The sequence below is a fragment of the Cryptomeria japonica genome, chromosome 6, assembly GCF_030272615.1.
Source record: "Cryptomeria japonica chromosome 6, Sugi_1.0, whole genome shotgun sequence".
NCBI lineage: Eukaryota > Viridiplantae > Streptophyta > Pinopsida > Cupressales > Cupressaceae > Cryptomeria > Cryptomeria japonica.
Genome location: NC_081410.1, coordinates 499774114 through 499918292, shown reverse-complemented (window position 1 = coordinate 499918292; position 144179 = coordinate 499774114). Strand labels below are relative to the sequence as shown.

Genomic DNA, 144179 nt, shown 5'->3' with positions numbered 1-144179 from the left:
TTAAAGGTGAATAAATGGGAGAAGGTCTACTGGGTCATAAAAGAGGAGATGCCAAGCATTTTCCTTTGTAAGATGTAGGAGGTGGGACTACAGTATATATAGGAGGAATAGAAAGTGTAGGAAGGATACTAGGTCCATCATGAGGAGGAGTGTTGGCGTAAATAATTATTCATCATGGATATTATTACACCTTACTTAAGTTTACTTAGGAAATGCATTTCATAGTAGTTTGGGTACGAGACACTTGGGTGTTTGTGCCACATTGAGATAGTGTGTGTAGGATAATTTCCACCTTTTATGGTGTTGATCTTATCTTATTGTTACATTCCACCTCATGTGGAATATTATATTGTTTCTCCTACCTACCCTTACATATTTCCTACATACCCTTGTTTCTTATTGAGCCACATGTCATGTTTGTGTTCTCACATATCCATATTGCCTTGCCTATATATGCGAACTCATATTCATTGTATGTAACGATTGATGATCCAGTTGATCAGTATTTTGCATCATTGATAGGAATACAGTTTATTCTTGTCATATTTTGTTCTCTCTTATTTGTGCTTTCCATTGCCTCTATATCTTGGCAAAATCTCACATGGTATCAGAGCCATTAGAGTGTCATTGGTTTGCTAATTGAGAGAAATTTGATGCTATTTAGGGTTTGCATTTTGGAGCTTTCTATTGCAGGTTATTATTGAAGCTTGATGGGTCATAAATGAGGTCACCATTGGATTGAGGAGGTCCAAGGAAATCAGTTTTGTCCTTTGTTTCATCAATATTGGACTTCGGAGGCCAAATCTAGAGGCATTTGAAATTTGAAGCTGCGGCGGAAATTTTCCCGAAATTATAATTTTGCATGCAATTTTCAAATAGCGATATCTCACTCATTCGGACTCCTTTTTTCGAGCAATTTTTTTTGTTTTGGGGTAGAATTTTGTGATCTATATAGTGGTGTGGTAATTTTTGGATTTTTGGATACAGGGTTTTTGGAAATCATGAAATCCCAATTTTTACAATTTTGGAGGCTTTGTTCGAGCTCATATGGACTCCTTTTCAAGTGCCATTTTTTTTAAAGTGCATAATTTTTTGTCTACTTTCATAATCTGCCATTTGTTTGCAGTGATTTTGAGTAGAAATTTTACTTTCAGTATTTGGTCTTTTTTGGCCTATTTGGTACTTGTATTTTGCTTGGATCTCAGTTTAGATCACTAGCAGTATTTGTTGAAGTCTCTTATATCTCATTTTGAGAAGTTGTAAAATTGAAATCAGAAGTCCACCTTGCCTTGTTTTGGAAGTGGCCTATTGTACATGCACTAAGTATAAAGTGTGAAATCATGTTTTTTTTTTTTTGGGGGGGGGGGTTCTTGATTGAGTAATTTTTTTTTTGGGGGGGGGGTGTCTTGTGTGATTGTGCCTCTCTCTCTATCTTGTGTTTTTTTCCTTTTTGATGCTATGGGTTATCCTAAGTTTCCTCTCTTAACTCCTCATAATTATGCTACTTGGAAAATTGATGCATGGAGTAAACTTATGGAAAAAGGACTAACTCATTATATTGATGGAACTATTGTTGCTCCCATTGATCCTAAGACTGATCCTATTGGTCACTTGGATTGGCTCACTAAAAATATCATGGCAATTGGTATCTTAAGAAAGTATGTATCAAAGGATCTCATTTTTCATATTGAGAAATGTACGCTAATCAAGGATGCTTGGCAAACATTTCAAGACTTGTATGGTCAAGTTGATGAGATTAGGGGATATCAAATTGATAGTGATCTCACCGTGTTAGATCCCAAGAAATTTGATACTATACAAGAGTATGTCACTAAGGAAAAAGAGTTGAGGGAACAACTCAAGGATTGTGGCATTGATAAGAAGGATACTCAATTGATCTTCAATTTGATGGGAAAACTTCCACAAGAATATGCATCATTTGTTTCTAGTTTCCAAACCCATAGGATGACAATGGGTTCAAGTTACACAATGCCTACATTTGATGCTTTCGTTGAAATGTTGATGATGGAACAAACTAAGTTGATAAGCATGGGCATTCTTAAGACTTCTAAGTCTCAAGCATTAGTGGAAAATCAGGGGAACAAAGAAAATCAAGGAAAGGTCAACTCTAACAAGAAGAAATGGCAATCAAAGCCTAAGGACAAAGCACCGTCTTCTCCACAACAAGGAGATTCATCCTCTTCCAAGAAGGACAATTCACCAAAGAGGGAGAGACCTACTTGTGCCTATTGTAAGAAGATTGATGAGCTCACACATATCCTCAAAAAGCATAACATTGATTTGCCTAATATCTACAAGATTGATGATTCATCAACTTTTACTTCCTCACAATCAAAAGGAAAATGGAAAGCATTCATAGCTTCTACAAGTGAGAAGACTCACTCTTTTGGGACAAGAAAAGGAAAAGCTCTTTGTGCTAATACAAGTCATGATTCAGGGAGATGGCTTCTAGATTCAGGGGCTTCTCATCATATGGCATCTTCGCAGCTTATGTTCTCTTCATTTGAGCCTTGCACCATGCCACAAATTTTGATGGGCAATAATACATACATGGATGTGATTTGGAAAGGATCTATTGTCATTGGGGATAACTCCTTCAATGATGTGTTGTGTGTACCCCATTTGACAAACAATCTCCTTTCCATCTATCAAATCACACATGGCGCAACTAAGAGAATTGTGGAGTTCACACTTGAGTCAGTTTTCATTAGAGACTTGGAGACTAGAGCTATCATTGTGACTAGGGTGGTTGATCATGCATCTTCGTTATATTCCTTTTCAGAATTTGTTGATGATAATGATTTCACATATGATTATTCTACACATGATGGTCACACTTCTTGTGATGATTCAGATTTTGAGGAGAACTTTGGGTACTTGAACTTGGGGATTCTCACATGTGACCCTGTTCTTGAGCCTTGTGTTTCATCTCCTCCTATTGATATCACATCACCTATTGCACCTGATGAAGCAGATAGTGTGACAGTTTTGCCCTCATGTGATTCAGTGCAGCAGGATATTCATTGTCTTCCAGCTTCATATTCATGGGATGAATACTTGACAGACATTGCAGGTTTGTTTGTGGAATCCTACATTGAAAATTTGGGAGACATCATTGATGATATTCATCTTCTCTTTGATGATGATGATCCTTCTTCGATTGTTGCGAGGGAACACTCTGACCCTCTTGTTCATTCTCTACATGATCATTCTTTCGAGGTTGATATGATTGTGGATACTTATGTACAACAGTTGGAGGAGGTCTCTTTGTGCTTTGAGGAGACATGTGAGTCTTTGGATATTGTTCTACAGCCATCTCCACTAGATCTTGGAGTACCTTTTTCAGCAGTGTAGAGCAGTTTACTACCTTTAGAGGGGGTAACTTTCAGCATCGACATGGGGACACTTGATCAATTTTCAGAGACTTCATTCATCATGAGTTTTTTTCATTCATCTTCCCTTCATGATTTTGGAGACTTCATGGATACACCTTTGGTTTTGTTTCTTCCTAAGGGGAGGAATTTTGTTCAATGTTCGTGGAGCAGTTTCTTAATACATCATCAAGCTTCTATCATTGGTGCAGATTCCACATTGAGGGGGGGATTCCTATCTTCTCTTCTTCTCTCATATGGGGGGGACTTTTTCCTCACATGGGGTTTTGTTCCTCACATACTTGTATGAGAGTTCTCTTGTATAGTTTTCATCTCTCTTTTGGGGGAGGGTTTTTTCTCGTCGGGTTTTTCTCTCTTTCCCCATTTTTTGAGAGATTTCATTGCATTGGTTTGCATGCATTTGCATTTGTACATGGGTACCTAACATGGCCTTGTAGCTGGGACCCATCTTACATTGCTTAGTTGCATTGTAAACTTAAGTGCATTCCCCTAAGTTGCACTTAAGGGGGGGTGTTGGTGTAAATAATTATTCATCATGGATATTATTACACCTTAATTAAGTTTACTTAGGAAATGCATTTCATAGTAGTTTGGGTATGAGACACTTGGGTAGTGTGTGTAGGATAATTTCCACCTTTTATGGTGTTGATTTTATCTTCTTGTTACATTCCACCTCATGTGTTATATTTTGTGTCTCCTACCTACCCACATTTATTTCCTACCTACCCTTGTTTCTTATTGAGCCACATGTCATGTTTGTGTGCTCACATATCCATATTGCCTTGCCTATATATGCGGGCTCATATTCATTGTATGTAACGATTGATGATCCAGTTGATCAGTTTGTCATATTTTGTTCTCTCTTATTTGTGCTTTCCATTGCCTCTAGATCTTGGCAAAATCTCACAAGGAGGAATAGGTCTAGGTTTTTTATGCTTACTCAAATATATTATCATCTCATTTTTCTACTTTTGATAAGAAAGAAAGAGAGCATCACTTTGAGGCTTAAGAGGCTGAAATTGTTTAGGCCAAAATTAATCAAGGGTGAAATTTCCATGCCTCGTCATGGGTTGATACATGCTATTATATTACCATTATGAGGGAATTTTTGACATTTATGAATAGTATAAGGGATCAATTTCATGGAAGAGAGCCAAGGATGTACCAACTTCACATGAAATTGATCCAATATAGGAATGATAGCAAAATTCACATCTAAGCACTTAGTACCAACCTCAATGGGAAGAGTAATATAACCAATAGTATGGAAAGAGAAACCATCATACACCTTGACCATTATATTGGATTTATCATTTGTTACTTGATGCAATTGTAAAGTATAGAGATATTCTTCAGTGATCACATTCATCATACACATTGGATCAATGAGCACCCCTCATGAGAGTTTGTCTTTGATCTTCACAATGATATATAGTGGGCTATCAGGTACATCAATAGTCTTACTAGGATCAAAGATAATGCATAGATCTTTAGGAGGTGTAGGTTTTTCAACAATATTCACATTGTTGGACTCAACACCAAGGTCATCGGGAGAATATGCAAGAGGTTCATTCATACTCAACCACATTAGTAGAATGGAAAGGCAATGGATTAGTAAAAATTTGGAGGTTTTGATTAGGATGAGCTATGAATTAGTTTCCTTTGTCATTCACACTAGCTACATATATGGTATTGTTATCAAGGAAGTCTTGAATCTTACTCCTTGAGTTATAACACTTCTCAGTATCATGATCGGGTTGACGGTGATATTAGCAAAAGGCTTTGGGATCATGATAAGATGGAAAAGGTTTGGAGGTATCAAATGGCTTGATGGGAGGAAGTTTCAACATATTATTATTTATCAATTTTGACATTATGTTATGCGAAGACTCAAAAAGAGGAGTACATTCTTTTCTAAAGTTTTTTTTTAAGGGGCCGCACTTGATTTGGCGTGGCTGCTACTTGAGTATTAATGTTGTTTATCTTGATATATCCCTTGTTCGGTTTTTACTTCACAAAATATTGTTGATCACTCTCATTCTTATCAACCAAAGCCATTGAAGGAGATGATTTAAATTGACTCACTTGAAGTTGATAATTATGAAGCATTGCACACAATTGCATAAAGGAAGTAAACTTAAAAAAGAGAATCTTATCCCTAATGTCATTTTGTAAATTAGAAATAAAAATTCTTTGAACATCATGGTCAGGCATATGATAAGAAATTAGAGAATACAATTGTTTATATCTACCAATAAAATCAATCACTTTCTCTTTAACTCCTTGTTTACAATGAATCAAATCAGTCAAAGTAATCTTAGGACCAATATTATTGTGAAATTGTTGAATGAAAGAATTAGCTAATTGTTGAAATGATGTAATAGAAAAATGAGGTAAAGAACAATACCATTGCAAATATTTATCCCTAAATGTTGAAGTAAACAATTTAGCCATGTCTTTGTTCATGAGCAAAGTCACTACACAAAGTTTGAAATGTTTTCACAAGAGTCAAGGGATCGCTTTTTCCATTGTAAAGCTCCAATTTAGGGACTTCCATATGTTTAGGAGGGACAACAAGGACAATGTAATCGAGCTCACTACACTAAATGTGGGTAAATTAAACTTGGATTGGGTAATGGAAACCAATTGTTGTTGTAGGGATGAAATAGTTTGGGCTAAGTTATTGATGGTTGCTTCAGTGGATGGATTGAAATTTGACATATTGGATTGTGATGGAGGAGTATTATTATTATATGTAGGCAGAGGTCGAGAGTAAGTAAGTGAAACACTATGATATGTGGGTACGAGAGATGATTTGGATACAAATGGAAGACTCACAGAAGGAGGTATATAAGAATTTTGATTAACGAGATTGCCTCCATGACTAACATGCGTAGGATTAACATTTTATGTAGAAGTAACCATGATAGAAGATGTAAATGTAGGAACACTAGGCAAGGATGTAGGCATAGGAATAGAATGATTGACTTGACTAGTGAGTTGATAGTAACCAAGGACTTTAACACAACTTTTGATAGGAATGATATTAGTGTCAAAAATATGAGCAAGACCATGCAACAAATCACCACCAATTTTATCACTTTGCACCATTCTTTTTAATCATTCAATTAATGGGATTGCCTCACTTTTTGAATATTGTTGACTCATCGAATGTTGAAGATGTTCAAATTCATTGTCAATCTTATCCAATTGGTCAATGGTAACCCTAATTAATGATTTGTCCTCATTATGAGTATTTTGATTTAAGAATGGGGATAAATGACATCATTTGTTGGGTTGGAGGAAGCAACAACATTCTCACGAAACAAGCTATCCAAATTAGGCTCAATGTCCTTAGTAATTAAACCTTGGGAAGCTTTAATTCTAAAAATTATTCTCACAAGAATATTGTAGGTAGGGATAATGGTAACAAAACTCATGCACAAATGAGTGAAATTTGAATGCACAAATTGAAGATTGTGATTAAACAATGCAAAATTTTATAAAAGTGATTGATTAAAACCAATTAATTAAGCAATTTAATTTGTGAATTTGAAATATAAATGCCTCTAAATCATAGCACAAGATATCATAAAGATCAAATCTGAAAATAGATTAAAAAAATTATGCAACCCACAAGTGAATTTTAGAATTGTAAATTAGGGTTTGTGTGAATTTAACCTCTAAATTTATGTACTTCAATTGAAAATGAGATCTATGAGTGTAAATTTAAATTTTAAAATGCATAAAAAATTGGATCTGAGACAATGGATTTAAATTAGGCAACCCACAAGTTCAAATTTAAAATTATAAATTAGGGTTGTGAATTTAACCTCTAAATTTATATAATTCAATTGAAAATGAAACTTGTAAGTGTAAATTTGAATTTTAAAATGCATAAACAATCAGATATCATATCAAAAATAAGAGATTAAGGTGTAAGAACTCGGGTTCATCAAAATGTAATGGTGAAAAGTTAGGGTTAGGGTTAAATTAAGATAATAAAACCACTAACAAGCCTAATTTACCGAAACATTGAGGAAAGATGGAATTTAATAATTATGACTTTGATAAGTCGACATTCTAATCAGATTCTAGAACCCTTAGATGTAGTTCTTTCTTCCCTAAAGTGAATTGAATTTGAATTATTAAAGATTAGGAAAAAATAGTGAATTATTAAAGCAATCAGATAGAAACAGTGAGCTATAGGTGTCGTACGAAGCAACCAACCTGGATCTAAGCAGGATAAGATGCTTCAGATATATTCCCAAAACTTTGGTCAGATTTTTTGGGAATGTGTTGCTCCAATTTGACCTAGTCCTCTGAATTTCTTATTGTCAAAAGGTGAACTTGTTCGTCTCTGCAAATCCTGTCGATCCTCTCAAACAAAGCTTTGTACATATTTCCTGCACACAGAAAGAAGGGGAAAATTATTGGGGATAAAGGGATTTTCCTTAGGTCAAACCTTGATTTTGGAATTAACCATGAAATTCAATTGAAATGTAAATGAAGTACTATGATAAAATAATTTCCTTTTGAGGGAAATGCTGAAAATGATTGAAAACCTAATGACATACATTTAATGAAGTTTTGTTTGTCTTCACAAGGAATTAGAGTTTCATGTAGATAGTCTTCATAAAACATAGAACATGAATGTCATCTTCAATGATTGAATCTTGACTTCACTTCTACTCCAATGCTTGATATAAGATTGATTGCTTGCTCACTTGAATTTTCTAGAGTGTAATTAAGATCTTGAATTTTTCAAATTAGGTTTGAAATGAGAGGGGTATACCTCCCTTTATACTTGTTGGTAAAAAAAAATTGATTTTTTTACGTGAGCCAACACGGGATCTAGGTCCCTACCCAAATTAGGTGACCATTATGAGGCCCCAGAATGGGCCCTTTTTTAGAGGACCATGAAATTGGGTGCCATGGTCCTAGAAATCAAGGCTCCAAGATCAAGGGGAGACAGTGTAGACAATGAAATGTTGTGTTTGATAGTTGGTGTGAGCAAAATCAGTGCTTCAGTCAGGCCTTAGAGGATGAAATACCAAAGTGAAGCCTAAGTGAGTGCAAAATTGTAGGTGGGTACAATTTAAGATGCTACATAAAGTGTAGGAAAAAACCTAAGAATAGGAAAATAATAACCAACTAGGAAATAAAAACTTACACTAATAGTAGGGAGTTTAGTGTTTAGTTAGGTGAATAACAAACAAAAAATAGAATAAAAATAATACACTTGGAGACAAATATTGAAACATAAGAAGATGCACATGTGAAAGAACAATTAAATGGATAAGAGGATGAAGAAGAGTGTTTAAATGAGAGTTCAAATGATGATAATAGGTTAAGCCCACTATTCCTACTTAGAGAGTATCCACAAGATAGCATAATCTATTTGATAAATATAGCCTATCATCTTTCTATTGTGTATTTTCTTTTTTGAGAATTGATAATAATCCTAGAGCTTTAAGGGATACTCCCTCTTTAAAATATAATGAGTCTTGGATGCAAGCCATGTAGAAGGAGATGACGTATTTGGACAATTGTGACACTTAGGATCTTGATATTTTGCTTGAGAGAAAAATTATATTAATAAGGGTGTACGAAAAAAATGTAGATGGTTGGTTAGAACAATACAAGGAAAAATTGATGGTCAAGGACTGCTCCCAATTAATGGATATATAGGCCACCATATTTCTATTATGTATTTAAACTATAAATTAAACTATATCTTTTAGGGAGGCTCACTTTGAAGTACAATTAGACTTGGTAAAAGCTATGTAGGAGGAGATGTTGGCTTTGGATACTTGTGACAATTGAGATTTTATTAGCCTTCTTAAGAGAAGAAAGGTCATTGGTTGTAAGTGGGCATATAAAAAGAAATATAGTGCAAATGGTTGGTTAAAGTGGTATAAGGCTATATTGATGGCCTTAAGGACCACTCCCAAAGAGAGGGAGTTAATTTTGATAAAATTTTATCTCTTGTTATTAAGTTATATTCCATTAGAATTTTTTTACCTATTGTTAGATATAATGTTTTTAAGATTGAACAAATAAATGTTAAAAATACTTTATTGTATGGAGATCTTAGGGAGAAGATTTATATATGTGATAACTTCATTTTTTATTGTGAAAGCGAAGCAACATTTTGTTTGCAAGTTGAAATAATTATATGGTCAAAAATTATTATTGAAGATATGGTTTCAAATTTTTTAATCTTGTAGCGTCCTAAAATTGTGACACTTGCAATTTCGACTACATTTCGGTCTTCACAATGGCGACGCAACACGCAACCTGAATGGAGACCCCGAAACTTGCTCACGACACCAAAACTACATTTTTCAAGTACCCTGGCCTGAACCTCCTTGCACCCTGATGTCCTGGGAGGTGGGACCAGAGCGCCCAGCGCCCTGGTCCCTGGGTCCTATTTTGGGCCCGGTCTCCTAAGGGGTCTCGGGTCTTTTTGCTTGCAATTTGGAAATTAACTTTCCTGGTCGGCCTAAGGTCAGGAAAATTAGTCTATCAGCCCTAATTGACAAGTATATAAACTACATTTTTCTCTCTCATTTGGGGAGATGAGATAACACATACATGACGGAAAAAAGGCGTGGAAACTATACTCAAGCATTCAAGCATTCAAGCATTCCTTCTAAATCTCCATTCAAGGCTAAGTGTTGCATTCAAGACAAGGATTCAACCATTGAAGAGGAGATCACATACTACTACAACATACAACATACAACATCTAAACCTTCGCACATAAGGATACAAACATCCTTAGAACAAGGTATTAGTACTTGTTTTACAGTCATTTACATTTACAGCTCTTGCTCATTTCTTGGTTAATTCCAAAACTGGGGTTTGACCTAAAGGCAAACCCCTAATCCCTAACCCCCCAATCATCTTCGCTTTTCTGTGTGTAGGTTACAGGTACGCGGCTGAAATTGAAGATCTGGAATCCTTGTGCAGAGACGAACAGATCCCCCTTCGTTTCGTGGATTTTTCGGAGGACCGTGGCGCCGGGCGCCATTGTCCTGACAACTTTTGCTCAAATTTGCAGGACAGCGCCGTATCGACATTTTACTGCTAATTCCAGGTCCGCAGCTTCATACTGTATTCCTATCTCAGTTTATAAGCGAATCTTTGTCACTTTCTATGCATTCCTAGCTTAATTCTCCTATGCACATTCTTTACAAAAGAGGGTAGCCTTGCTGTCTTAACCCTTGAAACTCATTTAGCATCCAATCTTGCGTTGCATGGGATTGGATCTTGTGGGTTTCAACCCCTCTTTTGAATGTAAAGTCTCCCCCCTAAGTGAAAACCCTCGAATCCTAGCAAACCTCCCTTCTCTCTCCTTGGAGTTGGAAGAGGGGAGAGCAACTAGGGTTCGATCGCGATTTTCCGCTTTACATTTTGGTGAACCCGACGTGAACATCCTTTCTGATTTTTCATGCTTAGATCTGAAAAAATTGATTACATTTCCATGTTTGATCTTTTGCAAAATTTTAGAGGTGATTGCATAAAAACCCTAAAATTTCTTTTTAGTAATTAAACTTGTGAAATTTTTAATTGTTAATGCTTGTTTCAGATCTGTCCTTCTATTACAAATTATCAATTCATATCTATTTTGAAAATTAAGTGGTTAAGTGTCAAAAGCCTAATTTTTGAAACCCTCTTGATTCAACCTTTGTCCGACAATTTCACTGATCAAAACATCTCCAAATCAGCTGTAACTTTGGATTCCGCAATAAAATCACAATATCTTTCATCCCTAAAAATTTGGAAAAAAGTTGCGAGGACCGTGGCGCCAAGCGCCATCGTCCCTGACATTTTTTCTGAAATTTCGGGAGCGAGATCTTACTGTATTTTTCTGCTAAAATCCAGAATTTTGGCTGATTTTATCAATTTTAACACCTTCAAAATTACAGTCAAAGTTGGTCTTGTGATTGCTTGGATTAAGGCTTTTAAACATTCAAAAATCATTGAAACTGAAATTTTGTGTCAAAATTGTGTTCTTACTGTCCTAAATCTGAAAAGTGCATTAACATTCATTAAAAATTTCAGTGCTTTATTCGAATTCTTGCATTTTGTGACTTTTGAAATTAAGTGCTTAATTACAACAACTTTGATTTCCGCTTTCAAAATTGAATTTTGCGTGAAATTGAGTCAATTTTTAAATTTCAAAATTTGCATTGCTCTTGACATTCCCTCTAAAATCATAAAATTCAAAATTTCAGTTTCCCTCTCTTTTTTTCAAAATTCAAATTTTGCATTTTTCGACAATCTGGGTAGGGTTCAATTTTGAGATTGCAACTTTAATTTGGCCTATCTACAGATCATAAAATCACTCAATTTTTTCAGATTGGCTTTAAAATCATCATACCTTTCATCCCTGCAAATTTCAAAAAAAGTTGCAAGGACCGTGTTGCACTCCGAGCGCCACGGTCCCGGACATTTTTTCCGAAATTTCGGGAGACTATCGTGATTGCATTTAACAGCTTAAATCCAGAAGATTGGCTGATTTTACTGAAAATTGCTACCTCTAAAATCAAAATTTTCTCTCCTTCTCTAGTGCATGAGTTTTACAACAATAAGCCCTACTTACACTATTCCCGTTAGACGAAGCCGTAGAATTAAGTCTTTCCGAGGTTTAATTACCGAGGAGATGGAACCTAATTTGAATAGCCTTTTTAACGAGGACATGGGTAATTCCTCTAATCCTCCTAATGATGAAGAAGCTCTCCATGAGGTTTCTGAAGAACAACTTTCGAAATTGGATAACCAATTTGACGATTTTCGACAATGGATGTCTCAAGAATACCCTGATAGTCAAGCTCTTCCTTTAATTGAGGGTCTAAAACATATGCTTCAAAGTGATAAGAATGGAATTGATATTTTGCGTGGTATTTCACACATTGTGGATTCGAACGTGATGCCTATGAAGAGTTGTGCCGAAACTTTAGGTTATACACAACCTCCTACACAAGTCAATCATTCTATTCCTTTGATGACTTCTATTGCTAGCATACCTACCTTTACATCAAACATAATGGCTACTTCTACACAAGACATTCCTCCTGTGATCACTAGTCATGGGGGCAATCCTTCCTTTTCAATTAACCCTCTTCCTTCATTCAATCTGACTTCTTCGTTCACTCCTTCAATGAGTGTTCCTATTACATCTTCACAAATGAACATGACACAAGGGGGCAATTCGTTTAACCATTCCATTCCTCCTTGTAGTGTTCCTCCTGTCCAATCATCTCCTATGACTAATTATCATAGGGTCCCACCACCTTACTCTTTACCTTCTTTCAATAACATAACACCTCCATCTCAATCTAACACATCTAATATGAACTCTTCGACTGAAGCGACCATTAACAATCTTGCACAAACTGTCTCTTCTTTACAGCAACAAATTGCCTCTATGAATCAATCTAAATTTAGTGTGCCCACATTTGATGTTGCGAGCCCACTTTCTCTTGACATTGTTCGAGCTATCCCTCCTAAACATGTTGAAATCCCGCATTTGGAGCTTTATAATGGTAAAGGAGATCCTCTAACACATGTTAAGACTTTTCAAACAATTTGTACTGATTTTGCTTATGACCCAAGGTTGCTTGCAAAACTGTTTACGAGAACATTAAGAGACAAAGCCCTACAATGGTATTGCTCGTTGCCTTCCTATTCTATTACTTCTTTCGAACAACTTGCAAATGCTTTCATTCAACAGTTTCAAAACAATATAAGTCCTAAAGTTACTTTGATTGATTTAATGCATTGTAAACAAGGTGTTAAAGAAAAAGTGACTGATTTCATTGGTAGATATAAGCATTTGTATGCTCAAATTTCTTTTCCAGTGCCTGACAATGATATTCAAAGAATCTTTATTTCTAATTTACAAAAAGATATTCGAGACAAACTTCTGTTTTCTGAGTTTACTTCTTTCCAACAGTTGTGTGCCACTCTTCACAATTATCAACTGACTATGAGTCAAATGGAACAATCACATCCTATGGCTCCGAGTGATAAGGGTGATAGCAGTCAACAACCATTTGGGAAGTTTAAACCGAATAGAGACTCCATCAAATTCAATGAAAACATCATCAACAACAATGTGAATGCAGCATCAGGTGTGCCTCTTATTTCTAAATTTTTCAAGAAAGAAAGAAAGTATACTCCTTTGAATGAATCATTGCATAGTATTATGAATAAATTATTGGAACAAAATGTGCTTACTCTTCCTCCTATAAGACAAATTGATCCTGCAAAGATTACTTCACCTTATTTTGATAACAAAGCCTTTTGTCAATTTCATCGTCAGCCTAGGCATGATACTGAAAAATGTTTTTCTTTAAAGGGTAAAATTCAAGATTTGATTGATAATAATACTATCTCTGTTTCTAGAGTGAATGATAAAGGCAATACATCTGTAGCTCCTCCTAATCAAAATCTTCAGATTTTCACTGATCCATTACCTTCTCATACCTCTAATGCGGTTGAGACTAATGATTCCTCTCTTTCCTCTGATGGTCTTGTGTCTATGACTCCAAATGTGATTAACTTTGTAGAGCAACAAGAAAACCCTAAAGAACCTTCCATCACATTTGATTCCAGTGAAACCATTAGGGCACCTGATGGTCCTTTATACATAGTTGCAAAAGTCAAGAATACACCTTGTCGTGGAGTGCTTATTGATCCTTCGTGTATGGTTAATGTTATTACTGAAGAATTTCTTTTTACTTTGCAATTGAATCAAGTGATTTATGATAAAACAGATGTGATTGTGAAACTATTTGATGCATTTTCTTCTCCTGCAATTGGTTCTATTACATTGCCTATTGAGGTCTATAACAAATCTCTTGATGTGAACTTTGCTATTATCCCTTCATCCGAACAATTTCGTGTGAAGCTTGGCTATCCTTGGCTATCTTCCATGAAAGCTATTGCTTCTCCTATTCATAAGTGTTTGAAATTTCCCCATAATGGTGAAGTTGTTACTATCAATCATAGCCTCTTTAAACCAGCTGAAAGAACCTCTAGTGTTCCTCTTGATTACTTTTGGCCTAAACAATTCCAATCCCTTCCTCCGCGAAGTGATCATCTTTTCAAATCTTATCAACAGTGGAAAACAGATATGATCCTATCTTTAAGGGAACCTAGAACACCTAAACTTGACATTCCTATCATTCTTGAGAAGGAAGTTCTTCCTTTGAAAGATAAAACTAATGTCTTTACTCAAGAAGATTCCCAACCCATCCCTATGGATGTGACTATGTCTATATCTAATAAACTTCCTAAAAGTAGACCTATTCCTCCTTGTCATGATGGACTTGGTCTCCTTCCTAAACCAAAAATTTCTCCTTTATATGGAGCAGTTCCTCCTCCTTCCTTTTATAGAGAGAAGAGACCTTCTTCTTCTCCTATTATCCAGCCTAAGAGACCACAACCTAAACACCCAAGTGATAGGGATGAGAACATTCCTCCTCCTCAATCTTCTTCACTTCCTACTAAGACTAGACGAAATCGTTCTGCACGTGAACGCCGATGAAAGCGTCGTCTTAGAGCTCAAGCAACTGCTTCTCAAACTTTGCCATCTCCAAAAACATCTTCAACGAGCATTATTCCATTTTCTCCTCAGCCGGACATTGAGCCTAAATCTCCTAAACATAAGATGCATGATGGTCTTGATCCTGTGCGAGTTAAAGATCCTATTTTTATAAATCTTGATGATGATATAGATGAAAATGTTATTCATGATGAAAATATTACTTCTCTTGCTTCTGATAGTGAATATGAACTTGTTGATGTTGATAACCATTTATCTAATGAATTTTCTAAAGCACTTATCCTAGCTCCTAGACAAGAACAATGTGGCTCGGAACATGAACATAGCCCTTGTTTGGATCTTGTGATAGCTCCATCTGCTGTGTTGAATGTTCCTCCTCTAGCGTGTTCCCTGCCTTCCCGAAACATTGATCAGCAAGATCGGGGGGTAGATGACGTGCTAGACTAGTTACATTAGCATAGCAGATTCTCTCCTCCTCTCTTGTGTTACTTCTTCTATATGTTATTCTCATTCTTCTATTTGTTGTCCTTAGTGTTGTCTACTTGAGGATGATGCAAAGCATTGAGATCTCTCGATCTCTCTCATGTTGACTCAAAAGACACATGTGTTCCCTTCTTTTAGGTGACCTTCCTTGATTGGGGAATGAAGAACAATTATGCATACATACATATGATATATATACATGACTTATCATACAGCATACTGACCCTGAGGAAAGCGAAGTCACCTCGTGCTTTGTGTTTTGTGTCTATTATCCTTGGGCTTATCTCAAACTTGGGGGCTAAATCCTTGCGATAACGTGCTCCTTTCCTTTCTCGTTCTTATGTGTATCACTATGTTAAAACAATCACCCCCGGTGAGGCGTGTGCGATCACTTTAACGTAGGGGGGCATACATCCCATTCATATCATTTCAAGATACTTGAAAATTTCTTGACAAATTTAGCTTTGCCTTGAAAATTTTTGATATCTTTCTTGCATGACTCATAGTGAGGGAACCTTACTTCTGACAGTCATGGTTCTCCTTCGTGATCTTCCCTTTTACTTTGTCAATCGAAGTCGTAAGATCCTTAGTCCACTGGGGGCTTGGTGTATCTTGCCTCCTTGACGTGGTGAAAGTCTTTCAATGTTGTTTCCTTGTACTTTACCGGAAGTATGAGCATACATACTCCCGCTAAAGTGGGGGCTAAATGTAGCGTCCTAAAATTGCGACACTTGCAATTTCGACTGCATTTCAGTCTTCACGATGGCAACGCAACACGCAACCTGAATGGAGACCCCGAAACTTGCTCACGACACCAAAACTGCATTTTTCAAGCACCCTGGCCTGAACCTCCTTGCACCCTGATGTCCCGGGAGGTGGGACCAGAGCGCCCAGCGCCCTAGTCCCTCAGGACCAGGGCGCCCAGCACCCTGGTCCCTGGGTCCTATTTTGGGCCAGGTCTCCTAAGGGGTCTCGGGTCTTTTTGCTTGCAATTTGGAAATTAACTTTCCTGGTCGGCCTAAGGTCGGGAAAATCAGTCTATCAGCCCTAATTGACAAGTATATAAACTACATTTTTCTCTCTCATTTGGGGAGATGAGATAACACATACATGACGGAAAAAAGGCATGGAAACTATACTCAAGCATTCAAGCATTCAAGCATTCCTTCTAAATCTCCATTCAAGGCTAAGTGTTGCATTCAAGACAAGGATTCAACCATTGAAGAGGAGATCACATACTACTACAACATACAACATACAACATCTAAACCTTCGCACATAAGGATACAAACATCCTTAGAACAAGGTATTAATACTTGTTTTACAGTCATTTACATTTACAGCTCTTGCTCATTTCTTGGTTAATTCCAAAACCGGGGTTTGACCTAAAGGCAAACCCCTAATCCCTAACCCCCCAATCGTCTTCGCTTTTCTGTGTGTAGGTTGCAGGTACGCGACTGAAATTGAAGATCTGGAATCCTTGTGCAGAGACGAACAGATCCCCCTTCGTTTCGCGGATTTTTCGGAGGACCGTGGCGTCGGGCGCCATCGTCCCGACAACTTTTGCTCAAATTTGCAGGACAGCACCGTATCGACATTTTACTGCTAATTCCAGGTCCGCAGCTTCATACTGTATTCCTATCTCAGTTTATAAGCGAATCTTTGTCACTTTCTATGCATTCCTAGCTTAATTCTCCTATGCACATTCTTTACAAAAGAGGGTAGCCTTGTTGTCTTAACCCTTGAAACTCATTTAGCATCCAATCTTGCATTGCGTGGGATTGGATCTTGTGGGTTTCAACCCCTCTTTTGAATGTAAAGTCTCCCCCCTAAGTGAAAACCCTCGAATCCTAGCAAACCTCCCTTCTCTCTCCTTGGAGTTGGAAGAGGGGAGAGCAACTAGGGTTCGATCGCGATTTTCCGCTTTACAAATCTGTTTTCATTAATTTTGGGTAAAGTTAGGAGTGAGGAAGATCATTGTGTTTATGTTGATATGATTGACGATTACATTATAATCATTGCATCATATGTGAATGATATGTTATTTATCAGTAATAATAAGGTGTTTATCAAGGAGCTTGAAACCTAGCTTTTGGACATGTTTGTCATTAAGGACTTGGGGTGTTGCAAAACATTTTCATGGGATGGACATAAAAAATTACTGGGTACACAAAATACTTTGGTTGAGTCAAAGTAAGTACGTGGATACTATTTGATGATAATTTAGTATGCATTCCTATGAACTAGTGAGTGTTTCATTTTTTTTTTGCGTACTAAGATTAGTTTAGATAGGTGTCATAAACTAGATGTTGACTTTTATGAGATATATAATGTTACTTGTGTTATTCTCATTGGTAGTTTGATGTATGTAATGGTTTACATTGGACTATATATTTGCCAAACAATAGTAATTTTAAGTGGGTATATATCTAACATGGTAGAGAGCATTAGAATTTTATTAAGAGGGTATTTAGATATTTATATGGAAATTATTATTATTTGTGTTATCATGTTACTAATTTTATAAACAGTTCATTGGGAATATAATGGTTTAGTCGTGTAGATTAGGTAGGTGACTTGGATAGTCAACAATCCACTAGTGGTTTTTTTTGTGTTTGAAGGTGCAGTGAGTTGGATCAGTAAAATTAGCTCGCAATTTCTTTATCCACCATCAAAGAGGAATATATGGTTGCTACAGATGCCTTTAAGGACTTATTTTGGTTACAAAGAATTTCCATAAATATTTATTTTGATTACAAGATTGTTGGAATTTGAGAGTACTATTTGCTTAGCTAGGAGTCCCATATATCCTATAAGGTACTAAACATTTTGATGTTTAATATCATTGTTTGTGAGAAATGGTTGAGAATGGTAAGTTATTCTTAGAGGAGCATGACACTTTGGATAATGTCACAGATTCGCTTGCATAGCTAGCGACCATAGATTAGTTCTCTTGGTGAAAGAAGGTCATGACCTTGATTCTTGTGCTTAACCATATTTGTATTTTATATGGATGTATTTTTAATGTATAATGTCAAGTGAGAGAGTTTTAGAATTAAGGTGTCATTTACCTTGCAATCCTATGCATATTTATGTGTCTCCAACACTCTTGAAAAGCGTCTTTGGACACCTGAGGTATAATTAAAAATAATTTATAATTAATATTCCTCATAAACCTTGGGACTAGTTCTTATTGTTAACTTATTTTAATCCTTTAGACTTAAAAAAGCTTTGTAGAAGTCTTTTAGAATGACTACCTTGAAACATCTTAAGTCATGTGTTTTGATTCTTGAACCTTTGAAGGAATAAAAAAATGTATTTTTATGTTGAGAGGGGTCACTTTATGAGTTTAAGATTTCAAATTTATCTTAGTCTAGAGCCTCTATAAGGGAAGTGTCATGGAACAAAGAAAAGGGGTGTAATTTCAAGCCTGCCTAAGATGAAGAGCTATCTTATCATCTCTATTGTGCTGATGATAATTGGCATCGCTATGTAAGTTCATTTGCTTCATTAGCCTTCATGATCTTCAACTTTGGGCTGGCCAAAAAGATATCAAGATCCAAATTTATCACAAACATATTCTTTACAAGGAAATAAAATCTTCGAGGAACTACTTGAAAGGCTAATATCAATGTACATCTTGGAATATCAAAAAGAAGGGAATGCCTCTATTGTACCCATAGATGCCAACTATTTTTCTTATTTGAATTTGAAGGATTGGGAAATTGTTATCTTGTCTATACTTGAGGAGTTCACAACAATATTTAGCAAACATTTCAAGGAAGTCATCAAAAGATATTTTGCATTGGTAAAAGAAGAGATTTTCTAAGCACTCTATATATTTAGAAGGGAGATAACATCAACAAGAAGGTAACATTCTTTTGTTCATGCTAAATCTACTTCAAGCATGAGTTAGACCAAAGATCAAGTGAAGGATTCTAAAAAGAGAAAGATCTTCCTTAGAATAAAGGAGAGGTACATAATATGATTGTACAATAATAAATTTGAATCGCAATCTAATCACCAAGGTAATTGTGTGGCTTCTAACATTGCTACACATGAGATTGAGCATCAAGAAATGTCTTTAAATGACAAACTTCTTTTGGAACTTCACAACATCAAGGTTTTTTCTACAATTTGTGCTCAATCTAGAATTTGAAGATGGTGATAGTATAGGAGAAGAACTTAATAAAATTAAGAAGAACTTCAAGAAAAAAATCATCAAAAAGGAAAGTCTCAAGAAAATATAATAAAAACTTCAACTAGTGATGAAGGTTGATTCTCTTCTCAAACAAATTTCAAAATATGCAGCCAAGGAATAAGACAATGTCGTGGGAATATTATTTTGGATTCCAATAATGGTTGTGATCATGAACATGTCATGGTGAGGTTCGATGATAAGAATGATGAAGATATAAGGAATTTAGGGACAATATAATCTAGTCTAACAATTTAGCCAAGAACGAGATTATATCATATATGGAGTATTTCAATATCAGAGTTAAGTGTTCATGGGATGATGAAGACGTTATGGTGAAATGTTGAGGGCAATTATAAAAAGGAAATAATTAAATCATGTTTTCTTTTTGGTATTGATATTTTAAAGACCTCTACATAGGAGGACTATTTAGATGAATGAGGTCAACATTAACTATTCTCTTATGATGTTAAGTTTAATAATTATATAATGAAAATTAAGCCAATAGCTACAAATTTAGTCCAAATCAAGACAAGATCATTTGAAAGATCTTAATTGATATCACTTGAGAAATTTTTTGTAGAGTGGCATCTGCTAGAGCGAAGTTCATCCACATAGAGAAACAATGTGGGAATAGGGGGAATTGTGTAATGATTGAGAACACAGATGTAAGAAGAAGCTTGGAAAAATCTGGTTGGATTGTAAAGTTGACAAAAGTTCTTATCCTGTGCCTTTAAAGGGTAAAGTAGTTATAGAAATATATGACAATGTCCTATATTTATGTAGTGCATAGTTTGAAAAGTAAAGACCAACAAGGGGCAAACGTAACAAGACAAAATTATCATCCACATATCTAAGAGCTAGAAGATAGTTGTTAAAGAGAAACCTTCATATTTTTCAATATAATAAGTCAATAACCATCACTCCTACACCTTTTTGGAGGAATTTGTTGCTTGAGTTGAAGGAGAAATATTAGGAACAATTTCTAGCACTAAGATGGACTCAAATCAGTCAACATAAAAGAAGGAAAAGTTATTAGTGTATACGGTGAAAAGTGATGATGATAAACTATTGTAAAACCATAAAGATCCAACCACAAGCAATCTAAGTCTTACAATGAAACATTCACCAATACCAATAGAGATACCTAAGATCATGCAAATCAACAAAATAAAATAAATATTACCATTCACATGTCAAGTAGGGTTTCAATCTACATTGTCTCCTATCTGCATTGATCTTGTTTGATATATTTGCTCTCAGATATTATGTGTGCATAATAGCTCAACAAAGAACGAAAATGTGGTTGATAGCTTGATCGCAAGAAGGCTTGATTCTATCATTAGGGTTGATAATGAAGGAGAGTATCCTCTTATATACAAAATACTATAAGAAATGAAGGGATGAGATTAGGGGGTGTAAAGATAAATGGTCAGCTAGGATTAAAGGATCTAGGTAAAGGAAATAATTAAATGATAAAGGGGGTAGGTAAGAGAAGAATTGGGAGATAAGTGACATGCATCATGTAAGGAAAAAGCTAATGAATTAATTAATTAAATAAATATTTATTTAATTAATAGAGGAAAGGGGATAACTAAAAAAATAAAATATTTATTTAATTTAGGAAAAGGACAATTTAAATAAATAAAAGTATTTATTTAAATGAAGAAAGGCTTAGAAGAGGATTAATGAATTCATTAAATAAATAAAAATTTATTTAATTAATAGAAGACATGATAAAATAATTAAATAAATAAAATGTTTATTTAATTAGACAAGACAATTTTAGGTGTCTACAATTAGCTATCTTGAATTCAAGTCCTAGTTTCTCTCCCATGTGAGGAATGAAAAAATAGCATGCCCTGGGAAATCATTCATTCAATTTTTGCTTTCTAGATCAAACATTGTAACTGAAAATATATTTTTTCTCGTTTTGGAGAGGCACTGCAACTCAAAAATTGAGTTCCTTTCTATTTTCTACCATCCATTGTAATTGAAAAGTTAGTTCTATCTAGTAAACTAATAGCATTGCAACTTAGTTTGAGAATAACAAAGAATTATAAGGTCTATTCTCGTTGTTTACACCTCTTTCACAAAAAAAGCATAAGGCTTTGTGTACATAATGAATTATTAGTATAATTGATGTGATGATATATAGAACTCCTTATATTATGTCTCATTTCTCAGTACCTTCAATAAGAAAGTACACATATTATGCAAGTTGCAAGTTATGTTGTTGGTTCAAAAAGGTGTTAGTTGTAAAAATATGTCATCTCCTTCTAAAATCATGGATGTACCCAACCTCCCCATGAAACACTAATGCATGTGAAAGGAAAATAGGTGATAGAATACAATTTCCTACGCTGATTTATATAGGAGAGGGGTACAAAAAAATCAAAATCCTTTAACTTGTACACATTGAGATGCACATCTAATTAGCCATAAATAAATATTTAACACAAAAATCACACAAACACAATGTATACATGGGAAACCCTTTAAAGAAAAAACCCACATTCTAAACACCCAACTCAATTGTATTGTTCAACAACACCAATAGTTACAAAAAATCTTAGAGCTATGCTCTTTAGGAGTCTTCACACCATTATAGGATTCTGGAATAATTTTGTTAGCATAATGGCATATCTAAAAGATCTTCGACCTGTCGTACAAAATGAGCTAAGACACCATATGTTTATAACCACTCCAACATGAAGAATCGATGCGAAACTTGCCCAAAAATAACTCCCATGCCTAAGTGTGAAAAAGAGTTCAATTTGGCATGTTGTCATAGTTAGGGCTCAGTGAAAATTGTAATTTTCCAATTCAACACTTGTCAACTCATCCAATATCTCAACTTGATATTTCAACTCAACATGCTACACACCTAACATGCGTGAGAAATTTCATCTACTAAAATACAACTCGAATCCATATTAGAACTACAAACAAGACTCTTTAGTCAACATAGGAAGTTGCCAACAAATTTTCAGTCTAATATGAAAATATATGGTAACATCATCCTAAAATATAGCATCTACTAAGTGGGTGCCAACTTCCTAAATAATAGGAAGTTTGTCATAGTCATCACCTACCATGTAGGATGCCACCTCACCAAGAGATCACACAAAGTGATATGACAAAATGAGAATTTTGTAACTTATGATAAAATGAATTTAGAACAAATAAACAATTAAATCAATGCTATGACTATGAGGTTGAGACACCTTAATCCTAATGTTCTCACAATTGTTGAAGACTTGTCAAGAGACTATGGTTCATCAACTGCTCAAGGCCCCAAGGCCCATGGAACTAGCATACCAATATATCTTCTCAATGCTCATTAGATTTGACAATGCATTTTACAACATTCAATAAAGTGTCAACCTTCTCCAACTTCACCTTTCCATCTTCTAACATGTCACAAACAAAATGAAACTGGACATCAATGTGCTTTGTTTTGGCATGGAAAGTAGGACTCTTTAGTCAACATAGGAAGTTGCCAAACCAATTTTTAGTCTAATATATAAATATATGATAACACTATCCTAAAATATAGCATCTACTAAGGGCATGTTCCCATGCAACTACTTAGCTTATTTTGGCTAGCAGTCATTGCTCAATATTTTTAGGAATTATTTGTGGAGCAGCTGGCCCCATGAATATTTATCTTTGCTGCTTATTTTTAAACAAAATATCTTAACATTATATTAATAGTATTAATGCTAATTTGTGCACTTAAAATTTAAAAACAAAAATAGAAATAAAATCTTAAAAAAAGAGGGAGAGCAAATTGTGGAGCCACGTGGCATTTTTGTTAATAAGAAGTCACTACTTATTTCCAACCCCCCCTTTACTTCCATGGCTTATTTTTAATTCCTAAACAATAGCCGCTCCGCCAAAATAGGGAAATATTCTAAATTATCCTCTTTTTCACAATTTTAAAGTTGCATGGGAACACTTAACTGCTTAAATTTAAGCAAAAAATAGAGTTAAGAAGCAGCATGGGAACGTAAGGTAAGTGGGTGCCAACTTCCTAAATAATAGAAACCTTGCCATATTCATCACCTTCCATGTAGGATGCCACCTCACCAAGAGATACCATAAAGTGATATGACCAAATAAGAATTTCACAATCTGAGATAAAATGAATATAGAACAAATAAACAATTAAATCAATGCTATGAGCCTTGATCCCAACATTCTCCCACTTGTCAAAGACCTGTCAAGAGTCTATAAAATCAACTTATCAGGGCCCCAAGTCCCATGGAACTAGCATACCAATCTAAACTTCTCAATGCTCACTATATTTGTCAATGCATTTTGCAATATTCAATAAAGTATCAACCTTTTCCAACTTCACCTTCCACCTTCTATCAAGTCACAAACAAAATGAATTTGAACATCAATGTGCTTTATTTGGGGAACTATGATTGTCACAATAGATAGTAAGTTATCTTGTATCAGAACCAATTTCAAAACACAAACTCTTAAGCCAAATGGCTTCCCTACAAGCACGAGTGGCTTCCATCTACTCTACATGTGTCATGGACAAAGAAACTATAGCTTTCTACTTACTCAACCAACTAATAGCATCACCAAACATCATAAATACACATCCACTAGTGGATATCTTGTTGTCAATGTCACTATCCAATCTGAATCGACAAACCCATTAATATAAATTAAATGTCGAGGTCTAGTAGGATAACCATGAAAACATATAGACTACTTGGAAGTACCCTATAAATATCTAAATACTTTCTTCATCACAACCCAAAGAACCCATCCAGGATTAGCTATAAACCAACTCATGACTCCCACTGCTAGGACAATTTTTGGTCTAGTACATACCATGACACACATAGAACCGCCTACAACACTCACATACGATACTCTAATCATGTCCTCCATCTCAATATGAGATTTTGGATGATCCTCAATTGATAACTTCATTCCTTCCAAAATGGGAAAATTTAAGGCTCTACAAGCTAACATATTGAATCTCTCCAACATCGAGTTCATGTGGTTGATCTAGCTCAACCAAATATTTCTGCTAGCTCTATCTCTTTTGATCAATTCCAAAGATATACCTAGCTGCACCTAGATAATTCATATCAAACTATGTTGACAACTAAAAAATCAAATTTGAAATAATATCACTATTCCCCCAAAATAACATATCATAACATACAATGCGATAACAAGAATGCGACCATTTTTAGTTTTGAAATACACACAATGGTCATATTTAGATCTCTAAAATCTCAAACTCAATAGGTGTTAAATTTCTAGTACACCACATCGTAGGGTATTATTTCAAACTATACAAATATTTTTTCAACTTACATTACATATGTTATTTACCTTCAACCACAAAATGCTCTAGCTATGACATGTAAATTTCCTCCTCCAAATCACCATGAAGGAATGTTGTCTTCACATCCATTTGTTCAATCTCTAAGTCATATGTTGTTTCAAGTTATAATAAAAAATGATTGGATGTCAACTTTACTACATAATATAAAATATCACCAAATTCAATTCCCTCCTTCTGATAATACCCCTTTAGGACTTGTTATACCTTATGCTTTTCAATAGTGATATCAAGACCCAATTTCCTTTCGAATACCAATCTACAACCAATGAGTTTATGTGCTTTAAGAAAAGGAACCAAATCCCAAGTATCATTTTTCTTAACGAAGCCATCTCTTCATCCATGGATTCCATCCAAGAATCTGCATCATAGACACCCAAAACCTCTTTAATAGTCCTAGGCTCATCAATATTAGCAAGAAAATGAAAAACATAATTTAAATCCAACAATGAATAACCAAACCTTCCTAGTTGTCGCTTCTCATGCATAAACCTGCTAAATACCTAGGTTGAGGTTCTTCTTCAAAAAATTTAGAGCTTCTTGAGCTCTCCTCTTCATTAGGTTTAATTAGAGTATGTAGTTCTTATCTCATCGAAGTAAGTGGAAGTTGGACCACCTCCTCCTTTTTCTCCTCTTTCTTTGGCTATAATAAAAGAGTGGAAGATTTAATCTCTTTAAAAATTACACTTTTGTTATAGAGAACCTTCTAATTAATCGCATCCCAAAGCTTGTATCCTTTCATAACAACACCATAACCGATGAAGATAAATTTACCTACCTTTTTTTCCAACTTAGACCTCTTCTCACTTGGCACATGAGAATATACCTCTGTTGGCATTTGCATCAAGATTGCATTAATGATTTGTTATGTTGTCATTGATGTCAATTAACCAATAATGATATTGTTATAATGTTGTTTTGTAACCGGTAGGAGGAGCTAGTGAAGGGAACTATAATCGGTAAGCGAGTTTGTGGAGTGAACCGGTATTGCTAAGTATTGGAGAGTTAAACCGATAAACCCTACCTGTTGATTTGTTAAACCCTAACCGATTAAGTTTAGTGAATTGGTTATATTGGTTTATGATCTGATGATGAGCGGTAATGATTATGACACGTATGCATATTGTATGAAGAGAGTTTCAAAGTGTTTTTTGGCGTGTTGAGATAAACATTTTTGTCTAGGGAATGAGCAAGTATATTGCATGTAATGCAAAGTGCGTGATGAGTTACTGAGTTCGATGAAGCGGTGATCAAGGAGCGATCGAGGCTTTCTTGAATAGTGTGCAGAGATTGTTATGCAATCCAATGGTCATACTTGAACCGACTTGTTTGTAATCTCTATGAGAGAATTAGGTATTTGTTGTTTTACCGACCTAATTGATTTGTTTATAAGGTCGATAAGTTGTTTTGTTTTAGAGTTGGCAAAATTTTAGTTGAGTGTGTGGTTGTTGAACCAGATGATGTATCTGCAGTTTGTGTAAAGGTAGATAGGAGCATGAAAAGGATCTGAACAAGCAAGTGTAGTGCTATTCAAACAGATCAACAAACTCCTATTGTTTTCTAACAATTACAGCAGTAAAATCCCCTAACCGAGTAAGCTAAAACAAGCTTAGTGTTATTCAAATCCTCTAACCAGGTGGTCCATTAGCTTGGATTTCAAATCCTCTACTGAGGTTACTCCTCATAGGTTATTGCTTCTAACTAGGCATTATAGTCAATCCCTTAACCGGGTGGTCCCTAAGAGGATATGTTCTTAACAGGACTTTTTGTAAAAGCTTTAACAAGCTTAGCTCCTAACAGGGCGAACTTCAGAAGAGTTCAAATAGTTAACTTGTGAGTCTCATCTCACCGTGGTTTTTCCCATTTGGTTTTCCATGTCAAAATATTGTGTCAAGTGGTGAATGTTTTTGTGGTTATGTTTTCTATGGTTGATTTGCTTAACTACTTAATCCACTTTGATAAGTCATGATAACTGGCAGCAATATGAAATGAATTTTTATTTATGACAGTAAAGTATTTGGATGTTTGTGAGTTTCAAGTTGTTTACTATTAATCTATTGTAACATACAACCGATTTATTTTGACAGTGATATTGCATTTATAGCTCAGTGGTTTAACTTGTCAATTCTAAGTTTACTTTGAGAGGTTGATTCTGAGATTGGTGAAGTTATTATCAGTTTTTCTATCTACTGATTCACCCCCCCTCTCAGTAGTTGACCGAATCCTTATTCTTTCATCATACCATCAATTGGTATCAGAGCTTCGCAAGTCCTCTAAGGTCTAAGCCTAACAACTTGAGGTAAAGATCTTGTAGAACATGATGAAGAAGGAAGGTCTGAAGTTTAATAGAGAGAACTATAGAATATGGATTGATAGAATGAAAATTTATATTAAGAGTCTGGGAAATCAATATTGGGAACATGTTAATACTCAATATGTTGCACCTAGTGGGATTATGATTGATGATCAGAAGAAAGAGCAACAAGAAAACAATCAAGCACTGGATGCTATTATTTGTTCTTTGTCTGATGCAGAGTATGAAGATGTCCATGGTCTGGAGACTACATATGAGGTATGGAAGAAACTTGAAGAGATTTATAGTGGTGATGAACATGTGAAGATTGCCAAGGAAGAGAGTCTAAGAGGAAAGTTTGATGACATGCAGATGGCTGAATGTGAGAATATACAACAGTATGGTCAAAGGATAAAAGAGATAGTTGGTGAGATCAAGAGTGTTGGTGCTAAAGTGGAAGATTCCATAGTGATTAGTAAGATGTTGAGAACCATGCTACCGGTCTACGCTATTCAAGTTGCAGCCATTCAAGAGCTAAAATCTATTGACAAAACTAAGGTAACCCTTGAATCCATCATTAGTAAGCCTTTCCTTTTGAATTAAATGGTTATGATGGTAGTGTTCAGAAATATGAGCATGCATTTAGAGCTTCAGTTTCTAACCCATCTATGAGCAAAAGTAGAGATGTCAGTCACAGTTATGACTCTAGATCCAGCAGAGAAGTTGATGATGAAGACAGTTTGGTTGAGCTTGAAGCATTGTTGGCCAAGCGGTTGCCTAGAGGTACCGGTAAGTACAGAGATAAATTACCTTTGAAATGTTTTGCATGCAACAAGATTGGACACATTGCAGCTAACTGTCCTAATGGTGATAATGAGCACAAGCGAGAGAAATTCAAGAAGTGCAAGGGAAAAGGCAAAAGAGATTGTCTTATTGTAGTTGATGGTGGTATCACTGACGAGGAATCTGATGATGATGCTAATGAAGACATTGTGTTTGTAGCCATTAAAGAGGAAACGTCTGATCAGAAGGCTTTAGTTTCTCGCATGGATAATTCTAATGATTGGATTATTGATAGTGGTTGTTCACATCACATGACCGGTGATTAGAGAAAATTTCTTTCTTTGAAGGAATTTGATGGCGAAGTTGTAAGATTTGGTAATGACTCACCCTGCATGGTTAAAGGTAAGGGAACTATTTATCTTAATGGAAAGAGCAGTGTAGATGATGTCTATTGGGTTGAAGGTCCAAAGCACAATCTTTTGAATGTTGCTCAACTCAATGATAGGGGATATCCATTGGAGTTTAAGAATGGTATGTGCAAAATCTATGGGAGCAAAGGTGAACTAATTGCAACCGACAAGCAAACTAAAGGTAACCTGCTTTACTTGAATACTAAAGTCAGCAACTGTTTAATTGCTAAAGTAGATGATAATTGGCTTTGGCATTGGATATTTTGTCATATAAATTTTGATAACATTATTAAAGTGAGTAAGTACAAGATAGTGAGAGGTTTGCCTTAGTTGGACAAACCGGTTAATGCTCTATGTAAGGAATGTTAGTTGGGAAAGACGACATCCTCAACTTTTAAGAGCAAATCTTTTTCAGCAGAAAATTTTGTTAGATTTGGTTCATACAGACCTCTGTGGACCAATCAGGACTAAAAGTATTCAAGGTGATAGATATTTTATGATCTTCACTGATGATTGCTCAAAAATGATGTGGGTCACATTCTTGAAGGATAAAACATAAGCATTTAGTAAGTTCAAGGCATTTAGGGCCTTAGCTAAAAAGGAGAGTGGTAAGAAAATAAAGTGTTCGAGGACTGATCAAGACGGTGAATTTGCTTCTGAGGAATTCACTAGATATTGTGAAGAAAAAGGTATCAAATGACAACTTTCTGCACCAAGGATACCACAACATAATGGTATTGCAGAGAGGAACAACCAGTCAGTTGTTGAAGCTGCTAGGACGATGTTGATACAAGGAAGTGTAGCAAAAACTTTATGGAGAGAAGTTGTGAGCACAATTGTCCACACTATGAACCGGATTTTGGTAAAAAGAGGTAAGGACAAGACTCCTTATGAATACTGGTATGGTAGATCACCTAATGTTAGTTATTTTAAGATATTTGGCAGCAAATATTTTATTAAGAGAGGTGACTATGTTAGCAAGTTTGAGGCTAAAAGTGATGAAGGTATATTTCTTGGTTACTCCACCAAGAGTAAGCCCTACAAATGTTATAACAACCGGACACAGAGAATCATTGAGAGTGTTGATGTTCGAGTGGATGAGTATCTTGAAGTCTCAAGGGAAACTAGTGTGGAGAAAAAGGATGAAGAGCCTTGCATTTTGTTTTTGGAACCTAAACCTGGGAAACCTGAAACTGGGAAAGAGAATGTTGTTGTACCAGTTCAACCGGAACAGGTAGATTTAGAAGAAAATGATGACAATGAAGAAGAAGAACCTGAAGATAATGATCATGTTATTTCGAGGTATGTGAAACTCAATCACAATCTTGACCAGATTATTGGAGATAAGGATGTTGGAGTGTTCACCAGAAGAAGAATTAGAGAGAATTCTTGCATGATCTCCACTGTTGAGCCTAGAATTGCTAAGGAAGCATTTGGAGATGATCATTGGGTCAAAGTTATGGAGGAGGAGCTTGATCAAATTGAGAAGAACATTACATGGACCCTAGTACCCAGACTGGTGAATAGAAATGTGATAGGTACTAAGTGGGTATTCAGGAACAAGTTGAATGAAGATGGTGTTGTAGTCCGCAACAAAGCTAGATTGGTTTGCAAAGGTTATGCACAAGAAGAAGGAGAAGATTATGGTGAAAATTTTGCACCAGTGGCTAGACTAGAAGGTGTCAGAACTTTACTTTCATTTGCAACACATAAGGGATTCAAAGTATATCAGATGGATGTGAAGTCAACATTTTTGAATGGAATATTGGAAGAAGTATACATTGAGCAGCCAGATGGTTATACTCTGACTGATGAGAAATACATGGTATGTAAGTTGCACAAGGCATTATATGGATTAAAGCAAGTACCAAGAGCATGTTATGAAAGGCTTCATCCACACCTGATGAAGATAGGGTTTCAGAGAACCAGTGAAGATATCGACATATATCTCAAATCTGAAGGAGATAAGATACTGATTAGTTAAGTGTTTGTAGATGATATCATATTTGGAGGCAATGATGACATGAGCAATGACTTTGCAAATGAAATGAAAAGTGAGTTTGAAATGTCTCTAGTTGGAGAGATAAAAGAAATCATAGGCTTGCTAATACAACAAATGAAGAGTGGTATTTTCATCACACAGTTTAAATATGTGAAAGAGGTATTAAAGACATTTGGTATGAGTGACTGTAAACCAGTTGGGACACCAATGGTAATAGGTTGTAAATTGTCTAAGGAAGATGAAGCCACATCTATTGATGAGAAGGAGTACAGTCAATGATTGGGAAATTGCACTATGTTGTTCACAACAGAGACCAGATATAGCTCATGCATTTGGTCTAGTTGTTAGATTTCAGAAGAATCCTAAGGAAACACATTTGATAGCAACCAAGAGGATTTTCAGATATTTGAAAGGTACTATTGACTATGGATTATGGCATCCATATGAAGGAAAATTTGACTTGAAGGTGTACATAGATGAAGACTAGGCATGTAATGCCCATACCCTAGTCGGACTTTTAAAACCCGTTTAACCTTGATTGACTTCCTATGTGGCATTCTCGAATGGCAGATTAACCGATATGCAATGTGTAGTTTAGATAATATAAATAAACTGAGCATACTTATTATTGTGCTTTTGCATCGATTCTCGTGTAAATGTAATTGTTCCTAACCCTTGTGATAAATCTTGAGCTAACGTCTTCATTGAATATGTATTTGTATATGCATGCTTGTATGGATTCATGGGTGCAGGACATTGCAGGTACAACACCGCTTAGGGCAAGGTTCATCTCCTTTGGAATTTGCAAGGTTGAGTATGCTCCTTCATCTTTTGAATTCGGATTTAGTGGTCATATAACTCTCGTCTTGCCTTAGCCATGGTTAGGTGAGCATCGTGTGTGGATTCGTGGGGCTTGCTTTTCATTGGGATGCGTGTCGAGAGATTGGAGGACTCCCTCGATTTGCGTGCCATGCGCGAGGTAAGTGAGATTTGTGATCCTAAGTATTAAATTCAAATTTATGAGTAGACGAGCACATTATAAATTTAGAAATTTAACTGGGTAGCTTCTTTTATATGATTAATCATTAATTTAAGAAATTGCCTTAAATTATTAATGTAGCAGGCTTAAGGTATTTAACTGGGGTTAGTGTGCTCATTTACGCATTTGTAACTTTTACGTATTTGTAGTTGAGAAATTAGAATAAATAAGACTCTTGTACTAGATTAGTCATGTATTTTAAAAATGTCGCTTTATTATGTTATAGCGAGTTAATTTAATAGCTAATTTTAAAATAACGAATTTATTGAGTTATGCATTTTAGAAAGGAAAATTTTTAAAGTCATCGGAGAGATAGAATTAAATTACTCATTTTCGCATTTTGGAAGAAAAGGGATAAATTATTATTATTTAAACGAAATTATTTCTTTTTTTTATTTGTATAGTTGATATAGTATAAAAAGATTGATTTTTAGAAAATTAAAATTTAATCAAAACGCCTTACCCGGTAAGTAGTCCCAAAATATAAATGTAGGCCTAAATCGATATTAAGAAATTAAAATTTAAAACTCAATAAGAAAAAGAAGCATTTTAATTTTAATAGGGGAAAGCATATAAGATTAATAAATAATGGTAATGAATGACTTCCATTTGGGACTTTCAATCATTTTATTTTTAAAAATAAATACCTAATTTCAAAATTTAAATTAGGGCAAAAATTAGGGTTTTCTTTTGAATCTTGTTTGGTAAGCATTTTGGGGGCTTCTTGGCCTTTGGTTTTTTTTGGGGGGGGGGAAACATGGTTCTTGCAAGGGAGATTGGGGGATTTTGGAGAGGGATGAGGGATGGAAGCAGCTGATTCGGGAGCTCATCTTCATCAAAATCCCTTCCTGGAAAGCGTTTGGAGGTAAGAAATTTTAATCTACCCTTTTGTTTATTGTTATGCCCTCCATGAAATGCTGGAGAAATAGAGAGGATTGCTACCCAGGAGTGTTTATTAAGATTTAGTTTTTCAGTTGGTTGAAGGCTTGGTTATTCTTCAAAGACTCTTCTATTTTGCCCTCCTTTGAAATCCATAATATTCTGAGAATGAAAAAGAGAGAAAAAAAAAAAAAAAAGGGGAGGAATGGCTGTGAGTGTGTTTGTTTTTTTTTCAAAATTGGGGTTGCTGGAAAATACTTTAAATTTGTGTTTTCAGACTGTGTTTTTGGTGAGATAATCATACATTTTGTTGTATAACTTACTTATATTGTTCTTTTGTTTTTAAAAAAAAATATATATCTATATATATTCATTTGGCAAATTCTGACTGCATGCTGGCAGACTAACAACTGGGTCTGGGTTTTGTTGATTTTACTAGGGGGTTTCTGATAAAAAATGAATTAAAATAAAATTTAAAAAAAATATATATATAAAAAAAGAGCCTTTTATGCCCCCCCCCATCGCTGGGAGGAGGCATCGCTACCATGGTAGCTACTGCTACCAGCTGGTAGCAGCGCTACCAAGGGTAGCGGCCTGCTACCAGTTGGTAGCAGCGCTACCAATGGTAGCGTGGCTACCAAGGGGGCCCACGTGGTATTCCACGTGGGTAACCCCAGTTCAATATGCATTTCTTTTTAAAACAAAAACTTTGTTTATTAAGTAGTTTTTATTTATTTATTTTCAATTGTTTTAAAAGAAGGAAACATTAAAATAATAAATTCCGGATATGTTTAATAAATTAATAAAACAAAAAAAAAGGGGAGAAATTATATTGGTTTTATATGGAGTTCCTTTTATTATCTAAATTTAGACTTTTCTCCTTATTTAGTTAATATTATTTAAGCCGAGTAATGATTAATATATGGAATTTAGAATTTCGGAAGCTCGAAAACTCATATAGAGATACATGCTTTCTTTTTGCCACATTCTGATTTATATATCTGGCATTGATAATTACTAATCATAAACTATGGTTAAATGTGGATATTTAACAAATGATATCTTAGGAATTTCTTATATCAACATATAATAATAACCATATGTGGCTTTTGGCCTCTTCGTAACGAATATATATCCCGTGAATTACCCCTTAGTGTTCAGACGATAATTTTAATCGGATAGATATAAATTGAGATTTACATATACTTGTTTTATATATATGCAAGGGAATTTAAAAATTGTTGGGGGGGTGCTAGTGTATAGTTCCAGACCAACATGTCAGTGATGTGTATCTAAGGATTAAGTAAAATACCCGAATGAGAAATGCTTACATTTATGTGAACTTAGTTGGAAAACTTGTAGAGTTGTTTTTACTGACTGAAATTGTCATCGTAGTTGGTTGTGATCGCCTAAAAGGCAAGATTGTAAAGACATGTAAATATGTATCCTTAACTATATATAATACCAAAGGGGTCTTGCAGTTGAGCAGACCCGGAGATGTAGCCCATCCGGGGTGAACTCCGAGATCATATCTGTGTTATGCGATGTTTATAGCGTGCTTTGTTTTATGTTTTGAATTATCATGAAAGGATGTAATCTTGCATGAGTGTATGGTGGAAGTTTAATGAATTCGAATTTAAATGCATAACATTATTCATATGGATAACTGTAGTTATTTAAGTTCATAAAACGTTGTGAATTATGAATATGGCATGGTATTTAAATATTGCAAAAATTAAAGTGTGGAAATGGTAATTGGGTAATGTTAATTTGAATTGTAATAGTGGAAGAAATCTAGATAGAAATACTTCATTGGATTAATTGTTAAAAAGAATGTTAATGGAATGAATGTAAAAAGGGAATAACAAAGTTAAAAAAAAATTTGTCACAATTCTTAGATCGAAATTTAAAAGAAGAACATCATAGAAATATCTATCCTTTTACCTTAGTAAATGAATCACGCCATGTCAGTTATGTTTCATTACATAGGATAAATTTGCTAAGTTATTTCACGTTTTAATCTTAACAATAATCCTCACCGGATTAATTTGATAATCGTGTGGACTCAATCAAATATTCATGTTGTGTATTGAATGAATATACTTAGTAATTTATGTTGTAATTTTAATCATTAACCCTCACCATATTACTTCTAAAACCGGGTGAACCCAACTAGAAAACCCATATGTTAATATTTATAAAAGGAATCCCTCATGTTCGCTAAGTTTGAACTAGAATGGGAAACGTCATGTTAATTATGTTTCATTATATTGGATATAGTTGTTTGGTCAATTACGTTTAATCTTCACAAATCTACCTTACCGAAATTTAACTTGATAATTGGTGAAACTCAACTAGTCCACCATAATTATAACCCCAACAAGTGAATTTCCTTATGATTGTTAAAGATGAACTGGAAAAGAAGGGATTCAATTAGTTGTTGATACATTAAATCTAATAAAAGAATCTCTCTCACCTTATATTCATTTAACAATAAGAAAAAGGAGTGATGTGCAATAGGATAATTTGTATTCCAATCCTAATGGAAGAACATCTCTTGGAACTTATACTCTAATCTTGAAATGGTAAATATTATCTTGCTAACTATATCTTAAAGTGAAAGGATGAACTCATGTGGCTCTAATACATTTTCAACGTAATGATTTTAGCCATCTAGTAGTATTATTAAAACTTCAAATGAATTTCCATGGCTACTCATATTTTACCTTTCATAAAAGGACTTCAATTCATTAGTTGGCTACGCATGGAATCAAATAAAGGGACCTCACTCTATTAATAGTAGATAATCCTTAAGGAACGAATTCTTCCTACTAACCATACCTTTTAATATTTAAAAAATAATAATAATAAATATATCAAATGTGAGTGAATACTTTAAAATCAAATGATGGAATCCTCGTTTTACTAATAGTAGTTTAATCCTAAACGAATGAATCTCATTAAGCACGTTTATAGCATTAAAGGATGATGTCAAGTGTGGATGGTTATTTTTTTAAAACTCTAATGAATGAACTTTGTTATATTTAAAACGCTTGAACCTATTTGGAGACGTCCCAATGAAATTTCGAATCAAAGTGCTTGAGTAATTAACCTCTCGATGGCCCCCTCACTAACCAAAGCAATTGAACGCTTCCTAAAATTATAAGATGTCAAACCATTGAACACATATATAATTAAGATCTATGCTTGATCTCGTAATTAGGATATCCAGATTAATGGGTCTAAAGACGCAAGTTGAGTTAGGTAAGATTATGTAATCACGTTAGGAAACTCCTTAGGATTGTTTGAGCCTTCCGCTGTGATAACTAAGTTGACAGATAACTACAATGTATCTTAATGTTGTGTCTAATTATGTACGGAGACAACTTCAAACTATCTTAACGTTGTAACGTTTCATTAACGCACTTAATTATATTTTAAAAAAAAAAAATTTACACTCTATTTGAGTGTTTTAAACTTAAACTCTTCGGGGTTTCCTGGCGGGGCATTACACTTGGTATCAAAGCCCATGTTGCAACACTGGGATCTCTGGTTTCACTTGTGCTCTTAGTTGGTGTGTGTGTATCTATCTTATGTTGTATGCTTGTCCACCTTGATGTGAGAGTGTGATTTAACAAACCCTACTTGTGTGTAACGTGTGTATTCACACTTTGTTCTCACCTCAATGATGTGGGTGTTTTGGGAATAATAATGGGTGTTTTGTCTGCTTGTTGAGGTCTTGATCTATGACTTCTCTTACTTTTAAAAGGATTCGTATGTACCTTCGTTCTTGCTTTGTTTTACTCTTTTGACTAATCCAACTAAGTTGGTTGTTAATATCTTGAACCTAGAAGTACGAAATGTGTTTGTTTGTGGCTTTGGCTCTATCTTCATGATTGTCCACTTGAAAGACTAGTATGGCAAATGTTAATGCTTATCATGTAGTACATCGAGTGATTATGACTCATCTTCTTTTCTCTTTCTCTAAGTAAATTAAAATGAATTGATATGTGTAGTTACCTCTTAGTTAAGTTTTCTAATTGCAAGAGAAAGGATGATATTTCTTGAGCCTTGTGTGAGCTTCATAACGTTTTTGTGCTTTAGATTGTGAAAAGGATTGATTTAGGAGTTAATTTTTGGTTAATGATAGAAAATTGTATGGTTGCATTAAAGGGTGCTCCATGTGCTTGGTAGGAGTAATATAATTAAATTTCATCTTAAGTAAGGTGCTTCAAAATGCGTAAAGTTGATTTTGTGAAAATTGTTTGATGTGAAAGGAAAACCAAAAGAGGACATACTGTAGTAGCTTCAAGAGTAAATTGATGTGCTTCTCAAAAGATTGTTTTATGTGCTTATTCAATTAGTGTGATTAGGACCTATTAAATGACGCACCATTTAACTTGTTTTGGAATTAGATAACTGCCTTATTATGTTTCGAAAGGAGTAAATAAAAGACTTGTGGAATTGTATGCACTAAATGTGTAAAATCTAGTAGATAGCTCTTTATTTACCTCCTTATCATATTATGAAGTTTCAATGTTAAATTTGAGGTATTATTGTATTGTAACGTATTACGAATAGTGATTGTGCGTTAGAAGACTTGTATTACAAAAGTAAAATTGATTGTTTTGAATTCTTGTTCGGAAAACTAGAACATTATAGTGCAGCAATAATGATTAGAAATGTCATGTTAGGATGTTTTGGAACCTTCCTAAGGGATAGAAAAATGAAAACCGTGCAACTCAAATGATAAACTTATATCCGAGCATATGGTGTGATTTTGAAATCCTTGTGTATTCGTAGGAAATGGTTGATTTTCCAACTCTTTTCCTCCTCTTGTCTAAAATATAGGAATTGTTGTTTTTGAAACATTATTTAGAATGCAGTGATTTAAAGAAATTCTTATAATGCATATGAAATTTTATGTTGCTTTGGGCTTCTAATTAAAAGGGGAACATTTTTGCATCTTGAAAAAAGGGAAATTGCATAGTTAGTAATGTGAGTGAAAATGCTCAGGGAAGATTGAGAAAGATATCAGAATGATGCTATTACCTTGTGTAAATTTGAATTGTTGAAAATATCAGTACGTGGATCTAGAGTAAACTTTGTTTGGTGATTCATGTGTAAAGCATAATTAAAATTTCCCTTAAGTATATGTTAGCATAATGTAAAGCACTCCCCGTAAATGTGACTAAACCAGTAATAGTGCTATTCTGTGTGTGTTGTGAGAAAACCCGTACTTGCGTTGTGTGCCCATGGGATGGTGAAGTAATCAACCATGGGGAATGTGTTTGTTTATGAGTATGGGAACCCATACCTATCTATGTGATGTTGCTTGTTTGTTTCCCTTACTGAGTGCCAACCCACGGGTTGTTGATAAGTCAGTATGTGAAGGGGTAGTAGTAGAAGTCACCGTTTCTTGAGATAGAATGAACAGCGTACGAGTAATGTCGACGTGAAGCGACTTTAGCTTCCCTATTTCAAGGAAAAGCATGGTTTTGTAACGAAACTATAACATAGGTGTACTCAATACTTCCCCTTGTGATGAACCGATTTATGAGGTTCATGTGTGCCAGCCTTATTCCTATCCTTTATCTTGAGCATATAGATGACAGTTTTTGAGCATATTGTTGGATTCCATTGGAGCATTTGTTGCCTTGTCTTCATGAGAGGCGTGGTACTTTCTTACATATTGGAGCATTTGTTGCCTTGTCTTCATGAGAGGCGTGGTACTTTCTTACATATTGGAGCATCTGTTGCCTTGTCTTCATGAGAGGCGTGTTATTGTTCTACATAAGTTACCAACTGGCTAGTGTTGGTAGACTTATGGGTAGACCTTAGCCATGTATACCTCTAGCTTACGGCGAGTATCCTGAGAGGAACATCGCTATGCGGAGTGTGACCAGTGCGTGCCTTATCCGCGGGGTACACTGCCATGCGGGATACGTCCATTGCGTGCTTTGTCCGCCTGGAGTATTGCCATGCCGTGCTGAGACACGATGCGGGATGTAGTAGACATTTCCATGCGGTCTACCGCTATGTATTGGGTAGAGCCATACCACGTGACGACGTGATGCGGGGTGATGCCGAGGTGCACACTGCCATGCCATGTGGATGTGTGACTTGGTCACACCACATGATGAGCTACTAGGATAGCTAGACGATTGTTCCTTCCTTCCTCGTTGGTGGCTAGCTACTAGTCACATAGTGATGTAATGTGCACTTATGAATTTATTTTATTTATTTATTTATTTATTTTCTTGTGGGCCAGCAATTTATTTTACTTTGACCTTGACAGTTTAGCCACGATCTTGCGATCTTGATTTTACTTTATTTGATGTTGCAAATCCGGAAATTATTTTCTTGTTTTATTGTTGGAATTGACAAATATTATCTTTAATCTTTTGTACTTTGGTGGCTAAACCGGTTTATCCTTGTTGTTTTCGTATGCTGGTCTTGTGTTGTAATGTGAATTCCTCTCCAAGAACGTAGGAGACGGGCTTGGATGAGTGTATACGAGGAAGTAGACGCAAGGAACCTTGAGGATGGAGGTATGTGAGGCTGTGAAAACAGCTAAGATCCACTACCTACCTATGAGTGGTGACTATCTCTTGGAGGCTAAACACCTTACACAACAAGGGATATTCACGAGGGACTTGTATGGAAGGTAGCACCGCTATGGTGTACCCTAGCACCATCAAGCCCTTGAGTGAGATGTTGGACATTTGTTGATCATGTATTTATTCTGAGAGCAGACATAGAGATGTGGATCATATATGTTACCTTTGACCGAGCATCAGACATGCTCACATGTGGCCTATTGTGTTGTGCAAACCAGTCTTGTGGATGGATATTATGTGTGATCATGGATAGATGGTATTAACTTGTCACTATGTTATGGGGCATAGTCATTGGAAGGGATCTTGTATGTCTGAAAAATGTAAACAATTGAGTTCTTACGTTCTTCTTATTTGTTGAGAAGATTACTTGGTCGTAGAAATTGTTCTATTGAGGCTAGTTTTATGTGATAAAATATTGTGAAAGAGATGAATTGGTGAAAGAAATTGACCTTGAGAGCACATTTCCTTGCCATGTTTGATAGATGAGTATGAAAACTGTGTCTATATATTTTAAATTGTATTAAATTTGGTGAAATAAAAAGGGAAAAAGTCTCATATCCTTGCTATGAATGAGTGTAAATTATAGAATGTTTCAAGGTGTGAATGGTGTTAGATGCATTTTTATTGGTGAATAATGTTTTAAATTGTTGACAAAATAGTTGTTTGTGTAAATTGATAATTGTTAATTGAGTTTAAGGACTAATAAGTGTTGCAGGACTTCCGTTTAACTTTGCGACTTCCAGGAGTAAGTCGGAACCTAGGGGGGGAGAATGTAATGCCCATACCCTAGTCGGACTTTTAAAACCCGTTTAACCTTGATTGACTTCCTATGTGGCATTCTCGAATGACAGATTAACCGATATGCAATGTGTAGTTTAGATAATATAAATAAACTGAGCATACTTATTATTGTGCTTTTGCATCGATTCTCGTGTAAATGTAATTGTTCCTAACCCTTGTGATAAATCTTGAGCTAACGTCTTCATTGAATATGTATTTGTATATGCATGCTTGTATGGATTCATGGGTGCAGGAGATTGCAGGTACAACACCGCTTAGGGCAAGGTTCATCTCCTTTGAAATTTGCAAGGTTGAGTATGCTCCTTCATCTTTTGAATTCGGATTTAGTGGTCATATAACTCTCGTCTTGCCTTAGCCATGGTTAGGTGAGCATCGTGTGTGGATTCGTGGGGCTTGCTTTTCATTGGGATGCATGTCGAGAGATTGGAGGACTCCCTCGATTTGCGTGCCATGCGCGAGGTAAGTGAGGTTTGTGATCCTAAGTATTAAATTCAAATTTATGAGTAGACGAGCACATTAGAAATTTAGAAATTTAAATGGGTAGCTTCTTTTATATGATTAATCATTAATTTAAGAAATTGCCTTAAATTATTAATGTAGCAGGCTTAAGGTATTTAACTGGGGTTAGCGTGCTCATTTACGCATTTGTAACTTTTACGTATTTGTAGTTGAGAAATTAGAATAAATAAGACTCTTGTACTAGATTAGTCATGTATTATAAAAATGTCGCTTTATTATGTTATAGCGAGTTAATTTAATAGCTAATTTTAAAATAACGAATTTATTGAGTTATGCATTTTAGAAAGGAAAATTTTTAAAGTCATCGGAGAGATAGAATTAAATTACTCATTTTCGCATTTTGGAAGAAAAGGGATAAATTATTATTATTTAAACGAAATTATTTCTTTTTTTTATTTGTATAGTTGATATAGTATAAAAAGATTGATTTTTAGAAAATTAAAATTTAATCAAAACGCCTTACCCGGTAAGTAGTCCCAAAATATAAATGTAGGCCTAAATCGATATTAAGAAATTAAAATTTAAAACTCAATAAGAAAAAGAAGCATTTTAATTTTAATAGGGGAAAGCATATAAGATTAATAAATAATGGTAATGAATGACTTCCATTTGGGACTTTCAATCATTTTATTTTTAAAAATAAATACCTAATTTCAAAATTTAAATTAGGGCAAAAATTAGGGTTTTCTTTTGAATCTTGTTTGATAAGCATTTTGGGGGCTTCTTGGCCTTTGGTTTTTTTTTTGGGGGGGAAAACATGGTTCTTGCAAGGGAGATTGGGGGATTTTGGAGAGGGATGAGGGATGGGAGCAGCTGATTTGGGAGCTCATCTTCATCAAAATCCCTTCCTGGAAAGCGTTTGGAGGTAAGAAATTTTAATCTACCCTTTTGTTTATTGTTATGCCCTCCATGAAATGTTGGAGAAATAGAGAGGATTGCTACCCATGAGTGTTTATTAAGATTTAGTTTTTCAGTTGGTTGAAGGCTTGGTTATTCTTCAAAGACTCTTCTATTTTGCCCTCCTTTGAAATCCATAATATTCTGAGAATGAAAAAGAGAGAGAAAAAAAAAAAGGGGGGGAGGAATGGCTGTGAGTGTGTTTGTTTTTTTTTCAAAATTGGGGTTGCTGGAAAATACTTTAAATTTGTGTTTTCAGACTGTGTTTTTGGTGAGATAATCATACATTTTGTTGTATTACTTACTTATATTGTTCTTTTGTTTTTAAAAAAAAATATATATCTATATATATTCATTTGGCAAATTCTGACTGCATGCTGGCAGACTAACAACTGGGTCTGGGTTTTGTTGATTTTACTAGGGGGTTTCTGATAAAAAATGAATTAAAATAAAATTAAAAAAATATATATATATAAAAAAAGAGCCTTTTATGCCCCCCCCCCCATCGCTGGGAGGAGGCATCGCTACCATGGTAGCTACTGCTACCAGCTGGTAGCAGCGCTACCAAGGGTAGCGGCCTGCTACCAGTTGGTAGCAACGCTACCAATGGTAGCGTGGCTACCAAGGGGGCCCACGTGGTATTCCACGTGGGTAACCCCAGTTCAATATGCATTTCTTTTTAAAACAAAAACTTTGTTTATTAAGTAGTTTTTATTTATTTATTTTCAATTGTTTTAAAAGAAGGAAACATTAAAATAATAAATTCCGGATATGTTTAATAAATTAATAAAACAAAAAAAAAGGGGAGAAATTATATTGGTTTTATATGGAGTTCCTTTTATTATCTAAATTTAGACTTTTCTCCTTATTTAGTTAATATTATTTAAGCCGAGTAATGATTAATATATGGAATTTAGAATTTCGGAAGCTCGAAAACTCATATAGAGATACATGCTTTCTTTTTGCCACATTCTGATTTATATATCTGGCATTGATAATTACTAATCATAAACTATGGTTAAATGTGGATATTTAACAAATGATATCTTAGGAATTTCTTATATCAACATATAATAATAACCATATGTGGCTTTTGGCCCCTTCGTAACGAATATATATCCCGTGAATTACCCCTTAGTGTTCAGACGATAATTTTAATCGGATAGATATAAATTGAGATTTACATATACTTGTTTTATATATATGCAAGGGAATTTAAAAATTGTTGGGGGGGTGCTAGTGTATAGTTCCAGACCAACATGTCAGTGATGTGTATCTAAGGATTAAGTAAAATACCCGAATGAGAAATGCTTACATTTATGTGAACTTAGTTGGAAAACTTGTAGAGTTGTTTTTACTGACTGAAATTGTCATCGTAGTTGGTTGTGATCGCCTAAAAGGCAAGATTGTAAAGACATGTAAATATGTATCCTTAACTATATATAATACCAAAGGGGTCTTGCAGTTGAGCAGACCCGGAGATGTAGCCCATCCGGGGTGAACTCCGAGATCATATCTGTGTTATGCGATGTTTATAGCGTGCTTTGTTTTATGTTTTGAATTATCATGAAAGGATGTAATCTTGCATGAGTGTATGGTGGAAGTTTAATGAATTCGAATTTAAATGCATAACATTATTCATATGGATAACTGTAGTTATTTAAGTTCATAAAACGTTGTGAATTATGAATATGGCATGGTATTTAAATATTGCAAAAATTAAAGTGTGGAAATGGTAATTGGGTAATGTTAATTTGAATTGTAATAGTGGAAGAAATCTAGATAGAAATACTTCATTGGATTAATTGTTAAAAAGAATGTTAATGAAATGAATGTAAAAAGGGAATAACAAAGTTAAAAAAAAATTTGTCACAATTCTTAGATCGAAATTTAAAAGAAGAACATCATAGAAATATCTATCCTTTTACCTTAGTAAATGAATCACGCCATGTCAGTTATGTTTCATTACATACGATAAATTTGCTAAGTTATTTCACGTTTTAATCTTAACAATAATCCTCACCGGATTAATTTGATAATCGTGTGGACTCAATCAAATATTCATGTTGTGTATTGAATGAATATACTTAGTAATTTATGTTGTAATTTTAATCATTAACCCTCACCATATTACTTCTAAAACCGGGTGAACCCAACTAGAAAACCCATATGTTAATATTTATAAAAGGAATCCCTCATGTTCGCTAAGTTTGAACTAGAATGGGAAACGTCATGTTAATTATGTTTCATTATATTGGATATAGTTGTTTGGTCAATTACGTTTAATCTTCACAAATCTACCTTACCGAAATTTAACTTGATAATTGGTGAAACTCAACTAGTCCACCATAATTATAACCCCAACAAGTGAATTTCCTTATGATTGTTAAAGATGAACTGGAAAAGAAGGGATTCAATTAGTTGTTGATACATTAAATCTAATAAAAGAATCTCTCTCACCTTATATTCATTTAACAATAAGAAAAAGGAGTGATGTGCAATAGGATAATTTGTATTCCAATCCTAATGGAAGAACATCTCTTGGAACTTATACTCTAATCTTGAAATGGTAAATATTATCTTGCTAACTATATCTTAAAGTGAAAGGATGAACTCATGTGGCTCTAATACATTTTCAACGTAATGATTTTAGCCATCTAGTAGTATTATTAAAACTTCAAATGAATTTCCATGGCTACTCATATTTTACCTTTCATAAAAGGACTTCAATTCATTAGTTGGCTACGCATGGAATCAAATAAAGGGACCTCACTCTATTAATAGTAGATAATCCTTAAGGAACGAATTCTTCCTACTAACCATACCTTTTAATATTTAAAAAAAAATAATAATAAATATATCAAATGTGAGTGAATACTTTAAAATCAAATGATGGAATCCTCGTTTTACTAATAGTAGTTTAATCCTAAACGAATGAATCTCATTAAGCACGTTTATAGCATTAAAGGATGATGTCAAGTGTGGATGGTTATTTTTTTAAAACTCTAATGAATGAACTTTGTTATATTTAAAACGCTTGAACCTATTTGGAGACCTCCCAATGAAATTTCGAATCAAAGTGCTTGAGTAATAAACCTCTCGATGGCCCCCTCACTAACCAAAGCAATTGAACGCTTCCTAAAATTATAAGATGTCAAACCATTGAACACATATATAATTAAGATCTATGCTTGATCTCGTAATTAAGATATCCAGATTAATGGGTCTAAAGACGCAAGTTGAGTTAGGTAAGATTATGTAATCACGTTAGGAAACTCCTTAGGATTGTTTGAGCCTTCCGCTGTGATAACTAAGTTGACAGATAACTACAATGTATCTTAATGTTGTGTCTAATTATGTACGGAGACAACTTCAAACTATCTTAACGTTGTAACGTTTCATTAACGCACTTAATTATATTTAAAAAAAAAAAATTTACACTCTATTTGAGTGTTTTAAACTTAAACCCTTCGGGGTTTCCTGGCGGGGCATTACAAGGCAGGTAATGTTGATGATAGGAAAAGCACAACCAATGGATCATTCTTTCTTGGATGAAGACTTGTTTCATGGAGTAGCAAGAAGCAAAGTTGTATATCACAGTCTACTACTGAAGTTAAGTATGTTGTAGCTTATATGAATTGTACCCAGGCTATCTGGATGAGGCACATTTTGGAAGGTTTCAATATGAAGTTTTCAGAACCTGTAAAGATCTTATGTGACAATACCAATGCCATAAATATTTCCAAGAACCCTATTTTGCATGCACGAACCAACAATATTGAATTGAAGTATCATTTCTTGAGGGAAAAAGTGCAGAGTAAAGATGTGATCTTGGAGCATGTTTCTACCAAGGAGTAGCTTGCATACATCTTTACTAAACCTCTGCCTAAGACTACTTTTGAGTATCTTAGAAGTCAGCTAGGGGTTATACCCCTTCATGAGGTAAATTGAGCATGATGTAGAGTACATCAGTCCCAGAGCTACTTGCAAAATTTAATAGAAGGATTGGTGTAGAAGTGGAGTTATTCCACAGGGGGAGCATCAAGTTGCAGGTTGTTGATGTTGAACAATGAAGTTTAATATTGCATGTTTTACTTTCAATTTGGCATTGTTGTCAGAGGGGGAGAAGAACTATGTGATTATGGGGACAAGAACAAATGACAAGCTGAAGACAAGGAGAGTACATGGTAAAATGTAAACCAAGATTCCTATTCACAATCACAACAATCAATGGTATTGATATTTGTATTGTCATCAATGCCAAAGGGGGAGATTGTTGGCATTTGCATGAAAATTGCATTAATGATTTGTTATGTTGTCATTGATGTCAATTAACCGGTAATGATATTGTTATAATGTTGTTTTGTAACCAGTAGGAAGATATGGTGAAGGGAACTATAACTGGTAGGTGAGTTTGTGGAGTGAACCAGTATTGCTAAGTATTGGAGAGTTGAACCGGTAAACCTTACCTGTTGATTTGTTAAACCCTAACTGATTAAGTTTGGTGAATTGGTTATATTGGTTTATGATATGATGATGAGCGGTAATGATTATGACATGTATGCATATTGTATTAAGAGATTTTCAAAGTGTTTTTTGGCACGTTGAGATAAGATTTTTGTCTAAGGAATGAGCAAGTATATTGCATGTAATGCAAAGTGCGTGATGAGTTACTGAGTTTGATGAAGTGGTGATCAAGGAGTGGTCGAGGCTTTCTTGAATGATGTGCAAAGATTGTTATGTAATCCAACGGTCATACTTGAACCGACATGTTTGTAATCTCTATGAGAGAATTAGGTTTTTGTTATGTTACTGACCTAATTGATTTGTTTATAAGGTCGATGAGTTGTTTTATTTTAGAGTTGGAAAATTTTTAGTTGAGTGTGTGGTTGCCGAACCGGATGATGTATTTGCAGTTTGTGTAAAGGTAGATGGGTGAACTCACAATACTGGTTCCCACTTTTTGACCAACTTTGACACTTATATGAATATTTTGAAAAAAACCTTCACTTTCCGACACCTATAACTTTTAAACCGTTAAGAATTTGAAGATGATATAAACTAGTGATTTTTAACATCTTGTTTGTAGATTCTAAATATATTTTTTTCAAATTTTTTTAATAAAATTTTATTGATTTTTCCATCTCCTTCAAAAGGTAATTTTTTACAGCAAACAACATTTTTTAAGAGTGATGTGTATCCCGAAACGCATAATTTTTTTTCTATAAATGATAAATACTTAAATCTTTTGAATTTTGGTTTGTAACATCAATACCCAGGACATGCAGTTGGTTTTATAGTGATATGTTGAATATTTTTCATTTTATTAAGTTTTGAAGTTCGACTAATTATAATTTAGATATAGGTGTACGTTTGAACACATAACTTGTTCTATATATATCAAAATTGAATTTTCTTTTTTTTGTTAGAAAGAAAACATCAATACCTAGGGCATAGATATTTTTCAGATTTTTTTTGAATTAGTTTACTATTTTTCCTAATGCATTGAACAAAGAAGTTCATGTTTGGTGAAAAACCTACATTCATAAGAAATAAAATAAAATTATATTAATGAAATTAAATATATTAAAAGTTATACTATTTGGAAAGCTTATAATAAGGACTAAATACTTTAAAAAAATAAAAATTAAATGAATTAATTTGACCCCCCAAAAGCTAATGTAAAATTGGTTTTTTATCCGCATTTGATAGATGCAAAGGAGACTCCATTGCAAGTATGATTTAGAAGTAGAGAGGTTCTATCCAAGAAATTTTGATCTAAGAGCCTTTGATTTAACTCTCTTCAATTAATTACTTAAAATGGGACCTCTTAAAGCTTAAATCATTATATTTTCTAAAAAATGTATGATTTCAGCAAAAATCAGGACGTACCAAAAAGTGGGAACCAGCTTTGTGAGTTCACCCAGATGGGAGCATGAAAAGGATCTGAACAAGAAAGTGTAGTGCTATTCAAATAGATCAACAAAATCTTGTTGTTTTCTAACAATTACAACAGTAAAATCCCCTAACCGGGTAAGCTCTAACAAGCTTAGTGTTATTCAAATCCTCTAACCAGGTGGTCCATTAGCTTGGATTTCAAATCCTCTATCGAGGTTACTCCTCGTAGGGTATTGCTTCTAACAAGGCATTATAGTCAATCCCTTAACCGGGTGGTCCCTAACAGGATATGTTCTTAACAAGACTTTTTGTAAAAGCTTTAATAGGCTTCACTCCTAACGGGGTGAACTTCAGAAGAGTTCAGATAGTTAACTTGTGAGTCTCATCTCACCGTGGTTTTTCCCATATGGGTTTCAACGTCAAAATATTGTGTCAAGTGGTGAATGTTTTTGTGGTTATGTTTTCTATGGTTGATTTGCTTAACTACTTAATCCACTTTGATAAGTCATGATAACCAACAACAATACGAAGTGAAATTTTACTTATGACGGTAAAGTATTTGGATGTTTGTGAGTTTCAAGTTTTTTAATATTAATCTATTGTAACAGACAATCAGTTTATTCTAACAATGATATTGCATTTATAGTTAAGTGGTTTAACTTGTCAGTTTTAAGTTTACTTTGAGAGGTTGATTATGAGATTGGTGAAGTTATTATCAATTTTTCTATCTACTGATTTACCCCCCCCCCTCTCAGTAGTTGATCGGATCCTTATTCTTTCATCACACCATCAAGTATTCACAATCAAATAATCTAATATGCCTCGTTGAAGGATTTTTACCAAACCACACCTCCATGGGTGTCGTATGCACAAGTGCCAATGTAGGATACATGAATGAAATAACATGTAGTGGCTATAGATTCAACCCAAAATTTTTGTTCAAGGTCAACACCACTCAACATACTCCTAGCCTTCCCCATCGCATCTTGTTCATCCTCTATGCAACTCCATTATGTTGAGGGGTGTATGGAGTTATCTTATGTCTTTTAATATCGTGCTCTTTACAAAACTTTTCAAACTTTGTTGAACAAAACTCGCTGTCATTTTCAATCCTTAAACATTTAATCTTTCTATTAGTCTCATTTTCAACCAAGGATTTAAACTCCTTAATTCACTGAACGACTTTAGGCTTACCCTTGAGGAAATAACTTTTTTTTTTCTTTCTATTGTAATCATTTATGAAATAAACAAAGTATATAGATCTTGATAATGAATGAACACTTATAGGACCAAACACATATGCACATATCTAGTACAAAAACCCAAAAGACAAGAGCTTTTCTAAAATTGCACACAATTTTTTTTACCAAAATTACAATACATTTAGAGAAGTCAAACTCAAGATTGCAATCTTCAAATCCTTCTACAAGGCTTTTAAATTTAAAGGTTTTGAGATCCCTCTCACCAATATGGCTAAGTCTCTAGTGTTATATAATTGTCTTATTTGTTAGAAGCTTCATCTCTAAAGAATGAGCACCCTTAGGTACCCAAAAAGCATGACCATCAAAAGTAGATGCAATAGATTTACAATGTTTTATCTGATGGTGAGGTTGAATAATCTAAAGATTTTTACCTTTGGCTTGTTAGAAGAAGTATTGCACTCGACAATGTATACATCCAACTTGTATATGGTTCCTATCCAAAAACCTCTAGCCAAAACCATAACTCCTCTTGCCATCTTACATCCTCCACTTGAGAAAACAACTTGCACACTTGCATAATTCAATTTACTCACTAAAAGGAGGTTTTGTGCTAAGCTCGAGATATGCAACACACCATTAAGGAATTTAACTCTGACTCTTCCATGACCAATTATCTTTGGATGAGAATAAGCATTGAGATACACCTTTCCATCATCATATTCTTCGTACTTCAGGAATAAATCTCTATGTGAGTATGTGAAAAGATATCCCAAATTCCATTTACCATGCATATTCTAATGCATGCATTTCCAAGACAACAACCAATGATTCACCAAAATAATCATCTACCATTTCAATCCTACTAGATGTGCTATCTATATTTTTCTACAATATGATATCAAGAAAAATAACTTCTACCAAACTCCTACTTAGATCAACACAAACAACCTAACAACCCAACAAACGTCACAAGTAAGATAAAAGTTGATTAGACTCTAATACCAATTTTAAGGAAACTAGGTGACATAATACAACTTCCTACACTAATCTATACAAGTGAGTTGTAAAAAATTCTTAAATTCTTTAATTTTTATAGATAGAGATGCACACAAAATTAACCATAAATAGATATTTAACACATAACCACACAAAACACAACATATACGTGGGAAAATCCTTTAAGGAGAAAACCCACACTATAAAAACCTAGCTAAATTGAATTATTCAACAATAGTAATAGTTACAATACAATATCAGATCTATGCTCTTCAGGAGTCTACACACTATTATAATATTTTAAAATAGTTTTAGCAGCATAACAATGTCTCGAAAAATATTCAACCTACCATGTGAAATGAACTAAGGTACCACATATTTATCACCACTCCAACATGAAGAATGGATACCAAATTTTCCCAAAAACAACTCTCACATCTAGGTTTGAATAAGAGTCCAATATGTCATGTTTTCATAGTCAGTTCTCAGTGAAAATGATAATTTACAAATTTAACATTTGTCAACTCATCCAATATCTTAAACCTGATATGTCAACTCAACATGCCACATGGCTGACATGTGTGAGAAATGTCAGCTGCTAAAGTACAACTCCAATCGACAATGGAAACCCCAAACAATACTCTTTAGTCAACATAGGAAGTTGCCAAAACAAATGTCAGTCCAATATGGAAAAATATGACAACATCACCCTAAATATAGAATTCCAATAGGGCGCCAACTTTCTAAAAAATAGGAACCTTGTTATATTCATCATCTTTCATGTAGCATGCCACCTCACCAAGAGGTACCATGAAAGTGATATGAAAAAATAGGAAATTTGCAACTTAGGATAAAATGAGTATAGAATAAATAAAAAAATGAATCAATGCTAGGACTCCAAGGTTGAGACGCCTTGATCCCAACAACATGAACGTGTCAAAATATTAAGTTGTGATGGAAATCAACTTAATTGTAGAGTATGTCAATGGCAGAAAAAATTATATTGTGGATTGACCAAGAGGGCTGAGAGGTCCCATTGAGACAATTAATGATATTATTGGAATCCCCTTCGATCCAAAGATGGGTATAGTTCCATTTTTTGGCTAGAATAATGCCTTGAAGGGCTGCCATAGCTTCCGCCTTATGATTGGTTTGAATGCCAATAGGGACAACAACCATACCTTTGCAAATGCCTTTGTCGTCTCTGAGAATAGCTCCACAGCCTGAAGGACCTGGATTTCCTTTGGCTGCTCCATCAAAATTGATTTTGAGCCAACCATGGGGAGGGGTTTGCCATTTAACTTCAAGCCTTTTATTGTGGCTGGTATTATGACCATCAGTGATCTTCATATTCCATGCTCTTAAGATATTTGACTCCAAAGAGTTGTTTGAGTAACAAGAGACCTCCATAGTTCCCACATTTTCCTGAATAGCCCTTTGAATTTTCTGAAAAACAATGTCTTGATTTAAGGACACATCCCTGAAAATTCGGTTGTTTCTTTCCTTCCAGAGACCCCACTGAATGTGAGGCAGAGAGAGCTGCCACATCCTCAGAAAAGAGTTGGTCCAATGAATTTGCCAGGAAGAGAACAAATCTCTGATGTTACTAGGAAACACCCAAGCAAGACTAAAGCTTTTGAGGAAGCTTTCCCAAACAGAGGTTGAGAAAGAATAGTGGAAGGCGAGATGGTCCACTGACTCTTCCTCTTGAAAGCATAGCACACACCTATTTGGAAGGGCAAAACCTCTGCATTTAAGGTTGTCAACAGTAAGGATCTTATTTTGGAGGATAGTCCAGAAGAACATATTGATTTTAGGAGTTAGCCCTTTTAACCAAGCTTTGGACCAGAAAGGATTCATAGGAGGGGAGGGGGAGAGGATACAATACATCAAAGATACAGTAAAGGTACCTTTGGAGTTATATCTCCAAATCAGGGAATCCTCTTCCTTATTCAGCCAGATAGCAAACAGTTGGGTTTTGAGCTTGGAGAGACTGGGATGAATACTATCAATGTTCTGCCAGTTGTTCCCATCCCAGTAATCTGCCACTAAGGTACCAAAAGAGCCAATATAGGAGGGGGCATGGGAAGCCTACTCATAGAAATCCATTAGGGGTTTGTCAAAAAGATAGGGATCCTCCCAGAATCTCACTTTTCTACCATTTCCAAGTTTCCATGTCACACCTTTAGCAATCACCTCTTTACATTTAGAAACATGGTTCCAGATATTAGATCCATTTATACTAAGGTCCGATTTAAGAAAAGAAGATAGAGAAGAGGACAGAAGAGAATACTTACTTCTCCAAATTTTGCACCATTCAGAATTAGAATTAAACCATCTCCAAACTTGTTTTGACAAGAGGGCTTCATTTAAAGTGTGAATCCTCCTAAGACCCAGACCACCTTTGCTTTTTGGCTTGCAGACCTGATCCCATGCCACCAAGGACATTCTTTGTTTTTCCTCCACCCTAGACCATAGGAATCTTCTTTGAATTTTCTCAATAGCTTCAACATACTTGACTGGAATTCTGAATAAGCTAAGAGCATGAATGGGGATACTTTGAAGAGTTGCCTTAAGAAGAAGGAGCTTACCAGCTTGACTTAAGAGAGCCCCTTTCCAGCCTGCAAGTTTTTTGTGAAATTTATCAACCAACGAACTCCAATAGGAGTCAGGAGGGGCAATCCCCATGGGGAGACCAAGGTAGGTAGCATGAAGGTCAACAATCTTACACTCTAGAATTCTGTTGATCCTTTGTTGTCTTCTCTCTGGAGTGTTAATGAAAAAGACATCACTTTTGGCCCAGTTAATAAGCTGCCCCGTTGCAGAAGCATATTTACACAAGGTATTCTTCAGAACTTTAGCTTCTGAGATGCTTGAATCCCCCATAATTATTGTATCATCAACAAACTGCTGGTGTGAATAGATAAGGTCAGCAGAAGAAGGTTGGAGACCCTTAAAGGATCCTATCTGCACCAAATTTTCCATGGTCCGTCCAAAACATTCTGCCATAATAATGAATAGGATGGGGGAGATAGGATCTCCTTGCCTAAGGCCTCTAGAAGCTTGGAAGAAGGTTGAAGGAGAACCATTGACAAGAACAACAAAGGACGCAGTAGTGGTAAGTTGGGATAAAAGATCCACAACTCTTGGGGCAAACCCAAAAGCAATGAGGACTTTTTGAAGAAGAGACCAGTCCACCCTATCATAGGCTTTGGAGAGATCAAGCTTAAGGATGAGACCCTGCTTCTTCGCTTTAACAAGAGAGTGAATATTCTCATGAACAGTAATAATGGAGTCGAGAATTTGTCTTCCAGGAACAAACCCATTATGTTGGTGTTTAATAAAAGTCGGGAGAATAGACAAGAGTCTAGAGGTCAGGACCTTAGATATGATCTTGTAAAAGGAATTGCAAAGGCTAATAGATCTGAACTTGTCCAGAGAATCAACACCTTGAATCTTGGGGATAAGAGCAATAAAAGTACCATTTATTTCCTTCAAGAGTTTTCTAGCCCCAAAGAATTCCTTAACCCCATTAGCAACATCGGTCTCGATAATGTCCCAGAACTCTTGAAAAAAGAGCATTGGGAAGCCGTCAGGACCAGGAGCTTTGTTTCCATCAAAGGAGAAAACAACATTTTTAATTTCCAAGGTGGAAGGAATGGAAGAGAGAAAAACATTATTTTGGGCATCAATGAGACAAGGAATGTTCTGAAGAAAAGAGGACTGAGCTTCAGCATCTAGACTTTGATCCCTCGAAAGGAGGTCCGAGAAATACCTCTTAGCTTCATTCCTTATTTCATCTTCCTTGACCAACTCCCCACTGTCCACAACTAACTTTTTCATCTTGTTGGTAGCTTTATGTTTGATAGTTGACCCATGGAAGAATCTTGTATTCCTGTCTCCTTCCTTGAGCCATTTGCATCTCGATCTCTGCTTCCAGAACATTTCTCTTTAGTAATAATATCATGGTATTTCTTACGAATCTCATTCTCCTCAGCAATAGAAACAGTTCTAAAACCATCCTTCTGGATCTGGTCTTGTATCTCTTTTAGGTTTTCCTGAATTTTACTCTTAGCCTCAAATATATTCCCAAAGCTATTCTTATTCCAGATTCGAATGTTGTCCTTCACACTTTTGAGCTTCTTAACCACTTTGAACATTGTCGTTCCCTCAACTTGGATACTCCACCATTTTTTAATATACTTTTTAATATTAGGGTGAAGAGTCCACATTTTTTCAAATCTAAAGGGATAGTTTTTTCTTCTGTTGATCAAATCAACATTAAAAGTAATTGGAAAGTGATCGAAACCAACCCGAGTATGTGCAGATAAAGAACAGAAATACTGACTGTACCAATCATCAGAAATAAGAGTTCGGTCAAGGCGCACTTGAATGAGGTCATTACCATTTCTTCTATTTGTCCATGTGAAATTACAACCCTGTATCTCCAAATCATTAAGAGCTAGAGAATTAATAAAATCCATGAGAGCCATTCTACTTTCCAACTGAGGCGGGCTGCCTCCAAATTTTTTCTCCTCTTTTAAAGGCATATTGAAATCCCCCATAACCATCCAACTTAGATTTTTGAAACTTTCCCTAGGCTGTTTTATCCTTTTCCAAAAAGAGTTTCTAGCCTTTAAGGTATTAGGAGCATAAATGTTTGTGAGAACCCATGAAAAACCATCTTTAAGATGCTCAAATTTAATACAAGAAAAATTACCTTCCTGAATAATGACCTGGCCTTTAACAGTGTTAAGATTCCAGATGGTAGCAATACCTCCAGAAGCACCCTCAAAACTTCCCCCACTAATTTTACCATTTTTGAAAAACTTCAAAGATTCAACTTTTTCTCTACTCATTTTGGTTTCTTGAATGAGAAAAATGTCAGGATTGCTATCTCTTATCATATTCCTAATAATATCATGTTTATGGGGATTGTTTAGACCCCTTAAATTCCAAGAGATTATCTTCATAGTTACTTACCGATTCCCAGCTCCTTGAGAGTTTTCTGAGTTCCATCTGCTATGTTCTTGCTGGCCTCCATGTCTCTAACTTTGTGATTAGATGGTTGCCCTGGGGAAGAGGAGATGTATCCCACATCAACTTGAGCTATTCTGCTGGATTTCCTAATCAAGGATATCGAGGGTGTTGCTACTTTCTTACTCCTGTGTTTAGGCTGCTTCCATTCCATTTCTGACACAGGAGCCACTTCCGGATTGGTTAGAATTTTGGAAATTTCATCTTCATTACCCCATTTAGGAGTTCTGGACTCAGTTGAAATAATGTTTGCTGTTCTTGAATGTTGATCTGAATCCGAAAGACTCAATCCCAAAATTGCACACTTTTGGGCTTCTTGTATTTCAAAACTAGGTATGGCTACAGAAGAGTCTGTCCTTTCAATTTGTGGATCTCGGATCTCACCTTCCTCCGGTTGATAGTCTTTAGCTTCTACTGTCTGATTTTCATATGTGTCATCCACCACTTCATCTTTTGCTTTTGGAGGATCATTCTGATCGTTCATATCCATTTTCTGCATAATTTTTATGGGACTAGCTTTGGTTGTTTCATTCCTATCTGCCTCCTGAACAGTGGGACCAAGGATAGAGTTTGAGGCTTCCTTTTGTTCCCCCAAAGGAGAAAAGCGATTTGGATTTTTTTCCTTATTTTCTATGTTTTTAACTTGCCACACCCTTTTCTCTGGCATATTCTGGCTTTCAATCTGAGGTTTTAACTGATTAGGCTCCGCCTTTTGCTTTTTCGGACAAGATTTTGTCCAATGACCTACCTTCTTAAAATGGAAACAAGCAAAAGGAATAGTTTCATATTCTATATGTTGCTTCCAGGTTCCCAGTTTTGAAACTAGATCAATCTGTTCCGGCATATCTGCCTCAGGGGCTACTCCAACACAAAACCTTGCATGGGTTAATCTTCTTTTTGAAGCAGTGACTGGGTCAATAGAGAGCAGCTCACCAAAAGAACTTGCAATTCCAGAGAAGATGCTTTCTGCCCAATACTCGAGAGGAAATCCTGGGAGTTTTATCCACACTAGAACCTGCACCAGAATAGAATCATTCATATTTAATTTTGGATGCCATTTCCTTAGAACCAGGGCTGTCTTTCCCACCATCCAGGGACTCCCACACAAGATCTTAACCTTATCTTCTTCACACGAAAAAGAGAAAGACAAAAGACCTTTGGGAAGAGCTGAGACCTCTACATTTCCTTTAAGTGCCCATTTTCGATTAACAAAGGCCCTAACAACTTCAATGTTTGGGCGTGGACCCATAAACTTCCCTACCAAGGAGTTTGACATACTGTTGATATTATGGTCCAGAACCTAGTCAGGGATGGAGATAGCAAACTTACCACCAGAAGGGTTGGAAATGTTCTTAACAGGAGGAAGGGAGGATTTACCAGTTGGTCTAGATCCAAAAAGGGAAGACCATTTTTTTTCCTCCCTCTCATTATCCACAGAGTCTACAAGTGGCATAGGCCCCCCATTGGACCCTACCCCCAGATGCCCTGAAGAATCCGTTGTCACGGCAAATAGAGTACCACCGGACTATGAGTCAGCAACCGGAACTAGGAGGTCCGGGGGCTTGTCCTTATCGTCCATAGGACCAACACCATTGATCTGGTCGCTCTCACCATTGGAACCATTAACATTGGAGAGGGGAACACTATGGCCAATTATATAGAAGACTTGAAGAACACAATTGCCAAAGCGGAAGACATCAGAGATGCCTTTAACCCCCGATTTGAGAAAATTGAAAAGGAGATACAGGATAGAAAAACCTTGGAGGAAACTAGTGAAAAAAAGCTCTCGGATACAGTTGCCAAAGTGGACAAGATAGAGGAGTGCCTCAAGAACATTGTGGAGCAGAGTCTCAACATTCTAAAAATCTTAGCCAACAACACCCATACCCTCATCAACAAGCTCGCTAATGAAAAGGAAACCCAGGAAATGGACCTGGATGCAGAAGGAACCGGGGAAGTCCAAGGTCCCAGAACTCACACCCGTGGAAAGAGGAAGGAAAAGAAAGTGAATAAGGACTTGGACGAACTAAAAGCAGTTGGGGCGACCTATGATGAGCTGGTGACTAAGGCAGAGGATCTGCTGAAGAAAATTACTATGTAGTGTCTCCTTGGGTTCTTTGTTGTTTTTTGTCGTTCTGCTGTTTTTTCTGTTTGCTGGTTTTTTGGACCAGTCGCTTTGTATGAGGACTCTATTTTCTCAGCTTCTTATTTTAAATATGTTGTAATGGTTTCGGGTCCTTAAAACCTGTTTTTCAATCAATCAGAACTTAATTGTAGAGTAAGCTCTGTGAGAAACAACAATATAGATTTTAGTAATAAATTTTTTACGCATCACCTTAATGGCACATAGATTTTATTTTAAGCACCATTTTCTTTTTTTTTTAAGTATGCCATTGGTTTTGTTTAGGATAGGTGAGCTCCAAGGGAACCAATCCTATCTAGAGATTCACTCCAACTTACAAGCAACTCACAGGCCCTATAATGATTCCTTGTTTCACTTTATAGCTAAATAAACATCTAGCTAGGGTGAAAAATGTGTGATAACAATTATATGTATTCATGAATAAAGTGGATTTGATAGTGATGGTTATGGAACTATTTTAAAAAAAATTCTCAACTTGGGTGTGAGAATAAAGTAGTAAAGCATCTTGCATGTTGTTAATGGTCCTATATGAGCTGGGCAATAATTGTTAGTTTTTAGTGATCAGATTAGCAGTAATTAACAGAAAATAAGAATGCAAAGTACAGTAAACACATAACACGATGATACCCTGGGAAAACCTCCCTCTTGGAGGTGAAAAACTGATCAACTAATATCTCAGATTATATTGAACCAATCTCAATGACAGATATACAACTTGGACAACAAGAACAACTTATCTTGTTGTAGGTACCACAGTATACTGAAGGTTTTATCAATTCACTGTCTTAGCAAGGGTTCACCAACCCTTGAAGATGATTTGTCAACCTGGTATAATATCCTCCATTTCTCAACAAGAATTCTCTATACTTGGATGATTATCCAGGTTAATCTGCTGTCTTAGATCGCTGATAATGTGTAGAACAAACTCGCTGATTGCAGCTAGGAAGATAACTCATTGAATGTGATCTCTAGATGGGATTTGCTGGCACCTATGATCAAATCATTGGCTTTGTGACTGAGTTCGTTGACTTTAGAATGTAGTTCGCTGATCTTTGGAGCATAACAGATCACATTAAGGCGGATGATATTCGCTTGAGTTATATGTCTTGTGACCTCAAGTCACTTCATTTATATGCATGCCATTAACCCTTATGCCTAGGTCGACTTTGGCACCAAATTACAAATTCACAAGTTACATTATAGGGTCACACCCATTTATAACCATAAGTTACATTCGCCATTATAGGGTCAGACCAATATCACAAGTTACATCGGTTAGGACCTGACCAATAACACTTTACAAGTTACATATTAATAGGTCTTGACCTATTGAATTTACAAGTTACACATGAGGTGTGCCCAAATAGGGCCTGCCCTATTCTAATACATTACATAATCACCCAAATAGGCCCAGTTAAATATATGCCAAATTGCTAAGGCTAAAGGCCACTTAGCACTTAGGTGAACTAGGTTGGCCCTAGAAGGGATCCAACCTAGCTACACAACAACAATAATTTTAGATGCCCACCTTGGGATATGAGTCATTATAATGGAGATACAAGTCAAAGATGATGTTTAAATAATGCATCTATGTGTTGAATGCATCTATTTGTTAAAAAATAATACATACCCATCCTTTTTCTTGTGTGAATTTTTTTTTCTGCAAAGGGTTTATCTATGTAAATCTTGTATTCATATTGTTTGTTGCTTTTTTTTTCTTATTATCGATTTTATGCAATCACATAATCATCATATGGTAATCCTTTGATAAGAAAAACTAAATTTAAAATTTGCATACACTTGTAAGAGATTTAATCATAGTAGTTTCACCTTGTTTCTCAATAGAAGTGTTATCACGAGGGATACCTCTACATCTATCTCCTTTTATATATAAAAAAATCCATGAGATTTGATTGAGGTGGAAGGAGAAACTTAGTACACTTTCATGCCCTAACACAACATGTTCATTAAAGGTGATTATTAATACCACATTGATAAAAAAATCAAGATGTAGGATTTGAATTTGAGGTGAAAGATTGACATAAACAAATTGTAGAAATAGGACACGATCATAATTTTTAAAGACAAAACCATAATCCCAATTTTGTTAAGTTGATTTATAGAGTTCAATAAAACATCAATTGATAAGATTTGAAGACTACAAGGAGATTCTAGCTAGAAAGTACAACTATTGACAAATCACAACCATTTCATACATTCGCCCCTTATACGAACTAAGCATCATAATCTTCTTATTTCAATAATGATTTACTTGTCATATATATTGTTTATATTAGGTTTACTCAATTATTTATTTATCTAGATTAGTAAAAATTTAAAAGTGGAACACTTACTTTCTAGGATTTACATTTGATTCTTATTCAGAATATTAAATTTTTAGTAATGTCTTTGTAAAAATATGATCCTTAATTAAGTTAAATGACCCACAAAGAATCTATCAAAAATCAAAACTTATTAAATACAATTGTTTCACATCTTAATTTGACAAAAAAGAAAAAAGATAATTTTAATGTCCACAAAACTAATATAGGGGAAGAGCACCAATAGATAACATAGTTCCAATAAGCGTCACCTTATTGTCATGTTGACCCCCTAATAGTCGTTATAGTGAAAACACCATTAATAAATTTGTTTTGTATCAATAGTCGATCATTTTTTGTAATTAATTGGCCCATTTGTGCACAACTATTGGAACATCTGTCCCATTTGTGTACCACTATTGGTACATTTGTGCACCACTATTGGGACATTTGTCAACAAGTACTAGCGATTTTGAGTTGACGGTTACTGGAACATCTTTAGTTAGGTATCGGGTGACACTTTGAAATGTGTACTTTTTGACCTTTGAGCGCATAACTGATTCCACACGTGCATTGTTACTACCTAGAAGCCATATCAATAGCTATAAACAGTTAAGTCGCATACGAAAACAACTAAAAAAAAAATCAAAATCCGATATACTGTTTAGGATCTGTGGGTGCGCGAAGTTAGCTATGACGGCTACTAATGCTCTTCCCCTAATATTTGAAACATTCCAACTCATAAATCTTTAGCACAAATCAAACCTTCACTTGAAAAAAGGCCCTTAAATTGATATTAGATAGCCGCTCTAATAAAACAGTCCTATAACAATATCCCTGGGATAATGAAAATAAAAATTTGCCATTTCCGATAAATGAGACGAAATTCAACGGGCAGCTAATTCGAAAATTTCTGAGGTTCCCGCCTGAAAAATTTATTGAGCACATCCGCAAAATTATCCTTCCACACAGCAGCGAAGTTTATTTTTCCTTCTACTCGTGCTCCTTTGGATCAATTTGCTGTAACATGTTTCGGGCAGCAGAGGAGTAACACAGAAACATAATTTCCAGATGCCAGAAAGTTTACAGCGGAGCAGCGGCATTGCCCTAACAGAAACAGAAGCACCGATTTCTTCTCTACAAGATCTGTTTGAGCAAGCAACTCTTTTTACTTTGATGCCCAACTCATTCAAGGGTTTGCTCGCCCAAAAATCCACCGATCCGCTTAATGCTGAACAAGATCTTCATCATATACTCAGTCAAGAGGTACGTATTTAAATTCTCTCCTTGCTTATTTTTGAAGTCTTGAAAATAAGGCAATACCTTTGAGTTTTATTTTTAAAATGTAAAACGATTTGAACGCAAATTCCATCGTTACGATCTATGACAATCGACCTCAAAGCCTATAACAAACTCATTTAAAGGTCGACAATTCAAAACCGTCGGGAAGTATTTTTTTATGGAATGTGGCATGTTTTTTTTAGTAATTTTGATAATTATAGGTCGTAAACTAAGCAAGCAGGCACGCATTTCGAATCTCTCTGAGCTCATTTTTTGATTGTTGAGGAAGGAAAAGTTTTTCAAGGGTTTTGATTCTTACAACTTGCAGAACCCTCATATAGGGATTATAGGAAGTTTACCTACTGGTGCCGCACGGTTTTAAATAATCTTGATGGTTAATGTAATTTTAAGTAGTGTTCTGGTCATTAGATTGAAAGCACTCGATATTGAAGGACACCCTCTTTGTTTAATGGGCTAGGAGGCACACATCTGGAATCTCTGCGTTACATTTTTAAAAGTGTTTTAAAAATGGGAGCATTGTAATGATATTACATGGAAATGTAATACGGGTTGAGTTCAAATACCATAGTGACATTTTCTACACCAAGATAGCTTAATCTCTCCCTTGAGATAGAATACAATAAGTTTAAAAAAATGTAAATGACCCACCAAAGTCTCGTTCAGAACCTGGACATCAGAATTTTCTTAATACTAATCAATTGAAGGAGTTTTTAAGGTAATGCATTGGCACAATTTCAACTTTAAACAACGAGATGCGTAGTCTACTTTCAATTCGAAGACAATTACTGAATCTAGGGCTTCTTTTTGAACATAATCTTCATCATATACCCAGTCAACAGGTACACATTGCCATTCTCTCCGGGTTTGTGTTATAAATTTCAAATCCGAATATTTTATAATAGGTAAATGAAAAAGAAGACATCAGTGCTGCTGCTATAGAAAGTAAGAATAATAGCTGCCCATGGATTGAATTTACTATAACCAAACCAGGAGTGAGAAGCAAAGATATTGAAAGATCAGTAGAATTTAGGGCAATATTTCATGTATTCTACAGTTAAGTAAAATGGATCTAGTTTAAATCCCAAGAGGTGTACGATCTATGACAGGCGAGCTCAAAACCTTCACCTGAGAGTGGCTGCAACATAAAAACTGTAAAATGCATTTCAAAGGGCTTATTCATAAACTATCAAATTAAAATCCATACATTAAATGACTGTGGTAGTGGTTTCAATTTCTAATATCTATGTATGGATTGTTACAATTTCAAGTAAGCGTGGTGGTTGATGCAATTTTAATTCAAGGACAAAGGTCGAATCTTGGGGATTTTTGCAAGAGGTTACAAGAACAGAATGTTTAAATGTCTGTTAATGTTGTTTGCATTGACAAATAAACTGATTATTTGGATTACACATCAAATCCCTCAGTATATTTTAAGTTCTGAATGGAAATTTTGTTGAGGCTTTTAATTCTTGACATCTGGAACCCTCAGATTAATGATTAGAGGGGCTGCTTTTAATATAACTGGTGAATAACTTTTAGCAATTTTGGTAGTTAGTGTAATTTCATGTTGAATACAAAGACTGGATCTTGGGGTTCTTTGGAAGAAGACCTTCATCATATACTCCGTGAAGAGGTACAAATTTCAATTAACTGAGCTTCTGACTTTTAAATGAAAAGCTAGCAATACTTTAGTGATCTTATATTTACAAGTAAATTGAATGACTCTATTTCAAACTCCATAGTGGTTTGTTGTAGGCCAATTGGGCTTAAAACTCCACCAGTGAGAAGATACAATGAAGTAAAATATTGTCAATGCTTCACCAAATATCCCAGCTCAGTCTTTTGCCGTGAATTGATTTGGATTCCACATTCCAAAACCCTCGTAGCACTGATTAGGGAAGTTATTTTTATGTATTGCTGTGGCACAATTACAGCAATTCTGATGATTAGGCTATTAGCGTATTTTAAGCCCAACATAAAGACTGGTTCCAAAGGTTCTTTGCAACTTTTGGCAACTGACTGTTTCTGGTGTCAGATTTCTCCCATGCAATCCTTATTCCTTAACATGTCCCATTGTAGTTGGTGGTTGGGTAAACTTTGGTCAGCTTTGGTTTAAACTTTAAACCGTAGAGTGAAAAAATGTTAAAAACACTATATTCCAAATTTTTTGATTTCTTTATTCACTTTTTGATGGTAACCAACTTAGAAATATCCAAGTAGAGATCAGTATATGGCTAGCACTGAATGATTCCTGTGAGAGTGCCTGCATCTTATTAGAACTCTGCAGTTATTCATGTTTTAACTTGGGTAGTACTTGGATGGCTAATCTCCTGGAAGTCCTCCCATTGTATGATAGTAGACCTCCTGGAAGTCTGTCTGTTGCATAATAGGTGACCCACTGGAAGTATCTCTGTTGCACCCTTTCTGTTTGAGACTTGAGTTGACGCCCAGTTGAGGTTAGAAATCTCTCTAGGGTTGAGACTGCTAGGCATTTACTGTTTTCAGTGCTGGTATGTTTCTTCCTACAATTTGGTGTAATCCCGAAGGCACCGCAAACTACCTTGTCTGCAGTCACTTGTGCGTAGCTCCTATTTTAGAATTCATCTGTATTTGAGCCTTGAATTGACGTGCCCTAATTAGTGTGGCCTATCATTTGAGCTTCGAGCGTCTCTAACTTAAATTCAATTCAATATATACAGAGGCAAACTGTGGAGTGTCAGTTTGCAAAATATGATGAAAGATACTTGAGGAACTGGCATCGCCAATAATACTGATAGAGCACAAGTTATAAGAAACATCACATAAGTTGAGGCTAATTCATAGCTGTGTCATATTCACTTTGGAACTATCGGAGAAGAGGCCAGTCACTTTGGAAATCAACTGAATAGACAAAGCCACAATTATGAAGAAACTACAATCACTAACTTCTAAATGACTAAATGAAAGCTTCATCTAGAATACCACAGAAAAAAGCATTAAACTAAGAGGGTCAATAAGATCCAAGTCCATTAGAAGAGATAGCATGTGAAGCAGCATTTAGTTATAGATGGAATATTACAGTCCAGTTTTTCTTGGAACTGAATGCACTTTTGTAGGAGGTTGTCTTGTTGAGATGATAATAGGCCTGAGGAAAAACTTTATCACAACCAAGCTTAGTAGGATCAGTGAACATTGAAAACATTACAGAACTCTGATGCATATGCATTCATAGTTATTAACATCTCCATTTCCTTGTGCAAAGCTAGGTTTGGAGAGTAAAAGAGAGATCTATAAATTTCCTTTGCTGCATCACCATTGGTTCACCCAAAATTACATATTATTGTTTTCTGAAAAGAGAAGCTCCTTTTCCTTCAAGAAGTTTTTAATGCTGATAATATATTGCTTGATTGAAGTCAAACTTGAGAATATCCAAATTTTTCTTATCATATGTACCTTTGCTTTAGGCACCATTTACTATCATGATTGCCAGTACATACTAGAAAAATAAAGAAGATTTTAGCAACCAATTACCATAGAACTAGCCTAACATGTATACAAGACAAACAAAAAATGTCAATTTAGTGAACTCTTCATGTGTAAAGCTCGCAGAGGCTGCATCAATAATACACACTAATGTTATCATCTTTTTATATTTTATATCTGTTGTTTACTATATTTATCCTCCTTAGGCCATCAATGTCTGGAAACCTGCATGTTTGGTGGATTGATTGCCTTTGATAGCATCCAACACCAACTCTCCCTTGATTAATGACTTTTGTCAGTCTCTTTATTTTAAAGTTTAACTCTCTAATCAGCAGGGGACTTCTAAAGTATCATTGTTGCATGTATCAGGATCTATTACAAACTTATGCTATGGAGGTGCACACGGTTTTTTTTACTCATGGCAATGGAGTTGCTACGTAAATGACTTCCTAGATGTCAAAAGGATTTGATCTGAATTAAGGCCAAAGGAACTGGAATAATTTTATTGTCTGGACCAATCATCAACTGCATCTTAACATTTGCTTTTGCTTAACTCCTTCAACACATCGATATTGAAAATTAATAGTGGGACTATGTAGGTTTCCTGCACAAATGCACAATGTTAATTCTTATATAAAGTATGATAAAACATGATATTCAGAATCCTACAAGGCATGCATCATCCATCAGATCAAAGGTTTTCCACCCAGAAGGTTTTAAGTTATATTTTCTAAAAAAATCATATATTGCCCAAATTTTTAAACATGTGAATCTGTTTATAGTAGTCAAGTAGCATGCAGTAGGATGCTTTTGATTCATCTGGGATCAGTTGCATAGCAATCATTTCTTCTATCAGAAATTTGGCTTCATACCATTCTCTTTGCTTAACTCTCCTTGGAGGTCATTTTTTGTTTCCATTCTTCGAATTTAACATACATCGATGGACTGTTAAATCTAAAACCAAATATCCATGTTGATCGACTTCATTGTCAATGCCCAAATTGCTTTAGCTTTCCAAATTAAATCCATTCCATGGTTGCAGGATTCACATATTGGGTTCTAAATTTCCACCTATGTTTTTTAGTTAAATGAAAATTAAAAGTATCCACTAGCTGTTTGGTGTGGTTACACCATGTTGACTTCTTGTTCATAGGCAAGCAACTGATTTTTGTTTTCTTGCCTCAGCTTAGGGACATGGATTGGAGGGCACATTGGCAACTACATCATTTGATAGGATTAGTAGTTTGTATGCACACAAGAAGGGTGTGACACCAGTCATCATTCACTAATTAGACAAATGCCTTATGGTTTCTTGTTTTCTAGCATATCATATATGCATTTTGGTTATTAGGAATTCACACAAACTTTGTATAACACAGACGCTTTCATTTTCCCTCGATTTGTAAAAAAGGAAACTAGATAGCAACATGTTTTAGACTTTTAGCCTTAGGGAATCCCCAACACTGCAGGCATCGGCTTACCCAAAATATGCCTTACAAGCAAATTATGTAACACACTGCCTTAATAATTCTGCATTTAAGAAACACACAATGGAAAAAAGCACTGTTGAAAAAAACTCTAGGCAATCATCTATTTGCAACTCACATCTTAACAATCCTTTTTCAGACAACATGCCATGGACCAACTACATATCTAAGTGAGAAAATTGAATAGAGGCTGAGAACATGTATGAAAAGACGATATTTGTTTCATTGTATTTAGCAATTTGCTGTATATGAATGGCTCCTAGCAACCTTGTGCAGGAATTTGACAACTACATAAGATTGCATGTGTATTACCTACATGTGGGTTAAATACAAATTTAAAATCGCTCTTGTCAAGAACTAGATGCAGATAGACAATCCTAGCCATTTAGCTACGCATTCAATGCAAAAAAAATCACTGCACGAGAAACAAACACATGAAGGAGACGAGAATGAGAAAACCTTAACCGTCCTTCCAGGTATTTTTCTATCTCATCAACATGGTACAGGTCAATAGAAGATCAAAGGTTAGTTAATGATGTTGGGATCATATTGCACAAAGATCCTCTTCATTCAGGTGGTTGCCAAAGTGTTATAAATCTCTATCACGTATATCAAGAATCATGTAATGTCTGTAAAATAGAAAGCTAAAGATGTGAAAAGGCAATCACCAACATTATAAAAGGAGCTGGTAACTTGTGACAAATGATTGTTTGAGAGAACAATTACTATATATTTAACCCTAACTGTACAGTGGTACTTGTGACCTAATCACACATCACCCCATTGCAAATTTGGGACCCCCTACTTTTTAGGCCCTCTTGGTCTTTTGGCTTTTTTTTGTGGGGTCTTTTCGCGACAGTCTCATCAATCCTTTGAGTTTGCAAGTATTTGGGGGTTAATTTGATCAAGTCTGTAGCTCATTTGAGCAAATTTGGCTAAGTTTGGACCCTGATTTGTCTATTTTAGGGTTTTGACCTTCAGACTTGAATTTGAGGCCTTTCCTCTAAGGTTTTTGAAAAACTGTGTGTTGCATTGGAATCAGGATTCTTTAAGGAACGTTCCTGTGAAATTTGGGTGAATTCTGAGCAACTTTCTATTTTTAGAAAGTTCCTATTTTTTAGGGATTTCACTGCCTCCCGAATTGGTCTAATTTTGCCAAAAATCAAACTTACTATTTTTTGTAAGTTTCTATTTTTAATAATTGTCCTTGCATCTCGTTTTGCCCTAATCCTAACATTTTGAAACACTTTCTATTTTTGGAAAGTCTATTTTGGTAGGCTCTTCACAGGCAAACACTGAAGACTGAGCATTCCTGATCATTTCTAAATCTGGAAGTTTGAAAAAGGGCTAGGTGATAAAAAAAATTGGCTAAGTATGGATGCCCATTCTAGAAGTGAAAAGCATTAAAAATCTTCTACATCTGGCACAAAACCACTCCAATTCCAAATGTGGCATCTTGAATCTAGCTATTGAGGAAAGAAAAAATTGACTAAGGATGGATGAGGAATCAAGTAAGAATACTTGCCAAGGAAGGAGAATGCGAGTATGATCTAGAAAATCCAAAATTCCCTAGCATGGTGGATTTGGGCACAAGTAAAAGGTAGGGCACTTAAGTGGGGTGATGGAAGAATTTCCTCCACCCCACCAAAATTCCTTGCTCAAGTGTTTTTAGCGCCCAAAGAAGAAGAAGAGCGCTCAAGAGGGGGTGTGGAGGAATTTTCCTCAACACCAATTTTTTCTACCATCATGCCTAAACAACGCCTAAGGTGGTTATAGGGCGCTAAATGAAGAGAGAGATGGAAAAAGTTAATAAGTTGAAATTTCTCCACTAGGGTGTATGAGTGCCCAAGTTTGTGCAAGGGCGCCAAAATGGAGGTGCCAAGGAAAATTCTTCAAAGTCAAGTTTCTTCCATGATGTGCAAATAGTGCCCAAGTGTGTAGAGTGGCGCCAAATTGGAGATGTCAAGGAAAGTCAAACGATGGAAGAATTCCTCCATGATAGCAAACTAGCACTCAAGTTTGTGCTAGGGCACCAACTGGAGGTGACCATGGAAAATGCTAAAACTTCAAATTCCTTCACTTTATGAAATTAGTGCCGAAGATGAATGGAGGGTGCTGTTCTGACGTATTCACAAATCGCCCCATTGCAAATGGGGACCCCTACTTTTTGCTTTCTGGGGTTTGTTTTTCTAGGGTTTTTAGGGTCTTGTCTGTTAACCTTTGCTTTTCGAGTGTCGCTAGGGGGATCACTAGGATGGCAGGCTCTGCTTGAGTTAGGTTGAGTCTTTGGGGCCCCAGAATTAGGGTTTCTTTGATAGTCTTCCTTAGGGCTTGGTTTTGCTCTCGTTGCTAATGGTGTCTTGTTTGAGTTCGAGGAGGTCAATGAAGCTTGGTGAGTGAATATCCTCTTTGAAGGTCCGAGTTAGGTCAAGTTGGTGAGTGATGAAGTCTAGAATGTCATCCTGGTCTTCAAATGCTCTGAAATTTGGCTGTCTGGAATGTCCTGATCCTGAAATTTGACTGTCTGGAAAACTGAAGAATCCTCCAAAAACTAGATTTTGCAATATAACTCCTGGAGGTCTGAAACCACTCTCAAACATCCTGACAGTATATATGGAATATAACTTAAAGTATAAGAAATAAGAAAGATATAAGGAAATGTCACTTATACTTTAATGTTATATTCCATAAAATGATCCTGACGGAGAGACCAAAATGTCAAATTTCGCTCCTGACCCTTCCGAAGGGTCCAGAGCGAAATTCTCCATAAGACATTCTACTTTGACCAAAACCTAGAACTAACGCATTCCTAGGCTTGAATGAAGGTAAAAACGCTTGTTTGAATGAGGAAATGTGAAAATGCAGTCAGGATTTGAGCCCAAGGATGATTTTCGCTCCTGACCCTTCGAAAGGGTCCAGAGTGAAATTCACTATAAACCTCTTTTGCTACCTTGTTTGGTTTCCAATCCTTGTTCCTTAGGTGGAAAATGATCTAAGTTTGCTTCTTGAGGTAGTTTGGAGTTGGAAAAGTGAGTGATCAAGCATAAACTAAGGTTTTCGCTCCTAACCCTTCCAAAGGGTCCAGAGCGAAAATCTTCCTAGACCTCATTCCCTTCCTTGTTTGACCAAATTTTGACATTCAAGACATGATGAAAGGGAGATTGGACATGTTTTTTGCCTTTGAGAACGTTTGAAGCGTTGAAGAGAGAGGATTTTGTCCAGGAGGGTGAATTTCGCTCCTGACCCTTCCAAAGGGTCCAGAGCGAAATTCCTTACACACCTATTTTTTGACCTTGCTTAGACCACAAACCTTGTCCCTTGGGTGAAGAATGATGTTAGCTACCTTTTAGAGAGTATTGGAGGTGAAAAAATGAAGGATTCTAGCGTAAAAAGTGAATTGTGCTCCTGACCCTTCCAAAGGGTCTAGAGCGAAATTCTTGAAAACACTCATTTTTCCCTTGGCTAAAGTTAGGATCTCGGTGGAAATGCAAGAGGAAGGATCTATGTTTGCCTCCCAAAGAGGATTGGAGTTGAAAAGGTCAAGAATCAAGCTCAAAACATGATTTTCGCTCTTGACCCTTCCAAAGGGTCCAAAGTGAAAATCCTTATATCTCTTGTTTTCTTGTTTTGGCTAGGCATTGGCATGATGAAGGAGGAATTAGTATGTTCTTGCCTTGAGAGGGAGTGGGATGATTTGGAAGATCAAGATTTTAGCCCAAAAGAGAATTTCGCTCTTGACCCTTCCAAAGGGTCTAGAGCGAAATTCCTTACAAACCTCATTTGCTACCTTGTTTGGGCTTGAAACCTTGTTCCTTAGGTGGAAAATGATCAATGTTTGCCTCTAGAGAAGATTGAAGTTTGAAGAATGAGCAATCAAAGCCTAACTCAAGATTTTCGCTCTTGACCCTTCCAAAGGGTCCAAAGCGAAAATCTACCTAAGACTCATTTCCTCCCTTGTTCGACCAAATTTTGATGTCCAAGGCATGTTGAAAGGGAGAATGAACATGTTGTGGCCTTTGGGAATGTTTGAAAGAGTTGAGGAATGAGTGTTTTAGCCAAGGAAGGAAATTTCGCTCCTGACCCTTCTAAAGGGTCCAGAGCGAAATTCCTTACAAGCCTATATTTTTAACCTTGCTTGAGCTTAAAACCTTGTTCCTAGGGCGAAGAGAGATGAGATTTTACCTTGCAATGAAGATTGGGATTGAAAGAATGATGATTTTGGTCTAGAAAGGGAAATTCGCTCCTGACCCTTCCAAAGGGTCCAGAGCGAAAATCCTAAAACCCATCCTTTTCTCCAAGATTTGTGCCAAGCCATGCCTAGACTAAGGTGAGGGATGTCCTTGAGATTGCCCTTGAATTGATTGTTGTTTGAAAAAATCATGATTTTAGGCTAGAAAGGGAAATTCGCTCCTGACCCTTCCAAAGGGTCCAGGGCGAAATTGTGCAAAACCTATCTTTTCCCTTAGTTTCATGCCAAATCTAGTGTGGATTAGGATCAAAGAAGGCCTTAGGAATGACTCCAAATTGCCAATGATTATCAAGATTGAAGGAATTGAGCCAAATGATGAAAATCGCTCCTAACCCTTCCAAAGGGTCCAGGGCGAAAATTCTTCAATCACCTATTTTCCCTTCCAAAATCAAGTCAAACTTGGGTTGGATGTGAGAGAAGTGTTTTTTTAGCCTTTTGAGGTGAATTCAACTTGAAATGATGAAGGAATAAGCCTAAATCAAGAAATCCGCTCCTGACCCTTCCAAAGGGTCTAGAGCGAATTTTCTCAAAACCACCTTTTTTCCCAATTTTGTGCCAAGCCTAGTGCTGACTAAGGTGAGTTTTGATGGGAGAGGTCCTTAGAAATAACTTTGACCTATCAATGATTATCAAATGTGAAGGAATTGAGCCTAAAGAGTGATTTTCGCTCCTGACCCTTCCAAAGGGCCCAGAGCGAAAATCTTAAAAACCATCATTTCTTCCAAAATTTGAGCAAAGTCAAACCTGGACAAGGGTGAGAGAAGTCATTTGGATTGCCTTAGAGTGGATTTTAGTCACCAAGAATGCAAATTTTGAAGCCAAAATGAGAATTTCGCTCCTGACCCTTCCAAAGGGTCCAGAGCGAAATTCCTAGGATCACCCTTTTTTCCTTGCAAATCAAGTCAAGTTTTTTGGTTTTTATGGCCTAGATAGGAGTGAGGCGATGTGTCCTTGATCTTGGAGGTGGATTGGAGTTGAAAAGATGAGGAAATAAGCCTAAAATAAGATTTTCGCTCCTGATCCTTCCAAAGGGTCTAGAGTGAAAATCCTAAAAACCATCTTATCCTCCAAATTTTGTGCTAAGTCAAGCCTAGACTAGGGTGAGAAAAGCTATTTGGAATGCCTTGGAAAGATGTTTGACCTTCAAAAGTGTGAGTTTTGAGCCAAAAGGTGAATTTCGCTCCTGACCCTTCCAAAGGGTCCAAAGCGAAATTCTTCATCTACCTATTTCCTCCTTGTGTCAAGTCAAGACTAGGAGTCCTAAGGTGTAGTTGAGGTTGAAATGATGTTACTTTGCCCTGCAAGATGAATTGAAGTGAAGAAAATGAAGAGTTGTGACCTAAAAGGTGAATTTCGCTCCTGACCCTTCCAGAGGGTCCAGAGCGAAATTCCCAATTTCACTCAAATTGCTCATGATAGAGGTCAAGGCGTGGATCCCTGGGCTCTGAAGGAAGGAAAACTAGTGTGTGCTCGCCTTGGAAGGTATTTTGGAGAGGAAACATGATAGATTTTGTCCTAAAAAGTGAATTTCGCTCCTGACCCTTCCAAAGGGTCCAGAGCGAAATTCTTAAAAACCTCTCTTTTGCCCCAAATTTGCATCAAGATTGGTGTTGGTTGTGAATGAGGGCGTCCTTGGGCATGTATCTAAGCAAGTACGGTTGCAAAGTGAGAACAATTTGAGCCAGGAATGCAAATTTCGCTCCTGACCCTTCCAGAGGGTCCAGGGCGAAATCCTTATAGGTCCTGTCCCTAGAAAGAATATTGAGAAAGCTTCATTTTAACATCTTCTTGTTGATGATTTAAGGTAGAAAGTGCTATGTTGAAATGAATTTATTATGTGTCCTTAATCATCTTTCAGTTTGTCTTGCAGTTAAAAGAAGACCGAGCTAAGACAAGGACGACCTTCTCCAGTCCAGCATCAACAAGGACGACCTTCTCTAGTCTAGCATCAGCAAGGACGACATCTTCCAGTCCAACATTTGAAGGAAAGGTACACCATCCATCTTGCACATCAAAGACAAAAGAGGTTAAAGCAAGGGCCTGCTGAAGAAGCAGATAGTTTCAGAAGAGTTAATTAAAATTATCTTCTCAGCATCATCAAATTGAGCATCTACCAGGTTACAAGTGTCTGACAAGGTGGCATCCCAGTCATCACTCCTCCAGTCAGATTGGTCCATCTCAGCGTGTCCAGATTCAATGTACCTGACTCCTCAAAGATGACACAAACTTTGATGTACCTACCCCGGTTCTCCATTGGTCGAATATTCCAGAGAAGACATGTGTCCAAATAATGCAATTATTTCATTGGCCAGAATTGAGTTTGTTGTAACAAACCCTAATTAGGGTTTTCATTGTAAAATCTCGGCCATTGATCTCAAGTTGATCTAAGCCATTGAATTGTATCGAGGGCGCTATATAAGTCCTGGCTCCTCATTTGTAAAGGCTAATAGTTAGTCAATAGTTAGAAGATTAATAGTTAGTTCATAGAGGTTAGAATAGCTAATGATTAATAGCAAATAGAATAGCAGTTAGAGTAGAATAGAAAGAGAAGGCAAAGATTGTTGCCAAGATGTTGTTGTAAAAGACTTGTAAACTTCATTGAAGAAATGGTGAAATCTATAGGTCGATTCAATAATTTGCATGGTCTCTATACTTCTCAGATTTGATTTCATGTTATTAGATGAGTGGAATAAATGTGTTTGATTGATGGTGAAATTTGTATATCCATACTACTAACAGTTTGTTGATTGCAGACTTGCCTTGTGTAGTCAATTGGAATCATTCAGCTTAAACCTAACTTCAATTGTCGCTTCTTCACTGATATGCATCAGCCTGATGGTGTCTATGCCTGTAGCGATGATCTGAACATCATAAAGCTTTCCTTCGAAGATCGCACTAACCTTGTGGAGATGGTCCTAGGATGTCAAAACAAGACTTAGTTAGAATTTCATCATAGGTCATTCATTGCTCCTACATTCTTAGTGTCAAAATTAGATCCTTCCCTCGCCCTCATCTGTTTTTCCTTTTTATAAAAAATCTAGGCTAGTGAAATCTTGTGATTCTAGCAAATCAGACGTTCAGGTCGTCGAATGTAAGTCCCCTTGTGATTCCAGCAAAATCACATCATACCACAAGAAGCTTATCCACATGTAGAGACCCTACATACAAGAACCTTGGAGTTGCCTCGATTGATCCTTCGGTAAAATCTTCAACAGTCGGGAAACTTTACTGAAGAGAGGATAAGGTACCCTTAGGTATTTTATTCTGTGTTCGCATGTGCATAAAAAACACATCAACAGGCGCCAAATGAAGGGGGTCGTGGAAAAATGAGCCAAGGTGAATATTCCTCCATGCTAGCAAATTAGCATCCAAAGACAAGGATGGGCATGAATCCCAAGAGGTCAAGGAAAAACAAGAAATCAAAATTCCTCCACAAGTGAGTTCCAGCGCCTAAGGAAGAAAGATGAATTCCATGGCAAGTCAAGGATGGATTGAACAGGAAAATCCCCTTGGGAAAGATTTTGAAAAATCTATTTTTGGGCATCAAAATTCATCCAAATTTCAATTTTTTTCAGATTTGGATTCGTGAGAGAATTTTCTCTCTCTTGGACCCTGCAACCCTAACTTTGGAAAGTTCCTAAAAAAGTAGATGTTGAAAATTGATGAAAAATCTCCTCCAGAGCAAGGCACATTCGAAATTTCAAGAAAATTCTTCATGAATCAAATTTTCTCTCTCTTGAAGTTTTCTCTCCTAGGGTTTTTCGCCAAGTGGATAAAAGTCAAAATCTCAAATAAATCTTTCTTCACAATTCAAAAAAATGGAAAAATCAGCGAGTTGGCAACAAAAGAAAAGAATATTCCAAGTTATGTCTCATAACTCAAGCCATTTATGGAAATTTCCATTTTGAAACTCAATGACAAAGGTGGAACCTGTTTGCATGGCATGTTGAAGAGGAAAGTATGACGCGTCATTAAAACAATTGCCATTTTTTGGTCTTTCGCCAACTTGGCAAGTTGGTGAAAGAATTCTATTTAAGCAAGCAAATGCAATTCATTTCTCATGTGCGAATTTGGAGAAAAGGTTAAAGTTGGAGAGAAGTAGCAAGAGTCAGGCTTGAAGAATTCCTTATTCCCTTTTCAGAAGTTGATCGTGGAGGAATGGCAGAGTCAGGCAAAGCAACGACTATTTCCAGGTAGGCACAGATTAAAAATGAGATGAAGGGATTCCTTCCGGAGTCTAAAATTGTGTCCAAGTGGATTAGATTAGCGACATTAATCTTGGAACTTTCAACTTAGCTTCTTTTCAGATCTGGATGTATGGAACAGTTGGACGTAATCCATCGCCTATCGCAATCATAATTGTTCAAAGTGGAATTGTTGCGGTAGCTGGTTTTCCTCCAGCCATTCAGTGTCCGGAATTGATCTTGGAATGTGCAAAGCACTACAATCCGGAAAGAAGGGCAATTCTAACGATAGGAGGAAAGCGCCTTGCCCACTTGACTGCCGAAGCTATTGAGGAAACCTTTGGAATTCCAGATGGTCATTCCATGACTTATAGGACTAAGGAAAAAGCAAAAGCAATATATGATGCAGATTTTGACAGATGTGCTGAAACAATCAACATGAACTGGATGTAGAGGCCAAGACCCCACATTTCAAAGATGCCCAAGTAGCTCATTGTTTTCGAATTCAAGCAAGAATATGTGGACTTATTGATGATGTTGAGTAGAATTATGGGGTGTCCGTAGGCCATCAACTTTGAAACTTGGATGTTTTTCTTCATTGGCGAAGTCATGAATGCCAATGGATTAGTGGATTGGGCCAGATTGATCAGCCATTGTGTGCATGAATTGTTTAAGGATCTTAAGGAAAAGAGGACCCAATCCTTTTACATGAACTCCTATGTGATTTATTCACTCGCAAGGATGAGTGGGTTTGATGGTTTGCCAGGAAGTGGGCCCATGGGATGCAGACCTGCACAATAGAAGGTCCATGAATGCTATCCCTAGCTGCACTTACACAATACTAGCTCATTCAAATTGTTGAATGACACCTTTACCATGTACGTAACCAGGTTGATGCTTAATGAGTTCCATACAAGGGCGTCACCAAAGGCTAGGGCATTGGTGTAGAAGTTTGGAGCTGTGTTCCTGCAGTTTCCAAAGTTTACTTATACTAGGACACAGGGATTTTCCTACCAGCCATACAAGCTGCCAAGATATCCCTTGAACAAATTGGTGTTGTTGGAACTCGTTAGACAGTTGACAACATATGACCAAATCCAAAAGAAGAGAAAGCTGTTCGTAGAATTCCCAATTGCCTTGGGCGATTATATAGAGTTGTGCTTGAACCTAGCGGCAGCTGAAAAGGCAGCGGAGGAATTGGCATTCTACCAGTTACCATTCTACACATCTTGATCCTACTTTGATCTATATCATAAAATTTGGAAGGTAGCTAGAATAAAGTTTGTGCATAAGTTTCACCTCAAAGATTTTTGGGCTAGTGCCAAGGATGACCTTGAGGTCAGGAAGAAAATGTTTTGCAGACTGCCCCTCAACATGATCAGGATCGGTGAAATAGTACAAGTTTCGGATCAGGTGAAAGAGGATACAAACGTAGTGTAGCCGGAGTTTGGAAAAGTCAAGGACCATCCCATCCAGTTGCTAGATTGGTCAGAACCCAAGGTGGATGACTTAAACATTTTAGCTAGGCTATTTTTGAAGTTCACCAGGCAGTGGGTTGATCAACATGTGAGGGCGCTAAAGGAAAGGAATATTAGTTTAAGCTACCAGTTAATCGGAAATTTGGATTCCCATAGTGATGCCATAGAGGGATCGTCACAGGCCCAATTTGAAGAAGGAGAAATTCCATAGCGAAGAGCTGGACCTAGTGAGGGAAAGAGTGCCCCACAGAAGCCGAAGACAAGGAAAAGGAAGGAGGTTTAGCCAAATGTTCAACTGGAGGTCCAGCCAGATGTTTAGCAAGAAGTCCACCAGGCAAAACCACAACAGAAACGAGTAAGAGTGGAAGGGGTCCAATTCCTAGCTAGTTCTTCCAATGCACGAGAAGTGGAAATGTTTGCCCAAGGGACTTCGGGAAATCAGCCTCAAGATAATGTTTTTGACAATGCCCTAGCATAGGATGTTCTTAGCATCAGCGTTGCGCATAGGCCTACTCAGCTAGAATTTCAAAGGCAAGAACTTCCTCAAACTAGAGAGCTGGAAAAGCCTTTGTGAATCCGTACCAAAACAGAGAGCTAGAAAAGCCTTCCCGAAAACCTGAGCCCTCTCGTGAGGGAGACAGGCTTAGACGGGCTCTGATACCATGTTAAAATGTTCAATATTATATTAACAATAGAGCAAGAGCTCTGTATAAAGAATTTACAAGAGATGATGTTTCTAAAAGAAACGATCATAAACTAAAGCGAGAAATAGAAACTACCTAAAGACGACTAAGATGACTAAGATGACCATTAAAGAAACATCACAATATTCTAATAACACGGCGAAGAAAAGGCTCAAAATGAGCTATGGGAGGGCATACTAAAGCAAGGGTCCAAAAACGAGTGTGAAATTGTAAAGGAGGTTATAATTTACAACACTATAGTATAAATGGCATATGCACACATATATATATATATATACATTCATATGTATCAATTATACTATATCTATATATGTATGTGTATATATATCATATACATACATATATGTATATATACACATATACATACATATGTGAATGTATGCATTTATGTATATAAATATGTCTATATATGTATGTATGTGAATATATATGCATGTGTACATATATGTATATGTATGCATATGTGTATACATGTATACCTACATATAAATATATGTAGGTATACATGTATACACATATGCAAACATACATGCACACATATATATGTATGTACATTGCTTTTGCAGATTGCCAAACCTAAAACTCATCTCGCTGTCCCCTGCTTGCCCAATGCTGTGGAGCATATGTTTTTTGTGGTGTACTTGCGTTGAACATATTTTTCCAGTTGCAAGTCAGGGCTATTATAGTTATTATGCTGTTAAATTGTCTTTGTAGTGTTAAGCTTATCACAATTAACCTTGGGAAAAGTGGTGTTCATTTTGATGCTTGAATTTTTATATAGCATGAAATATAGGTTTTACCTTAAAGCTTAAATTGCATGTTATGGTGTACATCATTTATATGTAGTTCATTTGGATACTGATTTCAATTCCAGTTTGATAGCTTTATCAATATTATCTTTATTTCTGTGCATCGTGATCAAGATACATTTGGAATTTGTGGTTTGTAGGCATTGAAAATGACTGCCAAAGATGCTGAACAGGCAAATACAATTTTAGCTAACATACCAGGGCTTAATATATCAGGAACAAATGTTGATACACAAATATTTTGCGAGTCTGAAAGTGAACAGCCTGATTACAATGAAGGAATGGCTCAGAAACCTGAATCGTTTAAGGAGAATATCGATCCCAATGAACCTTTCCCACATTCCCGGATAAGAAGAGAAGGCACTGGTCGTGTGTCTTCTAGACGGCCTTTCACTCTTAACTCAAGGTGAATGTTGCTCATAAAATACAATTGTTGCTTCAAAAACATTGCTTGTATCTCCTCTACAATGTTGTAACTGTTTCTGTATAATGCGTGAGTCTTTGATTAATAGTTATTAATTGGAAAGTTTTTAGTGCTCTTAGATTTGGAATTCGACATTTTGGTGTTTTTGAATCATATTGTACATTTATTTCTAAACCAGGCAGACATTGTCTGTATTGTGTTTGGCAATTAGATAAATTAAGGTCATTATCTGCTATGCGACATATATTTTCAGTTATTTAAGAGTGCATATGCTTATACTCTTGTCCTTTACTCTGTCTTTAAGTTGCAGTTCCTTTGGATCAGATATAAATGTACAGAAAGATCCTAGAACGCTGGAAGATGTTTATGAGTTTTTCTCAGCTGCTGAACGCCAAGAAAGTAAGTATCTGCTTCTTGTATAATTTTTAGTCTTACTAGCATTCAGTGGAGGTTGATTGGTAAGAGCCATTTGACATGTGATTATTTTTTTTTTTGGTCGGTAATAAGTTTTTTATTAATATGCCATATCAAAAAAGTACATAGTTCTGATAATCTCCATCCAAAACATCTACAAAAAACCACCCTCCAAATCTAACACAAAATCAAATCCCTGTATCACCCAGTAGCTACTGCAAATAAAATCGTGCGACTCGAAACAGTTTCGTGGGCACATTTTCAGCCCGATAGAGATCAAAAAACAGTACATACAAAATTTCTATTGCTGATTTTGAATCAACTGAAAAAACATAGGCTAATGCAAGCTACGCTACTAACTATCATTCTCGTGTTCCTCATTGAACTTGGCAAGGACTCGCATCGCCTCCTCTGTGCGTGCCCTCGGTCTCAATTCTCAGCTTATCTCCACCCTTGCCACTTCATGCGCCGCTCTAAGGGCTTCTTCAACCTGCATTAATTCTGCAAAAGTCTTGAAAGCCTCGCAGCCTCTCCATGCCGAAGCTTTGCACCTTGCTTTCATATCATCCTCTAGCCAACGGAGAAAGGGAATGGGGTTCACATGTTCCTCCATTCCTTCCAAGATATCAGTGCCAACACCCGGGACAGCCCATTCAAAAATTGATTCCAAATCGCCCAAGTATTCATCTGCAATTAATTCATTCAGCACATGTTTAACCTTTGCCACAGTATCTTCGAATTCAAGACCCCAAGCAGCAATCAATGAGTAAATTTCCATATTAGTCCTGTATCTGTGACTAATATGCACATTATCTTCTCCCAGCATGAGTTTCACCGCCTCTGTCAATCTTTCATCCTTGTGAAGGAAAAGGCCTTGTATGCACCTGTTCGAAACCTTACCCACAAATGGCACTAATTTCTTCACCGTTTTGAAGGTGAAGCATGCCTCCATATTCTTCCTGCTACAGTGCCGTCACCTTTAAAACGGTATTCTCCACTCTCTGCAAAACTCTTACAGTGAAAGTGAGAAGACAAAATGAGAAAATAGAGCGATCATAATTCATTATAACTTTTAATGCATCATACACATTGCCCAAACCCAGCGACCTACATCGCCGCCAAAGGCTGAGGTCATAATTGCACTTCCATAAGTATTCTATCCGAGCTTTTCTTTCCATTCTGTCCGCACGGTTCGACATTAACTCCACCTCTAAATCGTGCCAATTACCTTGTCCATCATCCAATACATCGTCCATTCACCATTCTCGGAGATGCCATAAACAATATATCTTCACCCACATCATTATCCAACAGATTACAAATATCTTCTAGTTGATATTCATGTGCTACGTCAAAAGAGCTAGCCCATTTTGATAACACATCAGCTACTCAGTTTCCTTCCCTCCGCACATGAGTGACTTTAAAGTCATTAAAACAATTCAAATCACTTTTGATCTTTTGAACATATTTATTTAGCATCCAAGCTTGTATTTCCCCTTTAATAATTGCGTTGATTATGATCAATGAGTCACCTTCCAAATGTAGTTTTTTGAAACCATATTTTAGTCCCCACTCAACTGCCAAGAGTGCTGCTTGCACCTCAGCCTCATTGTTTGTACCCCTCTCCAATCGTTTGGCACCCCATGCTACAATATTACCCTTCCAATCCCGGAACACCACCCCTGCACCAGATTCTCTCGGGTTTCCTTTTAACGCTCCGTCAAAAGTAGCCTTGATCCACCCTTCTTCTGGTGGAATCCACTTACAATTTAATTGAACATGTGTAGTCCCAAGAGACGGATCATCTCGCCTAGGCCCATGAACGGGTCTCATTTGATATGTGATTATTGTTACACACTCTTTTGCAAATTTGGCATGAACCCTGGCCAAACCTTTACTGGTTTGGACTTGATATAGATCCCAGTCCAGGTCCAGCCAGTGTTATGGCCAGGTCTGAGATTTCAGCCTCAATACATTTAGGTATATATTGGCCAAACTGACTAATGGTAGAATCCTGTGTGAAGCAGCCCAACCAAACATAAAAAGGTTAAAATTTTAATATAAACAAGACATTAACTAACTCTAATTGACCTGAATAAGTTACATCTAACTCACTAACAATATATGAAACACACAAAACAAAAGCAGCTACTGGGAGTGGCACTACCAATTCCCGTGGTGCTAATGAAACTGTTGATGATGTCGATTTAATTTTTAACAAATTTTATACATACGTACATACATACATACATACATACATACATATGTGTGTGTGTGTGTGAACAAAAGTCTATTTATCAATAAAGTCGAATTTTTTTTGAGGATAAATATCAAGTCTTTGTTTTATCTCTTCAACTTTTATCTCTTAAACAAAAAAGAAAAAAAATTCTAAAAAAACTAGTAAAAATAAAAAATAAAAAAGTCAAAACGAGCAAAGCAAATTGTTAAATTTCTTTTAAAAAATGAAATGAATACTTGTACCAAGTACGCTATGGCAAGCAATCTAATCCATTCCATTGGAATGTAGATATTGCACATAGTAAAAAAAGAAAAACAAAAATGACGAAAAAAAATTGGAACATCAATTTGAAAGTGATGGTAAAAGTGTATATGTATATATGTATGCATGCATGCATGTATGTATGTATCTCTATATATACATATATATATGTCTAGATATACATATGTATATATATGTCTATACATACATATATATATGTCTAGATATACATATGTATATATATGTCTATACATACATACATACATACATACATGCATATATATATATATATGTATGTATATATATGTCTATATATACATACATACATATATATATATATGTATATATATACACACACATATGTATGTATGTATGTATATGCATATATGCGTGCGTGCGTGTGTGTGTGCATATATACATATGTATATATGTATGCATATATACATATATTTATGTATATGTATATACAATACATATACATATGTATGTATGTATACACATACCGTTCTTGCATCCTTCCATGCTTTTCACTCTTTGTGCGTGATTGTTCAAAATTGATGCTTTTGTCAACATGCTGTGGTTGTCCTGTTTCACCTTCCTCCATGTACTAGTCTTGCTTTGATCCCTTCTAATTTATTTCTAACTAGTTGGGCTTCCTTCTATGGGTACCTTTGCCAATGTTGTAGGAGACAATTTCTTCCTCTGACTTCCTCCTCCTTATGTGATTTGTAATGAATGGTTCCTTTTGCCATGAGCTCCTTAAGTCCTTAGTCTCGAGGGTTGCAAGCAACTCCCATTGATCTCCTTTGACTACCTTCTCCTATATCTCTTCCCGTTTTTGGGGTTGATTTTGTTCCTTGAATCATATTTTGGTGTTTGAGTTTGTCTCTCTTACCTTTGCTCATGGTCCACATATGTGTTATTCTTTCTCATACTCGATTCTCTAATGTTGATTTTTTGCCTTTGCATTGTCAAGCCTCCAACTCTTGTAGTCCTTTTGGCTGTTCCTGGACATCATCCATTTCTTGCTATATTGTTGGACAATAATATCTTCTAAGTGAGCTCATCCTCCTATAGGTTGTTGAGCTCCTTTTGTTGAATGATTTCTTCTCTTGGGCCTTGTGTATCCCTGTGTTGGATTGGTTGAATGGATTGGGATACTGAGAGGGGGGGGGGTGAATCAGTATTTCCACTCTTTTAAAACTTTTACTGATATATTAATTTCATCAATTAAACTTATCAACATGAAATAGCAAATGCAGATTAAACAAATAACACAACCACAAATTGAACACCAGATTTTATAGGTGGAAAACCCAAATGGGAAAAAGCACAGAGAGGGTTAACTCTAAAGATAATATAACTAGTTATATGGTGTTTACAAAATGGGTGGCTCATTGCCAGAATGCTCACTGCAATAGAAAATAAATGAACTGAGGGAAATTGCATCTCCTAATGCATGAGGTCAGTTCCAAATTAAGCTCAGATAATAACTCACAAAACCCACAACAGATTTGGTAAGGGATCACTGTACTTCTGTCCACAATTGCCTGCAACAAGTTCAGTAAGGGATTATTGCACTACCTTGTCGAACCAACTACTTGCAATAGAACCGGTAAAGGATTACTACAACACTGTCTGCCCTCTGACTCTTCTTCACACACCTTCACTCATGTATTGCTCATACCATATACTGCTCGCATACTAACTTTGTCACTTGCACACTTCTTATTCTGCTACACATCATAAGCATACTCTGCTGAATACCACATACACACACACTTTGCTCTTCTTCAATGGCCACACAATGTTCATTTTGACAACCTCACATCTTCTATATATATTGGTAAGCACATACACCAAGATACTATGTCGGCCAAGTACAAGTGATTCACACAATAATGCACTACTTGGATCAACACGCTATCCAAAACATGCCATGACCAAAAAATCGGATAAACAAGCCGACCTTCACCAATCTTCTACACGCTTCCTCCACATACTTCAGTTACCGAAACGCATGCCACAATTATCAGAACTAAACAAGGGTCTACCGGACCCATAGACTCGAACCCATAAGCATAATCTCCAAGCACACAATTCCCAACTCCAAGATACATGTGCCACAAATTCTAGAATATAACATGATGCAATACAATAGATACAACTGCTACCATTGATATAACTGATACCGAAACTCACACAGTTGATATTAGAATTGGATGCAAACCATTATAAGCAAAACACAAGATTTTGGAGAAGAGGATCTTCCAAAAATGACTCTAGTAGATCATGTGTGCCTTACTACTTCATATCACATACTTACCTATCTTCCATTGTAGCTTGACCTGCAATACCAAAATTGCTTCCAATGACTTAACAACAACATACCACATCCGGTCCTAACTGGATTGCTGGGTTTGACATCAATGACAACATTCACACAAATCCAACACCTTGTTCCTTTCTTGGTCTTGTTCTTTACCCATCATGCCTTGATGGAGAATTGGCTCCTATATCTATACACCTCTTAGTTACTGCCCCTTGGAAAATCAATTTCCTATGTTCATGCTTGACTGCCTCATTCTTGTGTTTAATGTCCCCTTTTGGGATTGCCCTAAATCTTTCCCTAAAATCCCAATGCCATTCAAATAAGAATTGTAAGATTGTTAGAAGTATAACATTACCATTAAAAATGCCTTTTAACAAGATAATAGGGTTAGTAATCACACATATAAGTACAAATACATATAATTATCATAATTCATTTGATAGGTCTAATCACAATAGAGTTTGAATGTAGGAGCATAATAGGATCAGCCTGAAGCAATCTTCACACTAGCCCAAGAGTGGATATATCATCCCCCTTGGCCCCAAGTGGTAGGCACTTTGGACATCCAGCATGGGGTTGTCTACCTAGTGGGATGCTTGTATCTGCACTCCGTAACCATGTTTCCTTATTCATCCTCTTTGAGTGCATGATGGGTTTCAATCAAAGGTTTCCCCTACGAACCAATCCACACTATGAATCCCTTGGAGAATCATATAAGATACTGGGAGCTTGTCCTTTCCAATCAAGCCCAAGAGCACAGAATGATCACCTAGTCATTCGGCCTCTTGGCTCCACCACTAGGGTTGGCGTACTTGATGGGGGTGTCAGTGTTGCTGCCTCCTTATCAGGTATTTTTTCCTTTACTCCACGACGGGATGGTTGATTTCTACAACAATCAACCATCATAGAGATTGGAGAGCAAATCGCAATAGGGTGCCTGGAAATCCTCCTATCTAAGCCCAAGAGCGGAGGCTCACCATCTTGGCCTCAAGTGGCAGGCACATTGGACATTCATCATGGGGCGGTCTACTTAGATGATGATCTTGTATCTGCTTGCATTCCTGGCATTTCCTTCTCTTCTCAACATTATTGCTTGCTGGTTATAAATAGATTAATTCTTTTAGGATATGTATTTCACATTATTAGTTATGCCTAACACATAATAAATGACATATTAGATGATATCTTCATAATGATACACTAAGCAGACATCTCATGCATACCATTACCAAATAATTGCAAATGCATACGTTTGTTGTTTATATCAATCTGATCTGCTGTTCACATTCAGATATATGTATGCATGAGAATCCTCTTCTATTTGTTCATTCTATTCTTTTGTATTATATATTCAGAATCAGACTTGATGATTTCTTATCCCCTATGCTCATATCTTTTCTTTACCAATGTTCTTACTAATTCAGTCTGAAGTAAATAAATCAGATTTCTTCTATAATTTAATTATTTCTGGTGCTCATAATTTCGGAACTTAATTCCTTTTTTGCACTTCTCTGCTGCCCCTCTTATACTCACACTTTATGTCTTTAAATACCTTCTTCATACCTCTTCATAAGATAGGTAATTCTTAACAAAGGTTGGCCCCTACATACATTTAATTTTAATTAAAGCTCTTTTATATTAATTATTTACATTCCCTTTGTCTGAGTCGTCCTCCTTTAACAATCACCCCTAATAGTAAATGTCTCAACCTTCGTTGGCCCTTAAGACGGATTTAACCTAGTTTGGGCCTCTTAAGGAAATGTTATTATTTTTTGCTTGTTTTTTAATTTGGATGTTTGGGTATATATATGTAATGCCCCTAAACCAGATCGCAACCCCTATTAGTAGCAAGCTGAGGGAATAACAATATAAAGGGCCAACTCTGTATGAAGATGAATAAAATTACACTAGTTTGTATTAGGTCTGACCTGTCTGGTATTTAAACTAAATTAAAATCTATATATATGTCCTCAGGGCCGACTCCCCATTGAATAATAACAATGGATGTGTATTTAAGAGGGAGATGGGTGCGATTTCCTCCAGGCAGGAATCTGATTATTTAATAAGGAGAACTGGTTAACAAGGAAAAGATAAATATAATTTCCATGGCTGCGATTATCAAGGTAGAGGTTAATATGCAGCAATTAGCATTATAAAGTAAAGAAGCAACGATTAGTAAGAACAAAGGCAGTGAAAGAAAGAAATAATCGATCAGCGGTTAATCCGTGTCAAAAGGCAGCATAAAAGATTAGTTAACAAAAGTTATATCCTTCAAGAGAAATCACCGTTCCAAAAGGGTATTTCTCTTCATAGAAGTGTAGAAGGGAAGGAAGAAGGGGGTTTTTGAAATAGAAAGAGTTCTGATCTGCAACAAGAAGGAAAGGCATCAAACCGCATCAGCAATTCAGAGATCTGAATATGATTCAGGAATAAGTCAATAAGTGAGCCATTTTGTGTGTTCAAGTGGTGGTATACAACAGTATCGAAAAAGCACAAGAAGATATATATGCTACATATCAACCTCCAAATGAAGGGATAGAGAGTGGATAGGAAAGAAAACATCATACAGAATTAAGGCAGATCTAGGGCAGATCTTGAGCAAGATCTACTATAGCAAATTGTGTTGGAAGAAGTATATAAAGATCTAAATGAAGTGGGATCAATCACGTAGGGATCTGAATAATGAATAATATTCAGCATACAATCCCTGTGCAATATATGAGTGTTTGGGTCTGATGCATAATGCATGGACCATGATCTTCCTAACTCTTTGTCTCTCTCTACACACACACACACACACACACACACACACACACACACACACACACACACTATAGACATATGTATGCATAATTAATGATGATGAAGATTCTTGTAAAGGTTTAGCCAATCCGCCTGTTGATGTGTGTTTTATGCACATGCAAGCATCAGAATAAAATACCAAAGTACTTTACCCTCTCTTGAACAAAATCACCTCAGATGCTAAGGGTAAGATCAACTTAAATGATTCCAAGGTTTCTACAGTCAGGTCTTGACAAGTGGGTAACTCAATGGTCGATGTGAATTGCTGTTTTCACTTGGGGAGTTACACAATTGTTCAAATCAACTTTATATATCATGAATATAGAATGGGTGTGCTGATAACTTAGGATTTTACAATGAAGCTCTTGACTTAATTCTAACAAGACTTTCTAAAAAGGACCAAAAAGGGAATAGGGTTAAGGAATTCTATTCTAAGCCTAGAATGCAAGAAGTGATGAACAAATTCAGTGGAATCAAACTAGGCAGGGTCTCACCATCAAGGTGAATAGTTTTTGACACGAGCTTATTGCAATCATCTAAGGTGTATTTTATAGATTTTCAATTTACTACCATGATTCATAACAATGGACGTATAATAATCAAAGTTAAGCTTGCATAAATTTCCAGTTGACCACGCAAGGCACACTTACAATCAGCAAGAGGCTAGTGGTCTTCCTTCTTGTGTGCTTCCCTGATTCTTGCATTGCTTTTGTGTGCACCCTTCTCTTTTGAATCAACAATCTGCCTAACTGCCTTTAGTTTAGTGCATTTGTTTAATTGCCTCATAATTGGCAGTTCGGTCGGATTGCCTTGGTTTGGCAATTTGTCAAATTGTGTTTGGGTCTAGCATTTACTCCCATTTGTCCTTGTGTTCAACCATACTTGGTTCTTTCTTGTGTTGCTTCTCACCTTTGTCTATGTCTTTTGTGTGTTGTGCTCTTGCCTTAGCTGTTTAGGTCTTGTCTACTACTGTGCTTTGCCCTTGTACCTGTGTCTTCGTCTAGTGATTTTTCCTTGGACATTTTCTTCTTGGCCCTTGATTGCAACCAGTCTTACTTGCCTTGAGATGCCCATGCATTAGAAGAACAATTCAATAAATCTACAAAAAGGTTTTTCAAAACCCAAAGCTTGCAGCATCCGCAAGATGAAAGGCCATTCAATATGGTCATATGCTATTTCAAAATCAATGAGATCTATGCAAACCTGTTTGTCTTGAATAATTCGCTGAACGCATTCCCTTCCAACTAGTAACTAAATTATCCAAAATATATCTTCTTTCAACAAATCCTGTTTGAATGGGAGATATACTCTGAGTTAAAACTTCCTGAAGCCTCCTAGCTATTGCTTTAGCAAGAAATATATAAGAAACATGCAAGAGAGTTACAGGGTTCTAATTCTTGATCTAACTAATGTATCTTGGTTTGGCATCAATTAAATAATCCCACTATTAAGATTTACTTCAATAAGATCTCCCTGTATCAACCTAAATCCTTCAGTGCTTTTCTTAGCTTTATCTGTTATATAGAAAATAAGCCTGAGGATTCGCTTGAGTTGAAGGTTTTGGGCAAATAATTTTGCTTAGAAATTTCACTGGGGAATTGTCCTTTTGCAGCAGACAACATGTTGAAACATGATGGTTTGAAGCCTTTTGATAAGACAATTTTTTTTTTCTAATTGGGGCCCCAAAAAAATTCTGAATATAATGATTGTGTTGGAGAGGCATATCTTCAAAAGGATATCTTAAAATTGCATAGGAAAGCATAGGCCCCATAAAGGTGCATTTTCAACAGGAAAAATGGGCCACTAAATTAAATGCCCATGTAAATATAAGTTGTGATCAACTATGGAACTTTAGACATTCATCGATGATCTTTTCAAAATGTTCTTCAAAGTTTTACGGGATTCTTTTGTCATCATAAAAAATGTACAATTTTTTTGGCTTGGTATGACAAGTATAGAATATCTATACAGTATGGTAGAGCTGCTTTAGACTTTCCCAAACACTAAGCCAAGTACATTGCACGATCTTTTCAGAGTAAAATGTTTAATCTTATGCTACAAAATTCAGATAAAGTTTTTTTCTGTATTTAATTAAAGTTTATGCTTGTTAATGCCAATTAGAATAAATTTAAGGAATGACTCCGACATCATTTATAACAGCTGCAGCAGCAATAATAAGAAAATTAAGGGGTGAGAATTCACCAGTTGCTTTTTGCAGTCAACAATCTCTGAAGAGACGTGTCCGGCGGCAAGGGACAGGCAGGTATATATATTCTATCTTTGCAGTAAATACTTGTCACTTCCATTGAGCCTGCATCTAAATGCTTTTGGTGTCTTTGTCAGGAGAAAAATTTCTAAGAACTTTGATTGGAAACTTCTTGGTAATACTGAGAAATACATGCAATTAGATGATGAAGAGCTAGAGGTAGAGGAAGAAGAAGACCCTAGATCCTCTTTCATGAGCAAAGCAGAGCAAGCCTTTGAAATGCTAATTGAAACCGACGATAGGACAACAAATAAGGATGTTCAGTTGGACAGCAACTCGCAAAACTGTAAACAGGCACATGATCAACATAGTATGGCGAATGGCAGTCACATTGATGGTCTTCAACCAAATCCAGTGCAAGAAAAAGGTTTTGATTAAATTGTTGGTTTTACAGTTCATTTTTTTTATCTGCACATGCCACTAGTTTATATTCTGTTTCTGTACTAATTTACTGTTTTTTCCTCAATGCTTTTTTCATGTGTTGAAATATGCAGAGACACATTGTGCATCTGAAACTGAAGAAACAGTGAACATGCCCCCCAAAACATCTCTCTCTTTTGGAAATTCAACTAGAAACGCATTGGACCAGCTGTTAAAGGACTACATGAAACAAGATCCGGACCAAACAAAGTCAATGTCATTTTCAAGATCCAGACATGAAATTAATGATATTGAAATGCCATATGCAATAGCTCTTGATTGTGATACAAAATATGCTTTTCAACAATCACAGACAGAATCAAGTAACACCATTTATTCAGAAGCCTTATTTACAGATGAAGGAAAAACTAGCATGCAACTACAGCAATTCCCAAAAGGTTTTCAGATGGAAGTTTCTGATAGAACTCCACATGACAATGCTTGTCAAAAACCAACAGAAAATTCTACTCCTTTGACATCACCTACTCCACCTTCAAAAATATCCGCTGCTTTCCTGTTACATGGGAAGCTCAAAAGTGGGATTGGGGTTAAAATTGGAGAAGCATGTAAACCTTCCATAGAAAAAAGGGATGAAGAAGCAGCGAAAGTTCACAGTTCCTTGCACATTTCTAGGAGTCTTCACAATTCCTCACCCTCACACAGTTCCTCACCTTCACACAATTCTAGAAGGCTGCACATTTCCTCACCCCCACATAGTTCTAGAAGATTCAACACCTCTTCACCCTCACACATTTCTAGAAAGCTAACCTTAAAAAGCCCCTTAAAGAAAGGGGAGAGTTCTGGGGTGAGAAGATTGAGCTTTGATAGTTCTTCAAAGTCAACAAAGCAAGATGACAAGGAAGATGGATTTGACAATGGGGAAAGCCTCAATGTTGACAAAGTCATGGACATAGCAAACCCTTCCAAAGATTCTGAGAATGACAAGGCATGTAGTTCCCATTTTTGTGGTTTGTTTTGTTCAGTTTCTGTCACATTTTTTTTCTGAAAGAACAATATGAATGAGACATTAATGAACGAGTACAAAATAATTAATTTTGCAGCATTTTCCCCACGGAGAAATGGAGACAACTGATGTAGACGTTTCAAATCTCACTGCCATGAGCCCTCAAAAGAGCACTCCAGTAATGGGTACTGAAGTTCAAGATTTCAATGTGCTTGTTCCTGGTAAGTTTTTATTGTATGTCCTAGAAATTCTTTATTTAGAAAATGAAATATTTTTTACTTTGATATCATTCTGCTTAGAATTTCAGTACAAATCTAAGGGTTTCTCTTGAATCTGTTAATGAAAAACGTTAATTGAAATGGTGGGAAATTGTTTTTATTAAAACTGGGCTACTGGTTAACATCTCATGTTAACTAATTTAGAATACACAGAGAAAGATGCTCTTGGTTCTGCATCAGGCAAGCAAATTGAAGAAGCTCCAGTAGCATTACGCAAAAAGAATGTGAAAAAGGTTTGTAAGAATTTTTCACAAGCCTTTCTTTTTTGTTTATCTTTCTAAGTCCATATACTGTTTTCTTGTTCATTGGGATCACATTCTTTTTGTTTTAGACTGTCATGTACTTCTCATTTCTATGCAGATGTGTCAAAATTAGTAATGATTTTGTTAAAGGTGAAAAATTTCAAGGAATAGTAAGAAAAAAACAACCTGTTGTGCTGTGCACATACTCCCCGTCTCCGACAGTGACCCCCAGAGAGAGAGAGAGAGAGAGCATAGGGTGAAGTTTGAGGCATGAAAAGATCAAGGCCATAGAGTGTGAGGAGATTCAGGGGTGCGTGTTTAGGAATCCAAATCTAGACTCATCAGGTGGACAAAGAAGCAACGTCAGACCCCCTTTTAAACCCAAGGGCCTTGTGTGACAAATGAGGAATTAAGGGAGAAAAGATCATTTAAGGACCAACTTAATCCAAGGAGGGGTAAAGAGCAAAGGCAAAATACCCAAAGCATCGACCAAATTCATACTTGAAGACTGAATTATGGGATTTTCCTTCACAACTTGGTGATATCACTGCAAGTTGGAATAAGGCTTTAATCCTAAAGGCCTTCCCAACACTGAAATTCTGCCTAAACCTTCCCAAATCTGGGTACTAGCAGACAAATTTGGATAAGGCCTTAATCCTTTTAGCCTTTCTAACACCGAGTTTCATCTTTCACCCTACAAATTTTGGTATTTGCACTAAAGATTTAGAATAACTGTTAATCATAAAATGTATCCTAGGTCCAAACTGTAGCCTCAGTTTGCAGAATCAGCTGATGATGAGGTCAAAATCCAGGACATTTTAAATTCAATCCAAGGTAGGGCCAATCCTTGTCGTAGTTGTAGAGGCATCAAAGACTTTTCATGAGCATAAACAAAGGTTGCAGCTCAGAATTTGGTGTTGTGAGCACTGAGAATCAGAATAGGCATAATTCAAAAGATGTCCAAACATTGAAATTCTGACCAAGTTTCCTTAAAGTTCGGTGCTTGCATTGGAAGTGGGACTAAGGCTAGTTCCTAAAAGGCTTGCAACTACCAAGCTTTGACCCGAACTTGGGTGTCCCTGCCAACTTGGTGGTAGCATTGAAAGTAGGAATAAACACTATTCCTAAAGCTCTTCCTAAGACCAACCTTTGCACCAAGTTTGCTTCTAATTCTAAATTTTACAGTCACAAAACACTAAGAACCAGGCCATAAACCTTGACAATAGGGTTGTAGATTAGGAGAATGATGAACAGCATGAAATCCATATGCTTATAAGGCTAGAGACCAAAGAGAATGGACTGAGAACAATGTATGAGTCCTTTGAAACCTGAGTTATAGTCCAAAATTCGGCCCTAGCACCGAAACTGGGAATTAGCCTTGATCCTGTTAGCCTTCCTAACCCCGAGGTGAGGTCTGGGTTTTGCCCCTTACCAATTTTGGTGGTATCACTGAAAATCAGAATAAGCACCGTTCTCAAAGTTATCCAAGGATCGAATTTTTTCTTAAGTGTAAATGTGGCAATCAAAATCAGAGCATGGGCCTAATTCTTAAACTTGTCTTGGCACCAAACTTTTCCCTTGGTCCCAAACTCTTCCTAATGTCAAAGCAAAAGTGACCTTCTTGGTCTTAGTTCACGGGGCATGATGTCAGTATGATGTTCAATAAGGCTAAAGTGTTGCCTGGAGCAAGTCTCCAATGAATGTAGTCAAGGTGAGAGTATTAAATGAATGACTAAATAAAAATGTGATTGATCCTTGAAAGTACTTGTCTATGCTGGCTGGATGACACCCAAAGGGAGTTGGAAAGGATTCTGGATTTGAACGGGTGACTTGATCACATCCTCAAGGATAAACCTCACACTCGGGGACCTAAAACTCTTGCCAAACAAACTAAACCTAAGCAAACGACTAATCTACCAAGCAAACGACTAATCTAATGGCAAATTAATGGGGGCTGTGATTAATGTTTGGGGAGCAACAATTTAATAAAAAATATAATAAGTGACAAATGCCATATAAGACAAATTCCATATAAGACAAAATGCATAGAAGACAAATGTAATATGAGACAAGTTCCATATAAGACAAGCTGCATAGAAGACATATTACAAAGAGCATTGATTGTGATTAGTAGAAGATGGGCTGTGATGTTAACGTGTAAATAAAGACAGGAATTGGTATACACAAACAGTTATAGGCAGCGACTTGTATATTCATGTTAAAGAAAGCGCTAATATAAAGAACAGCAATTATATTGAAGAAAGGCAGCGATTAGTTTAAAGAAAGGTTATAAACTAAAGGAGATGTGCTTTGAAAGGGTTGTCACTCTCCAAAGAGATGCCTCTCTTCATGGAGGTATAAGGATATAAAAAGAGAAAGATTTTGGGTGAACAAGGTGTCTGAAAATTGAAGATATATCATATATATACACCGGCAGACTTCAAGGAAAAGAGAATGTCATAAAGAAGGAAATACATGGACAAGGCATGCGTTTGTGTGTGTGTGTGTAATTTGGCGGAAATGAGATTCACTAGCCTAAACATGCAAACCAGGAATCAAACTCCATTCCATCAATTACATTGGAGAACAACCAATAGGCCCAACTACAAAACCTTATGAGAGTTGGGCCCAATGGTTGATTGTTCTCTTTTGTGTTTGATTGATTTGATATGATTAGAAATTGAAAATGCAAGAACTAGGTCAAATGATGTAAAAGTGGCAATAACCAACATAAACAAACAAATATAGATTTGAGAATGAAGTAAGAGATATAGAATTGGAAAGGGGATGCAGACAGGAACCCATGATAGAAAGCAGACCTCAAAATGCCTGGACACTATAGCAAGGCACCCTAGTGATAGTCCCGTCATATACATAGTTGAGTATGAAAGGCAGATCTGATATCTTAAGTCTTTGTACTGTCTTCCCTCTAAATTATAACCCAAACAAGGAGGACTATGGTGGTATGCACCCTAGTCCTGGAATACATGCACTTGTTGTCAGTGTCCTCCCCTTTTCAGATGCAACTTAATGAGAATCACTGTTTTATGGTCCTGGGAACTCTTGTACCCTAAAACTAAACCTGGAACATGTTTTAGAATATGCACATGCACAAAAGGAGAGGAAAATGGTGTTGGGCAGGAAAATGGTGTTGGGCTTGCCTAAGTCAAACAATGGGTTGAAATTAACCCTACAACAATGATGATTAGAAAGAGAGCTTACCCTTGGTAGAGCAAAGGCTAAATCTGAAATAAATGCTGAATTGAAGTGCTGAGATGAAATGGTTATACCTTTGATTGATGATGCAATGCTCTTAGGATAAGTCCTCAAGTGTTGATGCAATAACAAGATAAGTCATCACAAATCCATCATGAAGACATAATTGAAGTAGCTTGCTATAGCTTGATGCTCCTTGTTTTCAGATCTGCTTTGGAATTGGAATGATAGCTCTTGAATTGTAAAGATGAGATTATGAAATGAATTAGGAATGATGCCTTATATAGGGTTTTCAAGGTAATTTCACTTTTAGGCCGTATTACATGGTCATATCCCAACTTTGAGACCAGATCTAGAAATGTTAAGGTCGACACATTACTCTCTCGAAATTTTAGCCAAAAAGCATTAGACATTTGAGACTTCTCTGAAGTGTACCGATAAAATAGGCTCAAATATTAAGCGAAGTGAGATAATAGGGCCCTAATATCAAATTTGGAATTTATATTAGGACATTTAAGTGGGGAATAAAATGCTTTAAAATTTAAAATGGGATAGGACCCATATAGACAAAATGATATAGAAGATAGATCACACTTAAAGCAAGGGCCCAAAGAAAGCTCTCTATTTGCAAGGCAACCCAAAAACTTGACTGCAAAATGGGTGTTGCAACGTGCACCGACACAAATATTACCAAACAAAACCCTCTCTTTGCAATGCAATTCGAAAAATTGACTACAAAATGAGTGTTGTAGTGTGCAGCAACACAAACATGAAGGAGCCCCCCTTAAGATGTCAACATACCTCCATGTTGATGTCTTAAGGAAGATAGAGATCCACATCAAGGATAAACACTTTCAACACCAAGGAGATATTTTTAACAAATCCTTTTCAAGAATACATGACTGTCAAAGTGGGAGGAAGAGATCTTTGCTTAAGTATATCTTCCTTGAAAAAGAGTGGACATCCTTAATAAAGATGACATCTTCAGAACTAAGAAAAGGGAAGGAGATCAAGAATACACACCTTCCCAATTTTTAGGAGAGGGAATTCTTGGGGAAGGATTGCACACTTTGAACGCCAAGGAGAGATTAATTATAAAAGACATATGCTTTCAAGAAAGGAAGAGGTCCTAATCAAGGAACACACACGTCCAAGAAACTGGAAAATCTGCATGAAGGACAAACAATTCTATTCAAGAAAGGATATCAAGTCATAAAAGATACAACTCGACAAAGGGGAAAATGGATCCTAATAAAGGAGGAAACAATTAAACTATAATAAATAGGCTATGATGTTGCTAGCCAAGTATGATTGCACATTAAACTGTACCACCATGAATGACAATGAGCCCCCAAAACGTAAGCTACCAATGCCACATAGTGAGGAGCAACATAATAGGAACCTAAATGTTATTTAGAAAGGTCATGACAAAGGTGCCACTTATTGTTACTTGTCATTTGAACGATACTAGAATGAATAAATTGTTGAATTTTAGCCTTCAAAGCTTGACATTCATTTGTGGAATGGCTATACACTAGATAATATCGAAGAGCACATTGTTATACCGAGAGGGGGTGGGGGGTGAATTAGTATAACAACGTTTTTTACCAATTTAAACTTTATCAACCACAATAGTATTAGTTACTAATTTCCAACAATCATGAACATAAGAACACAATAGCACAATGTTTACGTGAAAATCCTAATGGGAGAAAACCTTAGTAAATCAATGCTTTTATATAATTCTTCTTTTATAAAGTTTGTAGGCAGCAACCTATTAGAGACACCAGCCCCTAACTTAGTCTGTGAGCACCAACTCACTAGACGCACCAACTCTTACTTTTGAATTTGTAGGCACAAACCTATTAGAGGCACCAACTCACTAGAGACACCAACCCCTCATCAATTATGAAGCACCAACTTCACTAGGTCAAATTTTCACCTTTTCAATGTTGCTTCTACAACGGATGATCTTATTTTTGTCAAATTATGTTATAGTCCTCATAGATTACCTTTGAATCTGCCCTGAACTGATTACAAATCTTAGCATAAGTCTAATCAGAAATTTCATTGAAATTTCTCACTCGCTTCTTTATCCAATCTGCTATTATGCTGATTATAAATTACTTATAAAAATTATTACAAGCTTCTTTCAAATCTGCTTAGAAGTCTTCAAATGATCTTCTCATAAACTGCTCACAATTTTGCAAATAATCTTCTTACAATCTTCTCATAGGTCTGCAAATATGTAATGTCCCCGATATAATTAAATAGTCAATTTAAATAATTTATTGTACGGTCGCGTATTTAATAATATATTTCGGGCCCTTTTTATTAATTAGTTAGTTATAAACTTTTTGGTGTCAGCTCATTTGTAACCCTTCGGGAAACTTCCTGGAGCCCATATATATGGTCGAGTTAGTCATTATTGTAGGTAGGCAAATTTGGTATTTTTCTCTACTGTGCAAATTCTTGTTGGAGTTCTATTATCCGTCATTTCGGAGGTGAAAGACCCTCCCTATTTGGTACTCGCAGTTTCGGTGGGAGTAACGCCTCACCCTACTCTGCCCTGCTCTCAGTCCAGGATTGTTGTAATTTGAAGTGCATTAATCTGACTATTCTCTGGCTTGTGCAAATTCTTGAAATAAAGATCTTCTTGTTCATCGTTTATCTGGCATCATACCTTATTGCAAGTTTCATCGATTCCACATACCACACTTTGGTCGAATAAACCACGCGCTGAACGACTTGGCTCGGGCGACAAGTCTCCACTATCGTACGGTTCTCTCACTGTATGGTCTTCACTCTCACCATATGCTTCACACACCGTATGTCCCACACCCACACCCTCACCCTCATCGTACGGTCACACACCGTACGTCCCACACCCTCACCATACGTGTTGCACACCGTACGTCCTACATTCCACTGTACGAAACACATCATCTTCCACCATATAGACATAACCGTGCAATTACTCTTGACTGTACAACCCAAATTGATGAAGGGACATTACAAAATAATCCTGTTAATGCTCATTCTTTATTGACTGGTGTATATGATCAGATATGTCTTTGCACATTCAACACACACACACACTTTTTCTTCAAATTTACTCTCTATATATATCTTTATCTTCCAAGAGTCATATTCTTTGGAATAGACATTTCATTGAAGGGACATGTCTTCCCACTTAGTTGGGTCTTTGTCTTTGTTTATTATTAATAAAGAAACATTGTCCTTTGTTTAAACTCTTTTATATTATAATAATATCTTTCTCTTTGTGTTATTAATGGTCATTTAAGTTGTTTCTAATTTTGCCTCTAGTTAACGATTGTTTCTTTTAAAAACATCGTCTTTGTAACTCTATTTAAAGGAGCTTTGTCTCCTTGATTAATTGAACAACAACGATTCTTTGAAATCCATATGCTTTTGCATTTGTATTATTGTATTAGAGAAGAGATAATTTTGAGATTTTTAGCTATTCTTAAAAAATTTCGAAAGGAAATTTTTAAAAAATATTTCAAAAATCGCTTGTCTTTGCCCTTGATCCGCATCTATTCTCCATGTGTTTTTGCTCGATCTGGTTCATTCATTGCTGCCTAGGGTTTTGACCCTTCAGTTCAAGTCGAAATTTTATTCTGGTTGCAGATTCTTGGTGGGTTGTTCGAGACCTCAACTGGGCCGTCGTCAGATTTTTTTGGATGCATTGTTTTTCGCAAAGTTTAAAAACTTGGACTCGCCACGGACTCGGCAAACCAAAAATTTGGACTCGGACTCGGACTTGTGAAAGACTCGTGAAAGACTCGGCAAAAAAAAAGCGCAGTTTTACAAAAAAAATAAAGAAATTAATGCATTTAGAGAACATAAGAGCCATAATTGAAACATTACACATGTCACATACTCATAGTTTCAAACTTTCAACTCTAAAATGTATAATACCAAGATTTCTTCAATGCTAATTATGCTGTTATATGGAGCCTAATCAGACTCGGAGGTTAAATTTTCCCTACTTCCATCGGCGCAATTTCCCCCTATATTTTTCGACGAGGGTTTGGGGGCAGCGCCCCTTGCGCGCTCCCTCAGTTATTTTATAAAGGCGTCGGGTGTTATTTTTCTTTTATTTTTCACTCCCTTAGTTATGCCAAATGAAGGTAAAATTTTTTTAAAAAAACTCAATTTTAAAGCTTGCATGACTTTTTTTCTGGGTCGCGCGAGTCCTGTTGGTTGAAAATTTTGTACACTTGGGGGAAATGTACAAAATTGTGGTTTCAACCACAGCACACAAGTAAAAACTCTCCTAATTAAGGGAAGGCTCCCCCTATCTAACTAAAACTAAAATAAAAACAGGATGGGACAGTAGTCTTCCTTCTTTCTTCAAGAAAGACAATATCCTTTTCTCTTCACAGAAAATGATAGCGATTGAAAATGAACAACAGTAACTACTTTCAAGTGAACTGAGAGAAAGGAAATGAAGTTTCCTGAAAGTGCAAAGACTTCCGTCACTTCCTTCGGGACGGGACAGCAATATCAAGCTCAAAGACTTGACTATTGGAAGTCCTATCTACCCTTTGCTATACTAAATTTTACAACGAATAAAAGACAACAACTCAAAGACTGGAATAATTTATTCTTTTAACACAAAGACAAGAACTAATGCAAGCTCAAAGACTTGCTGCTATTTCTTATCAAACAATAATTTTTCCTCAAGAATAGACGCAAGCTCAAAGACTTGCTGCTCCTTCTAGAGATTTTCCTATTTTAATTAATCTTCTCTACTTGCATCTCAAAGACTTCAAATCAGATTGGACTAAGCTCCTTTAGAAACACTTTGCACAGAAGAAATAAAAAGATTCAAACTCAAACATGTAGCTCAAAGACTCAAAACTTGAGTAATTCTTCTTTATTATTCTTCAAAAACTTTCAATCCACATACATAAGCTCAAAGACTTCTTGCTGTAAATTTGGCAGAGTTTTTGCTTTCTTTCCAAAAGATGAAATTACAATAGACTCCTCCAGTATTTATAGAAGAGGAGCCTTGAGAAAAAGGTGGGAGGATCCTAACTAACTTGAGAGATTCTCTCAACCACCAAGACTCATTCAATAACTAACTGAGACTTCATTAACTAACTAAGAGTTACTCTAACTAACTAAGACTTATTCCAACTACAGTCCTAATCGGACACAACTTGTAGTTGCCTTACATGTAATTACAAAAGTGCAAGTAATGTGTAACTTGCTTTTTACAAAAAATATTTTTACATGTAACTTGTCAAAACGAAATTACAAATGTATAACTAAAATTATTCCATGTGTCTAAAGACACGACTCTAACTGCATCATTCTTTGCCTGTGATGATCTTCATGTCGCTTCAGGATGCTAGAACTTGAAGTATTCTAGATTGGTAAAGACATCTTGAACCGGAACAGGAACTTGCATCCTTATCTTCTTGTTTGGGGTAATACTAGCTTTTCAAGAGGGAATGGGCTGCCTTCCTCTTTTCATGTCATGACCATCTTTGTCTTGAAAGCATTTTATGCTCTCAACCATGAATTGTTGTTGTATTTCTTCTTTGTATCATCCTTCATTCTTGAAATTTGCTTGCAAAATAAGGCCCATGCCTTAATCCATTGATTTGGTAGATCGTGTGTGCAAACCGGACTGACAAGGGAAGAGAGAAATTGATGCAAAAACGGGCTCACCAGTGAATTTCGGGTTTTGGAAGTTGCATTACATGTGTGGGGAAAACAAGAGCAATAACTTACAATTGCGGGGAACAAACATGCAACTTCATATGTGTAATGGGTAACTACAAGTTTTCACTTGTAATTGGACCTTTAAAACTCATTTACAAGTGTTTTTTGAGTGCATTTTGGACCAATTTCGGGTTCTGGATGGCTGACTGCAAGTAGACTTTAAATGGGGAAAATGAATGAAGGTGTGAAATGAGTGGATGAAATGGTATCTACGGATGATGGAAATGAATATGAAAATATTTTGGGAAGATCATCTTCAAGAAAATGGGAAGAACTTTCAACATGTAATCCGGTTCTAAAAACCCCATTTTGAAAGGATGGGTATTTCTCATCTTTGCAACTTGGAATTTCAACAAAAGATGGTTAAATCTTTTATCCGTAAGGGAAGAACAATTATTTTCATCCAACTTGTAATCGGGATTTTTTGGCCAAATGACAAGTTTAAAAATTGTCAAAAATGCACTTGCAAGGCAAAATCGGGTTTTTTGGAGCAAACTGCAAGTTTTAAATACTTGTAAATGGGAAATAAAATCCCTACAACAAGTTATACTTGCTTGCACATATGTAATGGGGATTTAAAATCTCTATTACATGCAAAAACCATTAAAGTAGGGGTTTTTTGACCAAACTACAAGTTTACTTGCACATATGTAATGGGGATTTAAAATCCCTATTACATGTGAAAACCATTAAAGTAGGGGTTTTTTGACCAAACTGCAAGTTTACTTACAGTTGAGCCAAAAATCCCTATTTTAACTAAAAATGACCAAAAAACAATAAAAAGATAAAAACAACAAAGGGGAAACTTAAAATAAATTACAAGTGACATATTTAAAATAAAAGTGCACATGTAATTGATCAAAAATTCCCCTACAAAGACCATAACAATGAATATCATTAAAACTTGCAGTTTGAAGAAAATTCTCCACTTGCAGTTTGGGTTTTAAAACCCGAAATTGAAGGAAAGGCATAGCAAACGAACCTAGAATTGGACGAAATTCGAAACGTAGTTCGAGAATGGACTGAGGATTAAGCCAGTCCAAGGATTAGTCAAAATTCTACCTCGGGAAGCATGCCATAGAGTAAAATTTTTCATTTTTTCACAAAAATTTCATGTAATGGTCCTTCATTTTTTAAAACAAAAATGAGGACAACAAGTCCATCTGAAAGACTCGCGCGAGTCCTTGCAAAAGACTCGGGAGTCCGTGGCGAGTCCATGAGTTTTAAAACTATGGTTTTCCGTGCCTCGATTTTTGAGTCCGATCAACATTTTGATTTTAGATTCTTGGTGGGTTTTTTCGAGAGCTTTTCTAGAGTGTCTCAAAATTTTTTGGGTGTCTCATTTTCTGTGCCTCAAATTTTGTGTTGCGAATTTGTCTTGGAATTTGTGCTTGTACTTGTTCCAGTGCATTGAAATTCGTACCTCGAGGTTCGTGCATTCAACATCTTCTCAGTACTTTGTTTTTTGTGCCTCAAAAATCGTGAAGATGGCTTCTGGGCATCGATGTTTGTTTCGGTTTTTTAATATTTTTTACTTGAAAAAAAATTCTGATGGGTTTTTAATATTTTTTTTTCCCCTTAAAAAAATCCGTGGGTTTTAATAATTTTGTCCTAAAAAATTATCTGTGGTTTTAAAATATTTTGTCCTTGAAAAAAATCATGGGAGGGTTTATAATTTTTTTTGAAAATATTGTACTTTGTGCGAACATCTGCACCAGTCTCTTGTTTGCAGTCTATTTTCGGGTATCTTGCTCATCTGCAATAGTTTGGAAGGTTTGCCGATTTTTCCCTCAAAATCGTGACAACTGTTCTTGGTGTGTCTCTAGTTACAAGGAGGAACAGTTCTCCAACATCAGGTTGGACGGTTGGTGTTGTTTTGGGTATCTCCAGAAGTTCAGCAGTTTCTAGGAGGGTCGGCGGCAGACTTATCTCAAGTGGTAGAGTCAGTGGCAGGCTTGTGTCTTTTGTTGCATTGTGTTTTGAGAAGAAGGGGGCAACCTTTCTTGTTATTTCTCTTGGTAGTTAGAACAATGACCACTAAGGGAGGGTATTAGAATAATATCTTTCTCTGTGTTATTAATGGTCATTTAAGTTGTTTCTAATTTCGCCTCTAGTTATCGATTGTTTCTTTTAGAAACATCGTCTTTGTAACTCTATTTAAAGGAGCTTTGTCTCCTTGATTAATTGAACAACATCCATTCTTTGAAATCCATATGCTTTTGCATCTGTATTATTTTATCTATTGGTACGTTCATTATATTAACTGCTGTAATTCTTATTAACAACCTTTAGCAATAATTTCTAGTGTTCATTTGCTTTTAATTAGAATTGCTGTATACAAAGAATTGCTGCTTTTTATGGTCATAATCGCTGCCCATGTTCTATTAATCGATGCCTTTAAAGTGTGTATTAATTGCTGTGTAAGACTTATGTGTAATCACTCCATCAGAGTCCACAATCTTTAATCGCTGCTTTAAATATTCTTTTTGTTATACACATCAATTGCATTTTAATCGTTGTCTTCATGTCTTTATTGCTGCCTTTAGTTGATTAACTTTGTTTAATATATACGAAAATATTTTCGTTTCTAATTGTTTATCCAAGCACTGCTTTTTACCGTTACCAAGTGCTGCCTTCAAAAGATCATCGCTGTCCTTAGACAATAATAATTTCATCATATTACTTGCTTCTAATTTTTTTGGTCTTGTTAATCACATTCACTGCATTAACCTTTTGACTTGTCTTTGACATCACTTCTGTTAATTGCTGTGTATTCTTTTTAAGCTGCTCTTTTTATCAAGCCTTCATTAACAATAATGATTTATGAATGAATGCTCTTTAGATCACTGCTGCTTGTATTGTTCTCTTCAATGCTGATCGCTGCTAGTTAAAGATTTCTTAAATTAATTGCCGCTATTCCTTGTTAAAGACGAAATTCACTATTGTTTTGATACTGCAATACAAATACCCTTTAAAGATAATATGCTATTGTGCGACTTGCCATGATGGAACCAAAGAGTCATAATGGTCTTAAGAGACGGGAATGAATGCATTTGCACACACTTATAATTGAAGGATGAAAGATCTTGATACAATTTATGATTCCCCTTTCCTTTTTGAATGCCTTTCTAAGCCAGCGGGTAAGTTAGTTATAATTAATTTTTGATTCTTAGTTCAAAATGGGTTTCATCCTAGGAATGTTCAGGAACATTCCTCTTGTGGAGTCGCCAGATGTTGTAACCTTTTTCACACATCGCCCCATTGCAAATGAGGACCCTCTCTTTTCCTGCTTTCTAGGGTTTTTGTTAGTGTCTCGTGGCCTTCCACTTCAGTTTTGCCAAGCCTTGCCCAGTTTTGAGCAGTTCAGGTCCTAAGGATGGAAAGGTAGTTTGTGCAAACCATGTGATTCCAGAGTATGAACACCACCAAAGTGCTTAGAAAGGCCAAAGGACGAAGATCGCAATTGATTTGGACGAATTTGGACAACTTTCTATTTTTAGAAAGTTTGCTTTTTTTTTGCTTTTTCCTATTTTTTAGGAAGTTTCGTTTTTGACATTTTTAGCCCGATCCCTGATATGGCTATTTTTAGAAAGTTTTTCCTATTTTTTCGGGATGTTTGCTTTTTGCTTTTTCAGAATGGGAATCTAGGGTTTGGACTGATACCACTGACTTGCTTCGATCGGGATCCAAAATTTCCAAGTTTTGACCTAAAAAGCCAGTTCCCTACATTTTAGGGGTCATAATGCTTCAGATGATTTACCTAAGTATGGATTTCAAATTTCAAGTTAAACTGGTTAAATTTGGTTAAAATATGAAATTTTGAAATTTTCCAAATTTTTTCTAAGTCTGGCTAATGGATAAGGTTGAGTGTCATGATAGGTGTTCAGAAAATCCGGCCAAGCAAAGGTCCGCCATGTTGGGGAGATGATCAAGGTTCGCCATGATTGGAAGTGCATCAAAGTCCGCTATGGTGAAGGGGAAGCAAAAGTCCGCCCAAGGAGAGATCATCAAAGTCCGCCCTATCACGGGGAAGGCTCAAAGTCCTCCTTGTAGAATGGTCCCAAAACTTCGCCCTATGCCTTAGATAGGGTCACCTCCAAAGTCCGCACATGTTGAAAGCCTTCTAGAGTCCGCCTTGAGGAATGAAGAGGATGCCTACAAAAAACTCCGCCCTATGATGGAGACTTCCTAAACTCCGCCCAAGGAGAGGTCATTAAACTCCGCCCCATGGAGAAACACTCTAGACTCCGCCATGCCTTGAGAGGTGTCTTAAACTTCCGCCTTGGTTGAGCTAGCTCCCAAAAGTCCGCCATGTAGAGGGATGTCTAAAGTCCGCTCATGGGAAGCCTTCCTAAACTCCGCCATGCCTAGAGAGATGTTTGAAGTCCGCCATAGGAGATGCATCTAAACTCTGCCCTATGCCTTGAGAAGGTAATGAAAACTCCGCCCTTGGTGATAGACCAAAGTCCGCTCAACCACGACCAAGCTCAAGGAGACCCTCTTAAAGTCCGCCTAGAGAGATGTTTGAAGTCCGCCCAAGTATGATGCCAAAGAAAATGGTGGGGTCAAGAAAGTCCGCCCAAGCATGAGAATGAAGTCAAGTAAACATGCTAGAGAGCCTCCAAAAGTCCGCCCAAGCATGAAGATGAACACTAAAAACTCCGCCCTACTCTTGGAAGTCAACCAAAGTCAATAAATTTTGAGTGATGTCATCAAATCTTCCCAAAAATCGAACTCCTAATCAAATTAGAAAGTTGGAAAAAGAGATTTCAAAGATTATTAAGTTGGAAAGTCAAAATGGAAATTCAAAATTAAAATTGGAAAGAAGATATTTTGCAAAATCAAGAGGATATTCGAACTGAGTTCTGAATTAGAAACTTTTGGAAGATAATATTTTACTAGCCTAGTTTGAATTAATAAACTGAAAACAAATTAGAAACTTGCATAAGTGAAGGATTTTCGAACTAAAGAAGATGACAACACTTTCGCAAGATTTGAGTTAGATTTAGAAACATGAGTTGGAGGATTTTGCGTGTTTCTAATTGGGAATTCAACTTTATTTACAAATACTTCATTTGTAACTTCATTTTTACACACCGAGAAGTTCGAAGTTCTTGAGGAGAGCATAGTAAAGTGTTTGCAGATTGGAGTTCATCTGGAGAAAATTTCGATATTGCTTGTAGTTCGGCAAACTTCGTGACGAAGGATTCACAGATTTTTGAGTGAAGCCAGCTGGTATAAGAAAGAATAGCTAATCCTTTCTGAGTTTTCTAAAGAATTTTCCAGCCTTACTTCAATCCATTCGAAGGTGAAGTTGAATTTACGATGCAGATTTCTGTATTTTCTGAGTTTTTTTCAGACTTATGAAAAATGATTTTTAGTAGATTTATTCGAATTTCTAGTGAAGGAAATCATTTTTTTTGACTAAGTAAAAGAAAGTTTTTGGAAGTTATAACACTTGGTGTTGATCACAACCATTCTTGAAGACTTTATATACAAGAATCCCCTTTTTGGCTAAGTATGAAAAAAGAAAAGATGAAATCTTCAAACACTTAGCCATTCACAGCCCATATTTTCTTCGATCTACGAATTAATTTCTAACTTAAGCTTCATTGTCTGATTGCAGATTCTAGGCACTATGAAATTTCAAGTGGATAAAGACGCTCCTCCTGAGTCAAGGATGACTTCAAAGTGGAAAAATATTGGCGACACCAACCTCAGACACATCAATCTGAGGGAATTTAAGAAGCGGATGTTTGGTCTGGACAACCTTGTGCCTACCACAACCGCACGAAAGATGATGAAGAGTGGCATCGTGCATGCTGCTGGTTTTCTCCCCGCCATGCAATGCACTGAATTAGTAGTTGAATGTGCTAGGCATTACAACCCCACTAGTAAAGACACTGTTGCACCTGATGGAAGAGTGCTGGCGAACATCAGTGATGAGGCCATCAGAGAGGCCTTCAGGATCCTAGAGTATCACAACATGGTGTATGTGGCAAAGGACGAAGCTGATAGCATGTATCAGGACCACTTGGAGGGTATGATGCCATCGTCAACCATTCTTGGATGGAGGAGTCATTCAAGTAGGAAATAGATATGACCTTAGCACTTGGTATTTTACTTTGATAACCAGGGTTGAAACCTTGAAGAAATCTAAAGCCAAGTGTTTGGAAGTTGAGAAAATTGTTAAGGATATTCAAGATAAGGTATTTCATGTGGTAGCAGAAATTTGGTAGCAAGAGGTGGTGCGCGAAAAACATCTGCGCACTGAAAATCTGAGAGCTAGAATCCAATCAAATTTTATAAGGTTTTAGGAACGATTCTCAAAGTAGATTTCTCTAGAATTTCGAGTTTTCTCCTCATTGATGAGAATTTCCTTGCACAGGCAGTTGACTGGGAATGCATACTCACCACTTGTATTGATGATGTGGACATGTACGACTTCCAAATTAGCAACTTGCCAAGTGTCACCATGGAGGATGTGCGACTTCTTGTGTCCAGATATATCGAATCTACAGAAAAGGAAACTGGACACTCACCTCAGTGAGAATAGTAGCTGCGCCACTTGTCTCCTTCCTATTCATTTTAATTGTTAGAGTTTGGGGAAACCCTAATTAGGGTTTTGAAATTTTAATTTGAGCCCTTGATCATTGTTTGATCTCAGTCGTTCATAATTTCTAGACTACTATATAAGGTTGCCTCCTCTCATTTGGAAAGTGTGAGGTTTTTGAAATATTGTTGCATGAACGACATTTTTCAAATAATATATTACATGTGTGCTTTCTCTTAAGGCTTTGTAATCCCTATTGTTTGAGTGATTTAGCAAGGTTTTCAATTTCTTCAACACATTAGTTAGAATTTATTTTACGTTGTTAGATGAATGAAAGATCTGATGAGTATTGGTTTATGGTGTATCTCTGCTCATACTTTTGGTGAATGGATGATTTTCATTCACTGTGCAAAGTTAGTTTGAGCTTTCCATTTTGTGTATGCTTAAACTTCCAATCATAAGCACATCCCTTGAAGATTGCATCCACTTTGTGTAAGTTGTCTTAAGTGAGGCGGAACAAAGTGTGGTTTATTGAGTTCATCGAATCAATATCGTCTTGGAATTCATAGGATTAGAGCAGATTTCTTAACCTTTATCCCTTTTGTCTTTTTTTTTGAAAGTCTTAAACCCTCAAAGTCCCAAAAAGAAAGAAAGAGAGAGAGCTTTAATTGACAAATCCATCTAAGTCCCAAAGTTGTTGACAATTCATTCAAGCATAAGTCCCTTTGTGTATTACCAGCAAATCACAACGCCCATTGAGCTTATCCACACGTCAAGACCTGACTAAAGAAACATTGGAATCACCATATGATTTTCTAGCAATCCTAGCATACACGGTGATTTTTAAAGAGAGGATAAATTATCTTTGGGTACTTTAATCTAAATGTTTGGTAGATGATAAAACAGACACCAACATAAATTAAATTTATGTTGATGCGGGAGGAGGGTAAAAAGCTCTAGATAACTCCTCGCAAATATGAATTGATACGACTTGATAATGATCGGCCCTCTTTCTAGCACCAACACAAATTGGTGCTAGGAGGGCTTGATAATGGAACTGAGTGATTGTTCACAATTTTGGATAGTAGATATGATGCAGCATGGTGTTGCCGCATGAATTTCCATTTGATCTGCCGCTTGAGCAACCTGAACCAGGACTAAGTCAAACAAATGTTGCAGATCAGCTACGTTCACTTGCTTGGAAATCAAAATTAGATCATTCTCAATTCAGGTAAGTCAGTCACACTATCACTGAGGAGGAAGAAAAGGGTCGGCAAATAGAAGCAACAATCAAGAAAGACCTTGAAAGGTAGATAATTTTGGCTCTTCGACGTCAAGTCCTTAGAGAAATTCGACAATTTTCCTTCTGATCCACCAATAAATCTTCACCTGTTAACATGATGAAGAATGGGCCTACCAATCGTTTCTCCTGAACCAGGCAAAGATCTTGAGCTAGTAGTGCAGCCAGACTTGAGCCTTCGCGACAAGTAGGAAAATGTTATCACATAATTATACAACTTAGCTTGGAGTGTAAGAAGAAATTATCCTGACTGGCATGAAATGTGCTTCATTCTTGAAGAAGAAGAAATTGTTGATCGCATTGACGTGGAAATACCAAGAGAGCAACGTCTATTGCCACCACAAGAAGTTGATCCAGTTCTCGTACTTGCTCCTGCACAACCTGGATGAAATTAAAGACACACTGGATCGCATAAGTTCTTTCTCCCCAGACAAATTTCGGAGAATCCTAAGATCAGCCCCGAATTCATCCAAGGAATTTGTGGAGTTAGAATCCTCTACTAGATCCAAGCAAAGGAGAAGGATAGTTGAAACAGGTGGAGAAGAAACCCCTTCAAGTGGGGACGTTCCACAAGAAGAAGATATTTCCAGATTGTTACACATTTCCAGTTTGTTCCGAACACCTGTGCAAAGTTAGTCCGTCCATTTTGTGTATGCTTAAACTTCCGATCATAAGCACATCCCTTGAAGATTGCATCCACTTTGTGTAAGTTGTCGTAAGTGAGGCGGAACAAAGTGTGGTTTATTGAGTTCACTGAATCAATACTGTCTCTGGAATTCATAGGATTAGAGCATATTTCTTAACCCTTATCCCTTTTGCCCTTTTTCTTTGAAAGTCTTAAACCCCAAAAATCCCAAAAAGAAAGAAAGAGAGAGAGCTTTCATTGACAAATCCATCTAAGTCCCAAAGTTGTTGACAGTTCATTCAAGCATAAGTCCCTTTGTGTATTACTAGCAAATTACAACGCCCATTGAGCTTATCCACATGTCAAGACCTAACTAAAGAAACATTGGAATCGCCATATGATGTTCTCGCAATTTTAGCATACGCGGTGATTTTTCTAGAGAGGATAAATTATCTTTGGGTACTTTATTCTAAATGTTTGCTAGATGATAAAACAAACACCAAAAGATCCGAATGACTATACAGATAAGGGGCGATTTTCCCCCAAAGTGATTTTTGATTTGAATGATAAAATTTAAGTTGGAATTTTCATTCCAGGTAGGGGTTGATTTTCCCCTAGAAGCATTTTTATGCAAGTTTGATGAATTTTCATTGGGATTTTTATCCTAATAAGGAACGATTTTTCCCCAAGTGCATTTTAACGATTTTAATAAATTTTTTCATTGAGATTTTTATCCCAATATGGGGCGATTTTCCCCGAGGTCACAATGATTTAAATTTTGAAATTTTTTAGTAAGTCAACCTCAAATTTAATTATTTTTGCGATTGTTAAACGATTATTGAAAAATAAAAAATAATTAATAAATGATTTGCAATAAACATTAAATGATTTACACCTTCTAGAAGCAAATCGATTTTCCCCAGGCAAGTATAAAGAGAAAAGTTTTATCCCACATTGCTTGTGTGGTGAAAAATCAAGGTGAAAACATGTTTAAAGAGAGGAGACCAGCATTAAAATATTTGCTGAGTGTGATTGCCAAGTTGCTGATTTTGGCGAATTTCTCTAGCTGGACGATTTTTTATGAAGTATCAACTTGACACCATTGGAGCTGGAAGTGTGCTTTTTTTAGTGTTCCACGGGGATGCGTCCCCCCCCCCTCCCCCTTTTTGGCCACGTCTCCCAAGAGGAAACTTCTTCGGGACGGGGGGACGAGGATGCGACGTCCCTCGCCACTGCCACCCAATTGCCGCTGAGACGTCTCCACTTCTTCGCGTCTCCCAGGGAGACGTGGAGACGTCTAGGCGTCTCCCCGTCACTTGAGAGACGTGCAGACATCTCTCGAGGGACAGGGGGACGCCTAGACGTCTCTTGTCACCTGACGCCAAATGTAATGAAAAAAAGCAATTTTTTAATAAAAAAGTGACTTTTTTGGGGGTTAAGGGGTAACCCTAATTGGACGTGGGCCCATCCTTTCCCCCAAAACAACAGAAAAGCATTTTTTTTTCCGATTTCACTCTCATTTTGGAAAACTGATTTTTTTTCCAGCAAGCTAAAGAGGAGGAAAAACTTGAAGAAGACTGATTGAAGGGGTGAGAAAAGTGATTGCGAGTGTGATATGAGCTAGAAGAAGCAAGAAGAAGAGGAAGAAGAAGATTCTTTTGCATTTTGGAGAGATTTTTCAAGCACAAGGTAGGGTTTTTCAATTTTTTCTTGTTTTTTTTTAGTTTTATTTTCTGATTTTCATTGTTCTGTCATTTTTGGATTTTTTTTTCCCTATTCATCTCAAAATGAGATTTGATGTTGAAACTTGAGGGCAAAATGATGAATGAATCGCCCTCAAGATTCAACATCATTCATCATTTTGCCCTCAAGATTTAACATCAAATCTCATTTTGAGATGAATAGAGAAAAAAATATATTGTTAAACTAGGCTGATTTTATTTTTATTTTTATTTTGTGAAATGCAGTGTCGATTTCACAATGAGCTCCCAAGGCATGAGTGAAGATGACATGGAAATCCATTCTCATAGTGAGAATGATTCAGAATATGAACCTGAAAATTAGGGGGGTGACCATGGGGCTGATCCTGGAGCCCAATCTAGTTCTATGGCGAGTGCACTAGCTAGTACATGTTGCCCTTCAGAGTTGTTGGCATCATATGCTAGGGGTCATTTTGATCCTAAGTCTCCTCTAAAACAGTTTGCTTCACGAATATCAGTACAAGGCACATCACATTCAAGTGGGGGAACAAGGAAGTGGAAGTGCAACATTTGTGAAACTGAATGGTTCGGTAGCATTAGTAGGGTGAATGCACATTTTCTGTTTTGGAGAGGAAAAGGCGTGAAACATTGTAAGTTTTTGGAGGAAGCTAAAAATATACAGTACAAAATTGAGTTTAACAGGCTTTGGGGGGTTCCAGATGACACAAATATTTCAATGCCTACTACTTTGTCTGCTAGGGCAGCACTTTAGGGCAACCAGAATCTGCCACATACTTCTCATCCTTCGCAGATGGGAGGAATGATGTTTGGATCTCCATCCAGGTCCACTTCTATTGCCGCCAGGGTTGGGAAACGTAGGTTGCAGACACCACAAAGCAATCCCATTGTTGATATGTTTAATGTGCAGCTAAGAGATGAGATAGATGAATCCATTGGCAAGTTCTTCTTTGCCAATGGCATTCCATTTCATGGTACACGGTCTCCTTATTATAGGGAGATGATGGCTATGGTGGCCAAGGGAGGACCATCTTATGTGCCACCAGGGGAGACGAAAATGAGGACCTCGATCTTGGATAAATGCTATTCCAAGATCAATATTTTGATGGAGAAGATGAAGGCATGTTGGGTGGCATTGGGGTGCAGCATAGTTATGGATGGGTGGCCCCATGTTGTGTGCATGCCATGAACAATGCACTCAAGGACATGGGGAAGATTGACTGGATTAGAGGAGTGGTCATCGATGCGAGAGATGTGCAGATGTTTATCTGCAACCACCACACTTCACATGCACTCTTCAGGACCTTCGCGAAGAAGGAGTTCTTGAAACCAGTTGAGACTAGATATGCATCCTATTTCATTCTCTTGGAGAGAATGATTGAGTTGCAAGAGGCATTGCAACTCATGGTTATGACTAATGAGTGGAATAGGTGGGCTGAGGCCTAGACAGAGCAGGGGAGAAGAGTGAAGGAGATAGTGAAGAGTGACGTGTTTTGGATTGATGCGAAATACATTGTCTCCATCATTTCTCTAGTATTCCAGGTGATTAGATATGGGGATGGGGATGCACCTAACCTTGGAGAGGTGTATGAGTGCATTGACTCTATGCTTGACTAGATGAGGGCTGTTGTACGAGTGAAGGACCCGTCTCTAGCATTCTACAATGAGCAAATCCCGCCTATCATTCAACGTAGATGGGACAAGTTGAACACTCCTTTGCATATGGCTGCCTTTGCCTTGAATCCTAAGTGGTACAAGGCTAGACCGGGTAGAGTGACACCGATTCAGAATGATGAGGTGAAGGCGGGTTTGTTTAGGTGCATAGAGAAGATGTTTGATTCCAGAGATGCCGACACAATTCACACTGAGTGGGGAAGATTTGCCACTCTTAGAGGTTATTCAGATGCAGCAAAAATGGATATAGACACTATGGCACAGGAGGACCCACTTTTCTGGTGGAATTGTCATAGCCCGAAATCTTTGACCACCACTCTAGCCATCCGTCTGCTATCCCAGGTTTCAAGTTCTTCAGTTGTTGAGAGGAACTGTTCTACATATAGCTTCATCCACTCTCTTAAGAGGAACAAACTTACCTCTAAGAGAGCAGAGAAGCTTGTGGCTATACACAGTGTTTTGTGTCTCATGGACTGCAAGACACTTGTGTACAAGGAGAGTCCAGCGGCACGATGGGATGTAGAGCCAGAGGAGCCTTCACAGATTGATGAGGATGATCCTACCACTCAGATGCAGGGCTAGTTGGTGTGAGCTTGAGGGACCTTGATCTTTAGGAGTCCAACAGTTCCAACAAGGAGTTCGCAGATGATTAGAGGCCTCCATTAGCTACATTTTGAGTTTTGTCATTTTGTCTTTGACTCTAGTCTCTTTTGTAATGCTATTGCTACACGTATTTGTATTTGGCTACTCATTGTAATGATGAATCATGTAATCATCTTTATTATTATAGACTTTGCAATGGCATCAAATATTCATATTTTTCGTTTTCCTTTTTCGATATAATAGAAATCTCCAATTTGACAATTTCATTGGTCAAATTTTATTTAGCATTTAGCAATTAGCCAATTAGTAATCTTGGTATTTCCTTTAGTTTCATTTGAAATCTAATTCTTATACTGTTATACTGTCATAAATCTTTTCAAAACTAGTTTTTCAAGTACTATATGTATATGTATAACTATATGAGCACCACCACCCCGCCACCCCCCCGCCGCCGTCCCCAAACTTAGGCCCTTGGTCTCCCCGTCCCGTCCCCGCGTCCCCCCGTCCCTAACGCCCGTGGAACACTGGCTTTTTTTGATTATTTTCTGCCTATTCAGACCTAGGCGATATTTTTAGAGGCCCATTGGAGTGAGTTTGGAGTGCTACATTGCTACCTTAGGGCGATTTTGTGGTGGCCCCATTGCTGGAAGGAGGGTGATTTTACTTTGGAGATCAAATTCCTCCATTTTTTGGTGCATTTCCTTCATGTTGGGTGGCGCCATTACTTGAGGTTTGCTGTGATGGTCTTCAAACCTGATTTTTCACCATTGCTGGAACTTTTTTACCTCCATTTTTGGCTGGAAGTTTGATTTTCAGACTTAGTTTTCATTTCCTAGCAACTTCCACCTAAGGCGATTTTGATTGGAGGTGATTTTGAGGACATTTTAGTGCATTTTCAGAGGTTTCAATTGCTGTTGCAGGTCTAAATCATCATTATTGCAGGTTGTCCTCAGAAAATTTTCCATTTCTAGCCACTTCCCAACTTTGGCAATTTCACTTAGAAGGCATTTATGCCATTTTGGGGTGACATTTTGGGTTTATCATCATGATTTTGGGTGCTGGTAAGTCTGAAACTTTCATTTTCAGACTTGTCTTCAGAAAAGGTTTATTTTACCAGCCTTACATTCACACCCCGAATTGATTGTTTTCACCTTGGGAAGATTGTTTTTATCAACATTTTGCATTCTAGATGGTTGCAACATGATTTTTAGTGACTGATTTTAAGTGTTGCAGGTTGTCTTCAGACTTACTAGCAGCAATTTGAGAGCTCAAAAGGGTGTCTTCAAACATTTTTGAGTGAAAATCAGACCTTTCACATCATTCCTAGTTCATTTCCATATTTAGTATACTCCTATGACCTATATTTTCAAGGAATTTTCCGAGTATGCTGGTGCCTTCAGACTTATTTAAGTCTGAAAATGATAAATTTCAAGAGTTTCATGATGGTTTTGACCCTATTCTTATCACATTTATGTTCTATTTTCAGAATTCGTTAGGAATTTGGATATAATCTTTGATTTCCACCCCTAAAAATTGTCTAAATCATCAGAGATCAGAATTTATTCAATTCTGAAAATAGTTATCAGGAAGATTTTCCGAAGTAACTAACTTTTAGCTTTGTACAGATGTAATGTCGAAGTCCGGAGTTAACATTCAAAAAGAACAACAAAAGATTGGTGAGAGTGGATTCTGTCCAAAATCCAAGACGTCATCTAGATGAAAGGAGATTACCGACACAAACATGCATTTCTTGAACATGGACCAGATGTGGCAGCGGATGTTCGGAATTGGAAACAGATTCCTTCTCCTGCTTATGCAAACATCATGAGGAGTGGTATCTACCAGGCCGTTGGATTTCCGCAGTCCATATAGTGCAGCGAGCTAGTCCTTGAGTGCGCAAGATGTTATGATCCTCGCTCTCGAATGATCAAGACTCCCAAAGGGGTCACCATTGCCTTGTTGAGGATGCAATTGTTGAGGTGTTTGAAATTCCATGTGGTGCAGATATGAAAGACAAGACAAAAGATGAGTATGAAGTGAAATATAAATTGAAGATGGATACGTGCAAAACTATAGTAAACAAGGAATGGATGATCGAACCTAGGGCTCCCAAGACACTCATGTGCATAGATTTGAAAGAGGAATATAGTGATTTGGTATTCCTACTTAATCAACTGATGGGAATGTCGCAAGTTGCATTATATCATGGATGGATGTTCTATTTTATCTAGGATTGTCGAAGGGGAACATTGATCAATTAGTCAAAAATCATAAGTGACAATCTGGATTTTCAGCTGAGGAATGTGGAGAGATCTACATCATTTGCCATGACTTCCTACCTGTTGTGACGTTTTCACACATCGCCCCATTTGCAATGGGGACCCCTGTTTTTTTTGCTTTTTAGGGTTTGTTTTTTTTAGGTCTTTTAGGGTTTTGTCAGTTGGCTTTTGCATTTTTGAGTGCTGTCGGGGAGATCAATAGGATAGCAGGTCCTGTTGGAGTGAAGTCATGATCCTGAAAATTTGGCTAAGTCTGAAAGTCCTGATCCTGAAATTTGGCTAAGTCTGGAATGTCCTGATCCTGAAATTTGGCTAAGTCTGGAATGTCCTGATCTTGAAATTTGACTAAGTCTGGAAACTGAAAAACTTCAAAAAACCAGATTTTGCAATATAACTCCTGGAGGTCTGAAACCACTCTCAAACATCCTGAAAGTATATATGGAATATAACTTAAAGTCACTTATACTTAACTGTTATATTCCATAAAAATTATCCTGATAGAGAGTTCAAAAAGCGAATTTCGCTCCTGTCCCTCTCCAAGGGACCAAGGCAAAACGCTCCTGCCCCTCACCAAGGGTCTAGGGCGAAAAGGCTTGTTTGAGTCATTCTTGACCTTGTTTGGTCAAATTGGAACATCAAAGGCATGGTGGAGGACGAAATGAGCATGATAGAGCATCCAGACTTGATCAAAGACAATGAAATGATGGAGTTTTTGTCTACAAAGGTAAAAGCGCTCCTGTCCCTCACCAAGGGACCAGATCGATTTTCTTTATATACACATTTTTAGACCTTTCTTAGACTTGAACTCTTATTCATGGCGTGTAACAAGATGATATCTTCCTTAGCCAAGACATTTCATGGTGAAAAGTGAAGCATTTTGGCCTAGAAGACAAAATTCGCTCCTGTCCCTCACTGAAGGACCGGAGCTTGAATTTCAAATTTGCACTGTTCTTGCAGGATCAAGACAATTTTATGATTTGAAGAGACCAAGGAAAACATGATTTATCCATTGAATATAATTTGGAAGGCTAACAAAGGACGGATAAGCTTGGATTTGCAAAATCGCTCCTGTCCCTCTCCAAGGGACCAGGGCGAAAAACCTAATATCCAGTCCTTCTTGCTAAGTTTGGACAAATCTAAGCCAAGGCGCGAATTTGAAATGATGTTTAAAATGCCTTGAGGTTGATATGATCAAGAATTTGCACAATGGATGCAAAAGGCGCTCCTGTCCCTCACTAAAGGACCAGGGCGATTTTTATAAAATCAACAATTTCCCTCCGAGATTATGCTAAGGCAAAGTTGAGCAAGATTGGAAAGGTCTTCTAAATCATGATGAACAAAGGTTTGACTCCAAAAACTTGATGATCCTAGGCCAAATGCAAAAGGCGCTCCTGTCCCTCATTGAAGGACCAGGGCGAAAATCTCTAGAACATCAATTTTGCCTTGCAAAAAACGAGTTGAACATGCATCGAAGGGACGAAAGGGATCATTGCTAGCCCCACAACGTGGATTGGCAATTAAAAAAATGAAGGATTGAGGACAAAAGTGAAAAGGCGCTCCTGTCCCTCTCCAAGGGACCAGAGCGAAGTTATTGGCATTCACTATTTTCTACTTGGGCGTTAATATCCTCCAAATCGCATGAAATGCCAAAATCATCAACTTCGAAATATTTGAAAAAATTAATTAAATTGGCATTTAATAAATTAATTTTGGGCCTCAAAAAATCGAATTTCTATTATAAAGGCATTTAAAATTAATTTTTGTGAAATAAAAAAATTAAAAGTTGAGTGCACAAGGCATTATTTTGGCTTTATTTGGCAAGTCGGCTTACTCCTTTTGAGGTTTTATTTATTATTTCACCTTTTATTTGCTAGGTCGGCCTCATGGGTAAGTTGAAGGTGAGCGCTCTATATATTGGGGGTGTTTTTTCACAATTTAAATCATTCAATCATCCTTTCAAGTGCGAAATTCATATTGAAGGCTATTGGAGAGGCGAATTTCTTGCTAGATTGGAGGATAATTTCCAGATTTTTGAAGACATTTGAAGGCGAATTTCCAGATCTTGAAGAGGCTAGTGGAAGGTGGAGTTCTTTTCCAAGCTAAAGGAGGCGCATTTTGTTCAAGAGAAGGCTTTGATCTACACTTTGCCTAGCGAAATCTATTTTTTTTACATCATTTCTTAGAGTTTAAAACTCAAGAGGAGGTATGGCGAAATCATCTTGACACCCTTGTTCAAGGTTTGATTTTTTAGACATTTGTTTTGGAAAATCTAAGTATTGCATAGTTAATTAGGAAATGATAATTCAAAGATTTATCATAAAGTTTCCTAATTAAAATCTTGAGTCTTCCTTTTAAAGTTTAATTTTTAGATTTCAAGATATATTACTAATTTTGAAATGTTGTGTAGGTATCAAGATGGTGACTCCAAAGCCCGGAGGATCTACAAGTCGGCAGGTTCTCATCAAGGACGATCAAGCAAGGACAAGGGCGACCTCCTCCAGCCTAGCATCGACAAGGATGGCCTTCTTTGGACTAACGTCATCAAGGGCGACTTCTCCAATCCAGTATTCCAAGGCGAGGTACATCAATCATCCTGCACATCAAGGACACAAAAAGTCAGAGCAAAGGGTTTGTTGAAGGAGCAAATAGTTCCAGATGAATTAATTAAAGCTAGCTTCTCAACAACATCAAGTTGAATATCTACCAAGTTACAGGTGTCAGACGAGGTGGCATCCTAGTCATCACTTCTCCAGTCAGTGTGGTCCACCTTAGCATTTCCAGATTCAATGTACCTAACTCATGGAAGGTGGCACAAACTCCGATGTACCTACCCCAGCTATCCATTGGTGGAATTTTCTAGAGAGGACATGTGTCCAAGCAATACAATTTTATCATTGGTCAAGCATTAAATGTTATGTAATGGTTGTAACAAACCCTAATTAGGGTTTTCATTGTTGAATCTTGGCCATTGATCTCGAATTGATCTAAGCCATTGAATTGTATTGAGGGCACTATATAATCCTTGGCATTTCATTTTGTAAAGGTAATAGAATAGAAAAGGAGTTGGAAGCAGTTAGAAAGGAGTTAGTGAATAGAGAGTAGTTAGCTAGTTGATAGAATAGCAATTAAAGTAGAGTAGAGAGAGACGGCAAAGATTGTTGCCAAGATGTTGTTGTAAAAGACTTGTAACTTCATTGAAGAAATGGTGAAATTTATGGGTCGATTCGACAATTTGCATGGTCTCTATACTTCTCGTATTTGATTTCATGTTATTAGATGAGTGGAAGAAATGTGCTTGATTGATGGTGGAATTCGTATATCCATACTACTAGCAGTTTGTTGATTGCAGACTTGCCTTGTGTAGTCAACTGGAATCATTCAGCTTAAGCTTAACTTCAATTGTCGCTTCTTCATTGATATGCATCAACCTGATGGTGTCTATGCCTGCAGTGATGATTTGAACATCATAAAGCTTTCCTTCGAAGATCGCACTAACCTTGTGGAGATGGTCCTGTGATGTCAAAACAAGACTTAGTTAGAATTTCATCAAAGATCATTCATTGCTCTTACATTCTTAGTGTTAGGATTAGATCCTTTCCTCACCCACATCTTTTTTCCTTTTTTCAAATCAAAGCTAGTAAAATCCTGTGTTCCAGCAATATTCAAAGCAAATAAGAAGTTCAGTCATCAAGTGTAAGTCCCCTTGTGATTCCAGCAAATCACATCATACCACAGAGAGCTTATCCACACGTAGAGACCCTACATACAAGAATCTTGAAGTCATCTCGATTGAACCTTTTCGCGATATCTTCAGCATTCGGAGACTTTATTCAAGAGAGGATAAGGTACCCTTGGGTATTTTATTCTGTGTTTGATAGTGTACAAAATACACGTCAACACTACCTTGTGTATATACTTGTGCAGTTTGTCACTCACAAAGGATTAATATGCAGAGGTGAAGTTGGGAATGGACAAGGGCAGTACATGATTTATGAATGCTATCCACTGTTGAACATGTATAGAATTGAAGATTATAAGAGAGTGCATGATGCATTCATTAAGGATGTTGCAGGGCGGAATCCACAAGAGGTTGTCCAAGGAGGCAACAGAGTTGATTGAGCAGTACGGATCATGGTACATACAATTTCCCACTTTCACATACCTAAGGATTCATGGATTCCAATCCGAACCTTACAAGCTTCCTAGGTATTGTACAGACATAAGGATATTACTTTAGGTGGTGAGACAACTTCTAGAATATGATTCCATCTAGAAGGAGAAACATAGAACTGGGATGGCATTTCCTATTTCGGTAGAAAAGACATTGGAGGTTTGCCATTCCACTGTTGCAACTAACACAATGATTGAGGAATTTGCATTCTATCGCCTTGTGACATACAAGAAGAGAGAAAGGTTTGATCAGCATAAGAAAGTTGGAAGGATCAGGGGAGATAAGTTCGTACACAAGGTGGACATAGAAGATTATTGGGCCAACTTGATGGACGAACAAGTAGTGAAAAGAAGAATTTGGTCGAAAATGTCTGTGGATTTCATGAGGAAGTGTGAACTTTTCCTCATTCTTGATCAGATATTGGATGACAAGGATCATACGCATCCACAATATGAGAATGAAATGAAGACGGAGATTCTATTGCCTAATTGGTTATAACAAGAAGGGACAAATTTGAGTGTATTGATGAAAGAAGTCCTGAGTTTCTCTTGAGGATGGGTAGATAATCAGATGAACAAGTTAGTTGATATGGGTGTTATATTCACATATGAAAAGATGAAACTGGAGGAATCCTCTTCCGAAGATGATAAAAGGACTATCGACGACACATGGATTCATGCGGATGAGCAGAGTCAAGCCCCCAAGCGAAGGAAGAACACACTAGGAGAAGTCAAGGCTAGAGGGAAGAAGATTGAGGAGGTTAAGAAGAAGAAGCAAACGCTTATCATTCCTTCACCTATCATTCCTTCAACTCCCCTCTGTATCTCATCAATCAAGGAGATTGAAGTGTCAGAATAGAACAAAGAGTTTGAACAATGTTCCAACACGGTGATATTACCAGAGAGTGTTCAGGACTTGTATGCTACAACTACATCTGCTCCACCTAATGAAGGTGATGATTAGCTGGGATCTCTTATTGTCCTTTTGGATGTTAGTTTGGGGAAGAACGTATATAATTTGACTAAAGATAATCCTGATGATGATGATGATGTTATCTCAGCATTGAAGGAACTTGATTGAGAGATGTGTCTTGATGATGGTATGGAGATGGCTGCTATTCTTGATTAGTTGATGAGGAGTATGGAGAAAAGTAAGAAGATGGTAGAGGCATAGCCAATTGACGACATTGATGACTACTTAGCCAGGAGCAACAAGGAAAAGAACCAAAGAAGGCTGCGATTTTGTCACGTATAACTAGAGATGAGACTGGAATGCAGATTGCGTAGGTGGCTGTTCCTATTGGAGATGTGACGAAACATGTTGCTACTCCCAGGGATTTTCAGATTACTTTAGTTGCCCTTGGTTGTACTACAAAAGAACAAGAATTCCAAGAACTTGGTGACACAGTTCGAGTGATCAGTGTGAGAGTAGATAGGGAAATGGAGAAGAGAAATATAAGGAAGAAAATATCAGACTTAGAGAGTACATCACAAGGATAAGGCGTGAGAATCCCACCCTTATTTCGCCTATTGGAGTTGATTGTGGACTGCATGCAGATTATGAGGCAGCGAGAGATACACTCTCGGAATTGGAGAAATGGATTGAAGATACGAAAAAACATGCAAATGATTTCTTTACTCACTTTGTCCAGGCTTTTGACCGGACAACAACGCTCATATTCAGGATACAGTATCTAGAGGGAGTTTGGGAGGAATTCTGACCTATTAAGGAGAAGACTTTTCCACGCCTTAGAGTATTGAAGAGAATTCTTATGTCCACATTGATCAGGGAGAATATTGTGCATGATGGAGATAAATATGATTTCCATGGTTGGTATTGTTCATTAGCCATGAAGAAATCTACTTATGAGCACGGACAAAAGGATTGTGCGAAGATGGAAGGATCAATTCATGAGATCCAGTCGAAGATCCTTGCTTCAATTGAGGAATTATCGGGAGTGGATGTCAGCGAAGCCAGTGGTTTACACTTAGCAAAATTGAGAGACAAGATGAAGTTCATGTACTTCAATCAGTTGGGCTCTTTGAAGAAGAGTCAGATGGATGACCTAGTTTCTTTGTTGATTCATGTCCACAATTCATAGAAGCTCATGCCAAATTGGAAGAACACCTTGGATGCTTGCTCGAATGCTTTGGACGTGATTGATTTACAACAAGATGCCTTACCTAATATTTCCATGGAGGAATTTGATTCTGTATTATCTAGATTCTTGGAATATGCTGTGAGAGAAAGAGATACGGGACGAAATCTTCTAGAAAATTCCCTATTTGATGACTAGGTGTCTTTCTATTGGGCCATATGTTGGTGGCTCCATTTTTGATATAAACCCTAATTAGGGCAACTCTAGGGCTTTGTTGGCATGATCTTGGCCTTTGATTTTGATTGAATTTTGGCTATCCATTTTGTTTGAGACTCTATATATACCCCATTGCCTCTCATTTGTAAGGGGGAGATTTTTGAGAATTGTTGGTAGATACTGTAGATTTGAAGAATACAAATCATTGTTCGAATTGATGGCGATTTTGTTTAAGTGTTATCTTGCATTCAAGGTTCTCAATTCCTCCAAGTTAGATTAGAATTTCCTTTCAAGTGTGTTAGATTGAATGAAAGAATTTGTTGAATATATTTGTGTGAAATCCATGATTCCATACCACTAGCCTCTTGCTGATTGTAAGTGTGCTTTGCGTGGTCAACTAGAGTTTATATGAGCTTAACTTCAATTATTATACATCCATTGTTATGCATTAACTTGAATGCTATCAATGTTTGATGGTAGTAATTTGAAAATCTATGACATACGCCTTAAATGATTGCACTAAGTTTGTGTCAAGCTGTTCAACAAGATGGTGAGACCTTGCCTAGTTTGATTTGACTGAATTTGTTCATCACTTCTTGCATTCTAGGCTTTAGAATAGAATTCCTTAACCCTATTCCTTTTGCCCCCCTTTAAATTTTTTTTTTCTTGTTAGAATAGTTTCAAGAGCTTCATTGTTAGATCCTAAGTTATCAGCACACCTATTCCACATTCATGATAAGCAAAGTTGATATGAACAATTGTGTAAGTCGCCAAGTAAAAACAACAATTCACATTGACCATTGAGTTACCCACTCGTCAAGACCCGAATATAGAAACCTTGGAATCATTTTAGTTGATCTTACCCTTAGCATCTGAGGTGATTTTGTTTAAGAGAGGATAAAGTACTTTGGTATTTTATTCTGATGCTTGCATGTGCATAAAACCCACATCAACATCTTTTGGCGCTAGAAAGAGGGCCTTGATCGTGATGAATGCCTGAACAACTGAAAACTAGATTCTATCAATTCATGTTTGTGAGAGTAATCTTAAGGACTTTTTTCACCCTCCTCTCGTGCTCAACATCTTTTGGTGCTAGAAGGAGGTCTGCAATCATATTTTGAAGAGTATGCTACAGAATGGTGTTGGCTGAAGAAGAACTCATCCTAGGTGAACAACGAGATATTATTTCACAGTTCAACACTCTTGCTTGGATAAACCAAAGAAGTTATGCTGAATTCAAACAAGAGCCGTAATTAATAAAGAAGAAGGGTTGAGAAATTTGCCTCTGTTTGTCATTGTTCCTAGAGCAGTTAATCGCGAGGACTCATCTCCTACAAATCAGCAAAGAAGAAATTGAACCAGTTGTAAGATTTCCAAGTTTAGTATGAGCCACAATGTTGCTACCTGCTCTTGTTAGAATAGGCGAACTTGCTAGAGAAGGTGAATTGAAGCAATCATGCTTGGGAAGTGAAGACAAGTGCACCTTAATACATTGGAGTGACTTCTGTGTTAGATGAGGAGGAAGACATAGCTGTGTTCATTGACGCACAATTTGAAAGGGATCTACTTGCTCAAGAATTACAACAAGTCCGGATTGATCCTAGATAAGTCACGTTGGAGTGCATTAATTTGTGTTGGCCTGAAAGATTTCAGAGAATTCTAAGATCCGCTCTAGGAGAACTAAGACATTGCGAGTTGGGATCTTCTCATAGATCTAGATTCGGGAGGCGAGAGGCTTCAACAAGTTCTGACATAGCAGATAGAGATAGATTGTTCAATCAAGAGGACATAGAGAATATTTTTCAAAATCCTCTATTTCAAGATCAGAATCAAGAAGAGGACCAGCAGTTTCAAGAGGAACATCGAGCGATGGATCAAAATTAGGGTCCACCTCCAAATGGTGCTACATGGGTCACCAACTCGTCCCCGCTTGCTTTGGAAGACATTCATGAGAAGCCGAAGAATCCAGAGAACTTTTGTTCGAAGTACAATGCTAATGAATTGAACCGGACGGTGGAAGATCACATCAAGATGTTTGAAGACCATTTGAGAAACAGATGGATTGAGTATAGAGACGTGGCTTGCAAACTTTTTCCCTATTCTTTGGGAGAAGAGGCGTATTACTGGTTCATCCATTTACCTGCGGGATCCATTACCTCCTGGGAAGGATTGAAGGAGGCATTCATTGAAAAATGTGGTATCCAAATTTCTCCATCGGAATTGCATAGGCAGTTTGTAGAATGCAAAAGACAAGAGTACAAACCTATTACTTCATTCAACAACCGGTTTTAGAAGGCTTATACATGGTTGCAAACTACTTATCTTATTTTAGATGCTCAAGAGATATATTATTATGCTCTAGATCCACTTACAACAATGTTTGTGCAAACTAATCCCTCTCCAACAAATTTGAATGAAGCATATGCAAAGGCAATAGAAGTTAGTAAAGTACTATGTCAGAATCTCGGTGGACCTTTGCTCAATTTGGGGTCGCCTGCAGCCGCAAATCAAATTCAAAACATTAGTCAAGCTTTGGTGCATCACACACCAATAATGAATCAAGTTCCACAACCGATGTATCCAGTAGTTCAATCGTCAAATCAATTGGTACTCCATCTCGGAGCACTCATTTCTCAAGCTCCGCAAAGGCATCCAGTATACCTGCAAAATGCTGTGACATCCACGAGGACACAAGAGGAGAAGGAAGAAATGAAAGAGTTGATAGATCAAGTTAAGAAGTTATCTATAGAGGTTACTCATTTGAGGAATCAGAACGGCCAACTCTATAGTATGCATAGAAATTACCAAGGTGGTAACCAAAACTATCAAAACAACAATCAAAACTCTCAAAACAACAATCAGAATTATCAAAACAACAATTAGGGTTACCAAAGCAACAATCAGAATAATCAGAGTAGCAAAAACCAAGGATATCATGGCAAGTTGGCAACAATCAGAACTATCAGAAATAAACGTGGAATACTGCACCCAACAATGGAAACATGCCGTCACCTCTTGACAATCTGCCAACTTTAGAGAGTCAACCGACTGATAAGGTCTTCCTTGCGGAGGCTGCTCTATTAAATTGGTGTAGATTACACAACACTAGTCAACATTCAGAGTTGCATTGTCTCGAATTCAAGGTTGCTGCAGACATTTTTCAACAAGTGTGTAACAGTGAAGCATCAGAGAGCCCTCCAACAACAGGATATGAAATTGTCCCTACTATGAGATATGACCAAGTATTAATCATTGAGGATTTCAAATTTCCTCCAGTTTGTGAAGAAAGTTTAGTATGTGAACAGAGTGGGAGATTTCCTCCAGAATCGGCTAATGGACCAATGGTAACGCCTGGTTCCCATTTCCCACTTGCTTCAGCCAATGGACCTATTGAAGATTCAAATTACTATTTTCCACCGTTGAATAACAGTGTCCTGGTTGAAGGAATAAAGGAAGTTTTTCATTTGTCATCAGGAAATTCACAACCCAAAGTTTATCAGAGGAATCAGAGAAATCAAGAATCTTTAACTACATCAATTCCTCCAAATAATTTTGCTACTCCACCAAATCCGAATGCTAGTAATACTCCAAGCTATCCACAAGATTCACCCGAGTACAGACAGAAGAATGTTTCGCCTCCTACAAAAGAGGAATTGAAAAGGCTGAGTTTGTGTGTGTTAGAAGAATTTAAGAAAGTCAAGGTGAGCCTACCATTAATTGAATTGATGGAAGTACTTGAGATTAGAGATACATTGATAAATGGATTAAGTGAGAATATGCGGGAAGAGCTATGGTTCCAACAAATTCCAACATTTCGAGAGGTGCTACAAATGCTCATCAAGCTAGCATAAATGTGGTTCATGACGAGCCAAATGATCAACAATTGCCAGATACGGTGTGTGTAATTCAAGGATCATCCAATACACCAGTCGTGCCAAGGAAAGAAGACATGTTAGAAGGCACAACTTTGCTCACAAGAGATAATGTGAAGAGAATTAAGGATTCACCAATTATGACTGAAAATTACGCTAAGGGTGAAATCCTTCCGACGAATGAGATTGCTTCTGTTGAAGATGCGACCAAAAATGAGAAGATCACAACAAAAGATGATAAAGTTTCCAAAGAAAGTATGAAGAAAGAAGAAAATTTGTTGCAAGTCCACAGGGATAAACCAGCAATCAACTATCAAGATGAGTCGGCCCCGTTCTTGCTTTCAGTAAGAATTTTCAGCAAGCTTCTACACAATTGTCTGGTAGATTCCAGTTTTTCAAGCAATGTGATGCCAAAGGCTATATGGAAGAAATTGGGTCTCATTCCCATACAAACTAGTAAAAGAGTTACACATTTGGATAAGACAGAGGTATCTGTGATCAGAGAGTTAAACAATATTCATATGTAGTTAGTTGCAGGTCCAAGAGTCCAACACTTCATAGATATATCAGTTATAGACGTCGCCGATAGATATGGCATGCTTTTGAGTTGAGATTGGTCAAGGAGATTGAATGGATATTTTTCGACCAATTTCTCTCCTATGTGGCTGCCATGGAGAGGTGTACCCAACCAGATCAAGATTGTTAGCACCGTTAGATTAAGATTGATGATAACAGAATATAGAGAAAACAATGAGATTCTTTTCCTAGAAACTGATCTGGGAGATTACAGACCAAAAGTTGCAGAGGTTTTGATGCTTCAAAGCCCAGTAAAAGAGATAGAACAAGATCAAGAGATTGTGAATTCTACAAAGATGGTCATTGAGAGTGATCATGAATCAGATGAAGAAAATGACATGTTTGAAAGTTTTAGAAGTTTTGTATTTAAGAGTATCCAACAATGAGTTGAGTTGGGCGATCGTGCTCGTATTCAAGATTTACTATTGCTTAATTGGTGTCGAATTCACAATCCCAACGAGTAAATCACATATGAGCTCATGTAGAAAGATTGGGAATGCCTCTCCTTTAGATCTTTTAACTGTTCATGCACATAATGATTGATCAATCTCGTCCAATCCACTATCCCGTTGGCGTTCATGACTTCACCAACAAAGAATAACATCTAAGTTTCAAAAGTGAAAGCATGCTAGCACCCCATAATGCCATTCAACATCATCGCCAGTTCTGCGTACTCTTGCTTGAAGTCAAGACTAGTCATTTGTTTAAGCATTTTTGAAATTTGAGGTCTTGGCTTCTGCATCCAGGTTTTGTTGATTTTCTCAACAAATCTATTAGGACCTGCATCATATATTGTCGTCGCTCTATCCTTAGTCCAGTAAGTCATGAATGATATGATGGAATTCCAAAGGTCTCCCCAATAGCCTCCATAGTCAAATTGGCAAGCAACTTTCCATCAGATGTCAGAATTGCCCTTCTTTCTAGATTATAATGTTTTGCACATTCTAAAATCAATTTTGGACATTGAACGATTGGAGGGAAACTGGGTGCGGAGAAAATTCCACTCTTAACAATTCTGGCAGCGATGGGAGATGAAGCATGTCGAGTTGTTCCAAACATCCCGAGTCGGAAAGCACCCAATTGGAAAGTTCTTAGATTGGTGTTGTTGATTTCTCTCCACTTAGAAAATTTTTTGGACTTCAAAAGGAATCCCTTCACCTCATTCCTAAACCGCGCCTACCTGGAAGTAACCACAACCTTGCTTGATTCCACCATTCCTACAAAACAAAATAAATTAACATTAAAATTGTGTAAGGAATTAAATAGATGGTGGAGAAGAAATTCCAGCCTATAAATTCCTAACTAGGAATAAAATAAAACCTCCGCGATCAAGAGCTTCTTGAAAAGAAATAGAATTCTTCACTTCAGAATCTTTGCTACTTCTCTCCAACTTCAACTTTCTTCGAATTTGCACATCAGAATTGAATTGTGTTTGGTTGTTTATATAGAATTCCTTACCGAGCTGCCAATTTGGTGAGAGACTAATCTCAGCTAGTTGCATTAAGAAGTCATAGTTTCCTTAATACCTCGGCATGCAAATGGTCCTCGTTATTGTCATTGAGTTCAAAATGGGAATTTCCACTATTCTTTAAGTCATGTCGTCATAATTTGGAATATCGTTTCTTTTCGTGTTGCCAACTCACCAATCTTTCCATTTTGAATTTTGAAGGGATATTCAAAAGATTTACTTAGGATTTTGACTATCTATCCGCTTGGAAAGAAACTCTTGGAGAGAGAAAATTTAATTTGTGAATAATTTTCTTGAGCTTTTGAATTTGCCTTGTCTTGGAGGAGATTTTTCATCAATTTTCCACACTTACTATTTTTTTGGAATTTTTTTTCAAATTTGAGTTTCGAGGTCCAAGAGAGAGAAAATTCTCTCCCTCGGTCAATTTTGTCATCGCTTCGAAATTTGGGTGAATTTTCATGCCTGAAAGAGGATCTTTTGAAATTTTTTCCGAGGGGATTTTCTTTTTCAATTTCATCCTTGACTCCTTCCTTGCCTAGGAATTTCTATCTTCAATCCATTCTTGGGCGTGGAATTTTGGTGCTATGGAGGAATTCATCTTTGGAAGGAAAATTCCTTCCTTATTCTTGTCCAACGCTTTGATGCACACTTGGGTGCTTATTCACCCCCTTGGAGGAATTTCACGTCTTGGAAAGAATTCCTTTACCCCCCTTATCTAGTGCTCTACCCTCTGACTGGGCGTGGAAATCATATGATGCAGGAATTTTTGTCAAGGAGGAAAATTCCTCTTGACCCTCAGTTTGGCACCCTCGTGTTGACTTGGGCGGAATTCCGGGGTAGTGCAGGAAAAAGTGGTGTGGAGGAAAATTCCTTCACACCCGAGCTTGAGCACTCTACTTCAAACTTGGGCGCCAAAACATCCTGGTCAAGGAATTTTTGGGGTGGAGGAAAATTCCTCCATCACCTCATTCTAATGCCCATTTCTTCTCCTAAACGCCAAAATCACTATGTCAAGGAATTTTGTCATGGAGGAATAATCCTCCGTGACGTCATTTTGGTGCCCCTTTTGATTTGCATGTTGCCTTGTCAGGATGAAGGATTTTCTTGACTTTCTCGCTTGACTTAGCCATTTTAGCTCATTTCCGGACTAGGACGTCATTTTTGGATTGAAGTGATTCTGTGCCTTCGGAGATTTTCATGCCTTTCCACTTCTGCAATGAATCCAAACAGTCATTTCTTGATCAATTAGCCCGCCTTTTCAAACTTTCCGGATTTAGAAATGTTTTGGAATGCTCAGTCTTCTGTGCCAGGACCCCTGCTTGTGATAAACCTGCCAAGAATAGACTTCCTATAAATAGTAAGTACTTCTAAATGTTAAGATTAGGGCAAAACATGATGAGATGACACTTACTAAAAGTAGAAACTTACTCAAAATAGAAACTGCTAAAAATAGTAAGTTTGATTTTTGGCAAAATAAAGACAATCCGAGAGGCAGTGAAATCCCTAATAAATAGGAACTTTCTAAAAATAGAAAGTTGCTGAGAATTTGCTCAAATTTCCTCGGTAGGTTTGTTGAAGGGTCCCGATTCCAATGCAATGTTTAGTTTTTCCAAAACCCTAAAGTAAAGGCCTCAAATCCAAGTTTGAAGGGCAAAACCCTAAAATAGGCAAAACAGGTTCCAGACTTAGCCAAATTCACTCAAATTACTTGCAGACTTGATCAAATTCACCCTAAAACACTTGCAAACTGAGGAGACCAAAGAGATTGCCATGAAAAAGCACAACAAACCAAAACCAAAAGACTGAGAGGACCTAAAAAGTAGGGGTCCCCATTTGGAATGGGGTGATGTGTGATTAGGTCACAACAGAAATCTTGATATTGTCTTACTTCACCATTTGCCTTTCATCGCCCCACGAACTTGAACACCTTTATCTGGTCTTCTTTCATGCTGTTGGATCCTTGTATGATCGGCTCTGATTCTTTTCTCCTTGCTGGCCTTCAACCTGCAAAACAATTAACATTAAGCCATGGATTAGAACATTAATAACATTAACTTTTACCAATACCTCTCAAACTCTTAAGCCTATTGGATGTTCTTTGAGCGTATTTCATGGGCATGTATTGAAAGAGTGGATTTGAGGCTATTGTATGCAATTCCTAGGCGGTATTGCAAGGTGGCCTTGCAATAGCACCCATCTCTTAGACAGTTTTCCTTTTTAACCTGTTTATAATTGCTCTCTATCATCCAGCTTCCATTCCGTATCAGGTACTGAATCCTTCAGTGAGATCTGATTCACCTTCTTCTTTATGTCAAACTTGCAATATCGCCAGGCCTGTAATTCATTTCTGTCTTCAGATCTGCAATTCATTTCTGCTCCTTAATTATTGTTTGGATTGGAGGGCACATGGTAGTTTTGAATTTTTACTTTATACCTTATTTTCATATCCTGAGTCAAAACTTTTGTTTTAGCTTTCACACAACATTTTACCAGAAAACATGAACATGGATAACTTCTGATTTGATCTACAGCATTCTGGAAATGTATCAAGAAATCAGAATTATAGCAACAAGTTTAGAAATCCTGGAAATGTATAATTGATAACTGAAAATGAAGGAAATAAATCAAATCTGCTTTCTATTGTCCTGGAATTTACCTTGTTATGGACGCCCAACGATAATTGCATCTTCCCATCTTGACCTTAACACCTGATTCGTGGAGAATTCAGACTCATCTGTCTGAAATTCACATGTCATATTCTGCTCTGCTCTTGTTTGCTTGTGAATTTCGCAGCTCTCCTTCATCTGTCCTGCCTCCTTGCATCAGAACCTGAAAGATAAAAAGATTTAACATCATACACGATGAACTGAATACAAGTAAGGCCGATACCTAATGAATCAGGCCTCCAACACCCGTTCAACCTGGAAATAATGTTGAAAAATCAGTGGAATACAAAATGCTCAGTCAGGCCTCATCCCTCTAAATCTTACTCTCTGCAGGTCTGATTTTTGATGTCACTGGAACAGCCTAAGGCGGGATGAAAAGGGCTGTCCACACTACAAGAAGTGGATCGCATTTCAGACATGTCTTTGCACAAGGACGTGGAGCAGAGTGCATTGTGCATATGCACATGCACAACCTTGAGCGCATAGTGTAGATAAGGTTGCACAGTGCGCCCTATGCAACTCTTAGTCCAATTTTTTCATGTTTTTTTTACTTTACCTCGCTCTCTGGATATGGCTGACACCTCAAGGTTGGGCGTATCCTGCAAGGACAATTGCACAAGAGAAAGGGGGGTGCACTGTGCATATGGGTGTGTACAGTGCGCTCCATGTCTGAGACTTAAGCAATTTTTCATGTCTTTCTTACATTTCCACTTGGATATAATTGACACCTCAAGGCTTGGTGCATTCTACAAGGTCAACTGCACAATAGGAAAGAGGGCGCACTGTGCATGGGCAGAAAATGCAAGTATGCTTGCACAAACATGGCGGAGAATACATATGGAGCTGCATAATGTGCCCTGTCCAAGACTTGGGCAAACTTTGATGGAATTTGTCTTTGAACTTCACGATCTCGTTGCCTTCTGCCATGCAGTCTTGGATGAGTTTTGCGTTTAATTTTGTCATTAGATTGCTTTGGTGGTGCCTCAAAGAGTTTTAACTTGGGTGCATATTGCACCTACTTGTGCACCACATAGGGTGCATTGCGCATGCGAACATGCACTATGTGCTCACCTCTATACTTCAGCAATTTTCAATCTTACTCACAAATTTGAAGGTGCTCTGATCACATTTGATGCATTGACCTCGCTCAATGATAGGTTTAGGATCATTTAAGCCTACTTGGAGGTGGATTAGCTTTGGCACTCTTTAATGAGGTGTTTGCACAAGGTGTCAAGATAGGCATCTCTCCTCACCTAGCCAATTTTGCCCTTCATTATGGTTTTTAAAGCAATATGCTTTCAGTTCCTAACGGAACTGCAAGCAATCTTACTACTTTAACGATCAAACCCGAACCAGAGACATCCTCGGCAACCCTAGCAAGATTGACAACTTAGGAACTTTTGACAATATTTCTTGCTACATGAATTTTTTTTTTGCAATTTTGACATCTCGTAGCAACCTGACCTCAATTCCTTAACTGACAGAACCAACCTCCTCTCACAAGCAAAGGTTAACGACTATGAAAGTATTGCCAAGCAAAACACTAAAGCAAAGCAAAAAGTGGGGGTCCCCATTTGTAATGGGGCGATGTGTGAAAATGTCACAAAAGGTCTTAGCAGGAAGGAGTTGCCACCAAAGAATTTCATACAGGTAAAGTGAGGCAGATCCCACCTCAATACCATGTCATATAGGTAACAGCTAGTAAAGTGTGGGAATTCCTCCCATGTTGGGCCCAGCCAAAAAGTCTTGGAGATACTCCGAAGTTTATAACTGCCAAGCCCTGAAAAATAAAGAACAACCAACCAACCAACCAGCAAACACAAACAAAATTCAGAACAATACAAAATAGGACAATCATAATTTTTGGGTGACACAAGATTGTGCATGAACCCAAAAGCTCTTGCACAATTTTTCTTTGTATATATTTTCTTCATGAAGTTGGATTTCATATTGAGTTAATGGTGAAAACTGCCTATGCCTGATCCACCTCCTCCAATCCTCAAATAATCCTTCTTTTGGCCTCTCTTGATCTTCCTTTATATCTTAGTTTTTTTCTTTTCTAACCCTTGTGTGATTGCCTACTGGGCTCCTTTGATAATCCATGAGCCTCTTTTCATTCCCAATTGATTCTCCTTTAGTCCAAAGATCTACAATTCAATTTGAAATTTTCATAGCAAAAAGTGGTTTTGCAGAATATCTTGTAGGTTTTGAGGGCAGTTCAAAAGCTTGGAAATGTGTTGTTATTTTGGATTGTCTATAATTAAAAAAGATATGTTCATGCTTTGATACATGAATGTAATGCATTATGCTATTGTTACTCATTAGGATATTTATATATCAATCTGTGTTGGTTTTGGATAGCATTACTAAGGATTCACTTTCAATTAATCAATAAATAATTTAGTTTTCCTTGTCCATTTTAAAGTTTTGAACTGACACGCTTGTGGTGAAGAATCATCTAACAAGTTCCATTGTTTTTCTAGTTCAAATTTTACTTTGATGATTTTTTGGAATTGTTTCTTTTATTGCATTTAAATACATGCTTTGTGTATGCAGTCTGGGGCAAAGAGGCAATCCAAAAATAACTCAAAAGTCAGTGGTTGTGATGCTCATGAGAAAGATACAGTCATATCCAATGAGATAGTGGCTATTAAGAGGAAAAATAAAAAGTCTGATTATCAACGTCGACAAAGTCTTGCAGGTACTTTACTTTGTAATCAGTATACAACTTTATAATTGAGACTAGGATAGTTTTCTTACTTGAAAATAGTGACATATTTTGTTCTAGTGCAAACACTTTATAATGGTTTTTTAGATAGCTTTAGGGTTTTTAATTATCTAAACTTGCTGTGTGCTATACTAGGTATTGAGATTATGAATTGACACGTGGCTTATATAATGTTTTTGGGATCTTCAGGGGCAGGTACTTTATGGAAAAGTGGTGTCAGGCGTAGTACACGAATCAGATCAAGACCTCTAGAATTTTGGAGAGGCGAGAGGTTCTTGTATGGACGTATACACAATAGTAAGTGTTTGTCCTTTGTTATTGCAGTTACTGTGTTCTGATTTATTTAGTAGTCCTAAATTAGTTCCTGATTCTGAGGCCAACTAATGTCTCTAGGCATATAATATATTATAACATTGCTTTCAGTTTCCTTGAATTCTTCAGTTTGAGAGCCATACAGTTGATGATTAATTTGTAAAAGTACTTGATGTTCTTTTTTAAAAAGTTGCTTTTTCTTTTCTGAAGTTGTGGAGTACTAACTACATATTTTAAACTCAAAAGGACAATTAGAGGCAGTCCTTCTTTCCCTGCTGTAAATATGACAGGCCAGGACCTGATATAGTGTATTGGCATTCTGGATCTTAAAAATTCATTTGCCTGAGTCCTACTGCTTGGTGATGAGGCATCTGTCAATTTGACTGTTTTGAATTGGTTTGCTGTTATTTTGTTATACCATTTACATTCTTCCCCCAGTAATGCTGACAACTTTAAGTTTGTTTTGTTGGTCTGACTGCTGATGGTTGTGGCGAAGGTCTCTCCTTTTTACTTTGGCTACCAGATTGCATTCAATTCCCTTGTTTTGAAACTGTTTTGTTCAGCTTTTTTTCTGATTTTTTTGCGTGTTGGTAAGGCAAGATTTGACCATATATATATGGCCATAATTTGCATACAATGCACAACATTAAATACAGAGCTGAGAATACTGTTGATAACTGATAATTTAATGTCAATTTTGTTAGAGTGAAATCAAAATGGCATATATTGTAGTGGCATTACTCAATCGGGATTGATGTGGCAAAGTAATTGTATAAATGGAATTTATTACTCAGGGTTTGTTTAGGAAGAACACAAAACACTAAAAAATGTATAAAAATAAGGAAAAAAACCAAAACACTAAAAAAGGTATAAAAATAAGGAAAAAAACTACTTCCGCTATTTCAAGCCAAATAAACTATGTTACCGATTTAGCCCCTTTGCAACCATATCCAGTCTGTGTCTTGGTCTAGGTTCCTTGTGGCTTTAGAGAAAGGCCTACAAAGTAGACTTGGATTTGTTTGGGTTCGGTTTGTAGTGTACATGGGTGAAGCTAGGAAGGTTGAATCAAGTCGTCTCAAGGTCATCAAATTTCATGGAAAGAATGAATAAAATACCCTCACACCTTGCCACTAAAAATGTTGTATCTAATAGGGTTAAGGAAGGTGTGTGCATTTGGAGCACAGGAAAAGGCAAGAAACCTAATAGGGTTAAGGAAGGTGGAGATCGTGCAGCAGATGGAGGCAGGAGGAAGCAAGACTTGATCTACTTTTGCTTCTCCTTCACTTGCATTTTGACGCACTTGGGTTTGTTCAGGATGAGGCACATGAAAAGGAGTTGGAGCATCCTTGTCTAAACCTTGAAACCATAGCAACGTGTAGAAATAAAGCCAATCCGTTTCACAAATGTATTGAGTTTTGTTTGGAGCAAATCCGATGGGATAACCCTAGTCCTATTCCTCCTAAGGAACCTTGGGATCTGCCTGCCTCACCCATTGTGGACTCCACCCGTCATAATGCAGGTGCTTTCTTCTCTGTGAGGGATTCAAAGGTTCTTTTTCTTTGACAAGCCTTTTGATTTTCATATTTCTGATGATAGTATCAATGGGATGACAATGGATATTGTTGATTGATCTTTACTTTTAAGATTCATGCTAAGGCGTCCATCTTTTAAGAGTTTCGTAACCCTAACTTGTTAGCCTATGGGAACTCATAGAATAGGCTAATGATCATCAAGCTATTAGTGCTTAGGAAGGGGACATTGCATGAAAAAAAGGACAAAGAAATAGATAAGGTTTGCATTGTAAGTAAGTTTGTGAGTTCGTGAATTTATTGACATTGCAACATAAGTTTGTGAGTTCAGTTCATTTAAAGTGCAACATGTTGAAGAGAACAAAAAGAACAAAGAAGAGGCTAAGTTCCAAATGTTGCAAACTTCGTGAGTTTGCAAACTTTGCGAAAGTTGAGCAAGGTGTGCAACAAGCCCAAAACTTGGAGAAAGAAGAGAGAACTAAGAGAAGGAAGGCATTTAAGAGTTTGCCATTTCATGAACTCATTGACACATTTCAAAGACAAATAGTCTTGCCAAATTCATGCTCAATGTAGAAACCCTAGTATTCCACTATTTCACCTACTTGCTTTAAACTCCAAGGTGATTTACCTACAAGGTTAATGGTGTACGCCCTTTCAAGGTTGTTTTTGTAGGGTTTGTGGGAATTTTCTCATGCTAGTTACTTCAGCTCCAAGCACCATTACTATAGAGGACATTTGCAAGTCCTAGAAGAACATTCCTCTATGCCTTTCAGGTACACCTATTCTCGTTTGGGCAGAATTCTTGGTTTGATTCAATGATAAGAAACACTTGTGAGGTACGGGCAACCTCTGTAGTGTGCCATTTCAAGGATTGTTGAGTTAAATTCAAATTTGCATGCCCTTTGGTAGTGGTTGTGCATTTTGGTTGCAGGAGAAATATAAGTATGTGTTTATTCTATATTCAAAGGGTTGGACATTGAGCCAATTGTTTGGTTTGGGAATGTCTACCATTGATTCTAGGACATCAAATGTTGCTAGTCTGAGTTGCAAATGAAGGAATACAATTTTTGAAGAGCAGGAAGGGTTTGTAAAGCACATATACATGTAATGAAATGTCTTCATGGTAATTTGTAATGTGGTGCAGGAGCACCTCATCAACAAGCTATTCATGACCTTGAGGGTGAAGACTAGGACCATTAGGATGTGTTAGAGTGTCTTGTGTTTCATGTATGCAAATAAACCCCACCATGTAAGCCCATGTCACCAATTAGGCAATTTGAGAAGCCAATTGGGACAATGTGGTAAAGAGGGGTAGTAGATGGATTAGATTCATGTTTAATAGGTTTTAGACATGTTTTGTGTGTGTTTGGTTGGTCCATGTGTGTGGATCGCAACCTTAGGAAGTATGGCAACTTTGTGAGCAAAATTGCAAAAATGCAACTTTTGAGTGCAAAAGTGCAACTTTTTGTAATTCGGTTGGGGAAGCCTTTCAACGGCTCCAACCTACTCCCTATTTGGTGGGCAACCGTTGGAGAGTTGTATAAGCCTTGTGGGAACGATTCCCAAGGTTGCGGTGGTTGTAGTTGGAGCTTGAGAATCAATAATACACAAAATACTTCAGTTTTCCCAGAAATTTTGAGTTTGCAGGCGTTCTACGTGACTATATGGATTGATTGGAACCCCACCATCCATGGAGTAGATAGGGTGATGAATTAGTTTTCTTTTGGTGGTGGTTTGAGGTCCTAATTGTTTGAGAGTAGAGAGAAACCTTCATTCTGTTGACTGTAACCCGGAAATCTAGGGTTTGGAGAGGGTTTTGAACCAAAATGGCTTTGTCTTGCACTCCGGTCCATTAGAAGACTCTTCCTTTAGAGGGATGCAGGATAAGCCTTTGTATTTTAGTGTTTTCATGTTTTGTTGCAGGGAAGATTTTGTTGTGTGGAAAAATGAACAGATTTAGGTAGGCATCTCTATGTGACTACCTAGGACAAGTTTTAGGACAGTCATCATAATTTGTCTTAGCGATGGATTCCAGGCGTGCAACCTTGGAATTGGAAGTTTCTCACTACCCCCCACATGCCTATTAAGTTGATTTTTCATTTGGTCTACCGGTAGAGGTAGTTGCTTTGGAAAAAAGGGCTAATTGCCCCTATTACGTCTCTTAGCCTCTGAAGGAGCAGACCTTATATTTACAGATCTGACCAAACAATTTTGGGGATCAGTATATCTTCCAAAGGGGTGCCCGAAATGCTAAGTTGTTTGTATGGGTGTGTGGAATATTTTTGAGTTAAGGCCAAAACACCGGTCTAGAAGGGCTACTAGTAGGAGGGGTAGGTTTACAAATGGGGTATAAGGATTTGACACCCAAGATCAAAACCAGTGCTTGAAAGAGATCTTAGATGTTGTGTGTTGACCCAATTACAAATCCCAAGGAGTGGGGATCACCGGTAAAGCCTGTTTGAAGAGTTGAAGTCTTTTACTCATCATACCGGTAAAGCCTGACCGGTAAAGCTTGTTTGAAGAGTTGAAGCCTGTTACTCATCTTGAGTAGGCCTAAGACTAGGGAATGTGTGTGTAGTTTCATCCAAGGTGTAGAGTCCTTCCTTGCAGGGCCCTTGTGAGTAGTTGAAGGGTCACTAGCCTAACCTGATTTGGGCTTGTTATTAGGAGTTTTGGGTAGGCCTCTGCATCATAATGATTCAAGGAAATGTATAGTCACAGTTGAGTATTTCCTCTCACCACATTTGTTGGTGTGATTGTAATGAGGATTTGATGTATGTGGGGCTGCATCTAATGCATTTCAAATGCTTTGGCAAGGTCGTTCTTTTATTGCATATGGATTTTTTGTACTTTAGTGATAGATTATTAAGAATGTCCATTATATGAGATGTAATATTTGATTTGTATGTAGATACATATTTGGTTTTGTTGATACTTTGCTTAATGGTATCTCTTTTCTCTTTGCTGTTCATGAATCTGTTGCACAATGAAGTAGGCACCAGTGTATATTGGTGGAGGACCAAACATTCATCATTTAAACATCCTTCATCCTTGTTAGAGTAGGGGTAGATTAGATTTAGTTTAGGCTATGTGTGGTGTTCAGGATTTAGTATTGTAAACTAGGGAACTAATTTTAAGCAAACAAAATTAGTTATATCATCAAAGAATCATGTCATGCATGTCTGCTCCTTGCCATTGCACATGTAATGTCAAATACAATCATTTGAGGGTATTAAAACGTTGTTGTTATCTATAGTGCATGTGCAAGGTGTTTTCTTACCTTATAGGGTTTTTTGCAACTAGTTTGTCTTCAGTTAGTGACAAATATTGGGTATAGTTGCTGATTGTTGCATTCATGCTACATTTCAATTGGTTTAAAATCCTTTAAAGAATACCTCTAGGAATACCCTCTTGGGTCTAAAGTATGTGCAAAGTGTAGGAGAGATTACTCGCTCTTGCTCTTTGGCCTTTAACCCTCAACCTTCTTGATGACAGCTCCCTAGCTTTGAATGTAAGAAATGTTCTAGGATTATGGACCTGTGGTTTTGGGATCCAATGCATCAATTACACTAGAGATATCCAATCCTTCGTCAACTCAATTTCACATGCATTCTCAAAGAATGTGTACAATTTTACATGGGTCCATCTTGGGGTTCAATTTGTTGTATGTTCCTTAGAGGGGCCTTTCTTTCCTTATGTGCACCATGACCTACTCTCCCTTTGAGTAAGTGTTTCTCTTTCTATGCACATCCGTTGGCACTTGTATTTGGTATTCCTCTTCAACTATTTATTGATTTTTGTATGAGCTTTCATCATGTGTTGTGCAAAGTCTCTAGTCTTCTGCTAACACACTATTCCTTGTCCTTGTTCAACTAGTATGTGTCAGCTCTTGAAAATCTCTTGTACAATCTAGAACAATGCTCTTACAATTGACTTCTTGACAGAATTGCTGTACTTAATCTTTGTGTCAACATCAAGTTCCATAGGCTGTGATTGTCACCCATAAACACCGCAATTTACCAAGACTTTGATTGACAACTTTTGTTTGACCATTTGCCATAGATGGTTTGCACAAACGTAGTTGTCTCTTTTTACTAGCTTCTTCCAGAGTGTCTTCGTTAGAAGTAATGGTCTAAGACAACCCATACAACCGTTCTGGTTCATTGGAGAGTAAATTCACCACTTTTGATGCATCATTTGTTTTCTTGCAAGGAATATATGTACCATCTTTGAGAATCTATCAATAATTACAAAAATTGAGTCATTACCTTTTTGTGTTTTTGGCAGAAGGACAAAATCTAAGAATAGTCCATCTCAAGGTTTATCAGACATTGACAAAGGCTTGTACAAATTTGCACAAATTTGGCCATAATATTGTCCTCCAGCATTGTGTTTATTATATCACTTTTTAAGTGGCCTCCTAGACCAGAACTGTGTAATTCGTTGATGTGATTCTCTCTCATTGAACTTCAAGTTTCTATGCATGGCTTACATGCATTTGCAAAATCCAGATTTGCTAGTGTCCTTCATCTCTCCATGTCCACTAGTTCAATGGCTATTGTGGACAAGACTTGCTTCATACTCAAGGTGTATGTGACTTCATTTGACATGCTGGACCCATGTTTCAACACAAATGAATAAACTTGCAAGGACTCTAGCCATCTCACATGGTTGTAGTTAAATTTCACTTGGCTATTGATGTGCGACAATATTTGGAAACAAACAATACCTTCACTTTTTACAAAGCTTCGATGACGGCACATAACTCTTGGTCATCACCAAGTATTTCTTGACATCATTCATGTTTTCATTGAAGAATGCAGTTGGTCGTCTGACTAAGAATTGTATTGATTGTTCTGTGGCATGATAGTCGACATGAAAATCCTTATTGAAATTAGGGAGTAGCAACACAGGCTCTTTTATCACCTTTATCTTCAAGAGATTAAAGAACTCCTGGTTGTGGAAAATGGTAGATAGGTTTAATGAAAAATCAGCTATCAAATGCCTAGAGTAGAAGCACAAGACTAACGAAGAACAAGAAGAATTTGGATAACTGGTTGTTTTTTATTATACATAGAAAAGTACATGCTCTATGAGCTACTTGAAAATTATATGCTACCCAATCAACAGTATTTAACTTGTGTAGACTACATGCTCAACCCAACCTTGACTAGCTCGTCCCTGCATCCCTGGAATGTTTCCTGTGGGGGACGGCAGGTGACAAGGTAGGGGATGTGTCCCTGTGGAGCACTGATCTTGGCTGGTTGTTTCAGCTCTGTAAAGTTGAGGATGCACTGTAAAATCTTTCCACTTAATTTTTCTGAAAGATTATTAACTGTAGATGTTTCCAAAATTCTGAAACTGGGTTGTCCAATTTGAGAAAAGTTCACTAATTGAAAGTTTTGATCTTAAAATTACATACAAAATTTCTGTGGAAACCACACTGCCATGGTGACACATGGCACTACATTCTACGTCATCCCAAGAACTCCTAATCCTCAAAGCCAGTTCATAAATCCTACTGATGAATCAACCCATCAAGGAACATATTGTTTGAACACTGCTGTAAATTTGTTAAGCTACCCTCATGCTTCGGGCCAACATAAAGCCAACCCATAGCTTGTAGTGTCTGATATCAATGTGCTCTCTTGGAGTTTGCTAGAAGGATTGGCTTAAGTATCTGATGAAGAATATAAGAGATTTTAATGAAGTTACTGATCAAATGTTCACTTCAGCAACCTGAAAGCATTCATCACCTCATGAAGTAAGTAATGAAGAGATGCTGCTATATTAGAGGTTTCTGGGAGAATTGAGGATCAAGAACCTGACAAAGAAATGCAAGAAATTTGAATGAAACTGCTGGCTTACTGTTTACATCTGCAAGCTGCAAGTATTCATGACGTCCTAATGTCATGAAAACATGTGGTGCATCTGCTACCTCGCCAACAATTTTAAGAGCTTACAAAGCAGAGTGGAGGCAATCAAGATCATTTCCACTACTGAAAGGAAAGTAGTAGTTTATTGGGGCTATGCAGCAAACCATTATGCAAAATGCAAGGCAGTGACTCCTCATTCACTTGTTATGGACCAGCAGACATATAAAGTGGACTGCTCCCAATGCCTTCATAAATCTTCTACAAGACCATCAAATTCTTTTTTCTGTGCAGTCACTGTTGGTATTTTGGTATGGTTTTGTCATTGATGTCAACACCTACTAATACACCTACTTTGGAGGTCCAGCAACATTCACCGGCAAGCAAGTAAACTGTGCAACAGTTACTGGTATATGGTTCACCGGAAGGATATATTGTTCACCGGTACCTGGAATGATATGGAAGACACTTGGTAATGTCAAAGACATCATGTGGACACTTTATTTTGAAGAAATAATCATTGGTATATTCATATTTGCATATTTGCTTTTACTGGCAAATAGGTCCAGGTTATCTAGGGTTACACCGGCAGGTTTATCTTTTCCATATCAGCATGGCACGCTATGGAGATGATTTATTATTGTTGTAAATGCATTAAGCCGACATGTTCAATCGGTTATTGCATCGGATATTATATTGTTTGTAAAATGTTTTTATTGTAATATCTTGTAGAGCCGACCTACTAAAATTGGTCTTAGGGTATGGTATAAATGTAAGATCTTATTTGTAAGATCAAGTGTGGAATGCGAAAAAGAATTAAGTGAAGGTATATGCGAGATCAAGCAGGGATATACAGGAAGACATCATTTGAAGGTGAAGTTAGGTTTTTGTAGAAGCATATCAGCATTACACCGGTACTGAATCCAACATATGAAGATGCTATTTTGAGCAGTACATTCTTATTGGATTTAACCATCCAACTGTAGTCAGTGTGACTCCCATTTTGTGATTGAGCAGTGAGCTCTAGGCTGTTGGCCTTTCTGCATGTGCAGACCCCATTTATGTACACATACTATTTGTAGTAGTATCATCTGATTGTGGGTAAGGTTTCCCACCGTGGTTTTTCCCCTTACAGGGTTTCCACGTACAAATATTGGTGTCATGTGTTGTGGATGACTTTATGTTTATGTTTCATGCATTAATCCTTATCGGTATAGCAATTTACTGTTAACACTGTCTACCGGCATACTTAACTGGTTTACCTGTATTAAGCATTAAGTTAATAAGTTTTTGGTTCAAATTTATTTGACAACTGATTCTCTCCCCACCCCCCCTCTCTTAGTTGTCTCCGGGACCTAACAGTCACAAGGAATGAAGGTGGACATGTAATGAATGCCACTAACAGCTGCTTGAAACTTGTCTTTGTTTTTTTTCTTTCTTTATTTCAGAATCCTTTTCTAAATCTTCATGCTAATGGAGAGTTTAACGATGGTTGTATATACATTTACTCCGAGCTTTCATGGTAAATCGGGTCACATCCAAGTTTTTGTATCTTGATAATTGCTGTTTTAGTCACCATTTAATCTTGATTCTTTTGCCAAGGACTGCGTTTTTGTAAAATGCCATATTGTTTTAATACATAGCCTAATTTTTTCATAAATATACTAAGTTCCAAGTCTCTAATAGTGTGCACACCAATTAAACCAATGTGGCTTTTGCAGTTTTCTACGGAAGAATTCATAATGTAGCTAAGTGAAACCACTGTGATACTTATCTCTTGATTATATGATGGATTCTGTAGGATGTTTTGTTTTTCAAATTTCAAGCGAAGCCTTCTATCTAGTGTTGATAAATTATCATTTTCGTTCCTTTGGTAGCTTTGGTTAGTACATATTTTTCTTGATCCTCTCATGTGGATGATCTCTCATCTTCTTGAGGTTTGTGTATGTCTACTTCTGTATGAAGATCGTGGATTTTGTTTTGCTTAATGGGGGTTGATTCTCCAAGAGAGAGTATACTGATGAGTAGGTTTTGGAACTAGCACTGTAACTAAAAACTCAGATAAACTTGAACTCTACTGTACTTTCATTGCAATTTCATAATGATGATAGTATTCGGCCATTGGATTTGAGGTGTTTTTATTTTGCATATTAAATTTATAGCTACTTGCATCCAAGGTGTAGAAGCAACTAAGATTTTTATGTGGCATATGTTTCAGCTTTAGCAACTGTAATTGGTATCAAGTATACTTCTCCATCTCAAGAACATGAGAAGAGGCGTGATGGTCCAAACTTCAAGGTCAAGTCATATGTTGATGACCAATATTCTCATTTGGTGGAGTTTGCAGCTTCGCATTGACATTATTTCCATTCATATTCCATGTTGGAGAAACAGTATGCTACCATTCCAAGTTGTAGCTATGTTTTTCTTAATGTGCACTGTATACTCGACATTTGGGATAGTTATACCTTTGGTATAATATCTAAAAGCCTGTTTTAACAAAATTGTAATATTGTATATGAAAGCAGAGCAGGGTCGACTTACCAAAACATCAATTGCCCCTTCGCTGGTATATGGTCTAATTAGACTGGGTAAGTGAACAGTTATGATGCTATTGCTTTATTGTTTTATTTCCTTTCTTCGATGTCTGAATTTCTAAGACAATCAACAAGAGTGCAAAATTTACCCAGTTTCACTTATTAAGTGCCACTATCTTAAAATTTTCCATAAGAGAATATAAAATAAAATCATTTTTTAAAGGTTGATATTAAAATATATATATATATATATATATTAGTTATATTCTTGGTATAATTGAAACACAAGTTATAGCATTTCTAAAAGTTTGTTTATTTATCCATTTTGAAATACTAATTAGATTGAAATATTAGTACTGTATTTTTATTTATTTTTTTGTATTGTCGAAGATTTGAACTCAGCACCATATAGGTGCCTACAATATGAACTTTGTCAATAAAGTGTTTTTTGACATTTAATACTGTATTCGATAAGGTAGATATCAAAATTTTCTTATACGATCATTGGATCATTAAACAGTAATATAATATTGCATAAATAAGAAATGATTATATTCATTGCTTAAGAAATTTAAAATTTGTTTAATATCCATTTGATTGTTTGTATAATTTTTATTTATAAGATGAAAACTGCAATTTGTAGTTGAAGAAGAAAATTTACAAATGTTAAACATTAAAACTTATCAAAATCAAATATTTAATCTTAACATATTTATAAACAATTCATTTGTTTATTTCATTGTTTTTTTAAAATTGTGGCACTACTATATTTATATTTTAGAAAAAGTTGTGAAGATGTTACACATTAAAATTGGCTTAAAAAGTAGCATGCTAGTTTAATATTGCCTAATTTGAGGAGTATTTGAACAAATTTGAAAAAAATTAGGAACATTGAATTGATTACAAAAAATACTTGAAACTATTTCTTTTTGTGTAACTTCATTATGGAATATGACAAGTTTTTAAATTTCTGTGTTGATATATAAATTGTTTGAATTTTAGTATAGTTTTTTTTTTGATAAGTAAATTGCTGCTAAGGGGCAGCACCCTATATATTAATCTGATAAAAGATGTTACATTTTTGTCATATGAAGAAATTTATATCCATGCCTAAACTATTCTGTCTTGCTATATCCAGTCTGTTACTATCATGATCTTCTACCCGACCCATTACAAAATTCAAAATTTGGGTTGATACTTAGAGCCCATTATCGCTACCAAAAATTGGGCTCTTCTATAATTTGCTTACAATAAGACAACATTGATACAAAAATGGGCATTCTTTCTAACCATATCTTAATTACAAGTAAACAAACCCTAAAATTCCTCATTCCTTAGGCACATCCCCATGGCTCTCTTCCTCTTCCTCCTTCGGTTTTGTCAGCTCCTTAGCCTCTCATTCTTTCATTGTGCGTGCAACCATTGCCCTTGCTATGACATGTTGTTTCGTTCCACATGTCGAGCGCACTTCACTTTCAACAATTTCCTCCACATCTCCGTAGTCTTTTGCCATCCACTCTTCTCCCATACCCAGGTCCCAGTTGTTTTCAGGGTCCACTTCTCCATTGTTTGTTATTCCAATGTCTCTATGACCTTTGAGTCTCTCTTCCTTGATGTATCTCCTCTACCACCTTGCATTCAAACCCTCCAACATTTCAAAGATTTTTAGCAGCAGTTCAATGTTTCTATTGTGCTCAAGCTAGCTTGCTTGGAGGGCTCTAGGTTCCAGAGTCCTCACCACTGGATACTTTATAACCTCTGCTCCATTGCCTTGTTGCATATAGTAATTATGAGGGAGCGATGTTCTCAAATTTCCATCAATGTTATCCAGAGCGACATCAATTTTCCCAAGGAAAGTATGCCAGAAGACCATTTGGGTTAATTTGTTGACCCTTGGTTTATTCACTCACATATACACTAGCACTGCTAGGAACATGGTTGGAATGTTCGAGTTTACCTTGTATCTGTGGTAAGCTCGCATGAATTCCACTCCCAGAACCTTCTTCACCGCATGAACTACAAGGGGGTTACTAGATTCTATGACCATTAACAACCTTTTGTCAGTAATTTCCCCCAGAAAAGCCAATTGCCTTTTTGTGGTTTCAACAATAGGTGTATCCATCTTGCTGCTAGTCGCTCATTGCTTTGAGATAGGGAAATTGCAATTTTATGATATTCTTTTCACCTTCGCTTGCTATTTGTAACCGAATGCCATGCATTGCAATGATGCTATTCTTTGTCCAAAAATCATCCTTTAATCACTAGTTTGCTTAAAAAATCTTTTCATCTCACCTGGATTGATGACAAGTGTCCTATTTTTTCCTTTCTCACATGCGAGTTACATTACTAAAAACGAGCATTTAATCTTGCCTTGTGTGCACTGGTTCTTGTAGGTACACCCTTCTTGTTCGGGTGCCACCTCATGATGTCATTCACATGCTCCCATTATCTTGCTACTTACCTACCTTTAATCATTTATTATCATGTTGTAGCTCGATTTTAGCCACCTCATTCAAAATGGTTTTGTGAGCAATTACCCTTGCATTATTCTTGTTATATCTAGTTTGGTTTTTGCTTGCTTGTCAACTTCCTAATTGCCTTCTTTGTATATGTGGCTAATTCTATACTCTTCAAATCTCTCTAATAGGCTTCTAATTGGTTGTAGCCATTGGTTCAATATCCAACTTGGTGTATCATTTTTTCTAATGACATTATTCGTGATTAATGAGTCGCCTTCTAGATGAATGCAGTTGACTCCTAGGCTTAATCCAACCTGAAGCCCTCGCAAGGCTGCTTGGAATTCTGCCAAATTGTTAGTTGAGTTTCCTATGTGTTTTGAGACTTCTAGCAAAGTCTGACCTTGATCATTTCTTGCAAAACATCCTATGCCATTAGGCCTCATATTTCCTAGGGATGCTCCATCAAAATTTATTTTGACCCATCCTAGTTTCGAGGCTATCCAAATAGTGTGGGTAGAAAAAGAAAAAGACAAAAATGGATCAAGTTTGATAGTACAAACAACATTCCATGCAGAGAGAAAGAACCTCTAGGTTGTTGATAGTGGGTGGTCCAACCACATGACTGGAGATAAGAAAAAGTTCATTAAGTTTGAAGATTGGAATGGAGGCTCAGTCAGATTTGCTGACAAATCTTCCATCAAGATAGAAGGCAAAGGAACATTAAGTATTGATGGTAAGTTAAA

General features: G+C 36.7%; 1 protein-coding gene across 4 annotated transcripts; it reads left to right on the top strand.

Annotated features, from left to right (window-relative positions):
• Positions 1–59728: 59728 nt before the first annotated feature.
• LOC131052855 (centromere protein C) lies at positions 59729–141139 on the top strand. 4 transcript variants are annotated; one of them, XM_057987495.2, is made up of 11 exons: positions 59729–60155; positions 76705–76970; positions 77299–77387; positions 87197–87299; positions 87380–87669; positions 87797–88668; positions 88784–88907; positions 89109–89197; positions 130555–130699; positions 130916–131023; positions 140659–141139. In XM_057987495.2, exons 1-11 carry the CDS (start codon positions 59961–59963, stop codon positions 140796–140798), a joined length of 2421 nt encoding a protein of 806 aa, XP_057843478.2. In that variant the 5' UTR covers positions 59729–59960; the 3' UTR covers positions 140799–141139. The 4 variants fall into 4 exon arrangements, with proteins under 4 accessions (XP_057843478.2, XP_057843479.2, XP_057843477.2 ...); XM_057987496.2 differs by having other exon boundaries at positions 77293–77387; positions 89118–89197; XM_057987494.2 differs by having other exon boundaries at positions 77293–77387.
• Positions 141140–144179: the final 3040 nt, after the last annotated feature.

Coding starts and splice junctions, on each gene's coding strand:
- LOC131052855 (XM_057987494.2), top strand. CDS start 59,961: ATGCCAGAAAGTTTACAGCGGAGCAGCGGCATTGCCCTAACAGAAACA. Junction 60,156..76,704: donor ATCATATACTCAGTCAAGAG/GTACGTATTTAA, acceptor TGTGGTTTGTAG/GCATTGAAAATGACTGCCAA. Junction 88,669..88,783: donor AAGATTCTGAGAATGACAAG/GCATGTAGTTCC, acceptor TTAATTTTGCAG/CATTTTCCCCACGGAGAAAT.